At 43.2% G+C, this 121,896-nt stretch overlaps 1 protein-coding gene across 9 annotated transcripts; it reads left to right on the top strand.

Moving 5' to 3' along the window:
• The first annotated feature begins 26,406 nt into the window (after window positions 1-26,406).
• Window positions 26,407-120,801, top strand: ACTN1 (actinin alpha 1). 9 transcript variants are annotated; one of them, XM_077927741.1, is made up of 22 exons: window positions 26,407-26,675; window positions 75,165-75,279; window positions 77,336-77,455; window positions 84,237-84,323; window positions 85,521-85,608; window positions 86,556-86,634; window positions 88,847-88,928; window positions 92,888-92,973; window positions 98,962-99,054; window positions 100,143-100,373; window positions 101,903-102,050; window positions 103,976-104,126; window positions 104,761-104,869; window positions 105,655-105,795; window positions 107,259-107,441; window positions 108,103-108,237; window positions 110,032-110,211; window positions 111,633-111,779; window positions 113,218-113,298; window positions 113,829-113,894; window positions 117,124-117,282; window positions 118,966-120,801. In XM_077927741.1, the coding sequence occupies exons 1-22, from the start codon at window positions 26,571-26,573 to the stop codon at window positions 119,122-119,124; spliced, it is 2,745 nt and encodes a 914-aa protein (XP_077783867.1). In that variant the 5' UTR covers window positions 26,407-26,570; the 3' UTR covers window positions 119,125-120,801. The 9 variants fall into 9 exon arrangements, with proteins under 9 accessions (XP_077783867.1, XP_028581250.1, XP_028581259.1 ...); XM_028725426.2 differs by lacking the exon at window positions 92,888-92,973 and adding an exon at window positions 90,662-90,747 and having other exon boundaries at window positions 26,408-26,675; XM_028725417.2 differs by lacking the exon at window positions 113,218-113,298.
• Window positions 120,802-121,896: the final 1,095 nt, after the last annotated feature.

A 121,896-nucleotide genomic window follows, 5' to 3' on the forward strand; every position in this document is an offset into this window, starting at 1 on the left:
CTTGGAGACTGAACTGGAGCACTCCATGTTGCAACATATTGTTGAGAAGTGCCACTTGTGATGCTTTCAATAGAAGCCTTATTGCCTCCTTTATTTATTGGAATGGAAGGTCAGAGACCCGCCATTATAGTTCAGTGAACAGCATGTGGGTTCTACTAGTTTATAGCAAGCACACATAAAGAAGAAATGTAACAGGGAAGATCCCACTTTGTTCACATAACAGGCTTCTGTTTTGAGATAGCGTCAGATTCTTTACCGCCCTTTTGAAGAAAGATGTGAGTGGGATGTGCAAACAAAGCTTCTTTATTAAAGCAGAGTATGGATCAAAGGAGGAATACTGTTCTAGCCCTTCTTTCTTTGACTCTTTCTCCCTGAGAGTTGCCTGTTCACATATGGATGGGAACCACTCCCAGGCTGGCCTGGAAACCCAAACCAGAAAGAGGAAAGGCCCAATGGGAACTTGATTGTCACTCCTTCCCTACACTTAATTTGTCTGTTTGCACTCAGTAGTCAATATCAAATTACTCAACAGACAACTCCCATGACTTTGCTATGGACACTTAAAGATGTGTCAGTGAAATGTTGGCCTGTAATCTAGAGATAATTTGGAGAATTTTGGTAATGCTGATATTTTCTTTTCAGTTGTATTCAGCTCAACTTCCTTGCCCCTTCCTTGTGGAGAGAGAAGGAAACTTAGAGCTGCACACATTGATCGCAGGCCAACAAAAATGCAAGTGTGCTCATCCCATTCAATGGCTTACCAGTGGATAAGCATGCTTAATTCTGGATTGTGGCAATAATATTTACATGTAAAGTGTACCACATTAACAAGGCAAACATATGTTTGCAAATAGTGAGGCAAATGTGCACTCTGAGTAGATGTGGGTATTATATAAGGACGTTCACTAGGGAACACTGATGATATGTACTTTGACAAATATTAACATCTTTGTGTGATGTGGCTCCTAGGCTCTCTTTATCTCATGGGATCTACATTTTCTCACTGTCAGGGAAATAGTGGGGAGTAAAAACCATAGCAACTGTGGATGAGCCCCAGGGAAGAGCCATAGCTCAGTGGCAGAGCATCTATTTTGCTTGCAGAAGGTTCCAGGTTTAGTCCCTGACATATTCAAGAAGAGCTGAGAAAGGTCTATCTGAAAACCTGGAGAGCCTCTGCCACTCAACGAGTACATATTACTAAGCTAGAAGGACCCGTGGTCAGCATCCTATAGTCATATTTGCACCATACATTTCAGGCACTCCTACACAACTAAGTCATTGCTTTCCCCCAAAGAATCCTGGGAAAAGTAATTTGTTAAGGATGCTGACCTCACAAACTTACAGATTCCAACTCCCTTAACAGGATTCTCCATGATGGTTAAAATTTGTATAAGATTTAATTCTATAGTGTGGGTGTATCCTATGTTTCTATGAATGCCATGAAAGGAAGCACTTCTTGGAGCTGGAGACTGCGGAGTCTATGATGGTGCAATCCTAACTCCATTTAGAGAGCCAGTGTGATGTAGTGGTTAAGAGCGGTAGTCTCGTAATCTTGGGAACCGGGTTCTCGTCTCCGCTCCTCCACATGCAGCTGCTGGGTGACCTTGGGCTAGTCACACTTCTTTGAAAGTCTCTCAGCCCCACTCACCTCACAGAGTGTTTGTTGTGGGGGAGGAAGGGAAAGGAGAATGTTAGCTGCTTTGAGACTCCTTAAAGGGAGTGAAAGGCGGGATATCAAATCCAAACTCTTCTTCTTCTTCCATTTACCTAGGAGTTAGCTGCACTGAACTCAGTAGACTTAATTTTGAGCAGCTAAGGTTAAGATTGTGCTGTTGGTGCCCTGCTTGCAACTCTGTGAGGACTGTTTCCTCCTGGTTTTCAAGTTGCAGCTCATGATGATGACATGGACAACACATTACTAGTTGAGTGGTCAAAATATAAGCAGATTTTGATTGAACTTGTAGAACATTCGGAGAAATCATAGCAGAAAGTACCCTTAGGAAATGGAAACAATGAGAAATAGAAGCAAGTCACTGAAAGAAACCCCAGACGAAAAGATCTTTGTTCCTAAGGGCTTATTCACAATAATCAGAGAATTTAGCCTTCACAAGTCCCAGTTCAAAGGCAATAGCAAGATTTCCTGCTATGCACTAGCTGAAGGTACAAAGCTGTTTGCTCCTTTTAAAAAAATGGGGAGGGGGAGAGAAAGAGAAAAAACAAGGGTATGTGTATTCTTTGTAATAAGAGAAGGAGTCCCTACCATCAAAGAACTAAATACAAGTGACATTTAAATAGGATTGGGGGGGGAGTATGTAGAAGGATGGTACATAGCTGTGGGAGGAAATAACTGGCTTGTGTTTGCTTTTTTTCCTTTTTTCTTGACTTGGTAAACTGTTTTGCAATGTTGCTGTACAGGAGAAATTACGGTACATGTTACTTCCATAATTTCCCTTTTCTTTAGAATTGCCAATCACTTTTTACAGTGCATGTAGATGATGATCTTGTAAAATTGTCGCAGTCCAGGGTTTTCTTCCCCCGGATCAGTTTTCTGGCAAAATTAATGGTAATAAAATGTGGTCGCAGCACCAGCCTGCCCAGTGTGGAAAAAGAGTGCTGCTGTATAATATAAACCTATATTAAGTGCCGCTGGAACTTGTTCTAACTCTACTTGCAGTTCATTTCAAAAATTCGCAAGGCCTCTGAAAAAGGCAAACTTTTAAAAGTCGCAAGATGGAACAGGAGGTCTATCCTGCCTTCCATCGCAAGCACGGCACTGACTGAAAACCATAAAGAAAGGAACATCAAAGACATTTTGAGGAAGAGAGTTCCAAATGGAAGGAGCCCCAGGTGAAAAGCCTTTGTTCCTGGCATCTACTCACCTGACATCTACCAAAGAACAGAGCAAGGTCTTGCTAGAACGTCTTAACCTGAATCAAGTAATTACAGTACAATCCTAGTCATGCCTAAATTCTTTCCTACCTGATATTTCCCAGGTCCAAGTTGTTGCTAGGTGGCTTTCTGGCTTTCCACAGGGCAAGCTGATTGGGGAGGCAGTATGGAGCAGGGGGAACAGTCCATGGGAAGAGGTGAAATGTTTCTACTCCCTACCATTTCTCCGACCCATAATGTTCAATTGTGTTGAATGTAATCAAATAACTTAACCTACGAAAGAGAAAAAGGATATATTAAGACACTTTATGTAATTCTGAAATACTTACCTGTTTAACTTGCTCTGAGACAGCCAGTAATACTTTTTTCATTTGTCATTGTTGTTTTTGTTTATGCAGGAAAATAAAAAGATTTTTTTTTAAAGGATGAATGGGATGTTAAGTACATCTGCCTTTAATGTTTGCCTCAAAGACCTTCATTAGTTTAATGTAGTTGTTCAAACAAGCTGATCCATATAAGGCAGAAAACTGTGCAGCTCCCCTCTACTAGGAGGCTGCAGTGTTGACATAGGAATTGCTTTGCGTGAGCACCTTATCTAGAAGATTGGTGATAAACTGAAAAATTCCATGTGATCAACAGAAAGCATTTCATTCTTATCTGAAGGAAAAACCAGAGAGATGTGCATGAGATAGCTGGAGAGGAATGTTGGTGAACATGTTTCACAAAAAACTATTCTTGCTTATGGGTTGTTTGTTGTTTTGCTGTTGAACTGAATGATACCAATAAAGTTAATGAAGGTTTCAAACCTCTTCCCACTCTCATCTTTTTAGGAATTTATATCTTAAAGTTTAAACCTTGAATATCTGGAGTCCTGTTGTTACAGCAAACTTGATTTCACGTTAAGTTTCACATTGTTGAAATATTTATATTCCACTTTAAAAATATACTCAAAACAGCTTATAACCGTAATAGAAATCAGCTGTCTATAAAAAAATTAATGTAAATATTAAAATGCAAAACCTATAAAGTTCTGGCTTATTGGTGCTAATTTGTAAAGAGCTAACCTTTTAGGGTTGCAGCACCTAGCTTTGGAGCCCCTTGCCTACTGATATCAGGCTGTGTTGTTCTAGATGCTGAAAACCTTTCCCCCAGCAAGTCTACTGGGACATATAATATAGTTGTAAACATTTGCTTTAATTTTTTTCTATTTGTGTCTGTGGTTTATTGATAATTATCTAAGTAGACATGGTTACAATTGCACTAAAAATCAGTCATCTGCCACTGCAGGCCCCCCATGCAAGGCCCATGACTTCTGTGATGGGGAAAAAACCCTATGGTACTTCCCTGTAATAGGGAAAGAATGCAAATCTGTATTTCTTTGTGAATCAGACATACTCATACCAAGCAGTTGTTCTGACTTGCAAATAGATTCCCCTGTGACTTCTGTACTTTTGCCTCTTAATCACTGGATAAAATAATGGGGACACTTCTATGGATAAACAAAAGTCACCAATTATTATTATTATTATTAAATAATATAATGTGTAACGGTAAACCTGCTATATTATAAGCTTTGTTGGAAGTCTACACTACGCCATGTTGGTTACTGCTGTCTCTGAAAGCTCCTAAAAAGTATTATTCGTACAAATGGAGCTATAATTAGAAGTCTTGTGAACTAAGTTTATAGTCCATGAGATATGGCAGGCACTCACTATCTGTGCTTGCCAGAAACAATTGAAGACATTTTTGTTCCAATGGGCTTTACCAGTGGGATGAACAGTTCTCTGCACTGGGTGTCTACTTTGAATTGTTTTAGACACATATTTGCTGTTTTCTGTGCTGTTTTCCAGCTGTATATGGTGCATATATGTGGGAGGTGATGAATAAATAAAATCTAATGGTACAGTTTCAGAGCTACAGTGGTGCTAACTGGAAATAAATCATTTCTGTTCTTTTTTTTTTTTTTTAAATATTTTTATTGATTTTACAACATAAACATAAACATAAACAAAATACCCACAAACAAAACATGACTTCCCCATACCTCTCCTTCGCTGCATTCTTATTTTAAAATCTTTTTTTCTAGCAATCCATCATTCAATTTTGTATTTAATTCCCTTTAAGAATTTTCTTAATTTCAGTTTTAACAGCTGTAATTCTCTAGATCAGTGTTTCCCAACCTTGTGCCTCCAGCTGTTTTTGGACTACAATTCCCATCATCCCTTGCCACTGGTCTTGCTAGTCAGGGATGATGGGAGTTGTAGTTCAAAAACAGCTGGAGGCACAAGGTTGGGAAACACTGCTCTAGATCATATCCCTCGACATCTCAACATTCCACAATTTTACAACAATTTTTAAGATAAACTTTAAATTTTTTCCAGTCCTCCTCCACTGTCTCTCTCCTCTGGTCACGAATTCTGCCGGTCATCTCTGCCAGTCCCATGAATTCAATCACCTTGGTCTGCCATTCTTCCAAAGTAGGTAGTTCTTTAGTCTTCCAATACTTTGCCAGAAGAATTCTTGCTGCTGTGGTTGCATACATAAAAAAGGTTCTATCTTTCTTTGGAATCATTTGGCCGACCATGCCCAAGAGAAAGGCCTCCGGTTTCTTAACAAATGTCCACTTAAGGATTTTCTTAATTTCATTATAAATCATTTCCCAGTAAGCCTTAACCTTCGGGCAAGTCCACCAAAGATGATAAAAGGTTCCTTCACATTCATTACATTTCCAACAGTTGTTATTGGGCAAATGATATATCTTTGCAAGTTTAACTGGGGTCATGTACCACCTATAGATCATTTTCATTATGTTCTCTTTTAAGGCAGTACATGCCGTAAATTTAATGCCTGTGGTCCATAACTGTTCCCAGTCCGCAAACATAATATCATGTCCAATCTCCTGTGCCCACTTAATCATAGCTGATTTCACTATTTCATCCTGTATGTTTCATTTTAGCAGCAAATTATACATTCTAGACAGATTCTTAGTATTGGGTTCTAGCAATTCTGTTTCTAATTTTGACCTCTCCTTCTGGAATCCTAATTTCCTGTCCTGCTTAAAGGTCTCATTAATCTGGTGGTAATGTAACCAGTCTCGGACTTTAGGCTTTAACTTCTCAAAGCTCTTTAGTTTCAACTTTTCACCATCATATTCTATAATTTCACAATATTTTGGCCACACTGAGTCCATATTAAGTTTTTTTACCGCCTTAGCTTCCACTGGTGATAACCACCTGGGGGTTTTACTTTCCAACAGATCTTTATACCGATTCCATACATTATACAATGCTTTCCTGACAATATGATTTTTAAAATTTCTATGAACCTTTACCTTGTCATACCATAAATATGCATGCCAACCGAAGTTGTTATCGTAACCTTCTAGATCTAAGATATCTGTATTCTCAAGAAGTAGCCATTGTTTCAACCAGCAAAAAGCTGCTGCTTCATAGTAGAGTCTGAAGTCCGGCAAGGCAAAGCCCCCTCTATCCTTTGCATCAGTCAGCATCTTAAATTTTATTCTGGGTTTTTTGCCCTGCCAGACAAATTTAGATATGTCTTTCTGCCACTTCTTGAAACATTCCGTCTTGTCTATAATTTGCAATGTCTGAAACAAAAACAACAATCTCGGCAGTACATTCATCTTAATAACAGCGATTCGGCCTAACAAGGAGAGTCTCAACCTAGACCATATGTCAAGATCTTTCTTCACCTCCAACCAACATTTCTCATAATTGTCTTTAAATAGGTTCATATTTTTAGATGTTAAGTTCACCCCCAGGTATTTCACCCTTTTTGCTATTTCCAGTCCGGTTTCCCTTTGAAAACTATCTTTTTCCACCATAGTCAAATTTTTCTCCAGCACCTTTGTCTTATATTTATTTAGTTTAAAACCTGCTACTTGACCAAATGTTTCAATTAATTCTAAGACTCTTTTTGTGCTGGCTTCTGGTTCTTGCAATGTCAAAACTAAATCGTCTGCAAATGCTCTTAACTTATAATGTTTCGTTCCGACCTGTACTCCTTTAACCAGCTGATCCCTTCTGATCATGTTCAGCAAAACCTCCAGTACTGTTATAAACAATAGGGGGGATATTGGGCACCCCTGTCGTGTCCCTTTCTCAATTGGAATCTCGTCCATGACCACCCCATTCACAATTAGTTTAGCTTTTTGTTCAAAGTATATTGCACCTATACCGTTTTCAAAACTTCGGCCTACCCCCATCCCTTGAAGATTTTTCTTCATGAAGCTCCAGCAAATGTTATCAAAGGCTTTCTCTGCGTCCACAAAAATCAATACCGCTTTTCTATTTATGTCAATCTCCAACAGTTCCAAGATATCAACAATATTCCTCACATTATCTGCCATATGTCTTCCTGGGAGAAAGCCTGTTTGATCCTTATGAATCTCTTCTAATAGAACTTTCTTAAATCTTTTTGCCAAAATATCTGCAAAAATTTTGTAATCCGTATTCAAGAGTGATATAGGGCGGTAGTTCTTAACTTGATGTTTCTCAGTTTCTATCTTCGGTATAAGTGAGATAAATGCTTCTTTCCACGATTCGGGAGCCTTACTCCCCTCCAAAATTTGGTTGCAAACTTCTTTCAATGGCTGTATTAACCATTCTTTCAATTCTTTGTAGTATCTTGCAGTCAAACCATCTGGTCCTGGTGATTTTCCCAGTTGCATGTCCTGAATGGCACGCTCTATTTCTTGCTCTGTAATTTCCTCATTTAGAATTCTTTGATTTTTTTCAGAAATTTTTGACAGTCCATATTTTTTAATAAATTCTTCTATCTCTTGTTCATTTTTTGGCCCCTGTGCATACAGCTTCTTAAAAAAACTTTGAAAGCAATTACTTATCTCATTTGGTTTGTTGATAAGTTTCCCATCTACTTCGAGAGATGTCACAGTATTCAACTTTTGTCTCTTTTTCAGCTGCCACGACAGTAGCTTCCCACATTTATCTGCTGACTCAAATGTCTTTTGCCTCATTTGTTTTATTTTCCATTCTATCTCTTGATTCATCAGTTCCATGTATTGTGTTTGGTAAAGCTTTATTTCTCTTAAAATCTCATGGGACTTAGGTTTAGACCTAAGTTTCTTCTCTCCTTCTTTTATTAGGTTCCAAATTTTCTCTTTCTTCTCATTCTGTTTTTTCTTCTTTATAGAATTTTGTTGTATTAGGAAGCCACGCATCACAGCTTTACTTGCGTCCCAAATTATTCTCTTTTCAACATCCGAATTCAAGTTTATCTCGAAGTAATCTTTCAGTGTCTTTCGGGCCTTTTTACAAAATGCTTCATCTCCAAATAGAGCGTCATTCATTCTCCATCTAAAGGTTCCAGCTGTTGTCAGTTTCATTTCCATCTTAACTGGATTGTGGTCAGAACAGGTTTTTGGGCAGATTTCAATTTTTTTAGTCCTTGATGCCAGATCACTAGAGATCCATATTTGATCAATTCGAGTCCATGTCATTTTTGCCTCAGAGAAAAAAGTCCCCTCTCTTTCCAGAGGGTTCCTAGTTCTCCAGATATCAATCAAGTCCAAGGTATCAGTCAGTTCAAAAAAAGTCTTAGGTAGTCTCCCATCTTTAGATATTACTTGTCTTTGGGCCTTGTCCATGTTTGTAGAAACTACTCCATTCATATCGCCCATCATTATAATTTTCCAGTCCAGAAAATCCATTAAAGTCTCATGCAACTTCTTGAAAAACTCGGCCTTCCCCTCATTAGGTGCATAAACTCCCACAATCAGAATCTTTTCTCCTTGGATTTGAATTTCCACTGCCAGATATCTTCCTTGTTCATCTTTAAAAATCATTTTTGGTTCAAATTTCTCCTTAACATAAATCACTACTCCTCTTTTCTTAACTTTATCTGAGGAAATAAATTCCAGTCCTAATCTCCTATTTGTTAAAAGCTTCCTGTTTATCCTGGCAATGTGGGTTTCTTGTAAGCAGATTATATCTAATTGTTCTTTCTTCAGTATATGAAACACTTGACCCCTTTTTCGGGGATGGTTCAGACCATTGCAGTTCCAACTCAGAAGTTGCAGAGACATTTTTGTTATTGGGTAGCTTTGCCACCAACTGCACCAAGTTCCTGCTCCTCTTCAGTCGGCGCTGGATTCAGTCCAAATGATAGATTTGCAATATCTGGTATATCTGGTATATCTCTCTCACCTACAGTTCCTTTATGGAGATCCTCTGAGTTTCTGTCCAAGAATTGTTCTTTGTCCTGGTTTGTTTTAATTTTAAATTTCTTCCCTTTAAAGATGAAGGACAACCCTTGCGGAAATTCCCACCTAAATGGGATGTTGTTCTTTTTAAGTAAGTCCACCAATTCTTTAAATTGTGTTCTCACCTCCAAAAAGTGCTTAGGTATGTCCTTAAAGATCTGTATTTGGGAGTTTTTAATGACCAAAGCCTTCTGGAAATGTAGATTTAGTATTTTATCTCTTTCTTCCTTTGATCTCAGTGTGATTAAACAATCTCTTGGTTTTTTGCCTTGCTTCTTGCCAATCCGGAAGGCAGTAATTATTGCAAATTCGTCCTCCTCTCCTTCTAGTTCGTCATTCCAGAACTCTTGAAATTTGTCTGTGAGGAATTCCCCAAGTTTGTCCTGTTCCTCTTCTGGTACCAGTCGTAGTTTCAAATTCTTATTTTTCCTCTCCAGCTCTAGAAGGGCCAAAGCTGCATCATGTTCATGTACTTTCTTGACAATGGGCGCCACTTTTCCTCTAGTTTCCTCGGCAGTGCTCTTCGCACTCTCCGCAATTTTCCGTGTCTCTGTACTTTCTTGAATTAATCGGTTTATAGAGTCTGTGTTAGATGATATTGTCGTTGTGTTGAGGTCCAATCTTGTTGTCAGTTCTGTTAGTTTCTTAGAGTTCTCTGTAGATTGCTTAGTGAGCTCTGCAGACTGCTTAGTGAGTACTTCTAAAGATTGGTTTATTCTGAGCAGAGCCTGTGTCATAGAATCTATTGATGCTGTCGTTCCTTTTTCCTGTGCAGCTGCTGCTCCTGATAAAGAACCTTTTTTTTGAGTTTGCTTTTGAGCCTGTTTTGTCTTACTTCTTGTTGATATTTCATCCAGTGGGTTGCTCATAACTCAAGGTCGTTCTCACAGGAAAGCTGCAAGTGGAAAATCCCCCTTTTGTCCACCGTAATGCAGTTAGAGTCCTCTAGAGGGAGAAATTGTATCCAAACCGGTGTGCCAGGGAAACAACGAAACAAAAAGTCCCAGATGCAAAAGTTCAACCCAAATCCTTACTTTGTAGCAGTTTAAAATGTCCAAATTCTTATCCACCACCGTCCCGTTAATTTGTATCACATAGATCTTACTTTGTAGCCACCAGTATTTTTTGACAGTTCATTTGACAGCTCAGTCTCTAGGTAAGCGCTACTCCGGCAGTCTGGCCAGAGTTATCGACAGTGGAGGGTCCCCCGTTCAAAGCTCTATTCTTTTACAGGCAAGGTTGGTTCAATTTTTCTCTCCCCCTTCTCCTGCTCCGGGGGGGAGACCCTTTCGATGTCAGGTTTAACAAATTTTTAGTATCAGAAAAGCTTTCCCTTTAAATGCAGCTCAGTCTTTTCATTGCTCCGTTAATCATGCAGCTCCGGGAGGCAGACTTCCTTATTTTTTGCCTTTCCCGTTTTCAGCCAAATCTTCTTAAATTTAAAGTCCCCTTTACTTTTCAGTTCTTACTCACGGGGTTTGTAGTCAATCAGTTGTTTCAGGAAGGAATCGGCGCTCTCCGTCAATGGCGACGCGGCTTCACTCCGCAGGCTGGGTAGCGATCCTCAGCACCGCACTCACTCCCGATGCCGCTCCGGAGCCTTTAAAAAGGCTCTTTCGCGATACCGGGGGGTGCAAAGGTGCCCACCGGATCTCCTTGTCCACAGGCTTCAGCGCCTGTGATTTTAAGGGTCCCCCGCTCGCCGTAGCGGGTCAGACCCGAACCCGCGGAGCAGTCCTGCCTCGGAGCTCGAGGCAAAGGCAGCCATTAGACGCTGGCGCCGACCGGAAGTTAAATCATTTCTGTTCTTGCACTGATCACATAAGTATATTTTCACTTTTAGGAGGATAATTTTTTTGTGAATCCTTCCCCCCTGAGTCAGACTCCTGACTCTGCTTCATAAGCATTTTAGAGCTGCCTGCTGAACTTCCTTTGTTCTAGCCTAGGGTTATGAAGTGACTTTGTAGATCAGTTAGGTAAGCTCAGCAGAATCTCTTCCTTGCCCTTGTCTTAAATGCAGAAATACAGCAGACATGGTTAAACCACCCAAAAGACAGAGAGTGAGCAATGTCTGTGGAAAACTGAAGATGGGTAGACAAGTTGTGCAATCTTATACACGGTTACCTGGGATGGAATAAATCCCATTGAACTCAGTGGTGCTTACCTATGAGTAGACACATATAGGATTACACTGTAAGTATCATTGTTCTTTCAGTTGAGATATATATATATATATCATTCAGGTAACTAGCCCAAATGTTTCTGAAAGGAAAATTGTTCTTTTTCAAAATTTAGCATTTTTTTCATCTGCGTCCTATACATGTTCATGTGGAGATAAGTTCCCCTAATATTTGTCTCAGCATGGTCTTAAACCAGGACTCATGGTTAAGCACTCTCCTCACCAAACACGATCTCTGGCAACAAAAAAAACCTAAGCTTAGCTCAGCACAGCAGTAGAAAGGACCAGGGAGGAGCAAAGGGGTGACAAGCTTTGCCTCCATGGTCTCAAGATCTTGGTGTGCCAGTTTGGTTTAGCGTGTCATGCTGATCAGATCAGAGAGTCCTTCTAAAGTCTGTTGCACAATGATTTCCTTGAGCAAGGGGGTCCAAGTCCAACACTCCACCTTTTGGCCATGATTGGCTCTCATGGCAATTTAAATTAATTAACACATTGAATCCAGATTACTTAAGGGTGGGAAAGAAAACTCAATGCCCTTTAGCAGTGATGTGGGTTTATTTTGGGGAGGGGGGTGTTGAAAATTCAGCTGCTTTGGTTAAACCACCCAAATTTCCTGATGCCCTAGAGAGTGATCTAATTTGGCATGCTTATTTTACTTGTTTTTATTAAGCAAAGGTAAGCACTTTGAAACTGCCATGCCTGCTTAATACTGTGCTTGCAGTTGGCATTCATTCATTTTTGCATGGAAAAATAAAACATTCCAAAAAAAAATTGGACCTACATCTTTGCTGTATGTAGACATGTTGAAGATTGTGATTTCCTTTACAATCAGCCACCACTTGTGCATGGTATGTCAGCGCAGCAGTAAAACTGCTAGAACATTTGCAAAGCTAATCAGAGTCTGGTATGGTTTCAAATTGAATGGGGGCCATGTGTTGAGATTTCTGCATTGCAGAGTGTTGGACTAGATGATCCTTGCGGTCCTTTCCAAGTCTATGCTTCTACATCAGTTAAATGACCTCAGAATGTATGAGTATCATTATTTCTAATTGTATCATTATTTTTCAATCTTGCATTACTAAAAAAAAAATAGCACTGGCACCAGAAAACCAAGATAATTTTTGTACACCCTGTTTTTGGTAAGAGGCAAGAAGCAAGTACAAGGGGATGAATTAAAGGTGAAAGCTTCAGTCTCTCTAGGCCATGTGCTGTCCAGGCCAATTCCTTGAAAGGGACTGTTGACTGATTGTGGTGAGCTGACATTGTCAAAGAACAGCAGCATTGTAGGGCCGATCCAGACACTGTGGCTTTCCTGGAAGAATCGTTAGAGCTGTGACTCAACTGGCCCAGATATCCAATGGCTCCTATTGTGAAGGAATCACCATTTCCAAGCATTTTAAACAGCTCAACACAGTTGCTGGGAATTATTTCTTCCTCCAGTAAAGTGGTATTATTGCACACTGTTTGCTTTGGGGATGAGAGTTGGGCTATTGTCATGGGTATTGGACAGCACATCCCTAAAATCACCCCCCTGTACCCATCTGTGCCATTCTGTACCACCACCATTTTTTACTTCTATGTACATATGTATACAGGTACATCATATATAACAACAGTGAACAGTAAAGTGTGGATCCTTATAAAGCCTAAACAGCACAAGAGAGAGATAAAGTGTGTTTTGTTCTCATACCAGAAGACATAAGCCACATTCATTTCGTACCTATGAATGGTGTATCATGATTGTTGTTGTTGTTTTATTATTTATACCCCACCCATCTGGCTGGGTTTCCCCAGCCTCTCTGGGTGGCTTCCAATACATATAAGAGCATAATAAAATGTCAAACATTAAAAACTTCCCAATACAGGGCTGCCTTCAGATGTCTTCTAAAAGTTGTGTAGTTCTTTATCTCTTTGACACCTGATGGGAGGACGTTCCACAGGGAGGGTGCCACTGCAGAGTACATTGGAGCCAGCCACCACACATTTAGGGGAGCTAGTCTCAAACATTTGTTGGGGGAGACCTAGGTTTTTTTGGGGGGGATTTATTTGTCCTGTCTCCACACTTTTTATGATAGAGGACCACTGTAGTCACCCCCAACGACACGTTCTCAAGATGGAGGGTGAGGGAACAGCTGCAGTCGCCTGTGGTTCCTGCGCAATGTTTGCCATCTTGCCAAAGGTTGCAGGCAGCTTTACCTGCAGCAATTGCATGTTGATTGCCCTCTTAAAAGACAAAGTCCAGCAACTGGAGGAACGTGTAGCTACGCTCCAAAGAATTAGAGACCTGGAACTCTTCTTGGAAGCAACAGAGCACACCGTCTCCACCAAGGAAGAGACAGGGGACTCCCCTGAGAAGGTGGCTAGTTCACCAACACAGGAGCCAGATATATGGAGAAACGTGACTCAAAGAAGTAGGAGGCCCAGGGTTCGCTCTGATTGTTTAGAAATACGCAATCGCTTTGAGGTCCTTTCCCCTACCATGGAAGACGAAGAGCAGACTCCATTTGAGGATCTCTCCCTCATTACAGTCGATCAGGTATATGAAGACGAGCAGCAAAGGCAGTCCTCAGGGAATGTCCAGGCGACCTTGGAACGGACAGCTCACAGAAGAACCCCGACCAGACCTAAGAGGAGGCGTGTGGTGGTGATAGGGGATTCCCTACTGAGGGGAACAGAAGCAGTGATCTGTGGGCCTGACAAGATGTCTCGGGAAGTGTGCTGTCTCCCCGGGGCTAAGATCCAAGATGTAACTGAACGACTGCAAAGAATCATAAAACCCACTGACAAATACCCCTTCCTCTTGGTTCATGTGGGAACCAATGACACTGCAAGCAATAGCCTCCAGAAGATCAAAAGAGATTACGAGGCTCTGGGCAGGAAATTGAAGCAATTAAATGCACAAATTGTCATCTCATCTGTCCTCCCAGTTGAACGACGTGGCCCAGGGAGAGAGGGAAAAATAGTGGAAGTGAACAACTGGCTTCGCAAATGGTGTAAACAGGAACGGTTTGGATTCTTAGATCACGGACTGCAGTTTCTTGAAGATGGACTTCTGGCAAGCGATGGGCTGCACCTCACAACGGTTGGGAGGAATGTTTTTGCAAAAAATCTCAGAAACCTCATCAGGAGGGCTTTAAACTGACTAATGTGGGGGAGGGAGACAGTGCTCCTGAAGGTAGGAGTCTATCAATTGATGAAGATGATCATCCAAATGTCATAGACCGAATGGAGCAAAGAGCATGCAGACCTAGTGGTGGGAGGAAAAAATCCTTAAATAAGAGACACGGGGGAATGATTAATGGACTTCAATGTCTGTACACTAATGCGCAAAGCATGGGAAATAAACAAGATGAGCTTGAGCTCCTGGTACAGCAAACTAAATATGACATAATAGGAATCACTGAAACCTGGTGGGATAAATCCCACGATTGGAATGTAATAATGGAGGGATACAATCTATTTCAAAGAAACAGACCAGACAAGAAAGGAGGAGGAGTGGCGTTATATGTCAGGGATGTGTATACCTGTGAAGAGATCCAAGATTTAGAACCTCAAAGCCAAAGTGAGAGCATTTGGGTGAAAATTAAGGGAGAGAAGAATAACAGTGACCTCATTGTGGGAGTTTACTATAGATCCCCAAGCCAAACGGAGGACATAGATGATGCCTTCCTGGAACAGGTGGCCAAGCATGCAAAAGGAAGGGAGATAGTAGTAATGGGGGACTTCAATTACCCTGATATTTGTTGGATGTCAAACTCAGCCAAGAGCATAAGGTCAAACAGATTCCTCACTGCCCTTGCAGACAACTTCATTGTCCAGAAAGTGGGAGAAGCAACAAGAGGAACAGCCATTTTAGATCTGGTCCTAACCAATGTTGATGACCTGGTTAGTGGGGTAGAAGTGGAAGGATCATTAGGCGCGAGTGATCATGCTCTTCTGAAGTTTACTATACAGCGGAAAGGAGCAGCCAAGCATACTAGGACTCAATTTCTCGACTTTAAGAAAGCCGACTTCATAAAACTTAGGGAAGTGCTGGGTGAGATCCCATGGACAGTAATACTAAAAGGAAAGGGAGTTCATGATGGCTGGGAGTTTGTTAAGAGGGAGATAGTAAAAGCACAACTTCAGGCAATACCAATGAGACGGAAACATGGAAGGTGCCTAAAGAAGCCAGGGTGGCTATCTAAAGAACTTTTAACTGAGTTAAGATTAAAAAAGGATGTGTACAAAAAATGGAAAAGGGGGGAAACCACCAAAGAGGAATTCAAACAAATAGCCAGCACGTGTAGACACAAAGTCAGAAAAGCTAAAGCACAAAATGAACTCAGGCTTGCTAGAGAGGTTAAAAGCAACAAAAAAGGCTTTTATGGGTATGTTCGTAGCAAAAGGAAGAACAAAGAAACCGTGGGGTCACTCAGAGGAGAAGATGGTGAAATGCAAACAGGGGACACAGAAAGGGCTGAACTCCTCAATGCTTTCTTTGCCTCAGTCTTCTCCGATAAAGAAAACAATGCCCGACCTGAAGAATTTGGAGCAAATGATTCAGCAGAGGAAACACAACCCAGAATAACTAAGGAGATAGTACAAGAATACTTGGCTAGTCTAGATGTATTCAAGTCTCCAGGGCCAGATGAACTGCATCCAAGAGTATTAAAAGAACTGGCAGATGTGATTTCAGAACCACTGGCAGTCATCTTTGAGAATTCCTGGAGAACAGGCGAAGTCCCCGCAGACTGGAGGAGGGCAAATGTTGTCCCTATTTTCAAAAAGGGGAAAAGAGAGGACCCAAATAATTACCGCCCAGTCAGTCTGACATCAATACCAGGGAAGATTCTGGAGCAGATCATTAAGCAAACAGTCTGTGAGCACCTAGAAAGGAATGCTGTGATCACCAATAGTCAGCATGGATTTCTGAAAAATAAGTCATGTCAGACTAACCTGATCTCGTTTTTTGACAGAATTACAAGCCTGGTAGATGAAGGGAACGCAGTGGATGTAGTCTACCTTGATTTCAGCAAGGCATTTGACAAGGTGCCCCATGATATTCTTGTAAAGAAGCTGGTAAAATGCGGTCTTGACTATGCTACCACTCAGTGGATTTGTAACTGGCTGACTGACCGAACCCAAAGGGTGTTCATCAATGGTTCCTCTTCATCCTGGAGAAGAGTGACTAGTGGGGTGCCACAGGGTTCTGTCTTGGGTCCGGTCTTATTCAACATCTTTATCAACGACTTGGATGATGGACTCAAGGGCATCCTGATCAAATTTGCAGATGACACCAAACTGGGAGGGGTGACTAACACCCCAGAGGACAGGATCACACTTCAAAACGACCTTGACAGATTAGAGAACTGGGCCAAAACAAACAAGATGAATTTTAACAGGGAGAAATGTAAAGTATTGCACTTGGGCAAAAAAAATGAGAGGCACAAATACAAGATGGGGGACACCTGGCTTGAGAGCAGTACATGTGAAAAGGATCTAGGAGTCTTGGTTGACCACAAACTTGACATGAGCCAACAATGTGACGCGGCAGCTAAAAAAGCCAATGCAATTCTGGGCCTCATCAATAGGAGTATAGCATCTAGATCAAGGGAAGTAATAGTGCCACTGTATTCTGCTCTGGTCAGACCTCACCTGGAGTACTGTGTCCAGTTCTGGGCACCACAGTTCAAGACGGACACTGACAAACTCGAACGTGTCCAGAGGAGGGCAACCAAAATGGTCAAAGGCCTGGAAACGATGCCTTATGAGGAACGGCTAAGGGAGCTGGGCATGTTTAGCCTGGAGAAGAGGAGGTTACGGGGTGATATGATAGCCATGTACAAATATATAAAAGGATGTCACATAGAGGAGGGAGAAAGGCTGTTTTCTGCTGCTCCAGAGAAGCGGACACGGAGCAATGGATCCAAACTACAAGAAAGAAGATTCCACCTAAACATTAGGAAGAACTTCCTGACAGTAAGAGCTGTTCGACAGTGGAATTTGCTGCCAAGGAGTGTGGTGGAGTCTCCTTCTTTGGAGGTCTTTAAGCAGAGGCTTGACAACCATATGTCAGGAGTGCTCTGATGGTGTTTCCTGCTTGGCAGGGGGTTGGACTCGATGGCCCTTGTGGTCTCTTCCAACTCTATGATTCTATGATTCTATGTACAGATGAGTGTGCATGCGCTAATGACAGCCCCAAACTCCTGTTTTTGAAGCTGAGAAACAGAAAAGGTTGTGCACACCAGGTGGAGACATCCCCACTCACTCTGAATGACATATACCGTTAGGTCTGAGGATTACGTTGCAATTTCTTTCTAGCAGGGACGGGGACCCTGTGGCCCTTCTAGTGCATCGCTGGACTCCAGCTTCCATTAGCCCTGTGGTTCCCAAAGTGGGGGGGACACACCCCCAAAGGGGGCCAATTTGATTTTTAAGGGGGGCAATTTGAGAATTAACAGTGAATGGCCTTTTAGGCTTCCTCCAAGTGAATAGGAGTTCACTATTTGAATAATAATAATTATGGGGGGGGGGGGCCTCAGGATTTGAGAGATGCTTAGGTGGGGCATGGCCAACAAAAGGTTGGGAACCACTGCATCAGCCTGAGGTCAGGAATGATGGGAGCTGGAGTCCAGCAAATCATCTGGAGGGCAGCACCTCGACGACCCCCTACAGTTTAAGCCTGGCCTTGGTGACAATACAAAAAAATTCCTTCCAGTAGCACCTTAAAGACCAACTAAGTTAGTTCTTGGTATGAGCTTTCGTGTGCATGCACACTTCTTCAGATAAGCTCATACCAAGAACTAACTTAGTTGGTCTTTAAGGTGCTACTGGAAGGAATTTTTTTTGTTTTGACTATGGCAGACCAACACGGCTACCCATCTGTAACTTGGTGACAATGTTCTGCTCCCCTCTGCAGGGCTGGCGGTGTCTGGCTGTGCTTACTCAGCGGGAAATGAAAGAAAGGTTATTCCACACGCTCACCACGAATGTAGGTTTTCCTACACTCCCTGCTGACAGAGACAGCGCTCCCATTCAGCCCCACACCTGAGGCAGCCGCAAGGAGGGTGGGGGGCGCGCGCCTGGCTGCCCCCTCCTCCTTTCGCGGCGCTGCGTTCCGGGAACAGCCGCTTCCCTCCCAGGGTCAGGGCTTCACCGGCGCGCTGAGGAAACGCGCGCCCAGCCGCAGGGTAGCTAGGCGCTTTCCAATGGGCGCCAGACTTTTTCGCCGCCGCCTTCTAAGGTAAGGCCGCCTGCTCCCCTCGCAGGACTCCTGCCCAGCCTGCTCACCACCAGAGCCAGCCGAGGGAAAGGTGGGGAAGGCCGCCTGCCTTTATATGGGCATGCTCGCACGCTTGGGCCGACGTGGGAAAGTGACGTCACGGAGCTGGAAAAGATGCCCCGAGGCTTCCTGTGGTGGTAGTGCTGCCGCCAGGCTCGCTTCGGGCGGGTTGGACGCGGACGCGTCTCTGGGAGAACTTCCCGCTCGCCCAGCTGGCCGCCTTCGCAGGTCACAGTTCCCCGGGCTTGCCGTGGGCAGATGCACCTGGGGCGGGGGGGGGGGGAATCGACTCCTCCCAGGATCCCCTCCCATCCCAGCCCTGGTTTCTTCTTTACGCGCCTAGAGCAGGTCGGTGCGCGCGCTGCTCTCCTCTAGGCGCGTGAGTCAGCCAGACGCGTCGGGAAGTATGTGGAGTCCGGGGAGTTTTAAGGGGGCAAAATGAAAGTCTGGCCAAAATATAAAAAGCGGGGGGAGGGGGAAGGCCGGCAAGCCCCACTGAGCTCTCTTGAAAGGACTTGGCAGCCTGGCTGAGGAGCGACTAGTGTTTCCTTCTGGTAGTGTGGCTGCGGTTTTAATAAAATCGTCAGGGTTAAGGGGATTGCCAAGAGCGTTGCCTGGTACAGCCAAGGCGGTCTATATACTGTACCAGTGTTTCCCAAATTTGGGTCTCCAGCTGTTTTCGGACTACAGTTCCCGTCATTCCTGACCACTGGTCTTGCTAGCTAGGGATGATCGCCATTCTCAGTAGTCCTCTGTTGCACTCTTCAGGGTCTTTGCCTCGCTGGGATGTCCCCTTAAAGTCCGATAATGCCTCCTTTGCCTGGATGGAGGACCCAAAGGCTGCATGTGTGGAAAGAAACTAGCCTATGGAACACCCACTTTTCCCTCTGGCCTTGCTCATACTAATATGTGGCCCCTGGGGGTTGTGGGCTGGGGAGAGGGTACAGCCTGGAGAGAGTCCTGAGGACTAGACAGAGATGCTTGGAGGGCCACATTTGGCCCCTGGGCCTGAGGAACTCCACCTGGTTTAAACCTCTGGCTTAAAGCACTAAAAAGCTTGGATCCCTTTCCTGGCCAGGCCAGGTCGGCCCTACTTGGAAATGCCAGGGATTGACTTTGGGACCTTCTGCATGCAAAGCAGATGCTCTCCAGTGAGCTATGGTCCTTCTCTAATTACTGGGAGCAGTGCCATCTTAAGCATATCCGGTGCCGTGGCAGCAGACAGAGGCTCCAGGCGCGGCGCTGCTTTGGCATGGCATGGCAGAGGCAGGCGAGGGTGGCGAACTGATGCCAGGAGGTGCAGTGTCCAACCTCTGCCTCCTCCCTGACGCCCTCCAGAACTTGGCGCCCTTGCCACTAGCCGCTATGGGTAAGACATTGCTCTCTTGGCCCCTTACATTGGGTATTCTGCTGGCCCAGCCCATGGGTGTACTTTCCTGGGTGTGGCTTTCCTTGTGCAGATAGCCCACAGCAATGCATAGATGTCAGGGCCAACTGCATTCCTGATTCCTGAAGGGGGCTTTTGTCTGTGTCCCTATTAACATGCAGAGTGCTTTGCAGTCCTTATCTAGTCTTCACGACACACATGCCTGCTGAATTGCTGGTATTTCCATTTTACAGAAGGGAAACTAAGGCTGAAAGAGAACCAGCCAGAGCTGGTGTATTGTACTAAAAATATGAGGTGTGAACTGGGAAATACACTGACCTGTTCTGGTAGCCATAGGTAAGCAAGTAAAGGCAACTCCCCATTTGCGCAGGGGTTGCATTCTAAGGCATTGCATGCATCAGCAGGATGGGCATAGGCCCAACCTGCCCCACTCCACCCCTCGCGGTGCTGAAAATGGTGTGCATGTGCCAGTCACATGCAAATGGGAGGCTGCCTGCTTTTCCTCAGATCGTTTCAAATCCCATATGCAATATAATGACAATCATAAGGATTTATTTAGAGAACCATTGTAAGGATTAGTAAAAATAATTTATATTAAAATCTTTGTACACTAAATGTTATTATTACTCATTAAAAGTGAATGAGTTCATAGCAGAGTTGGGGATCTAAATTCAGTTTTCTCAAGTCTCTGCTGACTCCTGAGCTCAAATGTTCAAACACAGGAGAAAATTGCTTGTTTCCTCAAATATCAAAAACACACTTTTCACAAAGCATTTTTTTTTTTTTTTAAGTTATTTTACCTTGAACTTTTGTGGAACGCTGAGGGTAATTTACGCTATTTTAAACACCTTTGGAATTGGCTCGTGATGTTTGTTATTACCGTAACTCCTCTCCAAACTCAACACATCATTGAGAGTAATAAGGAACAGTTCCCACATGTAATAACAGTTTTTGTCAGTTTCCTTCAAGCTTGAAATGATGAAGTGCATTGGTAGCATTTGCTGCTTAGCTTTTACAGGTGGTTTGAATATATGGTTTGTTTTCAAAATAAGTCCTTGAAATCTGATAGAAATTATCAAATTGAGATATAGTATGTTACTTTTTACTTGATATCTTATGCTGCTGCCACTAATGCAGAAATATAATTGCTGCAAATACACCTGATAGTGGTGGAGAACCCACAAGAACCACTACCATCTCCAGGGAAATCAAGAGAACAGATATTCCCATTACTTTACCAGCCTACAGCTTTCTGTGTGCAGCAGCTGTAATTTACTTCCTCTTTTTTTTTTTTCCTCCCAGAAGAGAGAAATTCCATATCAGTAATAGTCAACGTCATTCTATGCAAGTGGAATCATCTGGTAGCCAGAGAGCAGAAGAACTGGCCACTCTAGGAGATAGGCTGCAGATACAGAATTTCATGCCCTGGGCCACTTGATACAGTATGGAGCAATTTCGATCTTATCAGGATAAATGGCCTCAGCCTGCAGTTGCTTGATCTCTGATGCCTTTCTGTAACAACTGAGGGGGACTGAGACCCCATGAGCACAGCTGAATGCAAAATTCCTGAGGCTGTTTCAACAGAAGAAATACCATGTTTTTCATCTCAAAGTTTAAAAACAAGACTGTCTTCTCTACAGTATGTATTGCCTTACAGGAGTTGAGATGTGTATGTTTTTGTATCTAACAAGTACTTCCTTAGTGAAATGTTCCTTTTTTATATGCAATTTAGCATGGTTCCCCCAGAGAGAGAGAGAGTGTTAAATTCTTCCCTACCTAATCCAGAACAAATTATCACTTTTGCCAACTAGTACAAACTCCAAGCAACTACTACACTCCTCACACATGCCTATGGTTGTGTTGTACTACTTCAATACAGTGGTACCTCTGGTTACGTACTTAATTCGTTCCAGAGGTCCATTCTTAACCTGAAACTGTTCTTAACCTGAAGCACCACTTTAGCTAATGGGACCGCCCACTGCTGCTGCGCCGCAGGAGCACAATTTCTGTTCTCATCCTGAAGCAAAGTTCTTAACCCGAGGTATTATTTCTGGGTTAGCGGAGTCTGTAACCTGAAGCATATGTAACCTGAAGTGTATGTAACCCGAAGTATCACTGTATATGGAGAAGAAAGTATTGCATAGGAAGGTAACAGTGAGGTAGAACTGCACAAAATCCTAAACTTGGCCTGCTGTTTATGTGACCTCAGGGTGCTTCTATAGCTTTTCTAGTGTTTCCTTTATAACAATAGTAATCTCATGAGTAGCAGAGCTATTTAAAGCCCCAAAATATACTAGTGGAAACTAATGAAGACTTTGTCAGGTGAGATAATATCTGCTGTGTACAAATTAATTTGGGGCAGGGTGGGGGGGTTACTCTTGTTGGATTGGCTCCAGCCATATGCCTCTCTTGTCAGCTGCCAGTGGCCATCTACCTGCTGCCTGAATCTCCTTCTTGGTTACATGTACATCTAACAGCTGCTGATGCACAGTTACTGGGACTTGATTCATCATTTAAACAATTTATGGTAGTGAAATATGAAGCTAAGACCAAAAGTGGAGGTTGCCACTCAACATCAAGAACAGGACACACCATGTAACATTCAGGAAAATTACTCTGTTCCTGAGATGGATGCATGATAAAACACTAAAATAAATATACTGTCCAACACTTCAATGGATTTTGTATCATTTTTGGTAGCAGATGCATATAATCGCCACTTTCAGAATTTTCATGCTGGCCATATGACCCAGAAAAGCTGTCTGCAGACAAACACTGGCTCCCTCGGCCTGAAAGCAGAGATGAGCGCCACACCCCACAGTTGACTTCAACTGGACTTAATTGTCCAGGGGTCTTTTACCTTACCTTACCTTACCTTACCTTACCTTACCTTACCTTACCTTACCTAGTTAGGGAACCTGCATCCATAAGCCATTATAATTCAGCTTTACTTAATTTTCCATTATAAGTAGTGCAATTAGTCTAAGCTCCTGCTCTCAGGCACGCTTACTAAAATCAAATTTAATTGAAATAAGCACAAGCTCATATTCATGTACAAATATGCTTCTATTTCATAATACATGAATTATCCACACTCGTAGTTTTCCCCCCAACAGCCTTAGGAAATAAATGCTTGGGGTCACTATTGACGCAGTTTAAAAATACATACAATGTGCAGAGAAGCATGAACCTATCAGTATGAATCTATAACATAAACATTACTCCTGGGGCTCCACTTGCTTCTAGATCAGGGCCGGAGAACCTGTGGCCCTCCAGATGTGGTTGGACTCCCAGCAGCCCCAGATAGCCTGGCCAGTGGTCAGTGATTATGGAAGCTGTCATTCAGCAAGACCCAGAGAACCACAGTGGGGAGTGCGCTGTTGTGCTCAGGTCCTTGTTTGTGGGTTTCCCATAGGCATGGGAAATCCCATGGATTTTTGCACTAGGTGGTCTTTTGGCCTGATCCATCAAGGCTCTACTCTTCATAGGTCAGTGGCTTTACCTTTTTGCCTAAGCTACCATAATATACCAGTATAGGATAGCGTAGAAAAGAATAGAACTGTGGCAAGGGGCAGGAGAATTGCATACAGAGTGATTCAAGATATGTTCCACAAAGGCAACAAATAGCCAGGGCAGAAACAACAACAATGTGATACTGTTGCTTTCAGACTCATTGTTAAGCTTCACCGTAGCACTCGGTTAAGCTCCTTCCAGCAAGTTCTAACAAGACGGTTGTGCTGAGGGACTGAATTCCCTGTTTATGGAGCATAAATCTGTCCTCCCCTTCGGTGTCCAAAGTAAGGGTGGGAAGTTAAGAAGCAGTGTTTCCAGACGATCAGTGCTGGAAGGATGACCTTGTTTAAGAGACGGGAGACTCAGGTTCAAATTGCCATGAAGTTCACTGAGTGACTGGATGAGTCATTAAATCTGAGTCTGACATACCTCACAGGGCTGTTGTGTGGGTGAAGGCAGTAGGCCGAAAACCAGTTGTGATCTCTCAGCTCCTTTAAGGAAGGGTAGGATATATATATGCACTAATAAGTAAATTATAAAATCTGAAGTACATCTGCAGAAGTTGAAGTGCAGTCTTCCTGAGAGTAAGTACACAGGATCAATTGACTTGTATTTCACAGGCTTGGTTGTGCAAAGTAGATATGAACAAAACATGAAACTCTGTAATTTTTTATGTGATAAGTTCTCCTGGTTATAAAGGTTTTGATTAAATTAATGTACCCAGTGTTAGTCATACTCAGAGTAGACAAACTGAAATTAATAGACATGACTTTGGTCCACTGATTTCAGTAATCCTGCTCTGAGTAAAACCTAGTTGGATATAATCCATCTTTTTAAGCTTCTACAATTTGTCAAGTTAAACAGCAGCAAAATAAAATATGCAATTTCCTATAGGGAATTCGTTACTTGCAATAATTGATAATAAGCCATAGCATTGCATAAAATCAAAATATGACTAGGCATGGTTGGTGTAGAAAGCAACACTTCACCCCTTCATAGACTAGAACTAACTTGGGGTCACTCAGTGCAGTTGGTTAGCAGTGGATTCAGGAGAACAAACTCAAGGAAGTACATACGAAATTGGCTGCCACACCATGTCATGATGGCACCTAGATGGCTTTTTAAAAGCAACTAGACAAATTCATGCCGGATATGTCTTTCTACTGCCACAAGGCATGAGAATGAGTAAGAACCTTCAGGGTTGGGTGCAGCAGATTTCACAGATCCAGATACTTGGGAACATACTACGAAGGAAGCCTCTAGCAATCCTCCTCATGCTTTGTTTGTGAGCTTCCAGAGTCATCTAAATTGGTTCCAGGGCATGGATAGGGAGCCTCTGGGCTCATAATTCCCACAGGACCACAACTCAAAAAGTTACTGCAGCTTCCATCACCTGGAGTTGTGGTCGGGTGCATGGGCATAGCCAGGATTTGGGGGGGCAGGGCTTTTGTTAGGGGAGGGGCAGAACCTACGTGATTGGTTCAGTTAAGTATTTCTATTGTTTTGCTTGATCTAGGGGGGCAGCTGCCCCCCTGCCCCCTTGCTATGCCCTTGGGGGGCAGGAAGGAGCTGGGAGTCCTAGCAATATCTGCATGGCTGTAGGTTCCTCATCCCTGGCCTAGTCTTGATCCAACAATATTCAAAGTGTCTTGCCTTTTGGATTGAAAACTCTCACAAAGTATTTCTCACAAACCCTTTTACTATGTTGCTATCCTAAAATAAAGGGGCGCGGGTGGCGCTGTGGGTTAAACCACAGCCTAAGACTTGCCGATCAGAAGGTCAGCGGTTCGAATCCCCGCGACGGGGTGAGCTCCCGTTCCTTGGTCCCTGCTCCTGCCAACCTAGCAGTTCGAAAGCACGTCAAAGTGCAAGTAGATAAATAGGTATCGTTCCGGCGGGAAGGTAAACGGTGTTTCCGTGCGCTGCTCTGGTTCGCCAGAAGCGGCTTAGTCATGCTAGCCACATGACCCAGAAGCTGTATGCCGGCTCCCTTGGCCAATAAAGCGAGATGAGCGCCGCAACCCCAGAGTCAGTCACGACTGGACCTACTGGTCAGGGGTCCCTTTACCTTTACCTATCCTAAAATAACAGTATTCTGAAAAGGATGAAATGCCCTTCAGAAATTCTGTCCTTGCAGAGATTGCGGTTTTCGTGGGTAAGCATTTAGTAAATTCAAATTTTCCGTGCGAAGTTTTGCTACTAGATTCAGTTCAAATCTGGCAATCTACTGTATATGCTGGGTTCCTTCCCCTAAAAAAATAAAACAAATTAATAAATATTAATAAATATTAATAAATATTTTTATTTTTTAAGAGCTGTAGGTCTGAAGTGTTTGTAGGCAACCAGACGCAAATCTCCTCTTAATCAAATTATGAGAGGGTGGGGAGAGCACTTAAAACAAAGGTGGGAACAAACCCCCACTTCATTTCAGCTTTGTTTCCCAGTGTCTTCTGCTGCAGGATCTTCTCATAGACACCGAACTTCTCGTAACGGTGACTAACTCTATGCTCCACTTAAGAGAAAGGAGGCGCTGAATCCTACCGAGTCCCCTCACATTCCTTGCATTGCTTTGCAACACATGACCACGGGCACCAGTAGGTTAAAACTGCATATTTGTCCTCTCAGCAGCTTCTGGGACTAGAACTGTAAAATCTCCCCCGAACTCAGGGGAGACGTCACCACGCCGCTCCCACGGAGCAGATGAAATTCAGACGTCACATGAGCAGAGGGAAGGAAACTGGAGCCGGGAGGGGGAGAGGAAAGCGCTCTTAAACCGACCTATAAGAGCTGCTGGAAGTTGCGATTGACACCGGAGAGACTCAATCGGGGTTAGGGTGGCCCTCGAAAATGAACTTTGGGCAACTCCGCTGAACCAATAAGGTCAATCGGGAGGCAGGGCCGCTTTGTCCCCCCACCCCCACCCCTTTCGGTGTGTGCGAAGATTAGGTTGCGATCTGGCAGGGGGAGCTGCCTTATTCTTTCGGCTCTCGCTGCAAGTGGAGCTGCGCCTTCAGCAGCAGCAGCAGGGAGCTGTCGAGCCCAGCAGCCCCGACGAGGCGAAGCAGCACCGAAGGACCCCCGGCAGCCTCTCGCAGGAATGGATCATTATGACTCTCAGCAAACCAACGACTACATGCAGCCCGAGGACGACTGGGACAGGGATCTACTTTTGGATCCGGCTTGGGAAAAGCAACAGAGGAAGGTAAACCTGGATCTCGCCTCCCTCCGGCGGTGGGCGGTGGGCGGTGGGGAGGGGAGCAGAAGCCCCATCAGTCTAGATGAGATCGAGGAGGAGGAGGCGGAATCTGGGAGCGTGGAGGGAGCGTGTGGGATCGGCATCCCGTGGGGCGCCGCCGAGGAGATTCGTAGGCGCCGCCAACCCGCACATGCTGCTGTGCAGCCGCGGTTTCCATTTGCGCCCTGATTTTTGCCCACGCTGTGTAGATCCGGAGCAGCGGCTGAGCCCAGGTTACCAGGCGCTTCTGCTGCGCCGGTCTCCTGCGCCTCCGCCGCCCTCTCCTCGGGAACCTCGTGGAATAATTTCTGCGCCGCTCCATTCCTCTCTAGTGTCTTCTAGTGTCAGGGCGGGCGGCGGGGATGGCGGTGGGCGCAACGCTCAGCCCAGCGCGGCTAATGATTTGTCTCCAAGGGAGATCTTCCCTCTTCCCTCCCGCACGCACGCTCGCTCGCATCCTCCTCCGCCGTCCCCACCGTCGCCAATCTGACACGGAAATAATGTCTTGTGTGGACGGTGGCGTCTCGCTCACAGGGCGCATTAATTGGAGAGGGCTGATAATAACCAAGAACTCGCTTTAAAACACACGCGCAGTAGGGCAGGGGTTAAAGTTGTTCCATAGGCTTGGCTAGGGATCTATTTCGTTCGGAATAGACCAGCTTTGCCAGATCATGCTTTGTCCGTATGTAGCCTTTTTTTTCTCAAATAAAAAGCTTTTTTATTTTAAAAAACCACACACCGTCAGAGGCAAGCATGAGGTTGCTAGCGAAAGGCAGCGGAGGTGACGTGCAGAAGGGGGAGGTGGGTCGGGGCGAGGGGGAGACGCTGCTGAAATAAGGCGGTCGGGCGCGGAAAGTGTGGCGGAAGGTAAAGGGACGGAGCCGTTTGCGTTGCTCAATGCCTCGGCGCCGAAGTTGCCTGCCTTCCTCCACCACCTCCTCCAGCAACAGATGTTTTCCTCGCCTGCGGGCGGGAGACAGGCTGGCTCGGCTGGCCTCTCCGGCCTTTCGCAACGCCACCTTCCCGGAGGGGCTCTTCGAGCAGGGAAGTAAGTGGCTGGGCAGTTTGCGCGCCTTGTTGCTGCCGCCGCCTTGCTAGGTGGAAGCGGGGCTCCCTCTCCTTCGCCCCGAGGGGAGGGCGGCGCGTAGGTAGCGCGTGTTCCCTGCCACACAGTGTCATTATGAACGGCAACACTTCCTCTCCCGAAGCAGTTACCCGCCAAGGAAAGTTGCTTTTAAGGCCCCCCCCCCCCGCTTCCAGCCGCCAGAAATCTAAAGGTGGCTTTGGGAAGGTCAAGCAACCCGGGGGGAAATCCAGATCTCTTTGGCCAGCGGCCTCGTGCCGGCTGCCTGCAGTTCTTTCTTGTAGGGCGAGAATCCGGAGCGGGGAAGTGGGGGTCCAGGTGATCTTAAGTGGGGTTGGGTTGATTGGTGTTCGTGAACCGCCTGCGCGCAGAGCCACGCTCTCTCTCGCTCTCTGCCCTTCGCTAGCGGGATGGTGGCTCACTTCAAGTTTTGAATGGTGCGGTTTAGGGCTGGGCTTGTGCAAAACTCATGTCCAAAAATGGTAACATTCATCCCATTTTTAAATTTAGGGAGGCGGGGGAGGGAGGTTAGGAGGCGTTCTAGCCTCTTCATTCTCTCTCTCTGCCGCCCCCCCCCCCATAACCAAAGGCATCCTGTATTAGCTCACTCTGGAATCCTAAGCCCTTAAACATTTCCCTTTAGTCATTTGTCAGACGGCAAAGCCCGATGAAGAGGAGGGGAAGCATTTGGCAAAGTTGCCTCCTAGCTATGTGACACACAGAAGAGGTCAGCAGAGGGAATGGCTTCTGCATGTCTGGCTGGAGCTTTGTATGTATTTTGCCACATTAAAAGGACTTTGATGGAAGTCTGGTGGGTAAAAGAAGCATATTTTTAAAAACAGCAACAAGTGACTCCCCTTCCAAGGAACTCTGAATAAAGGTGGGAATGTATCAGTCCGAGGGATTGAATAATTGGAGAATACCCTGTTGTCGTTCCCCTTGCCTAGTTTATGAAAAGATGTATAGATACTTTAAGATGATGTGCCTTCAATGGAGGCTAAGTTAATTAAAGAACTCCCATCAGCGATATGCATCCTGGCTTGACAAGGCTTCGTAGAGAAAATAAAGGCAAGAGAAACAAACCCGGAAAACAAGGGTGCTCATTGAAGAATGGGGTGCAGGCCGGATGACCTTGGCATGACAACAAAAGGGAGAGGAATGGTAATTTAATTCTCAGTCCATGCGATGGGAATGTTAAATCGCTGGCCCATGGGATGCAGCAGAAGTTGCTACTGAGAGATTTAAATTACCACAGAAGAGTTATGGGCAGATGATTCTTCAGTCTCACCCCCTTTTTTTCTTAGAACAACATGACGTTTTGATTAGTAAACTTCTTGTAGCAAAGGGAGAAATTCTGTATATAGTAGAACAAAGGGATTTGTCCCTCGTTTCTCATAGACAAATTATTTTATCTCTCTTTTTTGCAGTTAATGTCTACATGCCAAGCAGAATTTACATGAAATCAGCATATAAAGACAGTAAACATTTTTTTTAAATTCTTCATAAAAATCAAGTATCGTTAAAGCTCATAATTTCAAGACAAAATATCAAATACTGTTGAAACTGGGTAGAAGAGAAATTTCTAGTGTATGCATCTTTACATTACAACTGGAAGAACTTTAAAAGGCTTCATAGTATTAGTAGTTAATTCTAAAGTGCTGGGGGGCACTTTAGGACCCTGTTCTGCGCCCCTGTTATTCTAACCTTTTAACCATGGGGAAAATCCAAGCAGAGCTGAATCTGTCACTCTTAATGAGGAGACTGGCTCACCTGTGGCTCCTCAGATATTGTTGGGACTCCCTCTCACCAGTCCCAGCTGGTATGTCCTGTGGCTAAGTATGGTGGGAGTTTTAGTCCAGAAATATAGTCCCTAAGGCATAGTGAGCTCAAGCTTTGTAGGACTCCAGTCCTAAAGGCACTTGTTAGGGAATTAAGTTGAACTCTGGGACTTACTTTTGAACAGAAATGCATAGGATCACACTGTTTGGTTTTATAGTTTAAAAACCAGCAGCACCGTGAACTTTGTCAAGGAGCCAACTGGCAACTAATGCAACTTACGCAATCTTGCAGATGAATGGGTCATGTGGGCATTTCTTGTAGGCCATCCCCTGATTTGGGGATGCAAGGAGTATGTCTGACAAATTAATCCTTATTTTAAATGAACCTAAACTTCAATTATTTTGTATTCCAAATATTTTCCAGTTACTCTGGAAAACTAACGTTAGGAAGTTCTTACATCCCTTCTTTGCACTAGCTAGATGACCCTCGTGGGTCCCTTCCAACTCTACAAATCTGTGAGTCTGTGAACATTCAGGGTGTGTAACAACATTTCCTTATAGTATCCCTATAAGTCACTCTTCCCTTGTATAGGAGCTATCTAATGAATCTGCAGGTAAGCTGGGATTTGCCTCAAAGTCTCATTATGAATGCTGTCCTATGGACCAAAGCAGCACTTGGAGTGGCAGATCTGCAACACCACTTGGCATTTCTCTGTAAACTAAGCATGAGGAACCTTCTGCCCTCCATATTGCTGAATTCTGACACCCATCAGCTCCAGCCAGAATGGCTAATGGTGGTGGATGATGGGAGTTGTAGTCCAACAGCATATGGAGGGCTGCAGGGTAGCCACATGTTTCTCAAACTGCAGGGCATAAGAAACTGGAAGGCATAGGAATAATTCTGCATGTGCTCTTGGGAACCACAGACGATGAGCAGTGGGGGAAGAATAGCATCAGCAAGCTGGAGAAGTTGGAAAGGAGGAGTATGGGGAATTACTGATTTAGGGAGGGACCCAAGGGTGATATATTAGTGGTTGGTGTGATTTCATAAAGTTTGAAAAGCAAAAGAAATGTGCTTGGAGTTTGGCTGTGCTGTGGCTTGCAGTCTGGTACTTTCATGTAGGAAGTGTGACAAAGCAAGTATGTTTCTCATAGGCTAGAAAGTGTGGCTTCTGGTACGGGGGCTGGCCTCATAACCACAGGGAGAAAAATGGGCTAAAGTCACCAGTGCCTGTGACAGCACATCTGTTTTCACACCAAAACCTCCATGTAGATTGGACCCTGAATTTTAATGTGCCTCCCCTTGGTGGTATTTCAGCAAGTGCATGAGATTTTCTCACCTTCCATTGAGTCTCTGGTGTCTACGGATATATACAGAGAGAAGCTGCCTGAGCATTTAAATCAATAGATAAATAAATAAGCCTTGACCCAGACAGAGGGGAATTGTGAACAGGATTAATATCTGGTGTGTAGGAAGGACCATAGCTCAGTGCTTTGCTTGCAGAAGATCCTGGGTTCAATTTGGGGCACCTCCAGGTAGGGTTAACCTTTCTGAAACCGTGCCAGTTAGTGTAGAGACTATGGAAATAGATGTGCTGTTCTGTTAGTCTGTTCAGTATTAGGCAGTTTCCTATGTTTTGCCTTCTCTCAAAAGCCAGCCTTGGGAATTCACCAACCTGAAAAGGACTGTGCAGCTCTTCTGCTCAGGTGTGGTGTTGGCATAAGTGTGTGTGTCTTGCAGGCAGGTTTTCTGTTTTAAAACTTTAAAAAAGCTCATCATAGCATCAATTCATTTAAAAGAAAGAGGTTAGGTTATGTTCTTGAATCTACAAATCACTTCCCACAACAAGTCCCAATGCAATTTTCAAGAATAAAATATGACAATAAAAATTCATAAACATATTCAAAATATGATAAACATATGTCTACATTAAATACATTTCCATATAGGCTTTGCACTTTCCACATGAGGTTTGAATTACAGGATTAGTGTGCTTTTTTCCCCCTTTTAATACAATTTTTGGGGGAAGTTTCTGTTGAATTGCTTGAATAGAACTTCCAACCTTGACCTTTCATTCCCCAGTAAAAATAACTTTCTATAGTAGCCCTGGCACAGCTTTTATAGGCTAACCACTGTTTCTTATTGATACTCAATGAATCTTGGGCTCATTCAATTGTGGCATGTTGCAGGCAGGTTAGAGTTTTCTGTTGTAAAGTTGGCAGAATCGAACATTTCCTGAAACCTCACACAACTAACTGCTAATTTTGCAACCAGTGAGATTCTTCTGGTTTCATAACCAAAGGAAGTCAGGTTGCTACATGGCCCTTGTTTGAAGAACTTGCTCACAATGCCCAGTGTTTCCAAACATGGCATCTCGGTGGACAATAGTATATGTCCTCTATTTGGGAAGCATTTCAGCTACTTCCATGGCAGTCGCCTTTATAAGTTGGCTTTAAAATGTGCTTCGTAATCTTTGCAAAGGTAAACAGCAAGCCTGACTCAGAAAATAATGCAGTCAGCCACCCTATCAACCCCAAGCTGTTCTTTGCACTGACTAAACCTATTTTCTCATTAGGATCAAGAATACATTCTTGTGTTCTTTTATATTTAAAATTGTTACAGTAAACTAGTCCTAAAAAGGAAGGCAACTCACCAGGTTAAAGTAGCTAATTTTGTGTTCTCACAAGTCCTCTGGGTGTCAAATTATATCAGAATACATTGCCCACAAGGCTGTTACATTAACTTACGGGTTGACAAGAAGAATGTTTCTACTTAGCTAGCCCAGGTTGGAAAGCAAACCAGTTAAACAGAATAATAACCCAACCTTGACTTTAAAGAAGAGGCCTCTAAGAGCACATGGAAAGCGTAAGCAATCTGAAATCTAACTTGCAAAGGAATATGGTGTGTGTGTGTGTGTGTGTGTGTGTGTGTGTGAGAGAGAGAGAGAGAGAGAGAGAGAGAGAATAGCTAGGTGAATAATTAGTAGGAGGGTTACGTTTAGAGGTCTCACAAACAACTCTGCAGGAGTCACACATACAGGATGTTTTTAATGCATGGTGCCCTAGCTGTCACCTCACAAATCCTATTTGCACTGTGTTGTGAATTCCCAGAAGGATCCCAACAAAAGAGGCAAATTGTTCTAGAGTGAAGGTAGCTGCTTGTGTTACAGATGTGGGAGGTTTTCCTGAGTTTGTAGACACGGACAAGTAGTGTCTCTTGTATTACTAATTCATACACCCCAGATATGTGCCCTGTGGAACTGTTTTCTTGAGTTTTATGTTTCACGGGGTGTGTCAGAGTCTGCTGAGTATGTTACTAATTCACACAAGAAATTGGGCGCAATTGAAAGCCGATTTTGAAAGCCATCCAACTTTCACAAACTGCTTTCCATTAGGCTTGGAGGAGGGTAAGGAGGGAGGGTGACGGCTGTGCCTTAAATCAAACAAAGGCTGGCTGTAAACCTTGCTTTGCCACATGCACTATTCTGGGTTGTAGTAGCTGTTTCGTGAATGCAAGCTGGCTGGGTTGTAGAAGGTGATACATGAAAAGCACCTGTGCCTCTGGTAGAATGCTCTTTTCTGGATGTGTATTGAGGCTTCAGTCAGCAATGAAGGCAAGCAGACAGAAAGGACAGGTGAAGGGACTGTTGGATTAGTGAGGACCAAAGGCCCACACCTGGACACCAGTGCCAGCTTGTGCCTGCAAAAGGTGGGGATGGCGCAAGTCCCACCCACCCTGCCAAGCTACTCAGATTGGCACTTTCTCTTGGCTCCACCCACCCAAAGCTCCTCCCCTCTGCTCCACCCCATGCAAGCCTGTCCTATCCAAGAAAATTGGCTCCAAACAGGAAGTTCACTATACCTTCGGATACGAGCTCTTGGAGACAAAATAATGCAATTTCCTTCTTGCCTTGCTTTAGAAATGCAGGGGACTCATGCCCTCAGCATGGAAGCTTCTTGGAGGCATTTGTCTGGTCACTGTTAGGAATATAACACTGGAATAGATGGAGATAACTTACTTGTCCAGTGCCACAAACTGAGTTCTGGGTCTGAACACCAAGGTCCCAACTACCACTCAACTACCTTGCTGCCATGTTCTAAATTTCTCTCTGCTTGGTTCCAACTCTTCTAGGGATTCCTGAATCAGTCTCTTTCTGCTCTGTCCCCTTTTGAATGTGTTTACCCACAAGTCTTTTCCAATAATCAGAATTTTATTTTCCCCCACCAAAATGTATTTAAATATGCACTCATACTTATTTTCTCTCTCAAAAAAAGTGTTTGTAAACTATTATTTATTCTCTTGAAGTATGCATTCTAAAAATTATTTTGATAATGCTTTTTGAGCTGATAACTGTGATGGTACATCTTGGAAGTCCAAAATCTGGTGGGTAATGAAATTCTAATCTATACATTACATGCCTCCAGCATCTCTAACCCCAGCTTTTCTCAGCAGCCATTGGTTCACCTCTGTTGGAAACAGAAAGCTGGACTAAACAGGCCTTGGTTTGTCTGGTCAAGTATTTTCTGCCTTGTTTGTGCACAACGGTTTATTACACCATCACTTGCTGTTATGTGGGAACCCTGCAGAGCGCTTTAACTATGATTTGACTGCAAAAAAACCGCCTTGATATGAAACCCTGCTCAGTTGTTGGCTTATAAACTTTTTGCTTAAGCTATGACTTATAATTTACATGTGAACCCAGCACCTTTCCTTAACCATGGTTTGTTTGACTCCCATCCCAGATGTTCATCTCAGTAAAAAGGCTTGAGACAACAGCCGTTGGGAAAGAAACAGAACATGTGAAGAATAAGCTGTGATTTGTTCTGTAGTTCAGTCCCTACCTTTAACCTCCAAATCATTTCCCCTTCTCAAAGGGTAAACATCCTGTGACAGTAGCTTTCAGTATCCAAATTATTGTCCTACCAATGGCCTCTTGCAAGAGAGTCACACGCTATAGTAACCCCAACCATCATCTGACTCTATTTATTTCCCTTTTGAATGCCTTGATTACAGGGCTGGCATGGCATTTATTGGGGTGGTTTATTGAGGGGAGGATGGAGAGAAGAAAGGACGGTTCTCCTGCCTCTCTCTCTCACACACACAGAGGGAAGAATCAAATTAGAACTAATTTGTTTTTCACAGTATAGAAAAATGGTTTATTTAGAGTAGAAAGCCTTAACATTTCCTTCACAATTTTTCTGTTATTACAACTGTTTGGTTATACGGAACACGTGATTAAGGCAGGAAATTCAGATAATATAAGCACAAGATCTGGTGCAATCTGTCTCCTTCATTGCGGAGGTTTGGACTAGATGACCCATGATTGTGTCCCTTCCAACTCTTATGCCATGAACTTACTAGCTCAATTCACACATATGCCCAGTAAACATCAGCCATTTGTTCTAGGAAACTTCTGGACAATTCATCTGGGATCTAAAGTGCTACTTAGGGTCATCCAAGGGCCCATTTCCCCCCCTTAAATTGCTGACCCCACCCTTAGAGTAAAAAAATAAAAGGCTCATAACTCATACTCTATAAAATAACCTCTCTTGGTTGGTTTTCTCGGCACATTTGTATTCCCCCCTCAAGAAGCTTTCATGTGTTCCTTTTCAAAGCATGCCACAATGTTCTTAATTTCCTCCCCCACCCCTTCCTTTGAGACAAGCTGATGTATGGATAAACAAGCCACAGCAGAAACCATAAAGTCTGCATTAAGATGCTAGTGAATATGGCTTTTACTCAAAGGAAAATGCCTGAACCACCTCCTAGATGCTACATGGTAAATAATAAAGCCCATCCTTTGCAACAGCACTTACGATTCTCCCACTTTTCTTACTGCAGCTGGTAAGAATATTGGCTGTGATCGAAATTGTACAAAGTCCTGGTTACTTTGTTTTAACTGCCTGATTTAAGAATAAATAATTTCGTTGTTTCAATTATTAAGCAGCTGGGAGTCGGAAATCTTTGCCGATCAACTGCAAATCTCCCAGAGCACCTACCAGTAGATGCTGATCTTCATTCTGCCCACCTCTCCCATGCACTCTCAAAACTGATAGGGGCTGCAAGGCCATTAGGACCTGGACTGGTAAACTACACTTCTTTAGGCATGGCAAACACTTGCAAAGTCACAACAATATGTTGCTTATTATGGGCTGGATCTGCATGGAAAACTGCTCTTGAAACACCCTGCTTCTGTGGTTCCCAGAGGCACCTGGCTCACTGCTGTTAGAAACAGAATGCTAGGCAATATGAAGATTTGTCTGACCCAGCAGGGGTTTCCTGAAGTTGTTAAGCAACTACTCCTTAGCCTACATGACCTGACTGAGATGTTTCTCTCTCTGCAGATTCATTTCCCATCCAGGTTTCCCCTACAGATTATTACTTCCCTCCCAGATGCCCACCAAATAATTCCCACTTGTTTGTGTGTGTGTATGTTGCTTCCTTTCCACAACTGGGTCCCAGAGGTTAGCACAAGAAAGAAATACACCTACTATGATGTTGCAGCCTAACTTATCCTCCTCCCACATCATCAAGCTTGGCTCCTAATGATGCTTAGGGAGTGATCCTGAATATTTTGCCCTTTATCAGTATGGTGGTGCAGTGAGCTGTGCAATCCATGTATGAAACTGCATTTGGGTAAATTGGTCAGTTGTGATGTTACAATCGGCTGAGTCCTAATTTGTGCATGTCTGCTTGAAGTTCTGATGACTAATTAGGGTTTTGAAACACGGTTCCTCTTCCCAGCCCTGCACAGTATCTGCTAGACTGCAGCAGCTACTGATAAGAAGATGAAGTAATATCAACCGCAGTTTTGGGTGTGCAGATCTGTGCAATGTATTGAGAAAGATTTAACACTGGCTATCATTGCATCTTTACTTGCACTAGAACAGTCTTCCCCAACCTGGTGCCCTCCAGTTGTTTTGGACTGAAACACCCATCAGTGTCAACCAGCATGGCTAATGGTCGGGAATTATGGGAACTGAAGTTCAGTAAATAACTGGAGGGCAGCAGGTTGAGGAAGGCTGCTCCGCAGCATGAAAGCAACTCTCTAATGCTCACTGATGCCTTAAATATATTTGCCATAAATCTGGCACCATGTAGCTGTCAGGGCTTCATAGTTGTAAAGCACATTTGTCAGGCCATAACATAATGCATAGATATGTACAGTGATACATTCAAAACCCAAAAGAGAGAATTAAGATTAAAGTGTGGAATCCCCATTCCTATTGCAGATTGAAAACCTTTTTGTTAGGGCCAGAAGGATTCTGAAATAATAGCTCTGGGATGCATCTAGCCTACAGGCCATACATTAGCCATCTCTGACTTCACTTGTTCTCACTCAACCCTTCTATGGAACACAGATTGTTGTTTGTGAGGGGGCAGAGTCCACAGTGGCTTTGCAACTTTACCTGTCAGTCAGATTTTACAAATTAATTACAGTAGCATGAGATGAATGTCAGGCCTGGAACAGATACTTGCCAGGCAGGGAAATCCCAAGGCTTAGTTTCCACCGTGGGCTTAGGTCCAACAAGCCCATAAACAGCTGGCTTGTGAAATCTTCCGCACAGTGGCTAATTTACACAACACATTTCTCATCATGAAGCAACTCTTTGCACTGCCACTGTGTAGAGAGTGGCTGTCTTTGAGCTTTACTGAGCACATCTCAGCAGAGTAGGTGGACATACGATGAGACTTTCCATGTGGATGTTTTTCCAGTTTCCACTTGGATGTTTTCCACTATGAACAGACTGCAGGCATCCATCTGTCTCAAGAGACAATGGAGTGCTTCTCTGGGGGTGAAGTCAAACCACTGCTTAGCAGCACCAAAGTTGCTCCCAGTATGTTTTTGAGCACAATTCAGTGGCTTTAAATCCCTAAATGGCCTCGGCCCAGTATTCCTGAAGGAGCGTCTCCACCCCCATCATTCAGCCCAGACACTGAGGTCCAGAGCCGAGGGCCTTCTGGTGGTTCCCTCACTGCGAGAAGTGAATTTACAGGGAACCAGGCAGAGGGCCTTCTCAGTAGTGGCACCCGCCCTGTGGAACTCCCTTCCATCAGATGTCAAATAAATAAACAACTATCTGACTTTTAGAAGACATCTGAAGGCAGCCCTGTTTAGGGAAGTTTTTAATATTTGATGAATTTTTGTATTTTAATCTTTTGTTGGAAGCCTCCCAGAGTGGCTGGGGAAACCCAGCCTGATGGGCGGGGTATAAATAATAAATTATTATTATTACCAAAGTGACCTCCCCAGGGAACAAGCCTGGGCAGTGTGTATGGAGCTCCTGGGCTGCCCAGACGACAAGACCCTCCTCTTGACCTCATTGATGTGGTCCAAAGGAAAGCAAAGCAATATGTTTGGCACCAGCTTGGCTGCTGCAGTTGCCAGAAGGTGGCATGCAAGGCACCATCCAACCACCGCCTTTGGAACTCCAAAAGCAGTCCTGAGGGCTTGATAGTGAGCACCCAGGTCTGAGGTACCCCTCCTCACCCCACTCCACTTATGGGGATTGCTTTGTGACTGAACTCTGAATAGCTAGACATGACCTAATAAAGCAGCAACAGATATTTTTTTTACCTAGTGAGTTAAGTCTTATCTTACCTGTCTGAGAAACTCCACGCCAAGCAACAGAACGTTGAGCTGATAAGATCAAGGCCTCAAAATGAAGTCTTGGGAAGGAATGAATACGCGTAATAAGGGCAGTGGGTTGTTTGGCAATGGCTGCTGCAATAAAGGCTGGATGGGGGGCGGGGAGAGGAAGGACAGAATGTTGAAGCAACCCAAAGGTTTCCAACAAATGGCCTTGCAACTAACTGGAAGTTTTAGTAAAATTAGGAAAGACTCATTTTCCTGTTTCTGATTCTTTCGTTGTATTTTAACAGTGAAGGGCAATAGCATGTTTGCGACAGGGTTTGGAGCCAAGGAGTTATCTCCCTATTGTGCTGTAAAGTTTTCCTCTTTGGTATCCATTTCCTACCATACTGCTGTACAGTGGTACCTCGGGTTAAGTATTTAATTCGTTCCGGAGGTCCGTTCTTAACCTGAAACTGTTCTTAACCTGAAGCACCACTTAGCTAATGGGGCCTCCTGCTGCCGCCGTGCCGCTGGAGCACGATTTCTGTTCTCATCCTGAAGCAAAGTTCTTAACCTGAAGCACTATTTCTGGGTTAGCGGAGTATGTAACCTGAAGCGTATGTAACCTGAAGCGTATGTAACCCGAGGTACCACTGTACTGATATTCCTGACACCTAACACTTGGTGGCGGGGCTATTGCTCTGTTTCCCTATACGTAGCTTATAAACCATACATTTAAAACACATGACTTTTCCTAAAGTTTTTCTGCTTCTCTAAACAGAAAAGTGTGTGGAGGGCACTCTTCAGTTTATATTTACAGTATTTATCACACCTTAGCAAGCAGAACTGCAGTCCTAACCTGGGAGCAAGCCCCACAAAATTTTATAGGACTTATTTCTGAAGAATGACTGTGATTCATATGCAGGGAGCCAAATCTGAGTTCATTCCTGGCAAAAGTTCCAAATTTCAGGGCCTGTCAAACATCTCCTTGGCACAAGCTCTTAAGGCAGGTTCACTACAGCTAGATTTTGCTTTGCACCCTAATAGGGGATCCAATCTGCAGGTGCAGCATGGCTGCTTGATTCCAGGGGCCAGGTGAAAAGTGGGGAGACTGCAAGAATATATCTAACCAATAAGTGATTTTTGGGTGGGAGGGAAACAAGAGAACCTAATGAAGAGGCTTGTTATTATGGAGCTGAGAAACTATTGTGGGCTTGGTTCAGAGAAATAAAAGCAAACATTGCTTCCCTTTGCTTTCAGAGGTTTTCACATCATGCTGGTGAGCAGTGGCAGGTCCAAGACAGTTTGCCAATATATTTCTGCTTTTCAGCAGAAAATCTCCTGGGCTGCACATTGAAGATCACTTAATGTGCATTAATCACCCCTTAGCATGCTTAAATTAATCTCATTTGTAAAAACAATTAAATTGATTACAGAAATCGCAAAACTATTTATGTGTGAGTGTAATTACACCGTGGTATAACCAAGAATTAAAGCATGTGACTTTGTTATCTGGGGGGAGAGATGCAGAGCAGCCTTTCCTGACCATGATTTACCTATCCCTGCCCCAACAAATGGCAAACTGGCAGGGTACAGAGAAGCTGCTCAAAATCAATCCAAGCTGTGTTACAGGCACAACCTAATTTACATTAGCAATGAGAGGCTGAAGGTGGAAAACCTGTGGCACTTTACAAATGCCGCACATTATCCATTCCCTCTGTCCTCTACTCTCTTTCTCTTCTGTTTCTCTCTCACACTTTTATTCCATTTTGATTTCTCCAAATTTCTCAGCTCCCCTCTCACATGCACCCAGTGCCCACCCATCTGCCTTCTGCCACCCCCAGCCCCTCACCTTTACCCTCCTTGCTTGGTGGGGAAAGGGCCCAGGCTGCTGCTCACAATGGAAGCTTGGACAGCTTCCTTGGGAGTAAATCTGCTAGTCAGGAATGTGCTCAAGTTGCTGCAAAGCAGCTGAATGCAAGAGGAAACTGGGCATTTTTTCCTCCCTCACTTGGATGCAGCCTATTATGAGGATGTGGCTGGGTTGGTTGTTTCCTGTTCTTGGAATGCTGAGGGATGGGATGAAGCGAATCATACTCAGCGTGGTATGAAACCAAGTGCTGATATCATAGTGTTGGCAAATGTGAGAGGGTTTGTTTTTTGCTATTTTATATGTGTGAGTGGGCATTTTCTGCCTCAAGGCCTTGGAAACCTGAGATGTGGTTTAATGTAAAGGCTGAGGTTTTGTTCAGTCCCTGATTCATGCTGCAATCCTACACTAAGTAGGCATATATAGTATTGTCCTGTCACGTTGCCTTCAGCCTTGGCTACTCCTTCTCTGTGCTTGTCTGAACAGCCATTGGTAGTTGGGGGGGATATTTAAATAGGTGCATAAAAAGCAACAGTTTAGGGAATTCTTATTTCTCAACATTTCCCCTGAAATATATGTATGGATGACCTTATAGTGACTATTTTGCAATGCTCATACACCCTTCTGTAGCACGTAACAATGTTTAAAGTATGATAGAATAAGGTTAACATATTAGCCCACCAACTGCCTTAATGTTTTAATAATGTAGATATTATTCTGTAAATACAGAGGGTAACCCTGTCAAACTGGTAACTCTTGATTTGTAAGCAATATACGTAGAAGCACCTATTCTGCTGCCTGAATTGATGTACCCATTCTCTGGCACACTACTAGTGAGGCCTTTGCAATTACTTTTCAGGAATTCCTCTCACCCTCTTAATGAGTTTCAGTTTTGTTGACTGCTTCTGCTCCTTGGTACTGATGTAGATATATGTGTTATTATTGCTATTGCTATTTCTGTTGTCTGGTCTTTTCTTTGACCGTAATAAAGATTGATTGATTGATTGATTGATGGTTTTGCTGTTTACTGGCTATATTCTATTCATTACTGTGGTGCTGTATGAATGTTAAAACTGATACCGTCTTTGTAAACAGCTGGAAAAACCTCTGCCATAGACTTGTATGGAAAATCTGAAACTTGGCAGGAGGGAAAGGCTGACAGACAAGATACTGGACATCAAAACTAAAAGGCATTCGGGGCTAAATTACCTTATTTTTCCATCTATAGGACGCCCCATGTATAAGACTGTTTTGAGGGACTCAGTTTTAAGAAAATGGGGGGAGATGTATCCGTGTATAAGACGCCCCCTATTTTTTGACATTTTAAAGGGAAAAAACCTAGTCTTGTACACGGAAAAATACGGTACCTTTAAGTGTGTGTTTCAAGTATTTGTGCTCCCAGTTTGTGTACGGTACTTCACAAGGACTACCAAGATCATTCCTTTTGAAATCCACATGTTGCTGCAGTGGGGACTTTTAAAAATTGTTTTAATATCTTTGACTGCCGGATAACTCTAATAGGTTTCAATTTTTTATTGAATATTTTAAGCAGATTCTGTCCCAGAATAATGTGTCTTTATCTGAGACCTCTGATGTTGATTGCTGTGTAGTATCCTGCCTTATGCTCGATGATGGCTTCCAAGCCGGATCCTGAAGTGGGATTTTGGGAGTCTTGCCTACTCATGGATGCACGGTCCACAAACAGATGTGCTGAGAGGGTATTTCCATACCAGGTGTTTACTTGACAATTGCCACTCGCTTTTTACAGAGCATCTGGAAAATGTACTTGTGAATTTATTGTTCTGCTGCATTTTCTTCACAGTGCTTCCCTCTCTTTTGAGAGCTCACAATAGAATAGAATTGTGAAGCGATATGGCTAGAGGAGAATAAAGGGGAAATAATGCTTTAAAATTAAGTACAGTATTTCTTTTCCTGCCTAGAGATTAAATATGCTTCCAAGCCCTGAAGCACAACTTTATTTTTCTAAATACGTCTCAGTGAGTCAATCTTCTGTCTCTGCTGATTCATTCATGGCTGGATCCTTACTTTCTCCTTTTGTCTCTTCCATTGCTGGGGCAAGTAGTGACAAACCTAAAATCTATTGCCCTTCTGTTACCCCTTCCTCTGTCTGTCTGGCTACTTTAATAATCACTTCACATGCACCCACCTCCTCTAATCGTCATTGTGCTGCTCTAGATTCATTGTCTTCTATTGCTAACTATCGCATTATGGACAACAGCTAGCAAAAACAACACAAAGCTTAAATTGATTCCTGTGTAGGAGAGGAAGCATCATGAAGAATATCGATTTCAAGCCTCTTCAAAAAGCCCACAGTATTGTGGCTTGAAGTAACTTGGGTTGTGGGTAGCAGAGGAAGGTAGCTTAGAGAGGAACAAAAAACGAAAGATGTGACAGTGTTGAAACAGTGGTGTGTCGTGCTGCCAAAGCTCTGTCAGTTTTCAGACTAGATGTGCTGTGAGATTGAAGTGCCTTGTTCTTGTGTGTGTTTTGACCTATGGTGCGACTGGGGAAGCAACAGGAAAACCCAGCTAGGATTCATTAAAGGAGAAGAAGAAACATTTATTGCTGTAGACTTTGTTATGGTCTTGGCATATTTTAGGAGTCAAAGCCGTTCATTCTTCCTTGGGAAGGAAACAAACAAACAAAAGCATTGCCCACAAAATATGCCATTTTAGTTAATTTTGCATAAACACGCTTAATTTGCATGCTTGGTTACTCCTGTTTAATCTGCATGCTGTGCTTGCAGAGGCATAGGTGCTATGCAGAGCAGGGATATTATGCCCAGAGATGAGAGAAGAAATGTGAGAGAACGGAGAGCCAAAAAGTTGTTTGTAGGAAGAGGATATGACATAGAAGCACAGCATGCACCAAAAAAACACAAAGGACACGGAAGCGCCGCTTAAATTCCCTGAACCCAGTGTTACTTAGTCATCTCTGTTTTATTTTGTTTTTAGTTAAAATTTCAGATTATCATGGATTCCAGTTTCATTCCAGAAATTAAATCCTGTACAAAGTGTCCCTATTAATGGAAGGTGAGCAGATCTGATCTTAATTCACTGTGTTTACAGACTTGCATCTCCTATTGCATCAAATGCGCTTGCTGAAATGTTGAAGACAGACTGGAGAATATATATATATATATATATATATATATATATATATATATATACCCATTTGTGGAAAAGATGCTATGCTGTTCTTCTCTACCCACACCTGAAACCCGGATTCTTGTTGGAGTTGTCTTGGAGAATTGAGGAGACAATTATTGATGATGGTTTTGATATTAATTTCATCACATGCCTAATAGCATTTCTCTTGAGTTTCTGCAGCTCAGTTATGTATCAACCAGATTGGATGATCTGAAGGACAAAGGCAAGTGGCTTGCTAAGAAATGGATGGAATCCTAATTTTCCCCAGTACCCAAGTCAGTCCCTCAGGGACTGGCCTAAGACATTTTGGCACGTGAGGCAAACCACCAAATGACTTTCCCCTCCCCGGTAGGAAAGAAGGGTTGAGTGAAGATATTTGGAACAAGCTGGGAATAAAGATCTACAATGAGATATTCTGCCCCTGTGGATCCTGCTGCCTGAAGCAATTGCCTCCCCTTACCTCATGGGTGGGCTGTCCCTGCTGCCCCCTGTAGTACAATATTAAAGCTGAGCATTTTTAGAGAGCAGAGTTGTAAATATCTATGTGCCCTCCAATCCCTTTTTCTGAGAACTAATGCAGAGGTGGCTAACCTGTGGCTTTCTAGATGTCATTGCATTCCAGCTCCCATCAGCCTCAGCCAGCATGGCCAGTGGTCAGGGACAAAGGAAGTTGTAGTCTAGCAATATGCGGAGGCCCCAAATCCCCACCTCTGAACTAGAAGAAGACACAACAGCGTGTAAATGTTCCCTTGCACACATACTGTCCTAGCTTACCTAGTCATGCACACACCTTGATATATGGCCTTCAGTTGATCTCTGCTGCTTAACAACAATTAGACAGTGAAACCATCACTGCAAATTCATTTCCTGTTAGATTGGCTTATGCAGCCCCTTCCCACCCACTGTATTAGTTGCTGCTGCCATTAAACGTTAAACACTTCTGCCACCATTCACCTTGGCTGTTGTACTCACTGTTTAATGTGTTGCTGTTCTCAGTGCTTTGGGGAGTTTACTTTCCCCTTTCAAGCTGCCACGGCTTCTGCTTTCCAATATATTCATGAATGGATACGGCCATGGAAGGGAAGTAGTAGGAAGCAATGCTACTGTCGATAAAAGATCGGCTGTTACCTCCAGTTTCTGCTTTTTGTATAGTGCCCCAATTGTGCCATTCTGGGAAGAAGAAAGAAAACTCACCTGCTCTCCCTGGTGGCTGACTAATACTTGCCACCCATGCCATTTGTTCATTTTCTTTCATGTATGGCATAACTGAATTATGGGAAGGTAGTTTAAAGAGTGCATTCAGGAACAGTCTCTTATAGGGAATGCCACAGTCCTTTATCTAGAACTCTGTGTGCTGTATGGAGCCTAAAACAGGCTGTATGTAAACAGACCTAAATAGAAAGAAGGGTGGTTCTTGAGCCTAAGACAACAAACAGGGATTCTGCAGCATTTGAAACTGTTGGTGGCTCAGCCATGCATTCCCATCATTGCAGTGAGCAAGGAGGTTGATGGTGGTAGCATACATGAGACATTTTGTTCCCCATACCCTTAAAAAAAAATCTACACCTTGTGACTTTACTGTGGAAACCAATGCATGTCTACTTGGAAGTGAATACCACTGAGTTCAATGAGCCTTAATCCCAGAATTTGCGCCTGTCTCCTTGTTTTCAGTTTCAGCGGCCTGGTTTGCACATCACTTTAAACTCTAGTTTAAATTTAAGCTATGGTTTAAAGTGGAGGAGCAAAGCGTTTGGCATACTACTCAAAAGACCTACAGTGCTCCTCCCTGATCCTTTCTTTAGCACACCTGGAAGCAATATATTTTTATTGTCTCACAAACTTAAAAGAAATACAGCTTCTTGTGAGTGCTCGTAAGTTTTCCTGCAGTAGCACACTTTAGTTCCAGCTGATGAGGTTATGCTAACTGTTTGGGCTTCTGAAGTAATAAATCATGCCTAAAATATGTAGGATTTATCATGACAAATTTATTGTCCGGAATCCAGAATGCCTGACCCTGGTTTTTAAATCTTCCATCACTAGCTAGGATTAAGTATTGTAGTCTTAAAACTATAACATTGGAAGGGATCAAAAGGCCACATGATTCAACCTCCTACCAGAAGGAAAGCCCCCATTGCAGAATATCAACCCTGTAAAATATACACTCATTTGTGTCATCTGAGTAAGGAAAAGTCTTCTCCAAATGACCAGGCAAGGAAGCTCTATTCAGGTGTTTGTGAATGGGTAGCTTCACCCCAGGTTTTGCCTCCTGCAATTAGTAATTATTAACATTTCTCAAACACTTAAAGCAATTAGATGCTGTTCAAAGAATTATTAAATTGTCTTTGCATCTACCCACAGATTTATAATCTAAAAACTATTTTTCTTGTTATTTCTAACCTCCTGAATTCTCTTCTCTTAGCTTCCTTTTGTCCTATAATATTCTATGTCTCTTTGTAGAAATGTAGAAGGGTGCACAGTGGGTCATATCTCATTTAAAGAGAGGTTAATATAATCTTATTTATAACCACTAAGGGATGCTCCCCTTTGTTTTGTTTTTTTCTTACAATCTAAGGTAGACATAATGTATGAGAGAAGCAAGGGATGAAATGTAACTGGAAACCAGAGAGGAGGCACCGATCTGAAGAGGGGGGAAGGAGAAAGAGAATTGGTTAGAAAAATCATGGGAAAAGATGTGAGCTTTGAGCAGTTCTTTACAGTAGCTAAAGATGAAATAGCATGGGTACATAGAGCAAGGGGTTTCTGGCAATAAGGTGCTGCCCTAGAGTATGAATAGACAGAGGAAAGAACTGAGAGAGGCTGGAGTTATTAAGATTGGAATAAGGAGAATGAAAGGAACAGGAAGGAATATAGATGCAAAAAGCAGAGCACAAAGCGGCAAGAGTGGTGAACTTTAAAAGGCAGGACCTTATTAATATGAAATGGATATAATAAACCAATTAAAATGGACAGATATTATTGGAACCAGTGAAAATACAGGTGGTGGAGATTGAATTTTAGAGACATGGCATGGACTGGGGTAGCAGGTTTAGCAATGGATTGAATCTGAAATTAGATAGTCAGCAGTTAATCCCAGTTTATATGATCAGGTAAGGATGTATTGATGAAATTGTGATCTCAAAAGAAGCATTTGACAACTCTTTAAATAGACTAGGTCTCTCTAAAGCAGGGATTGGATAAAGCAGATAGGGTCCAGAGAGAAAAGAAAATGATAACTTACTTACTGATAACAAACTGAAGACAATCGGGGTGTAGCTTGAGAAGTAAAAAGAGGTTTGCCTTATTTACAGGGCTCAGACATACATGGGGCAGAGAGACTCCTTCAGAGCTTCTTTCAAGTCCTTCAAGTCTCAGCTCCCTTTCTCTGTCACTGATAGCTAACTCCCAACAGGCTACAAGCTCTGGCCATTCATAGTCTGCTGTCAGCCAGACCAATGACATAATTTACCATTAATGATCCCTGCTCTTGCACAACACAAGGGGCCCCTGTATTCCCTCTGTGGGTGGGTGCCATTTACACATCATTGTGTCTTCCACTAGTTCTGGTATGGGGAGTACAGCTTCTACCATCTCTGATCATTGGGTCTGCTGGCTGGGGCTGATGGGAGTTGGAGTACAACAAAATCTGGAGGGCCACAGATTCCGCCCCAATCTCTTCTAATGGGTCAGGTGTACACGGTATAGTCTGGATTGTCTGTTTCTTGTAGCTGCTCTTCTTCTTGCGAGGTAGAGTAGACTATTTGCAGATTCCCTTCTTCCTCATTTTCCTGTTCACTGCTACCCACACATCAGTTTTATTATTATTTTTGCACTCAACATTTGATTAACTGGCAAGGAGGAGACAGCCGAGAAGGAGGCCTGGAAAGTGAGCCAGATTTGACATGGAAACATTACACTTGGCCAATAATCTAAATTGGAGCCCAGCACCTTTTAGGATAGTAAACTCTAAATGTTTTGCTTAGCAACTGTTGCCAAGGATTAATCTGTATGATAGCAAGACAAACAGAGCTTGCTGCATTCTCATGTTAATATTAATTTACACTCGGAAGGTGCCATGCTTCAAATATATTACAAATGCTTTAGCTTATTCACTCACTGAGTGAAAGACAGAAAATGGGCTGTGCAGGGGAAAATGTATTTTGGTTATGTATTAAATGACGTTTAATCAAACAGCATGCGTTTCTAGCTGCTGGTGTGGTATTTGACTCTTTGTTTTTTCTAAAAACCAAGTGTAGCCATTCTGGTCTGTAAGAAATTTCACAGCAGAGAATATAAGTAACAAACATTGGCTTAAAAGTGTTGGGGTCAAAGCTGTTCTAAACTCCTTTCTGGGAACCTGCTTGTTTGTGAACTCTTAGTAAGAAAGAATTTGGCTTCCTGTGTTGTGCAAACCAGGCCTAAGCAGCGTGGATAATCAGTTTTAATGTCAAGGTGTGTGAGATAATGAGATTCTTCACCATTGACATGAATACATAAAGCAATACATTTTTAAAATGGCACTCTCTTCCTCTCTTTTATTATGTTTCAATGTATAAACTAGAATAGTTACAGTCCACAACTACTTATATTACAGTTGTCCTCAGTGATTATTATGAAACAATACAACTAATATTTGTAAAAAGCGACTAACCCACATGTGTCTAACTAAAATTCATTTATCGTAAATGCATAATATTCCTACAGGCAAGAGACGATATTTAATGGGACACAGCTATTGGGGATTACACTTAGAAACATGCTGAAAATAGAGACTAAGTTTGTTCAAATGATGACATCTTTTCCTACTGCTTTTTCACAGCCATACTTTATAGACTTTCCTTGGGTTAGAACACAGGTTGGGTGATAATATTAAGTGGGTGCCTCAGATTTTGAAGAGAGGGGAAAATAACTTTGAATAACTCCTGTTTAAAATTATGGTTTTAAGCAGCTAAAGCACAAACATACTTCTTTGTTTTGTTTTGTTTAAGCAAAATGGTTCTTTCTCATGATCTTGCAGCTGAGTACTTCCAGAATAGAAGTGGGGAGTCTGAGGCCCTGGGGGTGTATGTGGCCCTCCAGGCCTCAATATCTGGTCCTCTGGACTTTCCCCAGCCTCACTGCACTCTACACCTCCACCTGGAGTGACCTGGAGTGGCACCAGGTGTCCCAAGTCATAACAGATCAGTGTCAATGAAGTTTTAACATACTTAAATACCCACTGGCATCTTCATCTTTGTGTGTGGCATATCCAGCCTTTTGTAATCTTAGCAATTTTTTTCTTTTTAAATGGATGTTACGTAGTTCTTAATGCAAACAGATTAGGCGTTATGTTTAAATTTGACTTGTTTCTCATCTGCAGCCACTTTCTCCTTTTCACCCTGCTCCAAATTGGGACAATCTAGATTAGTTACCATGTTACTTGGTTACCATGGCAGCTGATCTCAGCTTTATGTGTCTTAAGTTCTTCATATCTGTGACTCAATTCAGTTGGCTAGGTTTCTCTCTCTCTTTTTAAGTGGAGTACAGCATTGCTACTGCCTACTATATGTCGGGAGGTGAGGTGAGAGAGAAAGTATTTTGAATATGAGGATAGTTAATTCCTGCTTTGTTTGGAGAACATCTTTAAAATCAGAAGTATTAATCACAATAGTATGCATACCTAGTTTGAGCTGCTCAGTAAGTATGGATTCTGCTTGAACTCATTGGATCAGCAAGCGTGTCTGTCCTTGCTCCCTCTGCATCCTCTTTTTCTACCCCACTGTATCTTGACTATTTATAGCAGGAGATAGAAATTTTGTACCAGGAATACTGAGACAAAGTGCAAACTCTGAGGGCTGTAGCAAGATTCTGAGAAATCCAGCATTTGCATCTGGGAATAAGGACACAAGAAGAGCCTGCTGGACCAGACCAATGAAACATCTGGTCTGGAATCCTGTGCTCACTGTGACCAACCAGATGCCCATAGGAAGCCTTCAAGCAGGACTTAAATGCAGAAGCACTCTCTCCCATCTGTGATTGCCAGCTACTGATATTCAGAGGCAAACTACTGCTGACTGGGAAGGTTGAACATAGCCAGTGTGGCAAGTAGTCACTGGTAGCCCATGGAATTGACTAATTCTCTATTAAAGCCACCTGAGTTAGTGGCCAGCACTGCCCTGTGTGGAAGCAGATTCCATAGTTCAACCAAGCACTGTGTGAAGATCTTTTTGTCTGCCCTGAATCTTCCAACATTCAGGTTCCTTGGATGTTCATGCATTCTAGTGTTATGAGAGAGGATGAAAAACTTTCCTCTACCCACTTTCTTCATACCGTGCATCATTTTATACACTTCTGACATCTTGTCTTCTACTCCCAAATACTGAAACCTTTCCTCATAGGGGAGCTGTTCCATCACCTTGGTTGCCCTTTTCTGAGAAACCCGAGGTCCACTTCTGCAGGACTAGAGAGTGTTTTAAATGTTTCCTCAAATTAGCTGATTATTTGACTTCAGGTTGTTCAGTTACTGGAAGATAATATGAACAGTTGGTACTTGAGACAGGACTGCTTTATGTCCTTCTGGTGTTCACTGTGAAAGGACTTGGGCCCCAAATATCTGCAAGTCTACCTTATTCCCTTCAGACCCTCTGAAGTGTTAAGATCACACCACTCTCGAGACATTTGTGGGGGTAGCAGCCACAAGCTGTGGAATTTCCTTTGCACATGCATGGATGTCCATAGGTGTGGGCAGTTGTCCTCCCCTGGATAAACCACCTGAGATATGAGACAAAATGTATAGATACTGTACACACACTATATAGCCTGCTCCCTGCCTTTCTATATTTAACTCCCTCCTCCACAAAAAAAAATCAAAAAAAAAAATCTGCAGATGCCCATGTCCACAGAGGTGCAACTGCCACCTTCATTTATAGCTTTAATCATTTTAGTCCTGTATTACTGTGGTGTTGCAACCTGCCCATGGACCTTATGGTGAAGGGTGGGAAAGAAATCCATTCAACAACAACACTAACACATCCTTATCCTGCTCTGTATCATTGGTACCTGGGCTGGCCACTTGCACATAACAATTCTACATAGTTGTCTAGCTTGCTTGGCTTTCTTTAATGCCACTCCTCACCCCCTAAGCCAGTTTGTGCCAGCTCGATGCTCCCTGCTGATATGCTTCTTAGCTGCTGCTCCCCATATATAGCCCATTGGAGTCTTTGTTTGCCTTGCACTGCCTTGTACTGAAGCGAAACTCCCCTGAACCTTTTATGGTTCTCTGTAAGCGTTAAACTCCTATCCCTCTGGAGCAGCATAAGTACTTTCAGTCAAGGCACTGCTAAGGACAGGAGAATTCTTCCCATCTGTGGCTGCAGGAAAATAGTACAGATGCTGGCACAATAACTTTGCAGGGTGATGCCATGATTACTCCCACTTCGTTAGACCCAGCTCTAAGAAACATAAATCTTCCGTGCCCTTAATGTTCCTGCCCTCTTTTGAAGGCCATTCCTGTTTCTTGCGCTCAAATGGTATTGGCAGCAGAAGACAAAAGGTTGCTCACATTAGACATTTACTGAAAGGGTAATTCTTCTAGCTGTGAGAGCTTCTGCATATTTCAGTTGCCCTGGCATAATAATTGCCAGTTGTCTTTAGATGGAAGCCCTGCTGCAAATCAGGAAGGGCTTAGACTTCGTGTGACTTCTGTGGAATGCAGAAATGCTGTGAATATGCCCAGTCCAGCTTACTAACCTGAATTTAAGATTTATACCTGCAAAAAAGCACTTAGTAATAGGAGCGAATGGAGGCTCTCTGTGAAGTTCATCTGCGTGTTGATTAGACTGTCACACAGCTGCTATGGTGTCGGGTTGTCAAGGTGCTGGGAATGTTTACATGCTCAAGGTTACCTCTGTCTCTTAGATACAGGACTGACTGCGATGACTTTTTGCTTGCACTCATGTCTCCTCCATAGTACCATTTTAGCATTTTTAGTTTTGGGCCTATTCTGCTCTGCCCAAGTCACTTTTCTATCCAATGTGAAACAGAGAGTGTATCTCAGGCTGGCACACACCTGCTCGCCCACCAGGGTTCTAATTCCTTGAAAGCAGGGATTGTATCATTGTTTGAAGGATATGCTGAAATAAGCATGGGTAAAAAGGTAAAGGACCCCTGGATGGTTAAGTCCAGCCAAAGGCGACTATGGGGTGCTGTGCTCATCTCGCTTCAGGCTGAGGGAGCCGGCGTTTGTCCACAGACAGCTTTCTGGATCATGTGACCAGCATGACTAAACTGCTTCTGGCTGAAATAAGCATTTCACCTCTCGGATCCATATGGGGACTAGTTCTGCTCTCATACATTTGGGATATGGGAGATAGCATAATCTGGAAGCTGGTTCAGAAACTTGTCTGCTGTTTGTGGCACCCCAGAGTTCAGTTGGGGGTCTTCCCCTCTCTACCAGTCACTTCACATCCGTTGAGCCCTCTGCTGCAGTTGATTTTAGGCACTCTCTTAGCACCTGACTCCAGTAAATCTGTTTAAACCTATTGCCAGCAGCATTCCCTCCCCCCGCAACTTTATCCCCAAACTTCAGACTGATGAGCCAGTGTGGTGTAGTGGTTAAGAGCAGTGGACTCGTAATCTGGTGAACCGGGTTCGCGTCCCCGCTCCTCCACATGCAGCTGCTGGGTGACCTTGGGCTAGTTACATTTCTTTGAAGTCTCTCAGCCGCACTCACCTCACAGAATGTTTGTTGTGGGGAGGAAGGGAAAGGAGAATGTTAGCTGCTTTGAGACTCCTTTGGGTAGTGATAAAGCGGGATATCAAATCCAAACTCTCTTCTTCTTCCTTCCACAATAATGTATCCCATCGCTCATTTCCTGGATTGGCCATCACATGTGCTTCTATGTTCCCCATGAGGGCATGAAGCTTCACAGCAGAACAATCCTGATCCATCTGGTAAACACTCCCCCTGTCTCGCACTGTTAACATTTGGATCAGCTTGCAAGGGGAGGCTATTTTGGCAGCATCTCTGGCTAGCAGTATGTGCTCAGGCCCTCCATGTTCTTTAGTTTCCATGGCAATCACAGCTAGCCAATAGCCTTACCCTTTCCCTGGGCTCTCTCTTAGTAGGTGTCTCTCCCACGAGGTTCACTACACTAAATCATCTTCACAGAGCAAGGCAGCTTCTCCACCTTACAAGGAACTTCAATTTCTTTTGTGCAATTTGGTGTTCTGTTTCTAAATTTGTATTGTTGCTGAAATACATCTCCAGCACGCTCACGAATTTGCCGCCTCCTACCCAAATTGGCAGCATCCACTCCTCAGTCTTCTGCCAGTCTTTTTGTATGAAAATCAGCATGAAGTACAAATAGGCTTGATCCTCCTTCAGAGATGGGTTTCATATATGTTGGCCTGATTAACCTCTCCAATTTTCAATTTATTTAGTCAAACAAATTCCTCCTATCCAGAGGAATAGGAGGAATGTTGTGCCTTTTTTTTTAGCTTTCTGTATTTTTGGGACAAATCTTCCTTTTTTTATTTCCAGCAAGTTGATGATACAAGATGCCAACAACCTGGCAAAAATGTTCTTTGCATGCTGGTTCCCCACCCACTTACCTCTCTGCGTGCAATGACCCACCTGCTCCCTTTTCCCTCCCCACCCTTCCCATGCTTCCCTAAATATATATTAGACAGAGGGATCTGGGGGAGGAGATGGTCCTAAATGAAAGTTCCCCTGACAGAAGGTATTGAATAGCCTTATGCTGTAATATGGGGGCTAATATGCTTTTTGCTGTTGTTCATTTTAGGCTTCCATAAACCAACTTTCCATTGATATATCATGTGGCTTAAAAACATTAAAAATGGAGAAATAATGGTAATGCCAGCAATGAATAAATAGAATAACAATTAATTGGGGGCATCAGATCCACCTCACTGCCTCTTTGAAAGTTTGAGTTGGCCATCCAATGAACCTGAAGAGAGGATTTGTTTAGAATATGAGACAACAGATTGTGAACTTTAAAGAGATTCTTCATCAGATATAAGCGGTCACATAAACATTGGTTAACCATACCAATGGTATACCATTGGTGTAGTTAATCCCTTTTTGCTTGGTGCCATGTGTTGGTCTGCTGATCAGAGTAGGAGATATTTGCCCCTTCTCTTCCCACAGTTAGTGCAAAGATGGCTACATCAGACACAGTGTCTCTCTTGTCAGTTATCTTGCAGCATAAGATGATGTGCTGAGGAGGCTGTATTGGAGATAGGTCTCTGTGTGTCCTCCTCCTGTTACGAAAGTGTCATGGATTTCACCAACACCATTCCCATATTCCACAGCACAAACTGTGAAGAGCTGCCCTGAGGAGCACAACTTTGAACACTTTGTTCCCATCTCTCTGAAGCAGGGGAGACACTGCTCCCTTCCAGTGGCTAGGGTTATGCATAGAATATATATGCATGGATGGATAGATAGTTAGTTAGTTAGTCATGGTCATACTCTAAGGTGAGCAAGAAGGGTGGGAGACCAAGGTCAGCAGAAAAGAGAGGAGACAGGCTCCAGTGCTTGTTGTAATAGGCTGCTTATTTTGCTCAGCTATAATTTGAGGCTGACGTGTTTTGGAGATAAATGTCATTCATCAGGAGCAATAAGCAAAAACAGTGAAAATAAAGATAATATACAAGGACAATATTAATACTTAATAATGCAAAACCTTATAAATTTTTAAAACTAATACATTCAAAAATTACTTATCAAAAAGAGAAGTTACGATACATTATTACACTAAGGAAATACATAGCATGCATATCTGAAGGCAGCCCTGTTTAATGTTTGATGTTTTATCGTGTTTTTAATATTCTGTTGGGAGCCACTCAGAAGTGACTGGGGAAACCCAGCCAATAAACTGGAAATTTAACATCAAAAATCTATACAACTTCTATTCTTTGTTTATATCTCTTCTCTGGTCCAATGGTCGCACTGTAAACTGAGTGTTTACTAAACACAGTATTTCATCTTTTCAATGACTCATGATGGTTCAAATACAAGGCCATGTAGTTAATATTTATAATGAATTCCTGTATCTCATCTATTAGTCCCTGAACTCGTGAGAACCGTTCCTTTGGAAAATGGCAAGGAATTGTGTTTTACTGCCTTTGTTGTTGTTGTTTTTAAACAAGAGGGGAAGAAAATAGGCTCCATGCTAAGCAGCTTAGGACATTGACCTTCATATAATCCAAACAGCATTGTTTGTGAGAACATAGAGATTTTCCTTAGCAGACAATGAGTTTGAGAAACAGTACCGACAGCATGAAATAAGACGTATTTGGGATATTCTGAAACTTAACAAATGAAGCTTAAGACCCACTAAGATGGCATAATGGGGACAGCCACGTCTGTAATTCATATATTTGCTCCATTCACTTTTAAAGTTGGATATGGGGGTGCTCTAATTTTTACAGCAGAAGTTGTGCAAGGGCAAGTGGAGCTGAAGCCTATTTTCTTACTGCTCTTGAGTCATTTTGGGTGTCCTCAGTCCTGTTCCATTACCAGAAATGAGCTGAACTAGGAAGAAAAATGTCTTACGTGACAGAGCACAGTTAAGCAAGTCAATGAACATAAGCAGCTGCCTTATACGGACACAAATTGTTGATCCATCTAGAAGTAATGTAAACACACCAGCAGGAGCACCAGTTTCTGCTGGTGTGTTTGCACCACATCCCTCTCCCCGCTGCCTCATCCCAACTCCTGGCACAGTCACTCATACCCATTCCACAGTCTAGTACAAAGACCTCATGGTGTTACAACTTGCAGTTACAGTGGTACCTTGGTTCTCAAATGCCTTGGTTCTCAAACAACTTGGAACCCTAACACTGCAAACCCGGAAGTAAGTGATCCAGTTTGCGAACTTTTTACGGAAGTCAAACGTGCTCCCTTTGGAGTGTTACACTTCCAATTTGAGTGCCACACTTCCATTTGGAGTGTTATACTCTGACAATTTGAGTGCCACACTTTCATTTTGAGTGTTATGCTGAGGTCTGTCTGTTTTTGCTAAATTTTTTTGCATTTTTGTGGCTCTCTTTTTTGGTGTGTGACTGTGTGGAACCCAGTGCAGCTACTGATTGATTGTGTGACTGCAGTGCATTGTTTATTGCTTTTATTTTATGGATCAATGATCTCGTTAGATAGGAAAATTCATACTAAATTGCTGTTTTGGGGGTTGTTTTTAAAAGTCTGGAACGGATTAATCCATTCTGCATTACTTTCTATGGGAAAGTGTGCCTTGGTTTTGGAATGCTTTGGTTTTGGAATGGACTTCCGGAATGGATTAAGTTTGAGAACCAAGGTACCACTGTATTCGTTTCGTACACTTGTACCCTGCTTTATGCCCAAGGAGCTTAAGGCAGTGTACTTGGTTCTCCCCTCCATTTTATCCTCACGACGACCCTGTGAGATAGGTTAGGCTGAGGGATTTGACCAGGGCCTTCCCAGTCCTGGGCCAACTCCATAACCACTGTACCACATTAGCTCTACAGATCCTTGGCACAGTAACAAAAAGTGTTAAGGCTGGCTGAGAAGGGCAGCTGATTGGACCAGTAGCCCACTAGATCCAGTATCCCTATTTAGGAATGCTCTTGAGGACCAAAGTAAGTTTAAAGGGTGATTTCATGTATATTTGTGAGGAACCTGGCCACAGTTGAAAGAGCTTCTCAAAAGCCAATCAGTAAAGGGTGGCTGAAGTACTGAAATGCTTCAGTTTGGCTGCGGATGTATTAACTATACTAATGTGTAATCCTTTAATCCCACTAAGCATTTTACTTCAGTGACAGACACTGCAGTTAGCAAGTTCCACTGGCTAAGAAAGCACTGAATGTGAAAGCCTTGTTTTCTGTCAGATCTCTTTCTTTTTTGCCTGATTCTTCCTCTGGTTGTAAGGGGAAGAATTCCATTGTGCTCTCTTAAACTTGTCAGTGGTTAGAGTGTCAGACTAGGACCTAGGAGATCGGGGTTCAAATCCCTACTTGGTCATTAATCTTACTGGGTGACCTTAGGGTCAGTCACTTCCTCTCAGGGTTGTTGTGCGAGTTAAGTAAGGAGGTGGAGAAACAAGTACGCCACCTTGAGCAGGTGGGATATCAATGAAACTAATAAATAAACAATAACAAATTTTGTATGGATCTCCCTTTCAGACATTTTGGCACTCTCTGAACACATTACTCTGCTCACCCAACCCTTAAGAAACGAAGCCATTTAGCATCACTTTGCACCTTGGCACATTTCATTATTCAGTATTCACAAATGAGTTAGTCATTGCCTTAATTCTGTTTGTCTTTTTAAAACATTAAGGCATATGTGTCCTGTGGTAGCTGAGAGAGAGAGAGAGAGAGATATCACAGTTTATAAAGAATGAAAGAGGACTGAATGCAGACTAAAGGTGAAAATATATGTATGAAAATATATGTATCAAAATAGTAGGAAACTGAATTGAGAAAAGGTTGACTTCTCTCTTACAAGTGACACTATTTATTTGATGTGGAAGAGTAGGAGAGAACAGAGATCCGCAAAACTCTTTAAACTTTTTAATTTTTTTTATATGCCACTTGATTGTAATAAAACTTCTAAGCAGTTTACAAGAAATGTTGAGATTTTCAGTAAAAACATCATCCTACATTGAAAAGAGAAATTGACAGTAGACCCAGGGATTTGTCAGTTTCCATTTTGGCAGTTTGGCCTAGACCTTTTCTCTCATTGCCACTATTTGCCTCAGTCCCTCGGAAGTTAGTTTTGGCATTGAGATCTGACTTACATCTTCAGCTGTGGAGGCAATTCATTCAGCTTCTCGGAAATCTCCTTTTCTTTCTTTAGCTTACCTTTGACTCCCTTCCCAACCCTTCCTAGGGTCTCTTGCTACTAAAATATCTAAATTAATTTTTGTTGCCTGCCTTTATATTTTTAGAAATGTGCTCAAATGATTTTTTTTAGCATTCCTTCTTGTCTGCCTTCATCCCCCCCCCCCACCCAGCCAAGGTTTGTGTTCGTTTTTTTGTTCTGCTCATTTGGAAAGACTTCCGTTTTTCAAAGGAAGCCTTCTTGCCTCTAGTAACTTCTTTGACTCTGCTCCTTAACCACGCTGGCATCCTCTTGGTCCTTGTGGTTCCTTTCCTGATCTGTGGTATACACTCCAGTTGAGCTTCTAATAATTTGTTTTAGACAACTCCCAATAATTTTGAAGTGATGTGGAGCCTTTCAACTTCCCTTTTACAAGAATGCACGATTTGATGTTTTAATGTAGGTTGTAAACCACCTTGAGATTTTTCTTCTTAAAAATATAAAATGGTATAGATGTGAAATGAATTAATAACAACCACAGTAATAATAGTTAATGGAATTTGTAATCCTTGATATATGGAGATAGCTGTTGATTGTTTGTTTTAAAACAAATTAAATGAATGGAGAATTTATCAATGAACAGTAGGTATGTTAAGCCAAATGGAGCCCCCGTGGTTAAAGGCGCAATGTTCCTTAATTGAATGTCAGGGGCAAACGTTTTTGTGGCCAGATCAGCAAGGCTTTTGCTCTCAGCCAGCAAGTCAGTTCTTAAGAACATGAGTGCAGCCACATACTGTACTCGTTGCAAACTGTATGTTCTTGTAGATTCATAGTTATGCTTGAGGAGGCTAGAACAGTTGTTTTCTTGACCCCAGGACAACCCACTATGGCACAGTGTGAAAACTTTTCCTCTACAGTTGTGCCAATCTCTGATTTATGACAGATGTCACATGCTCTATTCTTCAGGTTTCATAGCAGGGGAACAATAAGATTTTCTCCTTAGCCTGCCCTTTTTAGCTAAGTAGAGCTATCACTTATGATCACCATCAGGGAGGGATTTTTGCACCCTGGTTTATATTTCTGGCAGCTGCGTGACAAAAGTGGCAGAGTTGGTAAAGTTGTTGAGCAAATAACTAGAAGAATTTAGACAAAAAAAATGAGCGGATAAGAGTTTGAACTATGGAAAATTCCTCTGCTTTCAGAATGTTGAAAGACTAGTGTCTGGTTTATGAGCCCTTCTGAAATTGAAGTTTGAAACCCAAAGTTGGCAAAAGAGCTCCCATGTTTTAAAAACAGTGCAGAATAGAGGTGAAAAAAATCCATCAGCATCTGATTTCATTTAGAAATGTCTGTTTCAGTGATGGGTGTGTTTATGCTGAAGAGTCTAGCACACAGTGAAAAAAAATCCTAATGCTCTCAGCATCTGAAAGCACCTTGGAATTAATCCTGTCTTTTTTTCTTTTTCTTTTTTTTTGTAAAAAAGCAAAATTAAAACTAGCTTGGCTGCTGCCTCTTATCTGGGATGGTCACATCCTATTCTAGTTGAGACCTGGGTACCCTGTAAGGCAGGGTGGCCCAATTTTTCATACCAAGTGGGCCACAAGAGTACTTCAACATGGAACCCATGGACCACACACTATCTGCCTTGTTGGGGGGTGAGGGGAGAGAGGTAAAAATTAAATGCCCCCCTCAGCTCTTGCACTGCCTTTTTTGGGAAGGGGAGGGATCCTAGAGCCCTCACACCTTCTTCCCAAAGCTGGGAAACCACTAACTAGTGTTTGCGAATGAGACATGGATGGGGATGCTCCTTGGTCATGTGGCTGAGGCCAATGAGAGTTTAAGTCCAACAGCCACAGGTCCTCCGGCCCTGTTTTAAGTTAACTCCCTGCTTCATTGCACTGCTGTAGCTTTCCATCTGCTTCCTATATCATCCCCCGCATCTAATATACTGTAGCACAGACTTTCCCAACCTGGCTACAGCTGGTGGCAGTTGTCCAGGCACCAAGTTGGGGAAGACGGCAGGATGTAGATATGGAATAGTTTTTGTCTCCATTTTTGTGGCATCCTAACAACTCTGTGAAAGGGGGGTCAGATTGGCACCCATCTAACTTTTCCCTGCCACAAGGCCTTGAAGATACTAGGCTGCTGTCCAAAACTCAAGGCACCAGCCATTCCCAAAGGCAGGAGGGGGCACCGTGTGTCATTTGCCTTAGTGCTTCATGATCAGCATGAAACTGGGATGCTGACATGGTAAGCAGATCATGTGCAAAATTTAATTGGAGTTCAAAAGTTAGTCCAAAGGCTTCTCCCCAGCCTTGCCTTCTAAGACTTTTTTAACTGTGTAAAACTGGGGAGGGAACCCAAGATTGTTAATATATAGGAAAGCACAGGCTTTGTTTCCAACGTGTGCTACACTCCCTTTTCTTTTGTCCTGTATTCACACTTCTCTTCACTTCTGCTTTGTTTTTCAAACGGTGTCTGTCTGGTCATGTTTAGAATCCAGAAGAACTGTGGAATTTAACACCTAGCATTCTGCAGGTTTCCCTTCTGCATTTCTCTTCTGTCTTCTTTGGTCTTGTAAATCTTATGGCTGTAATTTTAGCCACTGCTGCTCAAACTCCTTCCTTTCTTGTATTTGTAAACTTTCCCTGCTGTGCCATATGTTAAATTACTCTTTTAGCCGGATACAGTAGCACAATATTGGTAACCTAGTCAAAGGGTTATATGTCTGTCAGATCTGAAGGGAGGAATGATTGGAAACTTCAGAAAAGTGGGACTTGGGCTAAAAAACCAAAAAAACTTTGAGTAAATGAAACTATTTCATGGATCCAGCACAAATATATATATTTTTTTAATTAAATGAATTTTGTTCTTGGAAAACTTAGACTTTTTTCTTCTTGAAGCACACTGGGATGAAAATGTTTTCTGAAGAGCTGGATTTGGCCACATAATGCTTTGGATTTGTTTTTGTTTGCTTGCTTTCATTTATTTTCCCAATGACCCCTGGCAAATTTGTTTAAGATGAAACAGCATCAGTTCAGTGTTGATGTTGGACTTTTCTTGAGTCATTTTCGCCAGTAACTCTATTTAGTCCATTCCAAGCACTGGCAGGAGCCTGGAGATCTTTGGGCAGACCATTCATGCTTTTAGCCCTCATGTGTTCAGGCAAACACTTGAACACAACCTGAAGGACAGAGAGAACACAGGGACAGAACACCCTCAATATTTTGTGCCTGGTAATGCCCCCCTCCCATTTTGTGGTTGAACCTGCAACACTTTAAATCCTCCAAATGTACCGTATTTTTCGCTCTATAGGACGCACTTTTCCCCCTTCAAAAATGAAGGGGAAATGTGTGTGCGTCCTATGGAGCGAAGAAGCCATAGCCCCGCGACCCTCTCCCAGTTGGAGAGGTAACGCGCAGCTGTGGCAGGAGCCTCTATAGCCGCAGGTCACCTCTCCAACCGGGAGAGCGCGTGCGGGGCTAAAGAAGCCCTCCGCGACCCTCTCCCAACTGGAGAGGTGATGCGCGGCTATGGCAGGAGCCTCTATAGCCGCGCGTCACCTCTCCAACCGGGAGAGCGTGCGCGGGGCTAATGAAGCCCTCCGCGACCCTCTCCCAACTGGAGAGGTGACGCGCGGCTATGGCAGGAGCCTCTATAGCCGCGCGTCACCTCTCCAACCGGGAGAGCGCGCGCGCGGGGCTAAAGAAGCCCTCCGCGACCCTCTCCCAGCTGGAGAGGTGACGGGCGGCTATGGCAGGAGCCTCTATAGCCGCCCATCACCTCTCCAACCGGGAGAGCGCGCGCGCGGGGCTAAAGAAGCCCTCCGCGATCCTCTCCCAGCTGGAGAGGTGACGGGCGGCTATGGCAGGAGCCTCTATAGCCGCCCGTCACCTCTCCAACCGGGAGAGCGCACGCGCGGGGCTAAAGAAGCCCTCCGCGACCCTCTCCCAACTGGAGAGGTGATGCGCGGCTATGGCAGGAGCCTCTATAGCCGCGCGTCACCTCTCCAACCGGGAGAGCGTGCGCGGGGCTAATGAAGCCCTCCGCGACCCTCTCCCAACTGGAGAGGTGACGCGCGGCTATGGCAGGAGCCTCTATAGCCGCCCGTCACCTCTCCAACCGGGAGAGCGCGCGCGGGGCTAAAGAAGCCGTAGCCCCGCGACCCTCTCCCAGCTGGAGAGGTGACGCGCGGCTATGGCAGCAGCCTCTCCGCTGCGCGCCTTTCCGCTTCTCCCCAACCTGCTCTTTGGGGCTGGTGGAGGGCTTCCCCCCCGCCAGCCCCAAGGAGCAGGTCGAAAGGAACCTGAAGCCTGGAGAGGAGAGGGGTCGGTGCGCACCGACCCCTCTCCAGGCTTCCAAGGTAGCCGCCTGAAGGCGACTGAACGCACCTTAAACGGCAACTTGTTTTAGAGGGGGAAAACAAAAGGGGAAAATTCTCCCCCTCTCTGCGCAACGCCTCCTGCCGCTTCGCTGAAGGGGCGCTGGGCAGAGAGGGGGTGAATTTTTTTTTCTTGTTTCCCCCCCTCTTAAACAAGGTGCGTCCTATTGTCCGGTGCGTCCTATGGTGCGAAAAATACGATACTCATCAACCCGCAAAGGTTGGGGGAACCCTGCTTTAACCTTATGCTTAACCATTTGAATATTCTCCATTCCTGGAGTGTTGGACAAGCACACAGTATGGACAAAAGTTTCCAGGTGACCAGTTGGCCCTGCTACTGAAACTATGAGTACTATTAAGCAGTTGAATATCCTGTCAGCTAAGATACTATTTTCTCTTTGTATTTCTGGTCCACTTTCCACAATGTTCCCTCCCCTATTTCATTGGTCTTGGTCTTGGTACAGCCTTTCACCTTTTCCAACTCAGCTTTCAGTAACTGGAACCAGTGCCTCTCCTTCTCTAAACTGAAAACTGTCACCTTAAGAAGATTTATGCATGGGTGAGGGGAAGGAGGTCTGCTTAAAATGCTGTTAAAATTGGTGCTGCTCACTATTAAAGACCTGGGCATTATATGTCTAGCTAACTCCCATCTTTTAAAGTTGCAGGTTAGTCTGCAGTCATTTCGAAGTTAGTCATTTCAGAATTCAGTGCAAGCAATTTCTCTTGTGTGCCTTTTTCTGGAATGAAAGCTGGACAAAACTGTTCTGCCTGTCTCTGCCATACATCAGGTATGCCTAGTGAGCATGCTGACCCAAGAAAGGTTTTCGAAACTGAAAAGGTGTGAAAAATCAAGTTAACTGTCAAAACAGCTTTGCTTTGCAAAGAAGAGAGCTAATTGCAGTTTTGGCTCCCAACAAGTCAGATGTGACTGGAGCATTACAAATATTTTGCATTGCCAAATCAGTTTTTTATTGAAAAATACATGGGTTGCATATGGAAATAAATTAGGGCATTTGTTATCTAGATTACTTTCTTTGGCACTTTTATAAGATATTGCCCCTTACTAGGGGTAGGTTTGCTAGCTACTCTGAGGCTGTGATCAATTACTTCAGTAATTCTGCTTCCTCTCCCTCTTCCTCCAATCCATGCCCAATTCTGACAGGGACATGGGGCTCATGACAGCATAGCATTAGAGGAAGAAAAACTCAGTTTAAAATCTTATTGCTTTCTCTCATGCCCCAGCTTGAGGAACCCTCTTCAGCGGATGATCTGGCGCTCCCAGATCGAAACATAGCCTGTGTCAAGGGACTGTGAGGTAGACTGGGGGTGGGGTCCAGACCCTCAGCGATCCATCCTTTCATTCACAACCCAGCTAACCTTTTCTCAGCTTCAGATGACAGGTAGCCACCAAGCCCTAGAGAAGAGAGGTGCCTAAAGGTGCAGACTTGAGTTGCTGAAGTGCCCACCTAAGGAACAAAGACACTTTAGGAGTAAAGGAATATTTGTGAGTAAGCTACTGTATTAGAGTAGACCAAATCTGCAAGCAGTAAAGATGGCTTGCAGCTGTGTCATGAGTGGGGACTCAAATTAAAAACCCTTAGTTCCAGACCGAGTGCTAGAGCAGCATCTTTGCTCCAGTTCCCTGACTTCTGTTTATCTAGCTTAGCTGGTCACACCCTGTGTTTGGATTTTGGACTGTTCCTGGGTTGCCTGCATTTTGGCTCTGACCTCACTTCTCATGCTAGTCTTATATTTGGACTTTTTAAGATTGGGATGGCCCTGTGAGCTCCCAGCTGTTCTTCCTGTGTGGCACCTGGAACAGGACATTTGCTGGTAACTTTTTCAGACTCCACATTATTTGATCAAGTTTAATGAGATCATCCAGCTTCTCTGCTGTATCAGGTGATGTGTGTATGTGTACATACTGTATACATACAGGAAGCATAAACATAGGATGCACATTTTATAAGCACATTTACTAGCAGTACTTCTGTGGAACATCCAAAATATCCTGAATGAAGTGCATTTAAAACACACAAAGTATGTCAACGAGTGAAAGACATTTATGTGGCGGGAGCTCACTTGGTCCCCAGAGCTCCTATGTAAACAGCAGCTGTGTTGAGATCAGTCCAAAGTTGACTGTTCCAGGTTTTGGCTCACAACTGAAAGAGAATTCGGAGGTGTAAACATTTAAAGGGCCATGATACACTGCCCTTCCGCTGTCTTAAATCAGTTACACAAACAATAAACTAATAGTACTGTCATGGGGGAGGGACGCGGGTGGCGCTGTGGGTAAAAGCCTCAGCACCTAGGGCTTGCCGATCGAAAGGTCGGCGGTTCGAATCCCCGCAGCGGGGTGCGCTCCCGTCGCTCGGTCCCAGCGCCTGCCAACCTAGCAGTTTGAAAGCACCCCTGGGTGCAAGTAGATAAATAGGGACCGCTTACTGGCGGGAAGGTAAACGGCGTTTCCGTGTGCTGCGCTGGCTCGCCAGATGCAGCTTTGTCACGCTGGCCACGTGACCCGGAAGTATCTCCGGACAGCGCTGGCCCCCGGCCTCTTGAGTGAGATGGGCGCACGACCCTAGAGTCTGGCAAGACTGGCCCGTACGGGCAGGGGTACCTTTACCTTTACCTTACTGTCATGGGGCAGGAGCAGACAGCACACTGGGAGGCAAAATTCCAAGGCTCTAAGATCCTCAGAAACCTTATTCAAAGAGATCATGATTTCATCAGCTTCCTCAGGAATTTATGCCTTTCACCCCTGCCAGGTTTTCCTGATTACCAATCTTCTTTCCTCACCCCATAGAAATGAATGAAGCAAAAGTATTCATTCATTTCTATGGAGCAGGGGAAAGGGGTTGCAAATGCAATCAGGAAAACCCTCACACAGGAAACATGGTTTCCATCTTACAACATGAATAAAAGAAGATGCACCTGGAGAGGGACTTATTTTTGTTTACGGCAGCAAGATAACTTAGCCCTTCTGGGTTAGAAGCTTTTGACTGTTTCAGATGGTGGTTGTTTTCGATAAGGAGTGCCCTTTTGAATTGCCCAGTGAGAAGACTGTAGAATGCTTAACTCTCATACTGATTCTATGATTCTACAGAAATACACAGTTTCTACTTTGCCCAGTGATTGCACCAGGTTCATTCTAGTTGAACTGGCTTAGGGATTATTATTTGATCATCTCGCCATGTGCTCTGGTATTTGTAACTCCAAAGTATTGCTACCGGACACTCCAATCTCTGCCGAGCAGTTCGAGATTTCAGCAGTCTTGGTGCTCAACCAGGGCTGGTGTTTCCTTCGGGGGAAATGTGGCATGGCGGAAGCTGTAGTGTCTTTATGAAATATGGTTTACTTCTACATATTTAGCCCCGAGTCTGGATGGAGCGAGGGATCAGAGCATCACATCTCATGAAGGGCTTCCTCCCTGTAACAGTGCAGCATTGGATTCAAAAGCAGCCCAAACGCCATCTCTCTGTCTCCTCCTCACAGCTTATCTGTCCCTCAGCCCGCATGGCCTCTGGCTCCACCCTTCTTCGTCCCCAAAATCCTTGCTAAAAATGCAACCCATGCCTCAAGTAAAAAGGACATTTCCCTCCCCATGGTAACATCACACCCCCTGTAACCCTGGCAACCTCCCCCTCCCAAGTCTATACTCTATAACTCCCAACTCTGCTATACTCTTTTGCTAACTAACACAGCTGGGGGAGGGACTCCACCCCCTTATTGTTTTCCTGTGTGCAAGGACACCTAGGTAGCCCTAGCTTGACTGAACAGCTGCTTTACAAATATGCTGACCCCTTGTAAGTGACAGGAAGCTTAGGCCCAAAGGTGAAAGGAGGGGCAGACAAAATATTAAGGAGGTAAAGAGAGAGTAAAAGAGCAGATGTAAAGGTCAGTTAAAACTGGAATGTCACATTGAAAGCTGTCAGGAGACCAAACTGCCTATTTGTCTTTTTAAATAACTGGCATTTGTATGATTGCGACGCCGACATTTAGATTGCAAAAACTGTTAAAGGACTCAAGTGAATTATGACTTCAGTATATATATTTTTTTCCTGCAGTGGTGAGCTCCTCAGTGTTATTACAACTGTTTGATGGTCTGCTACTTAGTGATGAATTAATGCAGCTTTTACAAAGCAACATAATGGCGGGATTTACATAATACAGGAATTTACTGTACCTTTTTTATTTCTTCAGAATGGTTCCGAGAAGTGAGTTGTAATAAAATTGTAGGAATAAGGGCAGAACAGCCAAAGCAGCTACGTTATGCTGAGGTTGTCCTGCCCTCTCTGTAATGTGCAGTACAACTTACTCCTACGTTCCTGTTATTGTTGCCCAGAGCATTTGCCCTCTCCTGCTTGTGACAGCCAGTGATGTGGGGGCTGGGAAAACCCAGAGGCAGGGATTTTGCCCTGAGTGAGGTGCCAAGAATGTCTTCAGCAGGTAGGAGTTGCAGGCTCTCATTCAGAGGTAGGATACTTTGGCCATGATGCTGACCTTAGTCAAGCCATGCTAGTGGACCAATAGAGCCTGAGGAAGACTGTTGAACTTATAACATCCCTTTGAGATGGTTGTTTTTTACCTTCCGATATGTCTACTGAGTGGGTAATTTTGCCTTCAGCAGTATCAAGGGTGCATGGCATATTTGTTATCTTTAGTCTTGTCTTTGTTTCATTACTGGGCATTTATGAAAGTTGTGACACTATGACTTTCTTTTGCATGTGGAACACTCAAACGTTTTGTTGCTTGGCTCTGACATACCTGTTAATACAATGGCATTTGCTTTGTGAGAGTGGGAAGGCTTGCTTGTCAGTTGGCTGTACTGCAATATTGCCCAAGGCAGAAACGGCTAGGAATGATCTTCTGTGATGGTTCTAAATGTGAGTTGTATTGCCTGGAAGTTCATGTTTTATATTTGTGGTTCTGACTGAACTTGTTACCAGTAGTTGGAATGAAACAGAGTTGGGTGCCCATTGTACAATTGCAAAACATTTCCCTTGTTCTAAAGCCCTATGGAGATAAGTGTTTGCATCAAAGACACAATGTTCTAAGGCAGGATGCAAAGAAGTCAGATGAATGTAATGTCAGGGACACTTGACAGCAGTCTTGTTCCCATAGAGAGGGCAACTCCTTTCAATAGCTGTGGGCTTCAGCCAACCTGACGGAACAACTTCTGTCTCCATTCAAATTGATATGCTCAAAGCTGATGTTTCTGCCTGTATGGGACTTATATTCCCACGCCCCCCTCCATCAGGTTGATGGCAAGTTTGGAGGGGCATGATCTAGCTTGGGAAATGGCATAGAGTGAAAGGATTAAGCACCACTTCTTTCAGTGCTGCTGCTAAGATCAAAACTGGAAACTTCAGTGGCAACTTTATTTTATAAAAAGTCAACAAGAGCTGACCTTTACATTGTGTTTGTTTGGTTTGGTTGTATGTTGTTTACCACTGCTCCGTTCCATTGTTGCAAGCAGTTATACCCAGAGTGGCTGGGGAAGCCCAGCCAGATGGGCGGGGTACAAATAATAAATTATTATTACTATTATTACTATTGTTGTTGTTGTTTTGCAAGACCATGGAGCCTGACACCAATTCTCTGTTCCAGAATTGGTCTCCTAAGACAAATTTCTCCTGAGAGGTTTCACATACATGGTTACTCTTGTAAAAAATCTTTGGAACCCTGCATGGGGAAAATGTGATTTGATGTGAGCGGGGGGGGGGGGGGGGACTAGAAGCAGCTTTTTCCAAAATAAAAGAGTATCATGTTTTATTTATTTGTCAATTTATTTATTTATTTATTTATTGCAAATACTCCTATCTCCAAAAGAAGCCCAGGGCAATATACAACAAAAGATAAAACAATAAAATGCATAAAGAAAGAAAATGCATGGGAAAGCCGAAAATATCTGTAAATGAACAAAATAATTCAAACACAGAATAGTCCACTGTGGTTAGGCATTAGAGAGCAAATTGTAAAGGCTGGAGTAAATGAAATCGCCTTCAAGTGATGTCTAAATGCAAACAAGTAGGACAACAGTGGACATTGCAGTTAGGGTAGCATTGCGGAGAAGGCCCTGCTGCATGTTCCCAAATCACAAATCCTGGGGAGGACTGCAAATAGACACACCCACCCTGGTAGATTTAAAAAATTGAGTCAGCTGGTATTGGAGGAGCTCCCGAAGATGCTTGTGTGTAACAGTTATTTAGGACATCCGGTTCATCTGCTGGTTCAGCAACGACATAGGAGCAAGATAGGAAGCTGCCTTATCCAGAGCCAGACCTTTCGTCCATTTAGCTCACTGACTGGTTGTGAGTCTCCAGGGTCATCCAGCCCTGCCTGGATGATGCCTTGTTGAGAGGAGGTTAGGATACAAACAAGCAAACGAATCAAAAGTAGCTATTGCAACATCCTCTGTAGCTTAACCAAAACAAAATTTACTGAGGCTCAGCAAACGACAAAAATACATTAGTCTACTTTTCATTCATGCCATGGCAATAAGGTGTGCACACAAATGTACACATCAAAAGAGTGGTTCCCATGTCCAAACTCTGCTATCTGCCACCTTCCCTACCCTTTAGTTTGAAAGACTTGAATATCAGCAAGTCCAGCCCTGATTTGGGCTTAATTCTTTCTTCGCTGCCATGCTTCATGTAGGCTGTCTGTCTTTTTATTTATTTATTTTTAAACAACAAAGCACCACTGTTAAACCATCAAAGACTGTAAAATACCTATGTGGATGGTGGTGGTGGGGAGATGGGATCACGACATCACAGCTGCCAGCCAATCAACACTGTGTGTGGTTTAAGTCTGTTGCAAACCTGCAGAATCCCAGTGGCAATGAGCGTGCTTCACTCCTCCCTTGCCCTCCAGTGGGAGCCTCTGCTGGATCTGGGTTCCTTCTATGAAGAACATGTCAGGATCCAACCCATTATTTATGATTACACTTTAGTGTCATTCCTTCAAGGACGGTGTACATGGGGCACCTGTTTCCTCCCCCTACTTTTATTCTTGTAGCGGTCCTTCAAGGTAAATCCATGTGAGAGATGGTGGCTGGCCCCAAGGTCAACTTCATGACTGAGCTGAGTTTGGTAGCCGAATAATTATTATTGTTCCTGGAGAACCTGCACAGCTGCTCGCAAGAATCTCAGGAAACACAGGTGCTAGTTTCCGCTTACCACCTCTTCTTGTCCCTGTCCGTGTTTGTAAAGGAAGCGAGTTTGGCATCTTTCAGCAAACTTTCCTTCTTCAAAAGATTTCCCCTCCCACACAAGCACAACACCCCTTCCCATAGGAAGTGTGGCAGCACTTACTGGTTTCCTGCTGCTGACTGGCTTCTGCTAGGTGTAACTTAGTGTTGTACAGGGGAAAACAATATTGTTGTCAAGAGGGATGTTATGGTCGGGTTCTGTAATTCCATGTGCAGCCGGACTTTGAAATGTCTCAGCCAAGCGAAATCTTAGAGGCAGCGTTGGACATGTTTGGCACGTACAAGGGAGGCACGAAACCGAATCAAGCTGCTTTGGTTTTCAGCGAAGAAAACGTGGGTTTCTGCTTCAGTTTGTAAAGTAAGGCCTTGTTTCATAGTCTGCATGCCAGTATTGTTTGAGGTGCACAGAAGAGTCCGTGGTTTGCAGAAGTTAGCAGAAGAACCTCTCACATACAGCCGCCAACTCCTTTGGGCAGAATAGCTCTTCCAGCCAATGAGGGAAATGGAAAGCAAGTTGCCAGAGTGCAGGAGGGAGGAGAGAAGGGGCAGCACCTGCTGCTGCTGAGTGAGCTGCATTGTGAGCACTGGTGGAGGAACGGGGTGGGCGGGGGGAGCGCATCGCCCCCGGCACCAGGGAGGGGGGTACCATTGTGTCCGCCCCCAGACACGCGCTGCGCACCCCCCACATGCCCCGTGCCACGCCCTCACAGGCAGTGTGCCACGCCCCCAGGACGCACACCTGCCACGTCCCCACCTGCTCTCCACCCCCAGTGCTGGAGCATGCAGCTTCGCCCCTGATTGTGAGTCCACAGATATAGAAGCAAGTGCACACTCACATGGAAAGGGCAATGGGTCCTGCCCTTTCTGACACATGGCAACATGAACGAAATGAGGAGACAAAGCTACTGTTCAAAATCAAGTAGAATTGTGAGCATGTACTATTGGATTGCTGTGATATATTTGACATTATTGACTGAAGTCAATTGAATGTTAAACGGTGTCGATCGACCACTTTGTCTTAGAAACCATAAGTTCTAATGCAGTTGGCCTCCAATCAACCATTTGGCTGCTTGCTTGCTTATTTATTGATTGATTACATCTATAGACCCACTTTTCCTCCAAAGAGCTCAGAGTGGTGCACATGGTTCCCTGGTCTCCATGTTATCCTTACAACAACCCTGTGAGGTAGATCACTCGAGTCTATGGTGGCCCAGGATTATTCAGTGAGGTTCATGGGTGGGTTGGAATTTGGACCTTGGTCTTCCAGTTCCTGGCCCAACACTCTCCTATACCATACTGGCCTTTGTGGATGACACAAAGTAAACTAAGATGGTAAAAATGGAAGGTTTCTGCCAGGAGCTCCAAAAGGAACTCTCCAAACCAGGTGAATGGGCAACAAAATGCCAAAGGTAGTTCAAGGTAAGTAAAGTGTTGTTCATAGGGGGGCAAAAAACCCAAATCCCGCCTTTACAGTATAAATTGACTGGGTCTTAACTGGCAGTTACTGATCAGGAAAATTATATTGGAGTCATGGTTGATAGCTTAGTGAAAAATCTGGTTTAGGCTAAAACAGCTAGGAGTTACTAGGAAAGGGATAAAAAAAATAAAATTGCCAGTATTGTAATGCTCTATATACAAATGTGGAGTCAAATTTGAGATACTGTGCAAATTTGGGTCATCATGTCTCCAGAAGAACAGCTAGAAAAAGTGTAGGAAAGGGCAATAGAAAATATTGGGGGTGAGGGGGGAGCACTTTCCCTACAAGGAAAGGCTACAACGATTGGGGCTTTCTTGTTTAGGAAAAAAAAAGACGAATAAGGGGCAACATTACTGAGATTGTTCACTTTCTTCATTCTATGTATAATTTTAGCAAATATACCCCCCTTTCTCTCAAAGTACTAGAACCAGGGGTCATCTGATGAAACTGAGTGGCAGGAGAGTTAAGGTGGAAGGCACTTCTTCATACAGTGTACAAATAATGTATGGTTTGGCTTCCTGGGTCATGCAAACCAGGGCATAGGGGATCGTACTACAAAAAACAGGAGCAATAAGACACACTGGTGACTTATTGAACATGCACAGTTTTGCCTTGGGGCAGGACATTACCTATGCTGTCAGTTTTTCTTCAGTGACCACTATTGGCCTCTCTTCTGTAAAGGAAATGGACAGTACAAAGGCTATCCCAGCACTCACATTGCTCAGGGAACGAAGAGCACAATAGCACGTTCCTGTTTGCAACCTGCACTTCAGTTTTTTATTGGCGCTTTTCCTATTTTTGACCACACTGTGGCTAAACCATCGTCCTTGCATTGTGTGGTTAGACTGCAGAATGTAGCTGTAACTTCCTAAAAAACATCTTGCTATCAGCATGTATATTGCCATTCTTCTCTTAGCCTTTGAAAAGAAAGTTTGTCTCTTCTTTATTTTGTTTTTAAGGAGTAGCTTGAAGAACAACATAAAACATGTTGAGATTATTGTACTGCATTTCTTAGGTAGGAGTATTGTATCTCATTCCATATTTTCCTTAAACATTTTTGGTTTAAGATTATTAAAATACTAATTCTGCACCTGGGTGGTTGCCCACAATTTCGTCTTTTTTCTTGATTGGGATGCAGCCCTCTTTTCTTTTTTCTTACCTTGTATCAGCAGGTGAAGCAAATGTGTTTTCCTTTTTTCTAAGGGAAAATCCTAGGTTTCAGTTACATGGTCCTGTTTCAGACCTCATATCACACGCTCAAATTAATGCTAGTCAGAGGCACAAAACTCTAATTTTAGTCCATTCATCATTCTCCTAATTAAGAGCCAGCTAATGAGTTGCCAGCTCAAATGCTTTACTTTCATTTCATGGTGCTTTCCTCTCCTTAAAGCTGCATAGGCTGAGACAGGCTTACGCCTGCTTCCTATGGAGCAATAATACGTCTCTTACTGTTTCCCCAACCATTTTCTGTATGGAACCTTTACTTGATGATTAGCTTCAGATTGATGGCTTTTCTCCAGTGCAGCATAACTGTCTTATTTCTAGCTACTACGTGGCATAATTCCTCTCCACCCACTTCGTTAGAAATCACTGGCTCTGCCATTGAAACAACAGTTTTGCTTGCTCACAGGATGGTAAATTGTAGCCAGTGGCTTGCACCGCTGTGAATAAGAGATAAGGTGGATGGAGCACACAATAATTCCTAGCCTTGTGTGTCATGTGTGTGTGACACTGTCCTTCAGTAGCCATCTCAGAGCTTAGTATACAGAAGAGTCAACATGATTGTTGAACAATAGAGTGGTACCTCGGGTTAAGTACTTCATTCTTTCCGGAGGTCTGTTCTTAACATGAAACTGTTCTTAACATGAAGCAGCACTTTAGCTAATGGGGCCTCCTGCTGCCGCCGCACTGCCAGAGCACGATTTCTGTTCTCATCCTGAAGCAAAGTTCTTAACCTGAAGCACTATTTCTGGGTTAGCGGAGTCTATAACCTGAAACGTATGTAACCTGAGGTACCACTGTAGTACAGTTGAACCTGATAGGTGATGTCTTTGTGGCTCAGAAGAAAATGAAATACATCTTGTTGCTTTGTAACTTTTATAGAGATCTCCAGAGCTGATTGCCCCAACAATAGCCATTTTGGATCCCAGGAAATGGCTTGCATATTACACTTCTCATTTCTTCTCTGTTACAAACAGAAACCGTAGCTAAAATTATGTTGAGTGCAAGTAGGACACTGGCTGAAATCTTTCCCCAAGCCGATGTAACCAGGGTCCCTACCTGTCAATAGAGCCATTTGATATTGTATCTCATTTTTGTATGTTAACAGATGTCTGAGTCCTAGTGCAAAGTCTGTTGACTGGTTCAATAAATTGATTGAGCCGTACAACTGAAGCTATCCGTTAAGGGTGTCCTTTTGTTTTCAGGCAGCTTTTAAGTTCTTGCGAGGTTTTACTATTGATTTTGTTGGGGCTGTATTTCTGTATTGCTTTCCTCTTTGTTCTTTTATTGTGAGTAGCATTGTTCTTCTTGCAATTTTGAATTTTTGCTTTTTGTTTTTTTTAAAAAATATTTTTATTAAAGTTTCAACAAATTTTTATCATAACACAATAACAGACAAAACATAATATAAAACTTAAAAAAAAAGAAAACAGAAAAAAGTATATAAATTCAAATCTTATTTTCTTGTAGCTTACTTTCCCGACTTCCTCACACCTCCCTTTTCCGTATTCCAATTTCTAATTTGTTTTCAGCAAATCCTTCCACTATTTTGATTAATTTTAATATTGCTTATTTTCTTTTAAATTAACCATTCCACTACTGACCACTTATCCTCTAATCCCCCATCATTTTAACACTGGTTAATTTTACCAGTGTTAAATAAGTAATTTTAAATAAGTAATTTTCTTTACTTATTAAAAATAAAAATAAAAATAAAAATAATAAATAAATAAAATAATAAATAAAATAAATAAAATAATAATAAAAATTAAAATTAAAATTAAAAATAAGTAATTTTCTTTACTTATTGCTCATAAAACATCTTTACATATTCCTTTCAACTATGTCACTAATGCCGCACTATCTTTATATCCTGCATCACTTTAACATTCAAATAATTTACAATTTTTTTGCAGATAGTCTTTAAACTTCTTCCAATCTTCTTCCGTTTGTTCTTCTCCCGTATCTCGGATTCTGCCAGTCATTTCTGCCAATTCCATGTAGTCGATCAATTGCATCTGCCATTCTTCCAGGGTGGGCAAATCTTGTGTCTTCCAATACTTTACGATGAGTATTCTTGCTGCTGTTGTTGCATACATAAAGAAAGTTCTGTCCTTCTGAATTTTTGCTTTTTGATTGTGAGGCATCCTATTGGCACTGAAGGTATGGGATATTTAAAAAAATAGAAATAAATAAATATGTAAAGCCAGCTGCCCTGTTCAAAATGTGGCTCTTAAAGCAACTCTTATCTGCTTTCCTGCCCTGGCAGAAGCACACCTGATTTCTTTTTTAAAATCAAGGTTGTTGTTTTTTAAGTGAATGGATTGCCCAACATTGCACCTGTAAGGAAAAGAAAACTGTTCCCAAATTCACATGTGTGAGAGAGACATTCTCAAATGCATGCCCTCTGTTACTTTGAAACCATGGCTGCTAAATGCTGCTGGCTTCATTAGAAAGCCTGGCCATCTGTGAAGAGGGTGGGTTGTGCATCCTAACACAGTGGCCCATGCAGCTGTCTGGAGAACAGCATTGCCCTGAGGTTTGCCTTCACAGATAAAGAGGGACAACTGGGAATAGGTAAATTCCTTCTCTTGCAAATAAGCCAGCCAAAATGACTGAGACAACACTTAAAGTCAACCTGCCTGTCCTCTTCAAAGGACAATAAGTTTGCCACGATTCTAGCTTCTGCTCTTTTGGAAAACAGCAGCTATTCCCCATCCCTCTGACCCTGACCCTGACCTTCCCTCCTACATGTCCGCTTTCTAAGTTTTCTATCCATCCCAGCACCAGCTGTCTGTTCCATAGCAGAACATGCATAGATCCTTGCATGCATTCATGCACATGCACTCTGTGGTTTGGGGAACTAATCCAACTCTGGCATTAGAAAGGGGAATGGAGTAATATTACCCTAACCCCACACCCCACACACAACCCAAAACCACACAGGAATTCCCCATACAAACCAAGCAGTTGTTATGCTGTAACAAAGTTGAGGTGATTGGGTAAGTGGGGCAGTAGTCCTTGCCCCCAGTCCAGTGTGAATCAATAATATCTGTTGCTAAAGAGCATTCAGCCCAAACGTGACTTGCTTGGTAAGGGGAGAGGTTCCACTGCGTCAGGATCCTATTCCCCCTTCTAGGTGATCCACGCAGTCCAAGACGGCTTGCCCTATACTCCGAGAACAACTGCTGTAGAATACAATGGATAGCACGCAAGAGTTGGAGAGAAGGACCTACCTGTTTCCTAGCTTTGATAAAGAGACAAGCTTGCAAACCTCTGGCCTGGAAGGGAGCTTCTGAACCCTTGAAAGCAAAACACCATGGAGAAGATTTGTCATTTCTACAGAAGCAGTATGGTGGCAAAAGCTACACTTGCTAGCCTTCATCCTGCCATTCAGCCACTTAAGATATTGGCGGTTTTCTTGCAATCTTGTTGTTGTTGGCATCCGTCTGTCTCAGTAGACAATGAAGGAAGTGCGCCTTTGAGGGTGAAGTCAAACCGCTGGAGGGTTACAGCGTCTGCTGTGGCTTGGAAATCATAGCCTTGTTCGGGGAAAATGAGTCTGCTCTCTGTTTTTGATCAGAAGCCTATTGGAAAACAGTAAATGAAGGAACCCTGTTGGGAGGGTATCCTTGCATTCAGATCTGTAGAGTACATTCAGGCTGCATGGGCCAAATTGCTTTGAATTTTTCTTCTTGCCAGCACTCATTCTCACTCATGGCCTTTTTATCTCCAGGACGTTTCTGCCCTGCAGAACTTCGATATAATTATTCCCTGACACTCACCAAGTAAATCACAGCACCAGTGCTGTTGAAATATGGGTTTCTTTTCAGCAGCCCGGTATGTTCTCTTTGGAGATTAATTATTCCCTTTTCTTCTCTCTTCCAGACATTTACAGCCTGGTGTAACTCTCACCTCCGCAAGGCTGGCACGCAGATTGAGAACATAGAAGAAGATTTCAGGGATGGCCTTAAACTTATGTTACTCCTGGAAGTCATATCAGGTAAGACAGCCATTGTGCAAAGGTTAAATGCTTTGGGGGGAAACTCCAATCTAGTGAATCTGCTAAAGTACAGGGGCTAATAGTTCAAGCTTGCACAAAGGTAAGGAAGAAAAAGCAAGTGTGGCCATCTTGTGTACTATCATCATGGACTTAGGACATGGTTTGAAATTTCAGCTGGAAGGGGAAAATAACCTCAAAGATAAAAAAGATGGGGATCCAGTGGCATGCAGTGCCATTAATTAGCAAAGTAACTTTCATTTCCCCACATTGCACCACCGTAGCATTTCCCATAAGGAACCCGTTCTCCAACTTCGTTATATAGTCCTATAGGGCTTCCCAGGTGTGCTTGTTTCTGTCCTTATTTATATCCTTGGGGAAATGCAGAATGTTCCTCCTTCCCATGCCTGATACAAATGGGTCAGGGTTCGAAAGGCTGCAGAATGCTGAAGCGAGGTACTGAGAAGGGAATCCATGAGCCGTGGCTTCTTTTGATGCTTGCCAGAAACCAGCTGAGTCAAGTCCCTCGCATTATTTATTTTTGTCTTGTTTATCTTGTTAGTGAAATGCTCACTCATGCATAGGGAAGGCGGTGAAAGCTGAGAGGAAGCAGTGCAGAGAGCATGATAGGAGGGACACAAATGACTGAAGGGAGAATGTCTGGGTGCTTTTCTGTTCAGAAGCGGCATGTGCCTGCCCAGAACACATCTCTTGTCTCCTGACATTCATTTCTCTTTCTGTGCTTTTTTATTTTTTAAACATGCAATCTTTTTGAACCCAGCCAACATACTTTAGGAAAGTCCCTTGCTGCATGCCTGGCACTGTGGCATATTCAGTCTTGTAGCTGGGACCAGGCATTCTTGATCTCTTCAAGGCCACAATGACTCCTCTTTTCCGGTAGGAAAAAACCCCAGCTTGGAAACCCCTTTTTTCCATTTAGCAAAAGAGGATCACACATAGACCCTTGTCAAGTGTCGGTGATCCCCTTTGAAAGTGTAGGACAAGCGCCCACTTTGTTGTGGCATCGTGTGGTAAAAAATGCCATGGCCACAGAAGAAGTCAATAGGGTCTTGTCAGAAGAAAATGGGGCTGTTGTTCTGTCTCTCTCAGCTTCAGTTTTCATTGCTCTTGGCTGCAGTTCAAAGTAAACACTAAGTATAAAGGCTGGGCACGCAGTAATTTAAAACGAAAGGGTAAGTAACAGCAGGAAAGCAAGGATGGTGGTGCCCTGAATCCTTTGCTGTGCAGGTGGGTTCATACCCTTCTACGAGATTTTTTACTGATGGCCATTTGTCCTGGGACATATTTAAAAGTGGTCTTGGTGAAAATATGTGCATACACTTCATACAAAAAATGATGTGGAGCCAAGCCTCCATATACGAGTGTTAATCTTGCATTTAGTTAGAAGTGTGCTCTGCATGAAGGCAACTGAGTGCAATATTTAAAGCACTTGGTTTTCATTTGGCTGGGTTCCTATAACTGTCCAACATAAGAGAATTGCTCTTTAATTTTACTGGAAAATAAAACATTGCCACTTCTGAGGCATATTTAGGATTATTAGAGCTGTGATAGCTAACCTGTGGTCTTCCAGATATTGGCATAGCCAATGAAGGGATTCACAGTCCAGCAAAATACAGAGGGCGATAGATTAGCCACCTTGCATTGGGGAAAAACATGTGATACTGTCCTCCTGGAACAATACCACCTGAGGGTACATGTGTGCTGACTGCATATTTAAATCTTTCTTTGCTGAAAAGCTCCCTCCTACTATGAATGAAGATTTTAGCTTAGCGTTCTCTCAGTTTCTTATGAGCTGGGTGTTAATGTGGAGAAGTGTTCAGACATATGATTCCTTTGATTGCTTTCTGAAATGATATGGTCTTTGTGAGTGCATAACATCTCAACTGTGAACACAGCTCTGTAGATTGCAGTTGTGGTATTGCAACAAAAGACAAACGGAGAGTTTCCCAAGGTAGACTGTGTTCTTTCGGTTGTATATCAGTTGTTTACTGAAGTGGAATGAAGAAGTGGAACATAACTCTTTTCTCTTTCTGACTAGGTGAACGTTTGGCTAAGCCAGAAAGAGGCAAAATGCGAGTGCACAAAATCTCGAATGTCAACAAAGCCCTGGATTTCATTGCTAGCAAAGGAGTCAAGTTGGTATCCATTGGAGCAGAAGGTAAGTCAGAACCCAACCAGTGGGAGCATATAAGTGGGTCACAAGGCTACTAAAATGATTACAGGAACTGGCCAACTTTTCTACTACAAGGTGACGGTTGTACTACTGTGGTGGTTATGGAATCCCCTAAGTTCAACATATGTGTTTAGCAAGCAAAGACTCTTGAGTCCTGTGTGGGACTGCAGATAACCATATTACACGTTGAGCACAATTGCAAGTCTGGTTTCTACCAGGCTCCCCAACAAGTAATGTCTACCAAAGTCCAGAAAGTGTGTGGAATAAAACTGCACTGGATATTTGATGCAGTGCACTACAGGTAGATCATCTATTTTGAATCCCTTTGTGATTTATGTTGGCTAGAAACTTGCAGAACACAGGGTGAGATTGCCTGGAAATTATCCCTGTAAAGCTTCAGAAAGAGTTGTGTTCTCCATGCTCCTTCTGACATTTTCATACATTTCCTGGATAATTATTCTGCCTGATTATACTTGAGGTTGTGGGCTAGGAAGCCAGATAGGGGGACGTGCTTCTGTCCAATTCTAAAGAGATTTTTTTTACATTATGCCATAATCCACTAATTCACAATCATGGTGAACGACATCTACATTTTGCATCTGGCTTACAGATCATGCAGCTTTCAAAACTAAAACTCCAGTGAAAGCATTAATGATATATGTTATTACAAACTCATTTGCTTATGTAGCCTGAAGTGGCATGGCTCTCATCTCTATGGAATGCTCTAGGGTCTAGGAATGGGGGAATATAAGGAGGGTGTGTTAAGAGGGTGTGTTAAGGTTAAGGGGTACTTTAAGGTTAAAATATGTTGCCATCCGTCTGTTTCTGGAGACAATGGAGGAGTGCACCTTTGGGGGTGAGGTCAAGCTGTTAGATGGTTCCAGTAGCTGCTGTGACTGTAGAGACCGATGCAGGAGAGACATGTTTTGTTGTAGTTGGGGCAGATAAAGACATCTGGTTGTGCTGCTCCAGATGCAACATGGTGTTTCTTCTCTCTGAGTATGAGGAGTTCATACGTTCGTCCTTAACTTCAGCATGAGGTATGCATGCCTGGAGTGTGGCTTCCACCCTACTGTAGGCATTTTGTTTTGCACGAAGATGTTATCATAGCAGTTCAGTGGGCATCTGGGGTTGACTGACAGCTTTCTGGTGCGAGGACTGCCCAATGAAAAGGCTTATAAAGTTTTCCAGACTATGAATTTTAAAAGGACTCAAATTAAGGCTTTAAATAGCTGTCACTGTTGTAAACTAGAAAGTAAAAATTAATGAGGCAGGCAGAATGTATTTAATGTGGCTCAGGCAGGAAATGCCACATCAGGCAGGTAGTACTTAATGAGAAAATCATCTTGAGTTAGTACCAAGTTCAGGGTTGTTGTTGTTTTAAATCACCCTTAGCCATAATTTTTTTGGTCCAAAGCTCTCCAGTGTCATTCAGCCTACTGAAAGGTTTCAGCACCAGGCTGCTGTAGATCATATAACCAGCAGCAGCATCACAAGTTTGAGAAAACAGGAATGCAGAATTGATCCAGTAATGGCAACATCAAAATGGCTTTCTGTGTGGTGAACAAGGAAATGGCTATTGAGAATTAGAAAGGAATATGAAAATAATTATTTACACAGCCAAGGCCCCTGTGCAAATTGGCTTAAAAGAAGCTCTTTGCTGGTGTAGTTCACAAACTATTTTCCACCAGCCAATGAGCTTTTCATCCTTCCTGGATCCTGATTAGCTGCACACCAAAAGCTCACATTTGATTGCAACATACAGTTAGAGTTAGATACTACTGGGATAATAGATAAGTATTTTTATTCTCCCATTCATGCATTTCCAACATATCAAATAGCTATCAGCTTTTCAGACTCCTGAGCCCTGCTTCCATGGTATAACACTGATCTGAAATCCAACTATGTCAGCAAGGAGAAAACTTAAGCTTTTAGCTTGTGATAATGAAACAGCAAATATGTAGGGCTGGCTGTTATTGGGCAGAAGACACATAATGCTTGCAGCATTAAAAACAGGCAGCTGTTTGTTTCTGTCTTCTTCCCACTCATAACTGGTGAAGTGCGGAAGTGACTGACAGGGCTATGGTCTGTTTTACCTCAATTCTATACATCAGCCAAACCTATTAAAATTGAAGCCATAACAAACACATGTTCCAGCTTACATAAGCTTATATATAATGTTTTTTAAGCTCTATCTCTCATGTTTCATTTAGTTCTCAGGCTAGAAGGATGCTCTTTATTTCAGCTGCAGTCCATGAACCGTTTAAAGCAGCCACTGGATAGTTAACATCCCAATGCAGTGGGATGTTGCAATGTGCAAGGCAAGGAGTGGGATAAGACTAGGTACAAAGGCCTTATGCTAATGCACACTTCAGTATCCTATTGGTCCTCCAAATGCTTTTGGACTACAGCTCCTATTATAGCCCCACATCAGGGCTGTTGGGAGTTGTGGTTCAAAACATCTGGAAGGCATCAGGTTAGTGAAGGCTTTGCTCGTGCAGGATTGAGAGTCATCACGTTGCAACAGCAAACAGGGATTGCACAACAGTGCTGAGATGAGAAAGTCCTTGCACAGGTTTTGAGACGAATGAAGGGGGACATGGCAGAGACTGGACAGGTGAATGGTGGTGCTACCCATAAGAATGAGAAGAAGGAGCTTGTACTAGTTTACATGCTAGTGCAGCAGCCCTATAGGCTGGGTTCCTGGAAGTCCTTGTCCCATTGACACCAGTGGAATGAAGCTACCAGTTATTTTGTCTTAATGATCTTGTGGTTTTCGCTGCCCTTAGGTTTTGGAAACCCAGCCAGATGGGCAGGGTATAAATAATAATAATAATAATAATAATTATTATTATTATTATTATTATTATTATTATTATTATTATTATTATTATTATTATTTCTAGATGGGAGGTATATGCATTAATGTTTGCCTTCCTTTGGAATTGAAAGTGTGGTTAATACACAGCAGTTTAAATGTGCTAAGGATGTTGAATGAATATTGAACACATATTCAGTTGTGAGCAAAATTCTCCTTTCTTACCCACCATTTCGTCCTCCTGACACCTGTTTTCATAGAATCAACCTCCTTTCTCCACTTCCGCGTGGCTTGTGGTTGGGCTGCCTCTCAAAGTACATTCAAACAACCAAGAAATCATATAGATCCTAACAGTGAATTTCCAGCTTGTCGTTTAAGACTAGAATAGAGGAAGGAGACTATTTTACACTCCAGAAGGTTAGGATTACTAGATTGTGAATGTGATGGAATTTCAGAACCCTGTTCTTTCCAGCCACCAGGTTTAATTCTGAAATATTCAATATTTATTGCTCCTCCAGCTGCTCGCCAAAGACATGAAAATACTGTCTTTATTTGCATAGCCTGTTAGCAGAGAATAGTTGTAATAAAAGCAATGGGATGGAAACAAATTCACTTGAGCAAAGCATTTTTTTGTTTCCTGTGTGTCTGTTCTGTTCTGGTTCTTTAAACAACTCTCCCTCCTTCACTGAATGTGCATTTCACTAAGAATCTCTGCTTGCTAGTAATGCTGCAAAAAACAGCCTTGTGTTATTAGTGAAGAAGGGATTCTTCAAGTACCGTATTTTTCGCTCTATAACACGCACCTGACCATAACACGCACCTAGTTTTTAGAGGAGGAAAACAAGGGAAAAAACATTCTGAATGAAACAGTGGATGTATCATTTTTGTGCTTCATGCTGTGGCCACAGACATGTGATCTGATGGTGAATTTGGGGTGACCCAATGCAAAAATCCTGATAATTCCTGTGGATCCATGCTTTGTAACCACGTTTTTGCACCATTGCAGCCCCAGGCAACAGTGGGTGTGTGATTTTTTGGGTGCAGGCTGTAGCCATGGACATGCTATGTGATCTGATGGTGAATTTGGGGTGACCCAATGCAAAGATCCTGAGGATCCATGTGGATCCATGCTTTTTAACCACGTGTTTGCACCATTGCAGCCCCAGGCAACAGTGGGTGCGTGATTTTTTTGGTGCAGGCTGTAGCCATGGACATGCTATGTGATCTGATGGTGAATTTGGGGTGACCCAATGCAAAGATCCTGAGGATCCATGTGGATCCATGCTTTTTAACCACGTTTTTGCACCATTGCAGCCCCAGGCAACAGTGGGTGCGTGATTTTTTTGGTGCAGGCTGTAGCCATGGACATGCTATGTGATCTGATGGTGAATTTGGGGTGACCCAATGCAAAGATCCTGAGGATCCATGTGGATCCATGCTTTTTAACCACGTTTTTGCACCATTGCAGCCCCAGGCAACAGTGGGTGCGTGATTTTTTTGGTGCAGGCTGTAGCCATGGACATGCTATGTGATCTGATGGTGAATTTGGGGTGACCCAATGCAAAGATCCTGAGGATCCATGTGGATCCATGCTTTTTAACCACGTTTTTGCACCATTGCAGCCCCAGGCAACAGTGGGTGCGTGATTTTTTTGGTGCAGGCTGTAGCCATGGACATGCTATGTGATCTGATGGTGAATTTGGGGTGACCCAATGCAAAGATCCTGAGGATCCATGTGGATCCATGCTTTTTAACCACATTTTAAGTGGGGAGCGAAGGAAAAACAAAGAAGGGACATGAGAGGGGTGTGCAGAGAAGCAGCTGGCTAAGAATGCTGGAGAGGGATTTAACGGGTGGGAGGCAAAAGTTCTCCCCCAAGCCAGCCATCTCTCTCTCTCTCTCTCTCTCTCTCTCTCTCCCCCTCTCCCTCCCCCCCTCTCCCTCTCCCTCCCCCACTCTCTCTCCCTCTCCCCCAGCAGTACCGGAGCACAGAGACACTTTCCCCTCTGCTTGCCTGGAGGGGAGGGGCTTTCCCTGCTCTTTGTTCCGTTTCAGCAAACACAGCAACGAAACAGAGAAGGGTGGGCAGTAAGACCCTGAGGCAGAATGCAGGAAAGCTGCCACTTCCTCTTTTCAGGTTTCCCTTCTCCATGAAGAGCGATTTGACTTTTGCTTGATTTTTTGGCTCCAGGGACCACACATTCGCTCCATAACACGCACAGACATTTCCCCTTCCTTTTTAGGAGAAAAAATCTGCGTGTTATAGAGGGAAAAATACGGTATATATGGATATTTGTTTCTGAGGCAAGACTAAAATATATTTTCCTGCAAATAGGGGTCTTGAACTTTCTGACAGAAGGGGAATACTTTTGTTTTAGACCCCACCCCTTCTAATATCACTTAAATTGGAAAGGGGTTGCACTCTAGCAAATGTTTGTTAGGAGAAACAAACTCCTTCCCCTTTCCCCCAACACAAAAGAGCCTCTTTTCTTAAGGGGTTGCAGTGTGGGTCTCGATATACTGCTCTCCCAACAATTTGCATGGTGGTGTGATTCTGATTGGCTGGCTTTGGCAACAGGTACATCAGAAGCATTTAGGGATCATCATGAACCCTGCCCCCCGCTGCACTGGCACAGAATTGCTTGCTAAGTTTTATCATGCTGCTAATGTGGTTTATATCTGCTGCCACTGGTAATTTGAAGACCACAGGCAGTGTCTTGAGCTTATTCAAGGGGGCAGGAACTAGTGGGAATCCCTGAGTAGCAGATTGGGAAAGACAGTGCACACAACCTTCTTTGGCCTCCACTTCTCCCAATATCCCCAGAATGCTTTCCACAAGCAATAATGAGCTCATTAATAGTATCTGCTGAACTGCTTATTAAGTGCAGTTTTGTAGAGGGGCTTGGGATGGCATCAATTAGCAAGCAGAAAGTACAAATATATGATGCTAATCCACATTTCATGAATAATGACCATAGAAGGTCTTTCTAGCAGTTAATGCTCTGAGAACAGGAAACAGTCATTAAGGCTGTCCCAAAGAGGGAGAAAATTCAAATGGACAAAGGAACCACATTGCAACAGAACTAGTAATATACAGTTGAGCCCTTTGATGTTTTCCTTCCCAACTTAATGATTGCAGATCTTGATCTCAATGAGGGTATTTGCTATTGTTTGTAACTCAGTGCAACAGCATTATCTATTTGCGGTTTAATTTGCATCACGTACCTGGCACTTGTTCTCTTGTGAATGTGAAGGCAATTTTTGAATGGCTGTTGCCCAGCTACGCTTGCCCAAAATAATCATTGTGTTCGATTGTTATCCTCAACCAATAGTAATCTTCATAGTCCCAGTGCCAATCCAAAATAGCCTCGCCTAAAAGCACAAGGAAGTTATAAGCAGACCCTGGGGAACCCTGAGGTTTTCAGAAGTTTATATGGAGTGGATCGGCTGGATCTCTATAAATAGAAGAACTCCACATTGCAGCATTTTGTTGCAGGTTCCACCTGGATATACTGATAGCCATCTCAATGTGCCTAGCGCTGGTCCTCATGCAACTAAAGCAACACCAACCACACATAAGAGAGCATTATCAGCAGACTTGGGGAAATCCCAAGAACTAGAGAAGTACCCCCCCCCACACACACACACAAAATTCTGTTGGGGAAAAAACCTTTCAAGAGGCTGGGGGCAACTTCCCAAAACAATCTAAGGAGAAGTGAGCATGGATTTTTTTTATTTTGGTGTGTGAGGGGATAGAAACTTAATGGGAAGTGGGATTATAATGGTATCCCAGAAAAGGAGCAATCCACTCTGCAACATTTTGTTTGCAAGCCCCACTTGTTTCCCTAATTCTGAAACACGCTCACTTGTGACTCTTGTCTACCAAAGTTCCAAAGATGTTTTGAGCACCGGTAGCAGCTGCTGAGAGGGTATTTTTCTCTTTTGCAGAAATTGTTGATGGGAATGCGAAAATGACCCTTGGAATGATCTGGACCATCATCCTCCGCTTCGCTATTCAGGATATCTCAGTGGAAGGTACATCCCAACGGGCCACCATCTCTCACAGAAGCACTTGTGGAATATTTTGTGTGTTATGTATTTCCAAAATAGATAGCATACGAAGCTCCTGTACAGATTGTCATAGCTGGCTATCGTCGACGGGAAGGGAAATATTGCCCCCAGAGCATGATCCAGGAAATAGCAGGTGGTACTACTGCTTGCTTGTTGGTGTTACTACGATGCCGACCATATTTACAGTGACAAAATCCAAGCCTCCGACACCTCCATTTTATTGAATTCAATTCACTGTAGACCATTTTCCTGATCTGGAAGGCCATATTGACTAGTGTCCTGAAGGCAGAAATGTGAGGTCATGAATTGAGCTCAAGGGGGTCCTGAGAACAGCTGAGATAATTATGTTGCTGTTCGTCTACAATGCAAAACCTCTCCTTTTCTTTTGCGTTGATACATCCCTCCCTCACACATAATGCAGAATTAGATGGGCAAAATTACGTACTTTGTGGAAGGAGCTATTTTGACTGATGAAACTACTAGGAAAAAACACCCTCTGGGCTAGATTTGAAAAGCAATAGTTCTAGCATAGGGATTTTAGGGAACTGTTTACCCTTTCCAAGTGTAATGTTTGTGCTAAATAACATGTTTTGCCAGCACATCCTTTGTGGACTTTCTGTGCAGCCTGCTTAGCTCACTTGGTTAGAGCATGGTGCTGAAGTCGCCAAGGTTGCAGGTTCGGTCCCTGTATGGGGCAGCTGCATATTCCTGCATTGCAGGGGATTGGACTAGACGATCCTCAGGGTCCCTTCCAACTCTACAGTTCTATGATTTGGAGCCTATGTAATCCTAAATATCATTGGGGTTTTTTAACTCTGTACAGCACTTGATCATTAACAACTGGAAGAAAAGGTCCCCCCAGACCTTTTGAGTTGCACAGCCTGCACTACAATGTAAATCAGGCATACTCTGGCCCTCCAGGTGTTTGGGACTACAATTCCCATCATCCCTAGCTAACAGTGGTCAGGGATGATGGGAATTGTAGTCCCAAACATCTGGAGGGCCGGAGTTTGCCTATGCCTGGTGTAAATGGAAAGAGTTGCTCAAATCCTCCTCAGTGGCTTCTGACGTATTAATGGTCAGGATGAAGAGGCAGCTTTAAAACCCTAGTGAAAGAGCCTCACAGAGGTTGGCTAATACTTGTACCTTTTTGTTCCCTAGAGACATCTGCTAAAGAAGGGCTTTTGTTGTGGTGTCAGAGAAAGACAGCCCCATACAAAAATGTGAACATCCAAAACTTCCATATTAGGTAATGTAAAGGTGATGGGGAGCAGCCTGTGACTTGTAGTCTTTGCATGGCCTAGAGGATTTGAATCCTGCCTGGTCCTTACCTCAACTGTTTTAGCAGCAATGTTAAGACCATTTGCAGTGGACTTGCCATCACAGTCCATTAAAGGCTGTGTGTGTGTGTGTGTGTGTGTGTGTGGCAATTGTACTCTGAAAGCTGCCCTACCAGCTTAGGGGAAAGGGCTGAGGGCACGAAAGTCTTCTTCCCACACTATACTCGGCACACAATAATGCCTTTATTATCCTCATATCTTATGTAAATTAAAGTGCTTGTGCTGTTTACTTTTGTACTTCCAAGTTTGTGGATACATAGCCCAGTTCAAACATTACTGCATTCCTGGCTTCTTAAACCATAGTTTAACAAGCCAGGAATGAGTGTTGCCCCCCCCCCCCAATGAACCTCCCCTGCATATCATCTCATTCCTATAATTGATGCACCAAACATTGATGTCTGTAACAAGGAATGGTGCCTTAATGCTGATTTACTAACCAGGATTTTAGACCATGTTCAGATGAGGAACCCTCATTTAAGCTAACTGTAGTTTCAGCTAAACAATGGTTTAGCAAGCTGGGGATGCATTGTGGCTGTATAAATATGTAATGGCATGTAATCCTGTTCTTGTAGACATAATCTCCTTTGGCCTGTCATTAGCAGAGGATGATTTATTGAGCCAATCCAATAGCGATCAGTAAAAGAATATATATTATTTATTTTTATTATTCACTTGGCACTAGAAACCTCAGAACTTTTTTTTACATACTGCAAAGTTTTGGAGTTGGCATTGTGGAAAGGCTTCAACTGAAGCAGAGGTGAAACTTACTCGTGCTCTGATTCTTACTGAGTATAGGACAAAAAACAAACCCCATTCTTGAATGAGTATAGTTAATGGTGCCCTATCTCTCTCACAGCTGGAAGGATGGCCTTGGTTTCTGTGCCTTGATTCACAGACATCGTCCAGAACTCATTGACTATGGAAAACTAAGAAAGGTACCTTCTTATGTTTTGGGATGTTCCAAGTTCAGATGTCGTGGGAGGATGGAAACCTGTGCTGGCAACTTGGATAACTAACTTGCCCATAAGATGAGAGAAATGGATGAGAGGTCTCTGAAGAGCTCAGATGTTTTGGTTTACTTGATTTCTGTCTGTTAGTTCCTGGTGGAGATTTAGACTAGCAGCAGGTAAGGAAGTCTTTGGACTTTGGAAGCACAACTCAGGTAATTCCCAAAGTTAGACTGGCACATTCAGCCAAGACACATTAGAGACGAATATTTTCTTAGGCTGACTGAAGTTATCATCCAGGTGAAAATTGGGCTTGACATCCTTGGAGAAAGCATGTGGGTGACCAAGCCCAGAAATGTCTTTTGGGAAGCTGTAGTGGAAAGCATGGCTCCAATTCCATAGTGGAATGCATAGTTAGCGGAGTCATCTGTTACTTGTACAAAACTGCATGGTTGTCCACATTACTTCTTCTTTAAGCTACAATTGTAAGCCCCTTGGGTTTATGACTTTCAGAAATACTGTTGTAAGCTACTCTGAGCCGTGCAATAAGGTAGGGCATAGCTCAGATAAATACCCCTTTGCTTGCCCAGCTTAAATCATGATAGGCAGAGGTAACAGGAAAACTAAATGCTGCTGCTGGGCAGATCTGGGAATGTGGTTGCCCAAAGAGGCATCATATATTCCTTCCCACTGTCTTGCAGAAGCTGTTAAGTTGCTATAGTCCCATGGTAAGCCATGAATCTGATCTCCTTGTTCATTAAGGAAACTGGATAAAAGTGTAACATTTTTTCTCTAGTAACCCAAGAAGCATGTCATCTTGGTCAGTAAAAATAGCATCTTTTTTGTGACTGTGACACCTCCAGCCCTGATGATTTTAACAGTAACCAAAACCATATATTTTACTAGGTGAGGTTCCTTGCATCCCTGACAGACATAGCTAACAGTGGTTGCTCGTTCCTCCTACCCTGCTTCAACAGTTTTGCTGATTCGCTGTTGATAGAAAGGTGGTGATTGGTGACATTGTAATTATTGCCATGGCAACATCATATGAAGTTGCTAGGAGGGGAAGATGTCTGTGCGAGTCAGCATTTTTATGCTGAGGTAGGCGAGATGCAGTAAGAGACTCTAGCATTCATTTCTTATGTCAGCAAAATCACCATGCTTGTGATAATATTGTTAGCAACCAAAAGTGAAATGATCCTTATAGTAACTGGTTCCACACACAGAGACCTCTTTCGTGACTATACCTGAGCACAGCTTGGCTCTGTGTTCATGGGTCTATATATACCTAAACTTCCTAATAACTATAGTGTATGCTGTATGGTACTCTGAGAAAGATACCTCAACAAGTATACTTGTCTCAGACAGACAATCCCAAGCTGTCCTCCCTTTTGGTGCAATTATTTGCACCCTTATCTTGGTGTAGGCCTCATTTAGATCAGTTCTACAGGCTGCAAGCCATGAAAAAATTGTTTTTGTATCCTCAAATTTTAACAAAACAAAGGTAGATATTTCAACTAACATATCTAACAATTTTGGATAGGAGAAGACAAAACAAAGGAAAACTGGGGTGGGCCTCATCTTCTCTAACCTGTTTAACATTCAGCGCAAGAGAACCCGCTGAAACAAAAACCCTATATAGTGTAGTGGAGTATAGTGGAGATTCTATATGTGTAGAGGGCCACTTCTCATACTGCACCTTACCAAGACAGGGCATTAAAAAGATTTGTACCTTCTCTAGTTGCAACTTACACAAATCAGGGACAAACGTCTTAAGCTGACAGCTCTCCTGCTCAGTACTGGTCCAGGAAGTAAGCAGACTAGTGGAAAGGGGAGATGACGGAATCTGTGATGTCCTTTCAAAGTCCTTAAAGAAGATGTTACAGAGAGGCCTTTTGGAAAATGCACATAGTCCTCATAGTTGCCCTTTACTACATTTGTGGTGGTGAGAAGTGGTGGGTGGTGGGAAGTCCTGTCAACACTCCACCTCCTAGTTCACTAGTAGAAACAATCTGACCTGGGGGGGGGGGGGTTAAGTGCATATTTTTGTGGTATGTGCAACTCGTATTAATGTTGTAATTATCAGTTAGTCTAGAATATGACTCTAATGATCTCACTTATCAATGCCTTAGTATGGTATATAAATTGTTTCTTATGCCATGTTTTTACATATTGCTAACTTAAATTATTTATTTCCTAGGATGATCCTCTCACTAACCTGAACACAGCTTTTGATGTGGCTGAAAGGTACCTAGATATCCCCAAGATGTTGGATGCAGAAGGTAAAGTAGAATCAAATTTTGATTTATTTCCCCCTTCCCCCGCACACACCCAAGAACATTCTACCTCTACTTAACTAGTTCTTCCAAAAGTTCCCCACCCTTCTTATCAGGTACCTAGACTAGAATAGCTGCAATTCCCCCCCCCCCCCCCCATTGGCTGGATCCTATCCTGATAACATTTGAATAACAGCACAAGAAGTGTGGATAATGGAAGGTTCTATGTCAGGGCCCCTAGGGAGCAGCAGCACGGATAATGGAACCTTCTAACATGATCTGCCACATAATTCTGACGTGAGATCTGACCTTGATGAAGTAGTCTCCATGCATCACCAGAAATGTATAAGCCAGGCCTAAGATGAATAACAGCATGGTTGCATTTATACTTTCTCCCAAATTTCCCTAGTATTCTCTGTACTTCCCAAAACCGCTCCGTAGCTTGTTGTTGTGGAGCTCATTTGTAAATTCAGTAGTAACAGGACACCTGTTTCTGACTGGGCTGGGACTCCACCATGAACAAACAAGCTGAATTCTCAACAAACATCAAATGACTTGTTATCTCTACAGTACATAAGGAGAGGTGGAAACAAAGGCAGATCATCCTGCATTGTCTCTCACATACTAGTTGCATTTCTCTGGGCATTTTATTTCCTGAGCCACCACACTTGTTAATCAAGGGATCTAGCATTTGAGCATTATAACATTCAGTCCTCAGCAGCTAGATTCCTGGAAACATGTGTTAAATTTCCCCTTTTGCCATGTTGTTGCTTTTGCATTTTGAAAATCTACACTGGCTCTGAAATCCACAGTTTTCAAGTTGCCTTTGTTGCTCTGTTCCCTTTCGTGACATTTTCTTTTCCCCCCCTTAAAATTTGGGAGAACATTTTGTACTGGCCATGCTCTGTCCATTCCTCATTACCTCTATCCAGGGAGCTTTTGTGAACTAAAGAGGACAGTGTATTCGACTAGATTTTTTTTATTTAAAAAAATCATCTTTATCAGGACTTCTTTCATATGCATAGTATGGTGTTAGATGCAGCTAGGTAGTGAGACCGAATTCATCCCAGCAGGTAGCCTCAGATGGACTCCCAAAGTTGCTGGCTCTGAATTTTACAAAGGGCATTTCTTATCCTTTGGGATTTGCCACCAAACTGAACTATCACAGGTTACTGAGACAAATGTAGGTCCCATGAAAGCTCACAGAAGAAGCAGATGGTTAGGTGCATGGCAATATGGTTCTCTTTTTGTGTTATGGCAACTATTGTTCTCCACCGCCATTATCATCCTCAAAGCAGCAAGGAAACACTATGAAAACATTACATGGCCTGAGCTTGCGAGGTGATAAGCACCTGCTTTCCTTAGATGTTTGGAAAAATCAGACTAACAGCCTATTGAGAATGGTGGCCATTTGCTATCATTCACTGAAACAGCAGCTTAAGATCGTCTTTCATCTTCTCAATTTAGCACACACAATTCTTCTATGTCATACTGGGCACTTGCATCAAGAATATGTATTTTTTGTGGTAAGGAGAAGAGGACAGGGACAATTGCCCTAACCAAGAGGGGAAATCGTCTTCCAAGAAAGTATCTAAAAGACCTATATGTAGAGAATGTGTAGGTTCTAATAGTCACTCCCACCCCTCACCTGGCGTCCCCATAACCTTTTGGTGATCCATCTCGCTTTGCTCACGTCCCATGAGTTGATATGCTCTTTAACTTCAGGTTTTCTTTGACAGACATTGTTGGAACAGCCCGTCCTGACGAGAAGGCCATCATGACCTATGTTTCTAGCTTCTACCACGCCTTCTCAGGAGCCCAGAAGGTATCGCAGGATTCCAAGCTCCCTCCACACAGAGCACCTGGTCCTCTTGCTAATGTCCAAACCTTTTTTTCTTTCTCTCTCTCTCCTATCTAGCTACGGGCATCTTTATTATTATTTTTGGCAGAGTTGGCTTGTTGGCTCCGAATGGCTTTCTGTGTATGTATCATTTTGGGGGTGCAGATGGGGTCAAACACAATCCCACAGTCAGTGATGTAGTGCAGATCTGTACTTTGGTGCAAGCCAGCGGGTCACTCTCATGGCATTGGGAGCTCTGCTTTTATCCACAGGACACAAAGATCTGAATCTCGGGGGGGGGGGAGTATTTTGCATAGTAATTTGTCATGCATAGTGATCCAGCATCATAACATTCTACATGCCAGCTAATCCATGCTGAATTGCTTTGCTGATCAGCAACACTGCTGTGCGATTTAGCCTCCTTATTTTGCGAAACAGCATAATTTTAAGAAATAAGACCTGGATGCCGCAGAACAGAAAATGTGCATTCTGTTTGCCAAATTCTCTGAAAACATTACTGACAGGATGTCCCAAACAGGAAGTTTCCACAGAGCATTGCAGTTTGATGAATTTGGTATCTGAGAACTCATCGTAGAGCAAATGGGTTGTCCAGTACAACCTCTGCTTGTTCTCTGCTTGTTCACTCAGAAGTTAAGTCACTCTCAGTTCAGTAAGGTGTTCTCCCAAGTAAGTGTGTAAGTAGGCCGAAGCTTGAAAGTGGATCCAGAAGTCATGTCATTTCCCTCAAAAGTAGACTAAATGCTAACCTTTCACTAGCTACAGCTTAAGATGGTGGTGGATAGAAGTTGTGGAGCACCTACTTTTTTCTGGGATACTTGCAGAAAATGCTGAACCTGTTGGTTCTAGTTACAGATGGGTAGCCGTGTTGGTCTGCCATAGTCAAAACAAAAAAAATTCCTTCCAGTAGCACCTTAAAGACCAACTAAGTTAGTTCTTGGTATGAGCTTTCGTGTGCATGCACACTTCTTCAGATACCATACCTTGGTATGAGCTTTCGTGTGCATGCACACTTCTTCAGATACCATACCTTCTTCAGATACCATATCTGAAGAAGTGTGCATGCACACGAAAGCTCATACCAAGAACTAACTTAGTTGGTCTTTAAGGTGCTACTGGAAGGAATTTTTTTTGTTTTGACTGTTGGTTCTAGTTAGAGTACTCCTCATGTTCTTAAGCAATTGTGCATTATCAGATTATGCCTTAATTTTTAAGAGATCCTGAGCATGCACTCTTGCTTTGTGGGCCAGAAGGGTTCTGATAGAAAGTAGACTAATCAATACTGAAGCCATGCCTAAATGGACAGATATGCATGTCTGTGTCTTCTAAAGTGAAACAGGGAGCAGTATGGTAATACTTCAGATGTAAACTGCATTTCTAGAACTCCCCTGTGACATGCCATTGGCGTTCTGTCATTTTACTGCAATTGCACGATGCAGTTACCTTAAAATCAACTGTACCAGGCAAGGGGTTACTCTACATCTTTTTCCAATGCACACAGCTGAAGTTTAAAAAAAAATCATCCATTTTTAATCTGCAGTTTTATAGATGGAATATCTGCTAGCTGTGCCCACAGCACAAGGGGAAGAGCTGTATGCTCAGAAAACACACATGGGACAGCCCTAGTAAGATGTCAAGCACTGGCACTGCAAGAACAGATCTTCTCTGCCTTGCATCTGGGTTTTGTCATGCCTTTTAACTTCTATATAGTGTCTTCATCGAAATTTAGCTACTTTATTCCTGTGTGTAGAACAGGCACATGGCACTGGCTGTTTCCTCCCCCAGATAAAGCTAGATTTGCCCATCTGCAAGTGGGCTGAGGCCACTGACTGTGGAGTTGTGTCAAAGCAATGTGGACTAGGCTGGTTGCTTGGAAACCAAAGCTGAAAACGGGAGGTGGGAACGAGTGCCACAGGAGTCCACAAAGCCAACCCTGCCGGTCACGTTCTGATCCGAATTCCCAGCTCTCCGCATGGAAATCTGTTTGGCCTGTCCTGCAATGCATGATGGGAAGTTTTCCCCTCTCTTACCACCCATGACTGTTTTATTTTATTCTGTGTGCTGCTTCTTACTTTATCCTTTCAACCTCTTCTCCTTCTTTGCACAGATATTATAGGCACGCTAAGGCCGGATGAGAAGGCCATTATGACCTATGTTTCATGTTACTACCACGCCTTCTCAGGTGCGCAGAAGGTGAGACTTTACTCCTAACAAACCCCCTCCTCTTCCTTCTGTTTCCCGCCCACCAAATTTAGAGGCAGATACCCTAAACCGTTAGAGGTATGGAATCCAGTGCTGGCTGTCATATTGAGCTACCTAATATTGACACAACTTCCTTAGCATCTTGGGTGATTAAAAAAACACTCTCTAGCTTTGTTGAGAACTCAGTGGATTTTCCCCCCCCCCCAATGTAGTGGGTCTCTCTGCTTTTCCCCAGACAATATTTCTGGCCTAGAACACCCAAGTTGCAGCCTACTGGTTCAAATTAATATTGTAGAATATATTCAATACTTCGCTGACAGATCAGATGACTTCCTATTGGAAAGTGCATTGCTAGTTTCAGCTGGGTGCTGGTTTCCTTAGAGCGCTCTGTTCTCTGTCATTTTTGGTGGCTGATACAACACTGGTCCACCATTGGCAATGCTAAGCCTGTTGGGAGTGTTTTAAAGACCCAGCTCTAGAGTTGCTTTTAGCCATCAGTAATAATTACTATAGGGCTAAACAACTGAGGTCAAAACTCCAAATGACGCTCAGTTGCAGAAGTTCTCTGATATTTTCCTCCGTACTAATCTTTTGCTCCAGACTGTAATTTCTGCAGCTGGATTTAGTTAAGAACATGTTCAAAAAAAGCTATGCATGATTGAGCATCATGCGTGGATTGCTCCCCATTCATGCAACCTAAAACCAATTGTTCAGCAGGGTTTATTTTATAAGCAAGAGGTCTCCGTTATTATTGGCAGTATACCAACAGTGGTCGTTAATTTCCGAGCAGCTACTTTTCCAAGTGAAGTCAGAAAATTGCCATTCAGCCTTTATGTGGCCATAAAAACAAAATCCCTCCGCTGCTTCTGCTGCTGCTTTACCATCAGTGGAATCTGGTCATGTCTATGTGGATATATATAAATGGCCACTTCTGCTTTGACAGGTGTTCTCCCAATGGGAGACCTCAGAAGGTCTTGTTCTGTAGATGCCAAGCTCATGGAATTCCTGCTCAGTTTCATGGCCAAACTCTAGTGACTTGTGTAAGTTGGGATGGCTGTTCTCTTACATCTTTTTCACACAGCCAGCCTTTGATGCCACAATTGATCATCACAGTCTCTGCATACACCTTTTAACTTTTTCTCTGCCCCATGTTGCTTCTCTTTGCTCCCATCCGTGTCCTTCCTCTGCCAGTAGTTCTGTTGCTTTCCCTCCTCGTACCATTTACGGTGTCCCCTTACCCTTACGGCTTTTTTATCTATGTAATCATCTCTCAGTGGATTTATCCTCCCTTGACATTTTGTACTCGTCTGCAAAAATATTTGGCTTCTGTTGGTTCTTATCACGTCTTAGATGGATTTTGTGGAAAAGCTTTGATTCAAACACACGTGTGTCATTAGCGTTGGCACTGACATCATGCATCTATACCTGAGTAAAAGATGCCAAGGGGAAAACAGACCTTAGTCCAGGCTCCTTGGGCACACATTGGGCAATTAAACTCTGATAAGGATAGCTGGTAATGTAACAAGACTCTCCTTTACTGAACCATTCCACAAAGTTTTCTTTCTTGGACCCTATTCTCCATTCTGCAGTCACATTGCATTCCTAACTTTTTCCTATCCCATATTTGTTGGTAGATTCACAGGGGTTCTCAGACACAGGTGTAACTCTAAGCTGAACTGAAATATTGCAAACTAAGTTGCAAATGTTCGTTCTGGGGCCTATTTCATATGTTACTGACATGCCATGTTAGCTGCTGAAAAACTGAGTTCACTGTGGCCTGCTCCCTTTGGGCCTAACTCTCCATACTGAATGAGATGCAACATAGTGTGAAAGGATATCCACCATTGCTATGGGGCTTCTCTTTCCTCTCTTCTCCACAAGCAAATTTCTGTTGCTTAAGCCGGCAGACAACATCGGATGTCACCAATATTTACAAGCATCTTCTCTGAAAGTACTAAAGGACATATTTTGTAGTTTTTAAAATAGGTAGTGACAGCAGACCTTCTAAATATGTATTTTTTTAAGAATACATTTAATTCACTAATTACCCTTTCAGCACAAGCTTATAGAAAATCTGGGACATGAGTGTTTCTGCAGGGAGCGTTCAAACTTTGCTCAAAGGCCATGTTTCCAGGTTTTTTTACCCTGAAATGGTGTAACACTACTCTGGATTTAATATATATCTATCAGACAGCATAGACTATGGATCTCAGTGTTGTAGTGTTCTAGAATGGGGCCCAAGAGCTTTGTTCAGTGGTGGGGCCTAGTGCCCGATGCCTTGAAATGGCTGATAAGATACAAATGAGAACATCAGTTGCACAACATCTGGATAGTTGTCGGAAGATGAATATATAGTCTCAAGTTTAGCAGAATCCAAAGTTTTATAATATATATATATTTTTAATTGAATGCACTGTCAGCTAGCTAGCCAGTCAGCCCAGCAATGAATTCAGGACCTGGAGGAAAGAGTTAGGGTCCCTTTCCCTTTGCAGAAGTCCAAATCTGGGGCTATTGTAGAGTGATTAGCAAGCATGCATTTTGGCCTTGCCCAGGAGCACAGAGTGTCTTTTCAAGCTCTGCCCTCTTACTTGACAAGGTGACTTACTGTGATGTCGCTCCATTTCTCATTCAGATTTCTCATTACTGCTACCAGCCCTGAAGGGGAGGTCACATGATCAACTTTCTGCTTCTTTCATTCTCTTATACTGAGTCTTTAAAGGTACAGGGGCCCCAGCCTGCCATGACGTGTATGTGACTGGCTGCTTTTCCTTCATATGATTTTGTGTGTGCGCGTGTGTGTGTCTATGTATTTCTACACATATACTTGCTTTGGTCCATTTGCTTTCTTCCTCCCGCCCTAACTGCTTCCAACTTTAATAACACTAAACTGCATGAGTGTTTTTATTACTAGATGGTTTTAAATAATGTGTTTTTAATACACTGTCGAAGGAGATTTCTGGAAATAATTATAGGCAAGTATTTTGATTAAGCTTCCGTTTGATAGGTAGCATTTCAGGATTCCATCATTAATCTGTGATGAAAAGACAAATGTCCACATTGTTTTATATACCTATTATATTAAGCCTTTCACTCATTCATTTAGACACCAGGGGAGATAGGGAACCATATCTATGCTGTTCTTTCTTAATGTTGAGACAAAGAGGTGAGGCATTATTGGCACTATCTAGCCTTACCTGTTCTGTGGGTAGCATCTGGGATTTACAGTCTAGTTGCCTATAGGAAAATACTGTGGGCATGTATTTGCTTAAGATACATTTTGGACCCATTAATGAAAGTATACCCCTTTTGTTACTGGACAGTGGAACAAGTTACTGGACAGTGGAACAAGTTATAAGTCTCTGTACTTGCAAGTTTTTAGGGAAAATAGCAAGATTCTTAGTAGAGCGAACTTACCAGTACTTTAATATCAGTACTTTAGGGATGTCAGATAGTGGCGGCATAATACAACCTTTTCCCTCTGCAATTCACATGTATAATATAATACATTTAATTACAGCACCAGAAGAGAACAATTTATATTGTGAATGTTCAAGTGCTGCCAACTTGAAGTGGCTAAAAGTGTCCCATTTGTTAAAAGAGGCCTGTTCAGTTTGAAAGCTTGCATAGTCCTTTCAGGGGTGGATAAAAGCAGGTTGTTTCTGCTCCAGAATTCTGTGCAAGCCCAAAATCTTAGGATTTCTAGAGACCAGCGAATGGTGCTTCAGTGCCCTTTCTAGTTCTGTGATTTGTCGATACAAAAAAAAATATGCAAAATGAGAAAGTAAAGTTAATGCACATTCAGTTAATTTTCATAATGTTTTAGAATTCAGCTTACCTTGGCATAAAAATAATTGATTATTATTACTTTAAACACCACACATCCCTAAACAAAAAAAAAGGTAAATGTTGTCATTTTGGTTTATCTTCTCTGGAGCCAAAAGCTTAGTGTTGAATGTGAGCATCAGCATTGTAGGAAACTGCTTTGGTGTCCTCTCAGTTTTAATATGGAAGTTCCCTGTCTTCCGATGGGATAGCCTGGCAGGGGTTTCTAAAAGCTATTTACTTATTTATTGTAAATATTTTTATTCTGCTTCATCCCTAAATCTGCCCAAGATAGCTATATCAAGATGCTCAGAATGCTCAATTCTCTGCCAAAGTAAAGGAATTCTTAGAATGGTTTTGAAATATACTAAGACTTTCACTACAAGAACTCAGCAAGGAAGCTGCTGGAAAAAAATGTCTCCATGCTGTAGATGTCCTGGGTTGGCAGGTAGATAGTTTCATCCTTCTTGGGGGATTGTGACGAGGCACGTAGAACTTCTCAGATATGTTGGGCCAGAGCAGCCTTCTCTAACCAGCTGCTCTCAAAATGCTTTAGACTACAGCTCCCATAAGCCCAGAGCCAGCATTGTCCAGGGGCAAGGAACTTCAGGCCTGGGGGTGAAATGCAGGATTCTCCTTAAGGCACACGCCCCTCCTCAAGCACAGCCTCTTTCCCAAGGCCAGACCACTTCTCTGGCCTTCCTTCATGACCTCCTTGAGAGTTTTTGCTTGACTGGGAAGTGGTGTTGGATTCTGAAAATGACTTGTTGGCGTGGCTGGAAGACAGAGAGGAGGGTGTTAAGTGGATGTAGAAACTAAGCCTACTGTACAAAGGTAAAATTGTTCTACCTAGTTTTGACTGTCCCTGCCCAGTGCTGGCATGTTGCCTCCAGAAGGAAACACAGCCCTTGGGATGAAAAAGGTTTCCTTCCCCTGTTTTTGTCCAAATCAAACTAGAGGACACCAGTTTGGAGAAAGCTGCGCTAGAAGGTTGGTTTTGTTTTTGTTTTTGCTAGTTCCAGTGAAGTCTAAAAGGAAAATAGAAAAAGGGTTGCAAACTTTTAACAAGCAATGGCTCAGCTTTTTAAAAAAATGAAATTATGTTGCTACCCTCTGAAGATCTGTAAAATAATTCAGTGGATATATATTGTTGCATTGGTGTCCCAGTTCAAGTGAAAGATACAAGGGACAGTTTTGTAGCCTCTTAGGACTGTTGAGCAGTACAGCTTTGGACTTCAGGCTTTATTTCTCTTCCTGCTGCCCCCAGTCTGCTCCTTCATTTAGGCCCTCTGCCCTCATGTAACTTTGAGGCTGAATTGGCAGGTTGGGATGAGTCTGTAGAATACTCAAACCCAATTCTACCTTTGGCGTTAATTCCTAAAAGTATACATCAGTTATTCTATTTTTAAAAATCTAGTACAATATATGTAATAATGAGAACTCTTGTAAGATTAAGGGAAGTTCATGTTTCTTCCAAAACCTAAGAGTGTGAGACGATCACAGCAGAGCTACAGTTTCATATGAGAGCACTTTGATAGCTTTGAAGATTTGGATATGTATGGAATAGATGTCAACAGTAGACCTGTGGCTTCACACTTTCTTCAGGGGCAAGTTAGTTTTGGTGAGAAGTGATTCCTTGTAGCACCTCAAAACAGAGGTGGAAGAATAACTACACCCAAAATGGAAAACATTGATCATTTGAGGTGGAAGAATGTTATTCTACAAGCAAAATGGAAACCATTGATCCATTGAGACAGATGGGGTTAGATTTTTACCTCATTTAGTTTTATAGGATGGTCTTGGAGAAGGTTTGGATAGGCACTTACTTGTTCCAAGAATAATTTTCCACTTTATGCATTCTATCTCATACCAGACACTGATGTGCATAGATATGGATGTGCACCTAAATGAATATGGGCAAGTGTAGAGGGTAAAAAACCTCTTAGGCATTGCAAGTGTACATTCACATCAAAACTCTCAGAAGAGAAATGATAGCAAGAGCACTTCAAAATCTTCATAATGTGGAGATAAATTTGGACCAGTAACATTCTCTTAGGCACAGAGTGGACTGTGCCTTTCCTAAAAGGCAAGCATCAAGAAGCTGAAGGAAACATCTTTGTTAACAATGTATTTTTCTTTCTTTCTAAATTTCGGTAGGCGGAAACAGCAGCCAATCGTATCTGCAAGGTGCTGGCAGTTAATCAAGAGAATGAACAGTTAATGGAAGACTATGAGAAGTTGGCCAGTGATGTAGGTATTCCTGATTTCAATTTCTTGACAGAGCTATGTGGAAATGGAAAGATAGATATTCCATAGAACATCCTTCTGCAACCTGGTTCTCAAAATGCTTTGGATTATAAACTCCCATCAACCCCAGTCAGGGATGATGGGCACTATGGTCTAAAACATCTGGAGGGCACCAGATTGGGGATGACGGCTATGGGACCTATATATTTCTCAGTTTTGGATCCCAGATATCAAAGCAACATATATTTTTAAGTATGCAGTTGCAGGAGTCAGTAGTCATGTTAAATTCACTCTGGTGTGACCTTCAGGCTCATGTAAGTAATGTTCCTTTAGTGATCTGTTTGTTTGTTTATTTATTTATTATTGGTGGGGTTTTTTTAAACCAAATAGCATTGTATAATGCTGGGGCTAAGAAACTAAACACTAATAGGGGAAAGAAACTGATGGCTTAGGCTATAGGAAAGAGTGCATTAACTGATAGTAAGAAGTTGCTTCTGACATGTGAGTGGAATAGTGGCCTGCAGGTGGTGGCAGCAGGCATGGGCAAAACAGAAATGTTAAATTAACTCCAATGCTACTGCAGAAATTGTCAAAGGAAACCTATAATCACCCCAATTGTAGTAGTAGTAATATCACCACAAAATGAACTTAACTCAAAAGCCACAAGGGCTAGGAATATATGCAGCTCTGGGAAGACTATCCTCAGAATGGTCCATCACCGAAAATCAGCGGAAATAAACTCAGAAGCATGATGTAGAAATACTCATTAGCCCCGTTGAAAATTAAAAGCTAGATTGCGTGCTTATCTTACTTAAGGTTTCAGGTCCTTAAATATGCTTGTTAGTGTAAAGTCTAGAGATGCAAAGTGTGAAAACACATACAAACATACAAGTCTGTTAAACTAGATTTCTGCCAGTTGCTGAACCTTGCTGGCAAATAAAATTACAATCATGAAAGGCAAGATAATTGTAGGACTAAAACCACAAATAACAAAAAATCAAACCCTTGTCCCTGTTAAATGTCAGCACTGATGGGTTTCTAATCTTAGCACAGTTCCCGCTTTCTTGTTTGACTTGCTTCCTTTTTTTCAGTTGCTGGAGTGGATCCGCCGCACCATACCTTGGCTGGAGAATCGGGCTCCAGAGAACACCATGCAGGCCATGCAGCAGAAACTGGAGGATTTCCGAGATTACCGCCGCCTTCACAAGCCTCCCAAAGTCCAAGAGAAGTGCCAACTGGAAATCAACTTCAATACGTTGCAGACTAAGCTGCGGCTTAGCAACAGGCCAGCCTTCATGCCTTCTGAAGGGAAAATGGTATCGGTGAGTGTGTTTGGCCGAGGTCTGAGCAAAATGCAAGTTTTCTAGGTACATGTTCTATGGCTGCTGACACTTTCAAGTGGCCCATGTATCCCATCCTGGTATTCAGTGGACTTTCTCATCACAGCCTGTGGTGCACAGAAATAATTCTTGAATGGTATAGCTCTTGCAAGTTGACAGCATGTTCTTGTCATCCAACCGCTATAGAACATGGATGCAAAATGATTATTATGGGTGTCCCAGGTTGCTGTTGCTCAGGAGCCACTCACCCCTGCATCAACACAGAAACTTTGGGGCATCAAGGACCCTGAAGGCAGTGGAAATCCTTCCACTTGATCATCTCAGGAAGGGGCCACTCCTTGCATTGATATGTGTCAATAGAGGCAGAAAAGCCCCAGTAGGCTGTGCTTTCTTTCTGCTGTTCCTGATCACGTTTCCTTGCTGATATTCTCAGATCCCGAAACTTCTTCAACTCCATACCTCTTTCACCACTGGTCCCAGAGGCAGTGTGAAGTACACTACTTTTCCAGGATTGCACATCTTCATATCATATTGCACATCTTCATATCAGAGAGCTGGCTTTTTAGCTGAGGACAGGGAGGTAGCGACAAGAAAACAGACCTCTTTCTTCATCATCATCATCATCATCATCATCATCATCATTTTTTATTTGTATGCTGCCTTTCCACAGTTAAAAAACAATGCTCAAGGCGGCTTACAGCATAACAAGATTTACATAATTACAAAAGTCATAAACAATAAATAAACCACATCAAAAAAATACACAACCAAATGGGAAACAATTTCCACATCAATCTAAAACTAAGAATACAGCATTAATATCAGTTTAAAATGACATAGGTAAAAAATAACAGCAATTTAAACAAAAACAAAACGGAGCCCTCTCTGCCCAGCAGCGGCAGCGGTCCTTTATAGAGCCCATCAGGCCCCGCCCTGGGCCAGGTGGTGAGTGGCAGGACTGGGGCCCTCAGGCACAGAGTAGGGGGTATTGCTGCCATTGGTAGGTGGCAGATCAGTGCAGCAGCAACTGTCCAGGTCAACTGCTTTCCCCAGATGTTGCTTAGTTAGCTTAAGCCTTGCCTGTAGTTCCTACTGTCCCTGGTTCTGGTGCTGTCTGCTTATCAGTTTGTCATACTCTGCAGCCCATCCATGCCCAGGACTGCTGGTGCTCCAGAGCCTTAGCCCTCCTCAATGGATTAGCAGCAGGCTTCTGCAGACACTTGTTTTCTAAATTGCTTGTGGACCTTCCAGTGGTTTGCATGGTTTTTCTGTTAAAATGCCATTGTGCTCTAGTGTAATGGCAAGCAGTTGCCATTCTGTCAAAATTATTTGCCCACTTGAAACTTCCTTTTCACATCTCTTTCTGGCGTGATGCTGACCTTCAGTTAGCACAGGCCATTCGCAAGCCAGCTTGGGGAAACTATCTTGAGGATGTTTTAGAAGATTTCCCTTCTTCTGAACTTGCTCATGCTTCCTTGACTGTGTTTGTGCTTCTGCTTTGATCGCTACAGGATATAAATAATGCATGGGGGTGCCTAGAACAGGCCGAGAAGGGCTACGAGGAGTGGCTTTTGAACGAAATCCGAAGATTGGAACGGCTGGATCACCTGGCTGAGAAGTTCCGGCAAAAAGCTTGCATTCATGAATCCTGGACAGACGGTAAAACAGATCCTAAATGTGTCCTATTGCCAGGGCTTTGTGTGCACTGTGTAACAATAAATCCATGCATCATTATTATTACGAATTATGATGATGAGCTGTGCCAAGGTAGCCTAAATTCTCATCTTTATCAGTAAATTAGCATGCTCTTCATACTTTATTTTTGGGGTAGGTAGAAGGGAGAATTGATGAGGAATAGATCTCTTGGCACAAGGGACGCGGGTGGCACTGTGGGTAAAACCTCAGTGCCTAGGACCTGCTGATTGTAAGGTCGGCAGTTCGAATCCCGGCGGCGGGGTGAGCTCCCGTCGTTCGGTTCCAGCTCCTGCCCACCTAGCAGTTCAAAAGCACCCCTAAGTGCAAGTAGATAAATAGGTACCGCTCTAGCGGGAAGGTAAACAGCGTTCCGTGTGCGGCACTGGTGCTGGCTCATCAGTGCAGCTTCGTCACGCTGGCCACGTGACCTGGAAGTGTCTTCGGATGGCGCCGGCTCCCGGCCTCTTAAGTGAGATGAGCGCACAACCCTAGAGTCGGTCACGACTGGCCCGTGCGGGCAGGGGTACCTTTACCTTTTAGATCTCTTGGCAGCTCTGAATTTTAGTTGTTTCTCAATAGCAATGAATAAAGCTTAGAAGAGAAACCAGAAATGCTTGTGTGTGCGAGAGAGGTAGAACCTGCAAGCTGGAAATCTGCCTACCCCTGCTTTAGTTAACACCAAAGAGCAATACTTCTCACCAGAAGCAGCTTGCTGAGTGGGGGCACAGCCACTATGTAAGCTTCCCTGCAGGAGAATCATTATCGCTTACCAGGAGGAGGGACAGGGAAAGGACTGAGGCAGCCGGAAGTAGGTGTGGTGGAGATGCATCAGCAGAGCTACCCTGGTGTTTCTGTCAGCGAGTTTGCACTGCATCAACCTTCCTGCCACCTTGGCCCTCTCCTTCCTGGTAGACAATAGCAACCCATCTGCCAGGAAGCTAGTACAGCACCTCTGACCCACCTGGCAAACCACTTCTCCTCCCCTTGTGGGTTACTGATATTGGGACTCCTGGAGATCTTGTTTGGCTGATCTCTAGGCTTCTAAGATCCACTTGGCGTTTCAAGCCTGTCTTTCTAGTCATTAGGGAATTGTTTTAATTTTAAAGAATCAAAGCTAAGATTTTCAGAGAGCTGTATTTTGTGTCCACTAGCACATACGGTGTTTCTGTTCTGTCCATGTGTTAAATTGTAGAGTGCAATCAATGCCCAAATGCCTAAAACAGCACCCAGTTGCAGACAGATATTTTTTTAAAATGAACATCCTTGCAAAAATATGGAAGCTTACAATTCTCAGATAATTTATGCAGTCCCAAAATTGCCTGTTCTTAATCCAAGGCTTTCCCCATGGGTCAAAATAAAGGCAGCCTGCAACAAATCTCTGTTAATGGTAAAATTTATTCACGTTAACTTAAGGATTGGGCTTGATTAAGTTGTTATTAATTATTATTACTTTCTATTTATTAAATTTCCTTGGGAGAGCATTGCAAAAGTGGGGAGCTACCACAAAAAATGCCCGTTCTCATGTTGCCACCCTCTAGACCTCTCATGGAGGAGGAACACAAAGATTACATGCATTGACTAATATAAATGATGTAGATGATTTTATTGAAATATGGCATTCTTTTATAAAATACTTTGCCGAGAACCCTGAAGAATGGTAATTACCAAAATCACAGATTGGATTTGGGCAAATTTAACTAGATTAATCCTTCCTCAAGTGAGGAGGAGGGCAAGTTGGAACCCCCCCCCCTTTGTAATTGTTATATATTGGAAGTTAATGAAACTATTTTAGAAGGAAGGAAGGATATGCTACTCTATCAAAACTTCCTCGAAACTCCTTACCTGCTGGTCTTTTGCTCATTTTCCCTGTGTTTTGGCACCCCCTTCAGGTAAAGAGGCAATGTTGCAGCAGAAGGATTATGAAACTGCCACCCTCTCAGAGATCAAGGCCCTGTTAAAGAAGCACGAGGCATTTGAAAGTGATCTTGCTGCTCATCAGGACCGTGTGGAACAGATTGCTGCTATTGCACAAGAACTCAAGTACGACTTTCGCCTAGCAAATGGGCGTCACCTTTTGACACATAACCAAACAGTGGCCTTTTCAACAGTCAGCAAGCCTGGGACACCCTTTGAGCTCAAAGGCAAATCTAGTTCTTTTTAGACACAAGACTATAGGGAAGCACCCTTATTTGAAAGAAAACATTGGCAAGGATTAAAGCACAAAAAGAGGGGTGTAGGCTAGTGAGGGGAGAACTATTGACTATGACGCCTAACAAAATGCAATAGGGGTTTAAAAAACTGATGTGCATAGATGTCATTGATCCATATTTGAATACCTGCATCTATATGTTCATTTTGCCTTCAAGCTCAAGGCTTACCTGAGCCCGTAAGAGCTGTCATCCGTGTGCAGAGGCTGTATGCCTCTGAAGATGAGTTGCTAGGTCAAGGTAGAACGGGGGGGACGAAGAAACAAGTGTGGGAGACCACTTTTAGAATCAGGATACTGAACTAGATGGATCTTTGATCTGATCCAGCCAGGGCTCTATTCTTCATCTTTTAACAGCATTAGCAGGTTATTCAGTTTCAACATGTTTGGTTTTTGTTTTTTTAAAAAGAATAGATTCCAACTTTTACCAATGTGTTTGGTAAACCACTTTTTCAACTTTTTTTCTAGTGAGCTGGATTATTATGATTCCCCAAGTGTCAATGCCAGGTGCCAGAAAATATGTGACCAGTGGGATAACCTTGGGGCCCTGACCCAGAAACGACGAGAAGCCCTGGAGGTAAAAGGTTCTTCATATGTTTCATATACAACTTGTTTCTCCCTCTGTGTCGTATGAGGGCAGAGTGGGGTGGCAGTTTCACTCAGTGAAGCCGACATCGCGGTCTGCTCCTCATACCAGTCCTGGGCGATATATTGATATATCGCCCAGGCCTACTCCCAATACCAACCTGCCAAGGTTTTGACATTAGCGGAGGGGGTCCTTCTTGTTGTTCCCATGGTGAGTGTTGCTTTCTGCATGAGGATGCAAGATACGGCCTTCTTGGTAGTGGTGCCAGGCTTACGATGGACCTGCTTTGTTTTATGCCTGGCACCACTACCAAGAAGGCCTAGTTTTAGTTTTTATGATGTTTTACAACGGTTTATCCATTGCTTTTAAATGCTGTATCATAAATCAAATGATTTTTTAAAAATTGATTTTCCTGTTATTTTGATGGTTGGAATCTGCTTTGCGATCAATTCTTTGATTATTATTTTTTAAAAAGCTTGGAAAAAAATCTGTAACTTGAAACTGCTTCCTAACTGTGGTTCTGTGGACTGTGGGAAAAGGGAAGGTGTACTGTTTTAGATGCCAATAATGTTAAGTCTTTTGCTTGGATTGCTTTGGGAAGAAGGGTGGCATATAAATTAAGTAAATACATACGTAAATTACAGCTTCTTTTTTAAAAAAAAGAAAACTAGGAGAAAGGACTGCGATGAGTAACAAAAGAGGAAATGTCATTAGGACAGGGGGAGTGTGGGAGAAATTCAAGGTGCCTAACTTCTTTATCTGGGTGGGTTTCCTAGAGAACAGAAAAATTGCTGGAGACAATTGACCAGCTGTATCTAGAATATGCCAAACGAGCTGCCCCTTTCAATAACTGGATGGAGGGAGCCATGGAAGATCTTCAGGACACCTTCATAGTCCATACAATTGAGGAGATCCAGGTATGTTCCTTCTCTCACTGGATAAGCCATATTCATCGTTGGCTCTTGTTCATAGGGTGCAAAATATCAGCTGATACTGATGTTTCCTGCTAAACCCTAGCAATGGAAATAAATCACTTTCTCTCAGCAGCTCAGGCAGGTAACAGCAACTGCCTGTAAATTGGTGGGAAAGATTGGATAGTTCCCTCTGCCTGTTAGATGTACAAACTGAAGCAAATGAAGTAAGAAAAGAGAAAAGGAAACACAAAAATCAAAAGACTAATAAATGTATTATGGCAATAAGATTTTACGGACCATAATAAATGTGTTAGTTTTTAAGGTGCCACATGATTCTTTGATATTTTTGCTGCAATAGCACAACTATGCCTCTGGAAATGGTTACAAAAAAATTAAAACTTCCCATACATTCCCATTTCCTAGGCCTATATCTATTATGTGTCTTGTTCCGAAAATAAACACATTGTTCTCACCTAACCCTTTTGATTCAGTGATCAGGGCTACATTAATTTCAGGTCTCAACAACTTAATCTGTTTTCTGCAGCATGGAAAAGAAAAACTGGCGTATGTTTAGTAACGTGCAGCAAAAAGTGCCTCCTGAACACATAAAAAGTACTTTTCTCACCTCTGGTTAGTCATAGCCATTCCCTGTGCTAAGGATTGAGGAACTGCCCTGTCGTCCTTCAACAACTTTAATAAATTATAAAATAAAAGTAATAAAATAACAGGCTTTGAAGATCAGCTGATATACTGCAGGAGTGGGGAGCCTTTGCCCTCCAGGTGTTGTGAGACTCCAGCTCCCATTAGCCCCAGCCAACATGGCCAGTGGTCAGGCTTGATGGGAGTTGTAGTCCAACAACATCTTCAGAGCCAGAGATTGCCATCCCTTTGGGCTTAGGCATCTTTCTCTTTAGAAAACAAGTATTCGGAACAGTTAAGTAAGTAATGCCCGCAGTAAGTAAGCCAGCAGTCTCACACCAACATATGGAACAAGAAGCCATGTTGAAGTCAGCAGGGCTTGCTTCTGAATAGACAGGTATAGATTTGGGCTCCGACTCAGTTTACCTTCCCCTATGCTAAACCATCTACTACCAAAGGGGAGCTTTCCCCATCCCTGCCTGCAACCCAGAAATGCCAGAGCCCAACCCCTAACTGAGTATAATAAAAAGGAAATGTGCTTTTGGCACTCTTGCCTTAAAATCTTTCCAGCGTGTCCTTCAGTAGTCATGCAGTAGGAAGTTTTATTTGCTGCACAATTTAATTTTCCACTGCTCCAGTGCAGTTCCCTGCCTTTATAATTCTCATTTGTAGAAAAGAGAATCTTTCCCTGACACTGTTTAAATTATTCCAATGTCCTGTTGCACACACAGATTCTTCCATCCTGTGCTGGTGTATTATAACGCAGTTTTATGGGGAATGGGCTTGTTGTTTTTAAAAATTGTTTTTGTGTTTTCTGTTTCCTTCAGGGATTGACCACAGCCCATGAACAGTTCAAAGCTACCTTGCCAGATGCAGACAAGGAGCGACAGGCCATTCTAGGAATCCACAACGAAGTGTCAAAAATCGTTCAGACCTACCATGTCAACATGGCAGGAACCAACCCCTACACCACCATCACCCCACAGGAAATCAATGGCAAATGGGACCACGTGAGTTGCTTTCTAGGCTTGGCAATTATTCTTCTAGGTTGGAAGCCTGGTTTTGGAATTCTGGCAAGCAGCTCAATCTCAGACGTTTTTACTTGGGCGTAAATCCCACTGAATTCAATGAAGCTCCTTCCAAGTAAGGGTGCATAGGATTGCAGCCTTAGTTGAAATTCTCATAGATCTGCAATGTAATATCTCGACTCTTGGTTTGCAGGCAAGTAATCCACAGGGCAGATTAAAAAAAGGTAATTCTGAACTCAGTTTTATTCTTGTGCTGTAGGAAATAATTTCCGCCTGTGAAATATATATTTATTGAGCGGCCTGGTGACTTAAGTCACCAACGCTCCCACCAAGTAGAATTAATTTATTTGGAGCACTTACAGAAAAATTGGCATTCCATCTTGACTTTTGGATGATCTGCTGACATTTCCGATGTTGCGTCTCACCTATAATAGATATGGAGGTGTTAATTTTCTTTGTGGACATTAATCCACTTAAATGGAAATTTTTATTTTAATACCTACTTGTTCAGAAGAGGGCTGGATTTATCCTTTTGATTAACAGTGCACAGAACTTGGCTTCTCTGACTTCAGAACGCTTCGTGTTTATTAAGGCTTAACAGCAGTAAGCTCGATTTTTCTAAGCTTTTTCATATTTGCTGAAGGTGAGACAACTAGTTCCCAGGCGGGACCAGGCTTTGATGGAAGAACATGCACGCCAGCAGCATAATGAGAGACTTCGCAAGCAGTTTGGGGCTCAGGCCAATGTCATTGGGCCCTGGATCCAAACCAAGATGGAGGTAAAAACTTGCTAATACTTAAAACTGCCATTTTTTCTGTTGAAGAGCCTCCTAGTTGGGCATTGTCTTTTCATCCTTCCGGTGAAAAGGATTTGTGCTGAGAGAAGTCACCACTCTCTTTGGCCTGGTTTGCACAGCATGAAAACCCAAACCATGGCTTACTTACTGGGACTTTGCAAACATGCTAGCTTCCAGAACAAACCTTGGCTACAGACGGTGGCTAAGAAGGAGAGAGCTTAACCATGATCTTGGCTTAGCTGCAACACTGTGCTGAGCTAAAGGACTGGGGAAGAACAAAGCGGCTGCAATCTCCCCCCCTCCCCCCCCCCCGAGCCAGTATATCTGCTCTAAGCTATACTTGCAAAGTGGCCTTTCTTCCTCTCTCCTTACTAATCTTCATAAATACACATGTTCTTTGTTTAAGATACTAAATGGCCAGTGGTTACTTCTTATTTAAAAACCATTCTTATACAAGAAATTATTGAGGGTGGCTTTCTATAATAAAATGCTAAATTAAGTAGGTACTAAATTAACTGAGATGTGCCTTAGGAATAGTTTGTGCTTTGCATTTTTCGTATGCATGTTCATGTTCCAGACTTGCTCCATCGGAATTAGCTTCAGATTGGTTTTAAAACACATACACCACAACTGACTGTAGCTTCAGACCACATTGTACGTGTAGCTGTGCATATTTGTTTGGCTTTTTAAAAAAAACTTGCCTACAGTCTGAGTGGGACGCAGGTGGCGCTGTGGGTTAAACCACTGAGCCGGTCCCTGCTCCTACCAACCTAGCAGTTCAAAAGCACGAAGTGCAAGTGGATAAATAGGTACCGCTCAGGCGGGAAGGTAAACGGTGTTTCCGCGCGCTGCTCTGGTTTCACCAGAAGTGGCTTAGTCATGCTGGCCACATGCAGAAGTGGCTTAGTCATGCTGTACGCCGGCTCCCTCGGCCAATAAAGGGAGATGAACGCCGCAACCCCAGAGTCAGTCACGACTGGACCTAATGGTCAGGGGTCCCTTTACCTTTACAGTCTGAGTACATGCAGGCGCATCTGGTCACAATCATAATACATATGGTTTTAAAACAATGTGTAGCTCCAGATCTGCTAGGTTCAGGTATAACTGATCTGTAATATGTACCCAATAAATTAAGCCAAGCTCTAACTTAGGGCTCCTCCTGACTTCCTTTTGAGCCACGTTTCTAGGCTCAGTGGATGGCTTTGAGGTTTTCTTCCTGGGCCAGATCATCTCCCCTCTTTGGAATGGATCCAGTGGATCTATCACTGCCTACCCCTCCTCTCGGCTCTGTCTCCATCCCACACCTGTAATGCCTCATTTCAGAGCCCTATACTAGTTACCACTGGTGGGAACACCACCAATGATAGCTTCCCAACAGCCTGTGCTTTAGCCATATTGAAGATTTCTGCAATGGCCCCAGTCAGCGGAGGGACACCTCCACCTAATCCCACCAGCAGCACTGAGCAAGGGATTAGGATAGTTTTGTAACTGTGCTAAAAAGGAAACAAATTTATCTTCTGAAAGCCCTTAACACAGCTGGGCAGGTCTTCAGTTGGTGTTAAATATTTAACTCAGTAGAGCTGCAGTGAATTATTCCAGCGACTCGGTTTTGTTTACCTGTTCTCTGAAAAACCTGCAAGCAAAGCTCTTTTCCCCTTGAGATGACAAGGCCTGTGGTTAAAGCATGTTTTAGTCCATTTAGGGAACAGTTGCAGACAAATGCTTTACATGTTGAAACTTGTCACTCATCTGCTCATTTCCTTTGGGCTCGTGCAGGAGATTGGCCGCATCTCCATCGAGATGCATGGGACTCTGGAGGACCAACTCAATCACCTGCGGCAATACGAGAAGAGCATTGTGAATTACAAACCAAAGATTGATCAGCTGGAGGGAGATCACCAACAGATTCAAGAGGCGCTCATCTTTGACAACAAGCACACCAACTACACTATGGAGGTAAAGGCCAGGGGAGGTCTGTGCTGGTATAGCCCAGGCATGCAAGGAGTAATACCCTGAGCCACCCAACCCTGCTCTTGATTAAACTGATGTTGGGGAGAAGGGTGCTAAACTAGTAGCACTGACTAGCCATGCAGATGTGTACAGATATTGACATACAACACTTCTGGCTAAAGCCTTCACTTGTGCAAATGACAGAGAAGGTGACTGATTTAACGTTCAGTAGCACAGTCTGGGACCCCACCGGATTCACCTTTGCTTAAGGCCCATAGTTTGCAGCCAAGATAGACTATTTTGACTGTGAGGAATAAGGCCCTCACATAATGGGGACTGGCTGGCACATAAGGGGTTACAGGTTTGAGGCAACAACCTTAAAAATGTAGGAACAACACTGCAGACAAGTCTGAGGAGTCCATGCAAATGTGAGTGGGCAGTCGCTGGAGCTTGCCAGCTGTTTAATTGGTAAGAATTACCTATTAAAGTAGATAGCATGACAATATATTTTTTATATTGTGATTGCCCTGTGAACTGCCCTGAGACCTCCGGGTATAGGGCAGTATATAAATTCAATCAATTAATAAGGAATTCTGTGTTAGAAGCAGTTTCTTATCAGCATTGTCTAAATGTGGGGTGGGAACCTGGGCTTGGGGCTGCATTGCTCCAGTGGAAAGCTCACCCCGCCCCCAGTTCCTCAAGTGATCAATGCAGATCAGCTAGGAAGGAGGACATTTCCGTACCTACTGCAGTGCCAGGATGGGAATGCGAATCATTCTTTTTCCATTTCTCAGCTGATTGGCACAGACCATCTGAGGAGCATGGAGGGTCCGATTTCATCCCCATTGCAGCCGGCTAGGTGGGGAGGTTTAAACCTCCAGTGCATGACACTCCTTGGCTGGTCCACACATCAGCTGTGGATGATGGTGGTTTTCTTCTCCATCACAGGGTGCCAGGCAGTTTAAACCTCTCTACCCAGGATACCTTGATCAGGAAGAACAGCTGATTGGAGTGCTGAGGAGCAATAGGCAATTTTCATTCCCATGTAGAGGAAAAACCTTCCACCCAAAGTACCATTCGGTGGATGAAAATTATGCCCTCCCTACTTCTCTGATGGTCCACGCCAATGTGCACACACCTGGGGAAGCCACGGGAGTGCTGTGGATTGCATAGGAAGGTCTAGTGGGCTGGATTAGGCCTACCCTTGTTTTAAATGAAAACCTAGGTCAGCTTTCCCCAACCTGGAGCCCTCCAGATGTTTTGGACTACAACTCCCATTATCTGCAACCAGCATCGCCATGTGCTTCCTCTCCCTACTGGGCAGCACATTTTCCAAGTCTACAATCACTTTTACTGCATTTTGACTAGTCTCCAGATGCTGCTTCTCAACTTAAAATGTAGGTGGGAAATCGTTTTTTCTCCTCCAGCACATCAGAGTGGGCTGGGAGCAGCTCCTCACAACCATTGCTAGGACTACCAATGAAGTGGAAAACCAGATTCTGACTCGGGATGCCAAAGGAATCAGCCAGGAGCAGATGAATGAATTCCGCGCCTCCTTCAACCACTTTGACAGGGTAAGTGGCATGGGTGGTTGGGATGGTGGAGATTAGTAGTGCCTGTAACTTCAGAGAGTTTCTCCATAGAACCGAATGGAAACCAAGGCTCAGATTCTCCTTGTGAAACCACAGCTCAAGTAAAACTTTTTTAAAAATGTGGCAGAGTCCATTAACATTAAAGCATTTGGGGACTCAAAGGAAATGCTAACACAAACGTTTAAAAACCTTATCTCTTTGATTTTCAAATCCTTCTCAGATTTAATAGAAATGGCCACATTAACCTAATGAGCCTCCGTGAGAGTAGCTAATGGTTGTGGGGTTGTTTGTTTGTTTGTTGAACTTGATTACATGCCACTTCCTAGCAAAGCTCTTGTATGTTATCCATCCATTAGGGATGGATAACAGTGATAACTCATTGCAGTACAAATATTCTACATGTGTAAGCTCACAGGTCAGGTATCGCTGTCAGTAAGCCTCTTGTTCAGGCCACACTGTCTGTGCTTCACGTTCTTCCTTCTGGATTGTTCTTAAGGTTTTTGCCTCAAAAAGACCGAGGCTAACTTTGCATGGAACAATCTTCAGCTCAAGCCACTGAATCCAGGCAAAATACTGTTATGTCAGCAACAGCACAAAGGAAGACATCTGGCTGCACAGAATGGCTGTAAAAAATGTAGTCACCTCATGCGCTAATAGTGTGTAGCTTTTAGGCGTGCTCTGTCAAGTCCTCTATCTCACTCGCATTTTAATGTAGCTTATATTCACTATGGGAGTTGTTTTTGTTTGTTTTTTACAATTTAGAAAATACAAAGGCAAGTTAATGTTGCGTCATATCCCTGGGTAAACGTCTAAGTGAAAGACAAAGGTCTAGTTTTCAGTGCAGGAAGCATCAAGCAGGAGACTTGGTCCAAGTTCTGTTGCAAGGATAAACTTTTGGACTAAAAATGGCTGCAGAGTTGGGGCCACTCTAAACTACATGAACTCACATGTTCTTCTAAATCCAAGGCTCCTCTAAGCGCGAAGATGCTTCAGCAACAGGATATTCCAAATGTGTCCAATGCTTCTCTGCAGTCCAGGTGGCTCACTAAATGTTTTGCTTCTAAACTTGTTGAAGAAAATGTAATTGTTTCTAATGAAGAGCAGTCTTCAAAGCAAACATTTGTCCCTGGCATGGTCATGTTTTGTGAGAAAGAAGTGCAAAAAGAAAAAAAGAAAAGGCAGCATTAGCACAATACGAAATGTGAACACAGTATCTAACCTTGTGCACTTTTTATTTCTTCCCCTGTTTTATTTCCTGCATGCCATTCTCCCCCCAATCTCTCTCCACCTGCTGCATGGTGCACCTCCTCCTCCTCCTCCTCCTCTCCTTGCCCCTTTCTTGTTCTCCTTCTCTTCTTTGTCTTATACCACCACCCCACTGGCACTGCATGCCCTGCTGGCTGGCGCACTGCCTAACCAGGACCACTCCGGCACACTTGGCCCCGAGGAATTCAAAGCCTGCCTCATCAGCTTGGGTTACGATATTGGAAACGATGCACAGGTACTGAATGCTAGCAAGGAACTCAGGCAAATATCAAACCCTAAGGGAATAACATATTTCTCCCTTCTCTTCTTTTTTGTTTTAATCCATCTTTCAATGTTCTTATATTTTATTGTGCATATTTCTGCATACTGTTGTATGTTCTGTCATAATTCCATTCTTTTCTTTATGCATTGTCAAATCAATTTTTCTCTTCTCGGTTACACATTCCATTTGCTTGATTCCCTAAAACTCTTCTTGCCTTCCTTTCTCTTCTCCATTTTAAAAAAAATTATCTTCCTATCGGTACCTTTTTCTTCTTGTTGTTGATCCTTACACTTTCATCTGCTCCTTCATTTTCAATGGAATGAATCCATCTATCTCTTTGTTTTCTTCAAATTATTTTCATATTTTCTTTTGTTGTTCAATATATCTCATCTTCCATTTTTCCTTCATACAAATCCATTCTTTTAACACCTTCTGTGAGTTCATCTCTACTTTCTATTCCTCTCTTTTCCCTTTCATTCTTCCATCCCTTTATGACTGTGTAGAAGAAGACTGGCATGATGGATGCTGAAGATTTCCGCACCTGCCTTATCTCCATTGGTTACAATATGGTAATGTAGAAGCATCTGCCACTTATATTCACAATGGTATATTTGACCCTTAAACGAGAAAGGGGCATACTGCTAGTGAACCCAGGTAAAGCTTTGTCAGTCCCGTGACTTGTGAATAAAATCTACAGCATCAGTGGCATATTTATTTACAAACTGGATTGACTTCATACTTTATTTTTGGAAGAAGAATCAGAATATAATCCAAACTGATTCCTGGTTGACCTCTGAATAAGTAGAACAAAACAATGTCCAAGCCTTGTTCTCCCATGGCCATTTTGCTTTGTTTTTGCATTATAATTATGCATTTGTTGCTAATTCATTGTGAGCAGCCCACACAACAACCCTTCACACTTGTCCTTCTGCTGTAAAAATAGTCCATTTTCCCACATTTAAACTGCGAGAGTTGGTTTATCAAAAAATGATTTTTTTCTTCTTCATTATGTACATCCATTGGTATGGAAGAAATTCAATGATCAGGGCTAGCATTTTGGTTTGCCAGACAGAAGGGTCCCCCCCCCTTCTCCCTGCATGCAATTGCAGAGGTTCTCTCAACCCCTGTCCCCAGAGCCAATTTGGGGCGGGGGGAGAAAAGGCAGGGAAAGCCCTATGACACATGTGAAAGTCCTTACTCAGGGCTGCTACTTGACAGGATTCATTAGTTGAATCCTGTTTTAAGGGGGTTTTTTATTCAAACATTTTCGAAGCTCCCCTTTGGCCAAAAATGGTATTTTGTGTCGGTCTCACAAATCCATAAAAACAACTGGATTTATTCGCAATAAAAACAAACGGCAAAACCAGCAATATATCAACTAGCAGATGAAAACCATTTAACCGTGCAGTGTGGGATGCAGCTGCACAAGAGTCTTGGGCATCTTTTCTGTTAAATACTCTGTGCATATTTTCTGTGACTTCATTGTCGATGAGCAACACAGCTCTCTCTAGGCATGTCTTTGCCATTTTGTGAACAGTTCATATTTTCACAGTGAAAGGCACACCATCTTTACTCAGAAGAAACTCCTATGGTAGTTAGCGGTGTTTATTCCAAGGAAAGTGTACACAGAACTGCAGTCCCACAGGGAAACTGTATACTCACATTTTTCTGGAACTGGAGCTATGCTGGTAGAAGTCGTTGGAAGGGAAATTAGTTATAGCCATCAATTGAAGGGGTGTAGGATGTGGTGACAGTCTGTGCCTTCCCATACTGCCTATATTCCACCCATAAGTCCCAGTGGCCCTGTGGCAGCTAAAATTAGTAGTACTAAGAATGCAATGCTATTTTCCAAAGAAGTGTATTTTTCAAAGTTATCCATTCTTTAGATCAACAGAGACAAGATGCCTCATAATATAATCTCATATCTGGCAGTACTACTAATTTTAGCTGTCACAGGGCCACTGAGTTTATCTTCATCAGACTCGGTGATCTCAAATCTTTGGTCTGGAGCTTGCCCCATCCATGTAAGTTGCTGCAACTGAATTCCATGAATTTTGCTACCCCACATGTTACACTGCTCATGTGCGTAGCCCATTTGCATGGGCTAGAAAAGAGGAGGGGGAATTCAGCAATAGCATGCAAATTGGCCCCTAGGCTTATTCTTGCCTCAAAATTTATAAAGAGGGAAAAGGAAGTTGCTAGTGAATATGTTACAGTTCTCAAGTACCCAGTTCTAAGATGTGAAATGTGGTGAATCTTAATCTCCAGTGAGATCAGCTTTTGTTAACCATGTTTCCTAGCCATGAAACTGTCAAGGGTACTTTTATTGTGTTTCCCTTCCTACAAAGAGGGTGTTTCTACACAGCAGCTTCTTGTGGACTTGGTGACATGCAGTGCCCACACTCAACAGCAGCAGCATCACAATAATATGGCATTTGGGCAATGTTTGGTTGGAGCTTGAGGAATGTCTCTACCTGAAGCAGTTACGCCATTGGCTTCCATTGGTTGCTGTCTTATCAGACCTGTGATAAGGGGTAGCAGCCCCATTCTTTGGGTGTCAGTGCTGAGAATACTACTTGGTGCCAAACATTTATGAGCTTGTCTTCCTTATAACTTCAAATGCAGTCAAACTACTTCAGTTCATTCTTCATGTGCTACATCCTCGATGCCTCTGGAACAGCCTTCCCGAACTTAGTGCCCTCCAGATGGATTGGACTACAACTCCCATCAGGCCCAACCAGAGCAGCAATTGTTAAAGAAAATGGGGGTTGTAGTCCAAAACATCACTGGGGGGTGGGTGGCCAGTTTCAAAAGGCTATGGTGTGTTTCCATAACAAGTGCCTATTTCATCCTTGGAGGTTGGATGGTGGCTAACAGATTGAGGTTGAATCCTGACAAGACAGAAGTACTGTTTTGGGGGGACAGGAGGTGGGCAGGTATGGAGGATTCCCTGGTCCTGAATGGGATAACTGTGCCCCTGAAGGACCAGGTACGCAGCCTGGGAGTCATTTTGGACTCACAGCTGTCCATGGAGGCACAGGTCAAATCTGTGTCCAGGGCAGCTGTTTACCAGCTCCATCTGGTACGCAGGCTGAGACCCTATCTGCCCACGGACTGCCTCGCCAGAGTGGTGCATGCTCTGGTTATCTCCCGCTTGGATTACTGCAATGCGCTGTACGTGGGGCTACCTTGGAAGGTGACCCAGAAACTACAACTAATCCAGAACGCAGCAGCTAGACTGGTGACTGGGAGCGGCCGCAGAGACCACGTAACACCGGTCTTGAAAGACCTACATTGGCTCCCAGTACGTTTCCGAGCACAATTCAAAGTGTTGGTGCTGACCTTTAAAGCCCTAAACGGCCTTGGTCCAGTATATCTGAAGGAGCGTCTCCACCCCCATCGTTCTACCCGGACACTGAGGTCCAGCACCGAGGGCCTTCTGGCGGTTCCCTCATGGCGAGAAGCCAAGTTACAGGGAACCAGGCAGAGGGCCTTCTCGGTAGTGGCACCTTCCCTGTGGAACACCCTCGCACCAGATGTCAAAGAGAACAACAACTACCAGGCTTTTAGAAGACATCTGAAGGCAGCCCTGTTTCGGGAAGCTTTTAATGTTTGATGTATTATAGTATCTTGATATTCTTTTGGAAGCCGCCCAGAGTGGCTGGGGAGGCCCAGCCAGATGGGCGGGGTATAAATAATAAATTATTATTATTATTATTATTATTATTATTATTATTATTATTATTCTTCCTGTCACCAGTCGATTGAGTTGTTGCTAACTCTTGTATCTTTGTCCAGGGTGAAGCGGAGTTTGCTCGAATTATGAGCATTGTAGATCCCAACCGCATCGGAGTAGTGACGTTCCAAGCCTTCATTGATTTCATGTCCCGGGAAACTGCAGATACCGACACAGCTGACCAAGTCATGGCTTCTTTCAAGATCCTGGCTGGAGATAAAGTGAGTTCAGACTTTTGTGCACTACATGGTTTTAGGATCAGTGATGACTGGCTAGATGAGGAGTGGTGGAAACAGCCTGACCAAGATGCCCCCCAGGGAGAGTGCAGTGGAAGACAATTTAGAGCCGGTGTTGGTGTCTTGGTGTTGGATGACCAAACACACCTCAGAGGAGGAGAGCTGGGAGATACTGGAGTTGAAAAGTTGCCAGCTCCTTCTCCCACTCCCAAAACAAGGCACTTGCTTTATGTAATAGAGCAGAAAACTAGGCAGACACAGAGAAGGTCCCTTGGGACTCACTGTAGGCAGAGGGAGGGATATGACACACAGAAAATAGACTAGCTGGGGAGGAGGAAGACACCCTAAGCAACAGCTTATGCTGAGGGAGCATATGTCATGAGTCTCCATGAGTCTGATTCTTAATAAAACTGCTAGCTGCAAGTTTCCTGTCTGGCCTTGTCTCTCTCTGATCTTCGCTGAACTGTGCTACATGTCAGCGCTTCCCCGTGACAGCTGAAATGTAAAAATATAACCTGGGTTTTTAAAATAAAGATTTTAGGAATGTGTTGTAATTTATTTCAGGTTGGCTGAAACATTAATATAACCTGTTTTTGCTTATGGTAATTTGGCCCAATTTGGCCTGCAAGGCCATTTCCCTCCAACCCACACAACCACTGGTCACGAGTGTCGTCAGCTGATGGGTCAGAAGACAGGGTTTAATCCTGCATTTGGCCATACACCCTGTTCCCAGTAGGGAACAGGATCATACAGCCAAGGGAGCAGGCTTTAATCCCTACTCATTAGCTGATGGGCTGTTTGAAGTGCTGTTTGAAGGAGGTCACACTTCTTCTTTTTTTACTCCAGTGGGGTTGTGGCAGCAGGATAAGGGAGAGGAGTCTCCCCCTCCACCCCACTGAGACGGCCTGCCCACTGCTTTTCCAAAGTGATTTAAGGCAGCCTCCAGTAATAAGCAGGACTCCATATGCACATTGGCTAATGGCAGGGTGATCCTGACTGGTCTGGGTGCATGTGAGAACTCTCTGCAGGGAGCTCTCTTACACACACCTGAACCTGGCAGACAGCAAGGTCCTGCTAACAGGAAGATTTTTTCCTTTGAAATGAAGCGGGGGGGGGGGACTCTCCGTTAGCTACACCTTGCTACCTGCTGCTTTCAGGACTTCAAAACACCAGATCCCCTGATGTAATTTGTGACATTAGTTGATGGATAAGGATCTGGCCTGTGGAGCCAAAAAGGTTCCTCATCCATGTCCTAATATTACAAATTATAAAAGATGCTGCACCCCAATTGGAAAGCAACAGAAACACAGAAAATGCATATCAAATAAAGCCACTAGTCGTACCTTGGATCCCGAATGCCCTGGAACTCGGACGTTTTGGCTCCCGAACACCACAAACCCAGAAGTGATTGTTCCAGTTTGCAAACGTTCTTTTGGAACCCGAATGTCTGATGGGGCTTCCGGGGCTTCTGAAGCTGCCTGCAGCCAATCAGAAGCCGTGATTTGGTTTTTGAATGTTTTGGAAGTCGAATGGACTTCCGAAACGGATTCTGTTCAACTTCCAAGATATGACTGTATTTAATATGGAAATAATTACAATTTACATTAATAAAATTGTGCCTGCCTCATCTAGTTAAAATAAAAAGGACACTCCTCTGTTCTCTTACAGAATTATATCACTGTGGATGAATTGCGACGGGAACTGCCTCCTGATCAAGCTGAATATTGCATTGCTAGAATGGCACCTTATACCGGGCTGGATTCTGTACCTGGTGCCCTGGACTACATGTCTTTCTCTACAGCTCTCTATGGCGAAAGTGACCTTTAACTATTACCTATCTATTCACCACACATCCTTACCCTCTCCCATCCAGGAGCACTTTTCTTTCTGTTTGCAAAGCGGGCTCTGCTCTGCCTTTTCTCTCCCCTCCCCTCCCCTCCCCTCCGCCCTTCCTGTTTCCACTTCAGATCCCAGATCCCATTTGGGGTGGGGGCAGCAGAGGGGGAAATGTTGAAATGAAACAGTTTATCATGCCCCTAAAAGATGACGGTTTACAAAATTATTTTCTGCAGAAAAAGAAGTTACATATCAGCAAACGTATTTTATTACAGAAAAAAAGTATTTTTCTCCAAGATTGAAGCATAAATAGAAAATGTTAAAAGTATTACACAAAATGTATACGGTTTGTTTTTCTTCTTCTTGCCATTCAGACATAGGAAATGGAGTTCCGTGTTGCGTTCCATCCTAAGATTCCCAAGCCCAGCGCCACTTCCCCCCCACCTGTCTCTATTTCCTTATCACATTTATTTTAAGAGGCGGAGGCACACAAGTGCATGTATTGCTGGTTCACTTGTTTCATGAAAATATTTTACAATAAAACTTTTTGAAATTGCTGTGTTTTTTAGGGAAAAATAATGTACACAGCTCATGTTTTCATATTTAATTAAAATTGCAATATGCCTACTTTGTGTTGTTGCTGAAAGTTGTCTGGTTTCCAAACATGGCGCTTGAGAGTTGGCATCTTTGATATTGCTTGTCACAGACCATATTAAAAAGAAAACTTATTGTGATAACAAATCTAGACTTCATTCTTTTGTCTAGTTAACTTGTTTCTCTATAACCAGAAAGGCTTTCTAACACTATTCAGAATGCATTGGTCGCTTGGAGGGTTTTTTGTATATTATTCTGATGTTCATGTTTTTACCTGTTTTCTTAAATGCAAGACACCAAAGTGCTTTCCCCTCCTCCACTCTGCTTTGGAATTGTATTGATGTTTACGTGGCTGGTATTACTGCTTCAAATGGAGATAATCTTAAGATAACGAAAGATAAACTTGGACCAAACATGAAGTATGCAAATTGCTGGAACTTGCAGCTTTTTTCCAGCAAAGAAATAATTAGCAGTCAATTTTCCTGTTTTAAAGAAGGTTTTTAAGTGACTGACAACAGTCTTATACATGTCTTACTCAGAAGTCCATGGAGTTCAATGGGACTTCCAGCTAAGTGGGGATAGGACTGCAGTCTTACAGCATGTTCCTATGCAAGTTTACTCAACGTTAAGCCACACTGTACAGTCATACCTTGGGTTGCGAACGCTACAGGTTGTGCGTTTTCAGGTTGTGGACCGCTCCAAACCCAGAAGTACCGGAACGGGTTACTTCCGGGTTTCGGTGCTCGCGCATGTGCAGAAGCACCGAATCACGTCATCCGTGTGCGCAGACGCGGCGCTGCAGGTTGCGAACGTGACTCCCGCACGAATCACAACCCGAGGCATGACTGTATTCACAACCCGAGGTATGAATGTATTCAGTGTGTCTTGCTCTTAGGTAAATGTGCATAGGATTGCAGCCTTAATTTTATAAATACACTCATCTTATTTGATGAGCCACTGCATTATTTCCAATCCTAGGCATTGGAAGATATGAAATCCACATCTTCCCCCGCCCCCAATGTACAATTGGCTTTAAAGCAATTGTTTTCGAAACCAATAAATTTTGTGTGTTTAGTTTGTCTTGGGATGTTCTTCCAGCTTTTGTGTATGTTTTTGTTCTCGTATCCACATCTCTGTAGGTGTATCAACATATTCTTAAACACAGGGGTGAGGGGGAAAGGGAAGCTTTGAAGGTGAATAGAAACCTGAAGATTTTACAAGAGGAAGTACCACAGGCGGCTACTGTGAAAAGCTGGCAGCACTGTGCTGAAGTGTCTGTTTAAAGACACACACTCTCTCTCTCATCTTTGTTAGGAACAAATGTTTTTCTCCATTGCCAGTTTTTCCCCAAAGGTATCTGAGCCTGTGTAAATGATCGGGATTCTTGCTGCAGTACTGTAATTTAATTGTTGTTCCAAGAACAAGATCCCTATTGAGCAATAATCTGCAAATTCACACGGGACACCTATATTTGTCTGTGGTTATCCAAGTAGCACGAAGGCTGGTTAATAAGAACTTGGCTTCAGAGTACCCTCACTTTTAAATTTTGCTGTGATGGTATCAGTTTATTATTTAACTGGAAGGTCATTACAATATTGTATACAAATACAGCAGCAGCAATAAAATTAAAATATTTTGCTTCTAGCAGGCCTTTTATGCATGTTTTAAAACATCTTTGAGAAATTAGCTTCTTGACAATTCACTACCTTTCTGCACATACCCACTTCAGCTGCTTTACTTTCATACTATATGTATCTCAGGTGAACAAAATGATTTCTACTCCGTTCTCTCATTGGCATTTGGTCTGCAGCCTATAAGGTCGAATATAAATTTCCCCTAAGGCACAACACACATCTTTAGTAGTACTGGAGAATCTCTTATTCTCTGTAATCCTGCACCTTGCTGAAATTCCCTTTTTCACCCAGGTATGTATATGTGTATACAGTATATACCCACAGGTCTCAGGGCAGTTAAAGATGCAGAAACACTCCTCTTTTTCACCTGTCCATTATGTAATCTAAGCATCCAAAAGGCCCTTTGGAGGGAAATATATATTCAGTGCTTCAGCTCCACCAGCACAATAGATGTGCGCAAAACAAAGCTTCCTCTTCCTCTCCTGCCCGCCACCCCGTGTTCATCCTCAAAGTCCTCTCCAGAGAGTTGGGGGAC

This window comes from Podarcis muralis, chromosome 1, assembly GCF_964188315.1.
Source record: "Podarcis muralis chromosome 1, rPodMur119.hap1.1, whole genome shotgun sequence".
NCBI lineage: Eukaryota > Metazoa > Chordata > Lepidosauria > Squamata > Lacertidae > Podarcis > Podarcis muralis.

Coding starts and splice junctions, on each gene's coding strand:
- ACTN1 (XM_077927741.1), top strand. CDS start 26,571: ATGGATCATTATGACTCTCAGCAAACCAACGACTACATGCAGCCCGAG. Junction 113,895..117,123: donor TCTCCATTGGTTACAATATG/GTAATGTAGAAG, acceptor ATCTTTGTCCAG/GGTGAAGCGGAGTTTGCTCG. Junction 117,283..118,965: donor AGATCCTGGCTGGAGATAAA/GTGAGTTCAGAC, acceptor GTTCTCTTACAG/AATTATATCACTGTGGATGA.